The sequence below is a fragment of the Pseudopodoces humilis genome, chromosome 3 (assembly GCF_049639895.1).
Source record: "Pseudopodoces humilis isolate 2021_Gansu_Grassland_sample_001 chromosome 3, ASM4963989v1, whole genome shotgun sequence".
Taxonomy (NCBI): domain Eukaryota; kingdom Metazoa; phylum Chordata; class Aves; order Passeriformes; family Paridae; genus Pseudopodoces; species Pseudopodoces humilis.
In genome coordinates this window covers 16,338,186-16,482,364 of record NC_142202.1, presented here as the reverse complement: position 1 = coordinate 16,482,364, position 144,179 = coordinate 16,338,186, and the positions used below count along the sequence as shown (strand labels likewise).

Genomic DNA, 144,179 nt, shown 5'->3' with positions numbered 1-144,179 from the left:
TTCTTTTCCTTGCCACCTGCCAATTTCACCTGCTGCTCAATGACTCTTACTCTGGAAGAGGCAGCAAACAAGGCTCTCAAACAATGTAAACCAGCCTTTGGAAAGAGAATTTCCTAAACTAACTAACCTGTTAATAATTTAACCCCTTCCTATCTCATGAGAATCCCATGGAAGTATTAGTTCTGTTGTGTTCTGGAGGATGTCCTTACCAAATGGCAGCAGTACACTTCTTTAGAGAGAATATTATAAGAAAGTGGAGGCTTTTCATTTCTGAAAATCTAAAACTTTTGATATTTGTGAGTGATAAAGATCAAAACCTCCACTTAACGCCATGTAACACTGTACTTTTAATTCTGAACTATGATTCTTTTTTTTTTCCTGTGCTCAGAGAGTAAAAATGTTCTTACCTTTTTTCTTCCACACTAGGAGGCAAGTGAAGCCTACTTGGTTGGCCTGTTTGAAGACACCAACCTGTGTGCTATCCATGCCAAACGTGTCACAATCATGCCAAAAGATATCCAGCTAGCACGCCGCATACGTGGGGAGCGTGCCTAAAACCTCACCACGATGGGTTTGTCATTCTCGAAGCAAAATCTTCTTCCTGTTATTGGTAGTAATGAACGTTAGATATTTTTTCCATGGGGTTAAAAGGTACCTTAAGTATATGGTTGCAAGTGGAAAAATAGGGGACAGAATTGGGTATTGGCAAGTTTTCTTTCCATTTTCATTTGTGTGTGGATTTTTAATATAAACAAGGGGACATAAAAACAATCAATGTGGTCAAAAAAATAAAAACATTAATTGTTGAAACTTGTTCACCAAAACAACTTTATAAAAAAAAAATATAAATAAACCTGTCAAATTTTTCTGGACAATGCCAGCATTTGGATTTTTTTAAACAAGTAAATTTCTTATCAATGGCAACTAAATGGTGTTTGTAGCATTTTTATCATACAGTAGATTCCATCCATTCACTATACTTTTCTAACTGAGTTGTCCTACATGCAAGTACATGTTTTTAATGTTGTCTGTCTTCTGTGCTGTTCCTGTAAGTTTGCTATTAAAATACATTAAATGATGCCTGTTTTTAGTCTTGATTTTTAAATATTACACATGGGTTATATTGATTAAAAAGTGATCAGCCTTCCCTCCCCTTTTTCTCTTCAGTGCATGGCCTAATTCCTTGGAGCAGTTCTAAGAAATACTGGGGATACTGCCTTGGCTGAAGTAGTGTTTATGTGAGGTTCTTTTAAAAGTGTAAAATTTGTCTGCTCCACATGAAAGTAAATTTGGTGAGTATAGTACCAGGTAGAGTCTGGAGCAGAGCTGAGCTCTGTAAGCTATAGTGCTAAGAAGCAGCAATTTGTTGTAATTTAGATTCCTTTCTTACTCGATTTAATGCTGAATTTGAAGTGTTTTTCATGGGTTTTTTTTTTTTGCTTTTTTTTTAGTATGGCACAAGTGGTGGAATGTAATGGTTTGGGTTTTTCTGTTTCGGGGTATTAGTTTTCTTGGGTGTTTCTTGTTGTGGTTTTTTTACCCTTTTACACTCGGTTAGTTTCTTGATTTGTAGATGTTCCCTTTTTGGTTGGCTACCTTTCTGTTTCAGTCACACCCTCTAGCATTTTTGAGGGCTTAGTTCACATGTGATTAGTTTCAACTTATACACTTCAATCTAAAAATCACTTTTGTACCATTTTTGTTACAATACTTCACAGAAGCAGTGCTTGGACAGGGTCACAGATTTAAAACTTACTGGGTTTTTATATTCTCCCGCAATTGCTGATGAAACTTCACATGAGGAAATTTATTGCTGAAATACTGTCCTGTGAAAACCTGGTTTTAATTTTTCCCCTGAAGTTTGTTTAAGGGGGCAGACTGAAACATAGGGACTTAAACAGACTGGCAGACCAGTCTGGAAACGAGTTATGTGGTGTAGTGCTTGATGGTTCTTGCAGATAATGAAATGAGCTCCACAGAAAAAACGTAGGCGGTGAACAGATTTCACCTCCATGCTAAGGCTCCTGCAGAGCTTATTTGCTGCTAACTTCTTTCGAGAGGTTTTGAGTGAGCTCTAAACATGAGTGAATTTGTCTGAAGATTTCCAAAGAGGATTAATAGAGATATATTATCTGCTTTGGTATCTTGAACAGAGAGCCAAAAATTACAGAATAAATCACGTTTTTCATAACTTGCTCAGCTTTGGTAATGAATGCTGTCTGCCAGGGTTGTGCAAAGTAAAGTCTATTTAAATGGAGTAGCTTGTCACAGGCAAGACTAATGCTAGACAAAATGTGATCACATCCTTTTGATGCCAAACAGTTCGTAGCTATCAACTAAAAATTAAGGAAGACTTGTGTTGGAGCACCCAGAACAACAGAAATATAAAAGGTGAGCAACTGAAATTTACCTGACTTAAGATGTCACTTCTGTCTACTTGATAGCAAGCCTGTTAAACTTGCTACCAATGCATTTCAATATAAATAACTATCTGTTTTGTCCTGTACTTCAGAATTATGTTTCACCTATCAGCACTGCTGCAAGCACCTACACAAACAGGTAATTAGCCTGGGAGGTTTTTTATTGAATAATCTGGAATAGAAGTGTAGATAAGGATTTTTTTATTTTTTTTTAAAGGAATATTAGGAAACAAAATCTTAATATTTTGGTACTCAAATGAAATACTGAGTTCTTTCTCTTTGAAAGAATTGGGGTGAGGAATATCCCAGTTTAACTGACAGTGCAGTTAAAATGTTCAAGGCAGGGAAAATCCTAATGGAAGATGAGGGGATCAGGAATTTGAGCAGATGACAACATTTTAGTGTGCAGTGCTTTACTGCCAGCTTAGGGATAAACTTGGCCTTTTTGGAAGTTGTGGTGCTAGAGATGCCAGGTGAATCCTGTTAGTGATTAGCTGTCTGCCTGTATCAATGCCAAGAAACTTCAGTTTACAAAACAGTTTACCTCTTTTTCTCCTCCTTGCCCCCTCCATACCAGTTTTGCTGTTTCCTGGGCAATTCAGCTACAGCTGAGATTTTGAATACCAGAATCAAGTTCTGGTCCTGTGAATGTGCTTCTGTGGAGCAGTTTAACTGTACTGAGTGCAGGGATGGATGTGAAGTGGCTCCTTGTTGGTAACAGTCATATTCAGAAGTTGAACATCTCTTTAAGATGCTGTTTGATATGTGTCTGCAGCACAATTTCTGAATTATTTTGGTGGAGTCCTTTATAATGTGTATGTGACAAGTTGGTTTTTAGGTCTATTTCATATTTGTATTTTAACAGCTATATTTACTTACCATTCCCTCCAGAGGAAGTACAAAACCTTGTTTTAAGTTGGTTGCTTTGTATCAGCAACACAAAAAGCCAACTTGCTTACCAGAGCCAAAAATTAATGTAGTTGGAAATAAAGATCAGTCCCTCTTGTGTGACTTTATAAAATTCAATGGCCAGTTCTTGAAAGCTTGACTAACATGGAGCTTAAACCCAGCATTTCAGATTTTATTTAGGAACTTGCTGAATATAAAGTAACTAATATTAGTGTACCTATGTTTTAGTGTTGCATCACTGGGCTTCCAGCCCTTTATCCCACCTGGCAGTAGCTATTAGGTGATCTTAAACCAGGCACCAGATTCCACTTTTGGACTGAAACCAGTGTGTCTCACATCCATATTCCCTGTGCCACCATTTTTGGTCTATTAGCCAGAGTTGGACTCTGCATATCTGCTTGCTCTGAAGATCTGGAGCCTAATTTGAAGATTCAAGGTTAAATAAAATACAGGCAATGTTCTGGTCAAATATTTCATTTACTGCAATTTTATTTCTGGCTTGGCAAAAAGCCACACAACTTTTCTTGGTCTTCATAAGAGAAAGAACTTAATAACACTTCACGTAACTCGGTTTCAAAGGCTGGAATTAAGAGGAGGAATAGTCAGGATAGTTGTTGGTTTTTTTTCCCCTGGTCCAGATCAGGAGGATACTGGGGAGCTGTTTGCTCCGCTTTTACTTGTCTTACTCACATGTATAATGAATCATCCTCAGTGATGAGATGTTTTTGCACTAAGTGGATGTTGCAGACCTGTTTGTGGCAGGTTGGCCTCTAAGTATTTTGTTGGACAAAAAACCACTGTTTATGTATTTTTATTTTTTTTTTTAAGCTGTGAGGAGGCTTTGATCTTTTGACCTTGGTAATACAGTGTCAAAAAATAGCTGAGTGTGTAAAAAACTTTACATCTGTCAATAGTAGTGTTAAAAAGGGATTATTAGGACTGCATAGGCTTATAGGATCTTAATGTAAGCAACCTTTTTGATTGCCGTCCTGGGAATATTACCTGTTACACAATCATAACTAAATAAATATACAAGAAGTTACTTATTTTAAATTAAGAGATTTGCCTGATTCTGAGAAATGGCTGCAAAATGCTGAGGTTTAGGAATGCTCTCAATTGTAGCACACCTAGGCTGAAGCTTTCTGCTTTTTCCTTCATGGTGATCCTTACTGTCTGTTTGCAGCAGTGACACCAAAGATCAGGACACTGGGGTTAAAGTCCCACAAAAAATGAGGTTGGGGTCAAAGGCAGGGGTGTATGCTCTCCTAGTCGACATCATAGCTGCTCTTCAGTGGGAAATAAACCTGGATTTTCTGTCCATCTGTCTTGAGAACACGTTTGTAGGCTTATATGTAGCTCACGGTTTGAGACGTGCACACACATTCTCTGCTGTTTTGTCCCCTGCCAGCAGCATCCCCCTCATCTCCTTCTGCAGGCAGGCTATTACACACAGCAGGGTCTCTAGCAGCAGGGGTGCTTTATGTTACTGAAAGCTCCTGTGATGTCAGAAAGATTTAAGAAGTAAAAAAAAAAAAACAAAAAAAAAACCCCTACAGCTCTGGAAACCACTTGTGTCTCCTGATGGTGGCAGGACTGAGGGTTCTCACCCAGCTCCCTTGAGAGGAGCTGCCCTCACCTCCTCTTTGTGTTCATGTATGTGCTGTTTCATGGAAGCATCCGAAGCAAAATCCAACTGGAAAATGTCTGTTGCCTGTACATCCCAGAGTGAATGAGAGCTAATCCCACGTGCCTTGGTGATAAATGTTGGCCCTTGGGTTTGCCCCTACCATTCCTTGCTCCTGAGCAGCTGCTCTCTGCTCCTGCCAACCTAGATTTGCAAGAAATTGTGTGATTTCAGCTACTTTAAGTTTTCCTCAGCACCTGTTGAGTTGGTGAGGGGTGTATTCTCTCTTCTGCCTTCATCTTGAGCCTGCTTTGAGGAGAGGCTGGGACAAAACCGCAGTCATCATCAGGTGCGAGATGTTCCCTTCTGTTCCGTGGCCTGGAGGAGCGGGAAGCCTGAAGGAGCACCATTCCCAGTCCTGCTCAGGCCTCTCTCTCTCAGTGCATCAGTACCTGGCAGCTGAGCCCCCGTCAGGCAGCCCGTGGCTGGGAAGGCTGCCAGGTGAACACATGGGCACGGATGCCGGCCGTGAGGAGCGTGAGCACGGTTCGGGGATGGCAGGATGGGCATCCCAGCTGGATGCGCCCCAGGACCGGCTACCGCTGAGGGGCTGCGTGTTCCTACATCTGAAGGCTGGAGCCGCTTCAAACGGCCTCAGAGCCGGCTAATTCGGGGCACGGGAGAGCCGCCAGGCTCGGGCCTGCAGATCCCGGGGACCTCGGGTTTTGGCTTGGCTCTGGAGCAGGGGAGGGAGCTGGCAGGAGCGGCACAAGCTCCGTGCGCTGCCTTGCTGACGTGCTTTGCCCAGAGGGGCTGTCAGTGGTGGCTTTTCCTTTGTGCCTCCTGCCATCTGCACCCCGCTGGGGCCGAGGTCTGGGCCAGGGAAGATGCTCAGAGGAGGGGAGGCTTCTTCAGCAGATCCTGGAGGTGTGGGCAGCATTTGGAGCATGGGGGGCAGACTGATGGCAGCACTGCTCTCCCTGGAGGTGAGCTGGGGCTTACCAGGCAGATGAGAGCAACAGGAGCAGTCCCAGGTATTGGTTTGAGGGATCCTGCTGTGGATGGATGCACTGTCTTCCTGGCATGGTTGAGGTCTGTTGTCTCAGGAGGGTTTTGCCATGTTCCCAGGGCATAACCTAAGCCATGGTTTGCAGAGCTGGCTCTCGGAGCAGTTGCTGAAGTGACACAAGGGAGTTGTGACTTGCTCCTAACTGGACTGAAACTGAGCTGGGTGGGGAGCTCAGGTGTTTCCTGGACAGCACAGCACCAGCCGAGGGAAAGTGCTACACCATGTGTGGACCATGTGTGGACATGCAGCTGCTGTTGGCTCCCTCCAGCCTCTCTTCAGGTCTGGGTGCAAAAAATGAGCAAAAGCACTTCTTTGCATGGTTGAGGAAGAGGGACTCATTTAGTGGATTGAGATTTGGGGCTTTTATGGTGATGCCATCGCCATCCCTGAGAGAAGGAAATCTTTCCTCCCTCCCCTTCCCAGGAACATGAAATGCTTTAAAATTATGGTATTTGTCCTTGTTTTGAAGGGTGGAACTGGCTCTTTGATAAAACCTCCAGCTCTGCTATGCAGCTCAAACATAGTGGAGTTAAGAGATGTTTTCTGCCTGGTGTCAGCTTGAAGCCTTGCAGACACTGAATCCCTCTAGAGGAGGGCACATCTGTTCAGGAATCTGATCTCATTTCTGCCTTATAGGATCTCCAGCTAAATGGACCATTTGCTTTCATGAAAGTAATTGCTTTGAATGCTGTAGAAAAGAGATGCCAAAGCCACAGACAGCATCTAACCTCGCTGGTGTTTATTCAATAAATTAATGAACACTGAAAGGGTAGCATTCAAGTTCACAACAGTGCACTGCCTATTTTTAAGCCATCCTGGATACTGCTAGAGGAGCACACAGTGCAGCAGCCACTCCCTGTAATGTGAAAACCCTGGCTGTGGGTGCAGACAGAGGTTACAGTGCACCCAGGAGCATCGTGGAGCCAAGGTGTAACAGCTCTATAGAAGCACATCTGCTCCTGCCATGCTGAGGAGGAGCTGCTCTGGCTCCACTGCCTCTGCTGCTGGCACTGAATTGTCCCCCTGGTCTGTCTTACCTGAGCCTCAAGAGATCCTGTAAAATACACCAGTGCTAACACCAGGGTGCTGTTGGCCTTGGCACATTATTCCTGAGGCTGCCCTGGCCTTCCTGCTGCCTGGATGGTTTGCAGGCAGGGAATGTGCTCCCAGTGGGGAAGGAACATGGTGAGCCTGGGAACCCTCCGACTTGTGTGCTGTCTCTGCATATCAGAGAGACATAATTCCCTTCTTGCCATAAATCTTCTCTCCCCTGCTGCACTACCCTGCCCTCTCTGCTCATCCATAGCCCTGCTCCCTGCAGAACAGGAGTACCACAACATTCCCTGTCTGAAAGGAGCAGAGGGTCTTCCCCATGCACAGGCTCCCTCTTCTGCCACTGTGCCCACCCACAATAAAAGCAGTGTTATATATACATATATTTACTGTAAATATATTATTGTGAATTGTATGTAATTATATATGTGCATACTAAAATATGTAATAATATATTATTATTTAAGCATGTGAGGTTAGGCAGATGCTTTTATAATGTTAAAATTATAATATACTTATGATAATTATATATTTAGGACTATTAAAAAACATTTCTTCAATCTCATACCAATGTCATAAGGGGAGAGGAATGGAGTATTATGATGGAAGTTTGCTGCTAGTTCCATATATACAACTCCCTATAATTTTTTTCTATAGGGCTGTTAAAGGTATGTTGGCCTAGGTTAACTTGTTAATACTGCCTTTTCTGTACTTTTTTTTTAAGTGGGAAAAGTTATGTGGATTCTTCAGAAGGAAGAAACATTTTTACTGATGTACAGTGTTTAAATGTCACCAACCAAACTGTGGAGCCCACGTTTATCACCCAGGCCACAGCCACCAGGGGCCAGCCCAGGTGCTTTCTTTAGAGGCTGTGAAGGGCTGCCACATGGAGAACTGCGATTTTCCTCCCTTCCCTGCCTGTACCTGCTCTGTCCTGTCCTCTCCTCACCTTCTCTGAGAGCCACCTTCCCAGTCTTGAGACAGACATAGTGCAGTTCTAATGATGATTTCTTTCTTAGGTTTCTTATACTAAATATATGAATATTAACTTTGTTTCTCCAACAGTCTTCCATCCTACTGGGATTCCAGCACATGCTCCGCAGAGCATCTCGGGGTGTTTGCCTCAGCCTCCAGCTTGCAGAGATGGTGTGTGAGGGAGATGAGGAATGGGGTGCAGTAAAGCCAGTGGCAGAGCAGTTCCAATAGGCTCCTGGCTGGATTTGGGGTTGCACGAAGCTGTGGTTTCCACTCAAGTCAGCAAACCTGTGGGACTGTGGGTTTTACTTCCAGATGGATGAGGATGGCTCCACTGTTTGCAGCACACTTTTAGGTAAACAGGTTGCAGATAAGGTCCATGGTAAGCTGACTGGCACCACATGGAACTGCTTTTATTTAGCACCACGGTGCTGCTGCTATCCTCAGGATGTAGCGTGGTACTAATTACTTCTTCAGATGGCCTAATTATGATATGTTGGTCCTGAGCTGCAGCTGCTTTTATCCCAGTAATGTGGGGATTCGCAGAGTACCTATTGCTGCATCCCATGAGCGCAGGGAGCTGCTGGACCAAGGTGCCAGATCTCGGCTCCTTAGTGCTGAAATGGAGTGAAACTTAATAAGGTGCTGAGCCATAGCTCTAGGGTGAAGGCAGTCAAAATAAAATTAAACAAGCCTTTACCCACTGGTATTTATACAATGCCACAGTTGTGACCAGGGCTTCAGAAGCTGAGGAAGAGCACACTGAAAGTGTTTCCATATCAAATAAACTCAGGACCAAGTACAACAAACCACAGGGTGGAGCAAAAGTGTGATGGAGACTCAAGTGAAAAATGAGGACTGGGGATGCAGTCAGCACTGGGAATAGACACCCAGTTCTCTCTGTGAGCCCAGGAGCAGGATTTCCCTTCCCAGCCTTGCCCCAAGTATGACTTCCTCAACTCTTTTGGGCAAGTTACATCACTTCTGAATTTTTTTTTTCCTACTAAAAATTGATATTGCTGCTTTTATGCCTTTGCAGTGTGGCTGGGACAATTGTAACTGTTTGCAACACCCTCCAAAGAGCCACCAACAACTAGGTGAGGTTTACCCAGGAGAGCAGGGGTCTCTCTCCTGCCCTTACAGGTCCTCTGAGAGCTGGAATCAATGCTCCACTGTTGGCAGAGCAGGAACTCAGGTGGGACCCTAGAGGTCTCTCCTGGGAAGCTCAGAGAGCATTTCTGCTGATGGAAATCAGTTTTCAGCAATGTTGCTGAGCTCCCTGCTGCTTTAAATGCTCTCCTAGATGTTAATAATGATGTTTTTCCACAGCTGAACAGATTCAAACAGTGGGAAATATACCCACCTTATTTAGAGGTAGCTAAATAAGCTTATTTTATTTAATAAAATTTCATAACACTCTTTTGGCACTAGGCCCGTCCCTGGTGTCCCCTGTCCTGGTTCCTGTGTCTCTGTTGGGTACAGGGCTGCCTGGTGCTGATATTGGCAGCCAAAATGGTCTTTTTTGGTGTGGGTTTTTTTTGGGTTTTTTTGTTTTTTTTTTTTAATGAGGAACCAACATTTTTGACTGAGGATTTTGGCTCCACTTTGTGACTACAATCAGCCAGTGACAGTTGAAGACTATGACATTAAAAATATATTTTTTAACTACAGTTAATTGATCCTCATGGGAAATTAGCATGCAATGGGCTGTTTGCTCTCTATTTATCACTCTGCTCTGCTGAACGAACTTGGCTGTGCTGTCTGCTCCTGTATTTCCACTGCCATCCATGAATTCCCTGCACATCCGTGATGCCAGGCTTGGATTTCAGAAAGCAGAGGCTTAACCCAAGCTGAGATAGGCAGCAACCAGGTGCCACCGAGGCTGCTGGATGGTTTCAGACATTCTGTGGGTGCTCTGCTCCAGTCTCCATCTCCATTTTTCTTTCTGCTGCTTTCCTTCTGCTGCCCTGCTGCGGCTCCAGCTGGGAAGCCGGGGCCATGTGTGTGTCTCCAGGCTACACATGGAAACTCGGCTTTCTGCGACTGACTGTGGCTCTGCAATAAGCAAGGGGAGCATGTCCCTGTCTGACTGCCACGTTGAGCAGATGTTCAGTCTCTAGACCTCCTTTCAGGCAGTCAGAAACGAGAAGGGAGAAGGTGATTTTCTCTCCTCCCCAAGAGCCAACAATACCCTTGCAAAGCTGCGTTCGCCACGCCAGGCTGCAAACCCGGCGTGAGCAGCTGTGCTGGAGCTGCTGGCTGGATTGCAGGGATGCTCCCTCCCAGGATATTTAAGTGTGTGTGAGGCTGGCTGCAGCTGCAGAGATGGAATGGGCTGAAAGGATGCTTTAGAGGCACTGAAGAAATGCTGAGAAGAACATGAAGAACATGCTGGAAGCTTGGGGGTTATGGGGCTGTGTCACAGCTGAGCTGACCGCTTTAGCTCTCCTTCGAGCTACTCTCTATTTCTTTCAGAAGCAGCTCAATTTTTCATAACTTCCCTGTGTGAAAGGCTTATTATTTTCTGCTGCTGTTGTTATTATTCTCCAAGGTTATACAGTATCTCTGGGCAGAAATGCAGCCCCAGGAAGGAGCTGAGCCATCCTGGCTCCGTTTTCGCATCCATCCAGACACCTCTGCCCTCACCCCCATGCAGCAGCGATGGGGGGATGTCCTGTTGGCAGGGGGAGGTAATAAGGGTTATAAATGGAATAACTGGGCACAAAGAGCTAATTAATGTGTAGATGTGCTCTAGTTAATTGGGTAGAGTATAAACACCACTCTACCTGGACACAGTTAAGGGGAGGTGGTTTGCTCCTTTCCATCTGACGCATGAGGTGTAGAGTGAGAAGTTCTCAGCCTTGTGCTTCAGGTAAGAGGTCAGCTTTCCCATTTCCAGGTTAGCCATACTCTCCCACCTCCATCTATGCAAACAGTTGTTAAAATTACTCCTTGTGTTCCCATTTAAGTTGTTTTAACTGCACAAATGGCTTCTGTGTAGTGGGAAAAATTATAGGCAATGGCTACTTGGAGAGCAGAGCACCTGTGCAGCAGGCTGGGGAAACCTGAGTATTTCCTGGAAGAAAAAGGAAGAGCAGTGCTGCCCTATTAAAGCTGTCCCAAATAAATCCAGCACTGAGAGGAACCACTTCAATCCACGTACTTCCTAAGGAAGGTTTTCCTTTCAGCAGCAGCACAATGGTCACTGCAATGGGATGCCCTGGCAAAAACCATCCCAGGGCTGCACCAGGCAGCGTCTGCCTTTCACAGGATGCTGCAGGAGTGACAGGCACCAGGCTGGTTTCCCCTGCTTGGCTGCTCAAAAAACCCAAGGAGCATCCATTGTAGTGACAAGTTGAGGCTGTTTTGGGTAAATGCTTCAACTTCCCATCACAACAAGAGGTGTCCCCTATCCTAAAGCTTCTCCTTAGTCCTAATCCACCCAGAGAGCGCCACGAGCCGCTCTGGAGGTGCAGCTGCAGTGAGGAGAAGCGTGCAGCCAGCCAATACAGCAGGTACTCCACTCACAGCAAGGCAGGACATGGGAAGCATTCCCATGGGAGCCTTGGCAAGTCCTGCTCCCCAGCCAGCTCACTTTGCTGTGCCTTCAGAGGGACAGCAAACCAACCTCATCCTGGGCAACATCAGGAGAAGTGTGGCCAGCAGGTCGAGGGAGGGGATTGTGCCCCTCTGCTCTGCCCTTGTGAGACCCCACCTGCAGTGCTGTGTCCAGCTCCAGGGACACCAGTGTGTGAAGGACATGGACTTCCTGGAGTGAGGAGAGCTGGTTGTCCAGCTTGGAGAAGGAAAGGCTCTGGGGAAACTTCGCAGCACCTTCCAGTACCTAAAGGAGACCTCAAAAAAAGCTGGAGAAGGGCTTTTTTCAAGGGCCTGTTGTGAAAAGACAAAGGGTGATGGCTTTAGGCTGACAGAGGGTAGGTTTAGGTCAGATATTGGGAAGAAATTTTTTATTGTGAGGGCGATGAGGCACTGGCACAGGTTGCCCAGAGAAGTTCTGGATGCCTCATTCCTGGAAGTGTTCAAAGCTACATTGGATGGGGTTTTGAGCAACCTGCTCAAGTGGAAGGTGTCCCTGCCCATGGCAGGGGGGTTAGAACTGGGTGATCTTTAGGGGCCCTTCCAACCCAAACCTTTCTGTGATGATTCTGTAACTGATTACTTGTCTATAAAGTAATTGAAAATTGCTCCTGCTATTATGCACCTATTCAGGAAGCAGTGGTTCTGAAGAATTTTGTGAGGGGTTATTTGGTGTGCACAGGGACACTTTGTGCAGTTTTCTACTAGCAATATAAATGAGCAAAAATAAATGAGGGTAAAAGACTCACATGGGACAAAGTCTGCCTGGGGCTCAGAGTCAATTCGGAGATGTCTTAAGAGTGCCTGTGTGCAGGAAAAAAGTGATTTAATGGAACACAGGGCTCCATTCCCTACACTGTGGAATACCTTGAATCCAAGGGGAGATTTTCACAGGAGCTTCTGTCTTTGGCAGGGTTCTGAGGGCAGTGGCCATCCCAGCCTGGCTGGGCTTCGGCCACCGTGAGGCACGGAGTGACAGCAAAGGTCACTGCAGCTCCACCAGAGCACCCAGAGCTGATGGTTCACCTGGAGAAAATGGCAACTGGGGCTGAAAAGGAGGAGGTGACGGGACTGGGAGGCGATTTTGAGTATCAAGGGGGAGAAACTGAGGGTGTTTGCTCAGCAGATGTGCTGAGGCTACCTGGCACAGAGAAGGATGGGTCCCTGCCTTCCTCTGAGCCGGTCACATCACATGAAAACAAGAGGCCAGAGAATGAGGTTTATGGCTGGTGTGTCTGAAACAAATCAAAGGAAAGAATATTTGGCTTGCTTGAGCGTGGCAGGGAACATGCCAAATATTTCATGTGGGAGCACGAGGGTCAAGGTGTTGCCGTGCTCTGTGTTGGACCAGCACATCCTGATGGGCAGGGACTGATGGCAACAGCAAGAAATGGGCCTGCAGTCACAGATATTGGACCAGAATTTTAATGAAAACTCTAACAATTTATTATACAGCTCAGGGGGACAAAGTTGGGAACAAAAGTCTGGATGCCACCCCAGGGGACTGCAGTCTGTTTTAGGGACCTCCAGTTGCCCAGCATCGCTGATCTCCTGCCTGCCCAGTCCCTTCCCCACCCCACTTCCCTTCTGCAGTTGATGCTGGATATAGAAAAGGACAGGATTTCAGAGACAAGACAAAAATGGTCTTTCATTTCCATCCCCCTGTGTTTGCACACTCACTTGTCTGTCTGACTTCCTAAGTCAGAATTTAGCACTTATCACCTTCCCTTCCCACCCCCCCTAATTTTCCTGCCCTGTCACTTGGGCTCTCCCTGGGCATTACCCTACTCCTTAGGATGCAAGATTTCCTGCTAGGGGCATCACTTGAATATACACACGTAATGTAAAGGCTGACAAGGGGAGATGAGAAGTGTGGCAGCCGTGTGAGGGGTGTGGTGTTGGTATAAAACTTGCAGAAATGACAGATCACTGAACTGGATGGCAGGAATGGCTCTGCAGCCTGAGCCCACCACACTGGGCCAGCTTTGGGATGGAGGTGGGTATGGTGCTGCAGGGAAACCCCTCTCCTTGGGCAAGCTGCTGGAGGAGCAGCAGAAACTCCTGTGCAAGCTGAGCCAGACAGAAAGAAACATTGTTGAGTCTATTTTAGGGTTTTTGTGCTGCTGCTCCTCACCACCCTGTCCAAATACATCCCTTTAATGGATGCTGCCCGAGAGGAAGCACATACATCCTCCTGTGAGAGGGTGCTTGTGCCCATAAGCCTGTTTCCCAACACTATAAATTGGTCCTATAAAAGATGTTACTCCTACCTGACTCTCCTCAATAACTCCGTGCCGTGGCTATAACAGTGCTTTGCTGCCATCATATTTTTCACCAGGACTCCAGTCCCCCTCTCTTTTTTCCTCCTGGGTACTGAAGAGCTCCCAGCAAAACCAGGCAGTTCAGCATCCCTGAGGGGTCTGGTGAGGATGCTCTGGGAGGAGGTGGGATGCTGGGCACAGAGGGGAGTGTGGTGGCAATAGGGCCACAGGAGAATTTGGGAGCTGAGTGGGTGCATAGAGTGAGGCCCCAGCAGCTCTGCAGCCACAAGGGTAAATCCACTGCTTTTTCGGACTCACCCTCCTGGGATGATGCCTCTGACGGTCACAGTGCCCTGTGGGAAGCCCAGCCCTGAGACAGTAGCTGCAGTGGAGGCCACGGGCCCGTCCTCAGGGACTCAGCACTCCCTGTTGTGCGAGGAGCATCTCTGCTGCTCTCATCCAACCTGCCCTCCCGACGGATTGCACTGCCCAGTGCCAAACAGCACAAATGGGGGGGTGAAATGGAGCAGAGAGGGTTCCCAGCTGGCTGCCCATCTCCTGCCCACCCCAGCACACCCTTGGCACAGTGCTGGGATCCACAGGGAATACCTGTGTCACCCTACTGACACCCCTTAGCACTCAGAGGGGAAAACTTTCAGCTTTATTTAAATCTAGTGAGTGCTCAATTCCTCCTACATGTGACCAAGTGGAGAAGTGCTCATTTGCACCCAGCTCCCTCCTCCCCAGTGCCACTGGGACCAGTAGCAAAGTTAGGTCCTCCCTGCATGACAGGCATCCAAGCTGTGGCTGCTGCTGTTTTTTTGTGGCTGCTACCTGGGGGTTGCTTCTCTTCCTTGCATGCATGGGGAAAGTGGCAGAGCAATTTGTGTTTGGAAGTTTGTGTTCCCAAGTTTTTTTCCCCTGAGGACGTCACAGCCTTTTCACTGAACACCAAAAGAGGTGACGTGGTCTCCTTCAAAAATAAATGCATTCCTTGGGTGCTCAGCAGTGCAGCTGCTGAAAATCTGCACAAGCCCAGCATCAGAGAAGATTAAGATACTAAAGGTTTAAAATAAACCCTTAGAGGTTTCTCTGACAGTTGAAGATTGGAGGTATCCCTCGGTCACTGAGTGAAGCCTTGGGGGAACTCAGGATGTGGTTCACCTCTTCTTGTGTCACTTGTGTGCATGGCCGGGTGCCTGGGGGCAGACGGGGCGGGGCTGTGTGCTGCAGGGGACTGCCACACCTGGGGCCAGCTGCATCTTTATGCACAGAAATGGGATTGAAACACACTGATCCTCTGCTGCTCACTGCGTGAAGGAGAAGGGGAGCATCTCAAAGCCATAAAATCTTGTCAGCTCACATCTGGCACATCCTGCCCAACAGGTTGGGTAAAACCAAGCAGCTGCAGCATCTCCTCTCTCACTTGTGCCTAGGTTTTTTTTAAAAAGAAGATCCCTTTCCCTTGCTATTCATTCCCTCTCATCTGAGCAGTGACTCTCCTGCTGCAACCCTGCAGCAAGTTGCTGTCGGGAGCAGCCCCCTTGCATTATGCTCTTCCAACAAAGCACGGCCAAGTATTTGCATGAGGGCAGCTTTAATGAGCTGCTTTTCTGACAATGTAAATAATCTGACAAATTAATGCTTAACCCCCCCTCCTGGCCTCTTTCTAACTGGCTAAAGTGTTACCCATTATTGCTTTGGGGCTTATTAATACTTTGGAGCACAGCAGTGACACTGGGAGAATGCCGGGAGGTTGTATGAATTAATGCTCCTTTGCCTGTCAGGGTGTTTAAGTCTTAGGTTTGGGACGTGGGTGATTTAAATAATTCCCATGGATTCCTCAGCTTCCCTTGTCACATGCATGAGGACAGGAGAAATCACACATACAAGCATGATTAACTAATGAGCTGTCTAATGAAGTGCTTCTGACTACAGCCATTAACCATCTCCTGCCAAACAGATCAGGGGGGAAAGAAAAGGCATAATCCCATGTCAGAGTTCCCTGGTGTCACCGTATCTTTGGTGACAGAGGCTGGTCCCACCCCACGTGTGAGAGATGCTCCCTTCTGACAGGAAGAGCTTTATTTAACCAACCCAAATGAAATCTTCTCATTTACCAGCCTTGAGCAGGGGGTTGCCAAAAACCAAACCTACAAAACCCAGTAGGAGCCCCAAATGAATAGCCCACAAAATGATGAGAAATCTAATAGAAGAAAAACCCCAGGATTTTTCATACCTGCATGTATGAAACAAAGATTACCACACAGATGCTCTGACAACACACCTTTCCAATATGTAAAAGTCACACATTCCTAAGGCCAGCCCTGCCTCTGGAGCTGGATTTGCCAGCTGCAGGCACTGCCTGTGCCAAACAGGGGCTGCAGGACCAGGAAACAAATGCAGCTAAATCCAAAACTTTCCATGGAAGCAGGAAAAACACTGTCTGCAATTGGCTGAAAAGCTGTGCATGGGTCAGCAACGCTTCTGGGGGATGTGAAATGTCACCTGTGGGCTGCAGGGATCTGCACCAGGCAGCCACCAGCTCCTCCCAGATTACTTCAAGGAATCAGAAGCATCTCCTGGGGCTCCAGCCTTTCTGCCCCTTGGGTTGGGACTGAGTTATTAATCCAACCATGACATTTCTCAATCCACAAGTAACCAACCTGTCTCTCTGTTTTTCTCCTGGAGCAAAGGGGAGGTGTGGAAATAAGGGTGTCCCTCCAGGCTCACAGAGGATCAGCGGCATTCCTGGTGGCTTACTCCTCACCAGGCTTTTGGGAGCGGTTTTGTGCTGAGGTGGGAAGTAGATACGGACCCTGCAGAGTTTGGCCCACCCATTTTCTGAGGTGAAGTGCATGTCTAATTGCCATTCCCAAATCCAGGATTCATGATACAGCAAATGGGATTTTTACTGTGGGTGTGGGCTGTGAGTTTCCATCTAATTCCCTGTGTTTAGCCTATTTCCCCAGGGGCTGTTTGGGGCCCTGCTCAGCCTGGGCTGGGCATCTCTCCTGTAAGTGTTTCCTGACTCCCAACGTGCAGGAAGCGGTTTTGAGGGATGTTGCGGAAATTCTTTGTCTCCACTTCCTATTTCTTTTCCTGCTCACCCCCCTCATGCAGGCACGTGTGCTGCCTGCTCGGGCAGCCTTGGGCTTCCTTGTTCTGGGGCATGTCTGCTATCTTATTGTTTACAAAAGATGGGAAGGGCTGGTTTTTGTTCCCCAGTGTTGGCCTGGGCGATGCCCCCTGCACTCGGTATGGCCAGGCACGGGTGTGGCTCTCCTGGTGAAACACAGTGGCTTCCTCCAGGCTGAACCATCCTTCCCAGAGGCTGGGGTGGCCCCCGCTCTGCTGAATGTCTTCCCATTCAGGTGTTGGGAGAGTATACTCTACTTGGTTTGGTGCAGGCTGAGGGCATCCCTCCTTCTTCTTCTCATCCTGGCTAAATGGCTTTATTCCCACAAACAACAGGATGTGGGAGCTGCCAAAAATCCCGGTGTTTTCTGACAGCATTGTCAGCAGCTATTCCTGGGTGCTTGTGTCCTCAAAAGAACAGCAATTTGCATGCTGGAGAATGAATTTCTGCTACACAGAATGTGCCTGAGCAGGGAGGAGGCCAATGGTCGTGCCTGCAGCTTGGTTTTGTGGTTTATAATCCAGCAGTTCCCACTGTGGTAGGAGAGATGCTGATGCTGCTGGGATGAGGGCCAGCCCAGCTCCTCTGCCTCCCATCTCTTCCAGCACCACAAAGGCACCTGAGCTTTTATGGCAAAAAGGATGGGATGGCCCCATGGCAAAGGGGTCTCACTGTGGTTTGGAAAACCCTGGGCAAGTTCTGCTCCATCTCACCCCTCCCAGGAGTGCCACAAACGTGCTGGCTCCCCCAGAGGTTGCTCATCTTGGTATTATTTTGGAGCTTCAAAGTCTTCAGCTGGATTACTATTTTTTTTCTTAAGCATTTAGCCAGCACCTGCAGCCTTGACAGTTCTCAGGTTTAGGCCAGGAGCTGGTGAGACTCTTTCTGTCAGCCAAAAGGAGCCCATGGGCAGATTAGCACCAGGAACCTGCCTTTGTCAGGGGTCTTTCCCATTTCTATGATCTGTGCTCTACACTAGGGAAAAACGAGGGATAATACAGAGGAATCAGGGTGGATAAATTCCACTGCTGGACTTCCAGCAGTGGAAATCTGTTAACTTCTCCCACCTACAGCTTCCCACAGACTCTGTGGGACTCCCATCGCTCCTGCCATGCCTCTGCATCCCAGAAACACCCACCTCCTGTCTCAGAGCATCACACCAAGGCAGGGATGACCAGGACTTACCTGCTGACCCCGGGCAAGTCCTACTCGGAGTCTGGAACACAAATCCTAATTCTTTACCTACAGCCCCATCTAATGGCACGATCCCAGCAGCTCCCTGTACGATGCTGGTGTTTGGGTGGATGCAGACCCTGCTCAGGAGCTGGGAGCTCCTTGCTGGCAGGGCATGCCAGCAACATTTTCCCTGCCAAGAGTCTGTGCTCAGGGACACAGTGGCAGCTGTCACCTCCCTTGGGACACCAGTGGCTCTGGCTGTGCCCCAGGCTGCTCCTTGCAGCACCAGAACGGGGTTGGTTTTTCCCCCTTTTTGCTGCATGAAAAAGCTTTGATGAGCTGCTTTGGGCTCTGGCTCCTGGCACCCAGGAGCAGCCGTGCCGGGCTGGACAGCATTCCGTGTCTGGAGGGCCCACAGAGCAGCAGCCCAAGGACACACCGGCCTGGACACCTCTCCTGGCTGCTGCAGGGGCTGGGGCACTGATGGAAACCCAGACTCAGCTGGCTCCCAACTCTTTCCAGCAAGGAAAATCGGGAAATTTTCCAGCAAACCCAGGATGGGCCCTGAAGCGTAGAGCTGAGATAGCCACTCTCTCGCCCTGGGCTGAGCCCCTGTGGCCATGTGGAACTCTGCACTGATGTCCCAGCGGCAGCAGAAAGTTCACCTGATGGTGACTTAAAGTGAATTCAAATGCTGTCTGTGGCTGAGGCAGGGAAAGCCATGAGGAATTAGGCTGGTGGGGCCGTGTTTTCCCAGGATGGCTCAGCCTGGAGGAGTGCTCCTGCCTCTGCTTGGTGCCTTGCTGGCTGAAGCACCCCTCTCTCTTCTGCAGGGGGTGCTGGCACTGCTGCTGGCTGTGGGGGACTGGCTGGGCTGTCCTGAGCCTGGGGAGGCTGTTGCTGCTGCCTTTTGGGGACTGTTTCATGCCAGCCAGGTCAGTAGCTGGTTTAGGGTACTTTGGTTTTGGGTTTCTTTTCTAACTGCATTTACACACATCTTCAAATATTGGTGTTGACTCAAACCCTGCTCCCAGTGCCAGATGTGGCTGATCTTGTGTTCTGGTGCCAAATTGTGGTGCTGAGATGATCAAACAGCAGGCTGGAAAGCCTGGGTGCTCCTCTGTGTCTGCCCAGGGTGGAGTGAGGTGGGCAAGCCCTCTGTGGAGCTGTGGGGATGTTTTAGTCACGTTATCCATGTGTGTCACTGGAAATGTGTGCGTATCCACAGCCCTGGCTGGCACCCAGCCTGCCTGTGAGAGTTTGTTTGGGACTTTGTGCTGCCAACAGCAGCAGGGAAATGAAGAGGATGTAGGCCCAGCAGGAACCCGGCTGCAGCTCCTTGCCTTAAAAACAACTGTGGGGTTGAAGCCAGGATCAGGATTTTTCCAAGCCTGGCTGAAAGAAATTCTCCTGTGGCTGGGCAAAGAAGCTCCTCTGTGCAACACCACTTTGGTGGCTCTGGTTTTCTACATCATTCCCAGTGCTATGGGTGTTTCCCTTCACCTCCCACTTCCTGCATGCATGATGCCCTGATCTCCTGTGACCCTCATGCTAGCTGAGTCTGAGTGGAGATGGTGATTTTGGGGCTTTTTGTGAGCCCTGGGGGGCATGAGGGCATTGAGAACAAGGTGGCATCATCAGGAATTGTCCCTTTGGCTCCAAAGCATGCATCATGGTGGGAGCAAGCCCCAGCTCTCCCACAGCAACAAGTCACGCACTATTCCTCAAAAACACAGAAATGCAGGAAACTAACACCTGGAGCCTTAGGATATTTCTTTTTTCCCACTGTTTTTAGTCTTTGCTCTTCCCTTGGCACTAGGGAAGGGGATCCTCCAGCAGCTGTGACACCCACCAGGCCAGCCAGCCCTGCATGGCTGGGCATGCCAGTGGCTCCCTGCTCTTCCATGGTTTTCATCTGCTTTGTGGCCACTGCAAGTTCCACCAGCGAGGCTGGAAGGGAAACCCAGCCCACCTCCCCTGGGTTGTCTCCAGGGGAGCAGAAAGTGGCTCTTTGTGGGGTCCCTTTCGCTGTGAGGGGGAGCTCCCCCCCAGCCCCTGTTTATCCAGTACCCACGGGCTGGTTACCAAAGTCTACCTGTAAAAATTAGTTTTGGCACAAGAATCCCAGGAAGAGCATTTGCCAAGGAAAAATATTGTTGATGGGCTCTAGGAAAACAGAATTATTCATCCAGGGGAAAATCACCCAGCAGGTTGAGCAACCTGCACAGACATACTCAGCACAGCTTTATCTCCAGCTGCAGATGGCTGCCTGCAAAAGGATGGCGCTTCTCCTCAATCCCACATCACCCAGTTTGCCCTGCCTTGGGTTGGTGCAGGATTGTGGGTCCCCACTCAGGGACACACCAGGCCACAGCGGATAGCTGTGGGGTGTAGCTGGCTGGGGCAGGGGTGGTTTCTGTGCTGGGATGTTCCTGGAGCTCTGCTGTGCCAGGGCAAAGCCCAGCCCTGGGAGCAGCTGATTTTGCTTCTTGCCTTGTTCTTCTCATCACCAGGCCTGCATGAAGTCACTTCCCCCTGGGCAAGAAGTACTCCAAGCTTTAGTGTCACTTTATTTTCTTTTGGATATTAAAAACCTCTCTTCTCTTCAAGCCAGAGCCAAATTCAACAAGTATCAAGCAAAACTCTGCTAGGTGCTCTGACACTCACTCTGTGATCTGGTTTGACACAGCCTGAGAGACGGGATTTGAGAATTGCAACCCTCCAATGCAAACTGCTGCAATGGGCAGAAAGACCTGGAGTGGGTTATATGAGGAAGGAGACCCCTTCAGTGTCCATCCAGGCAGGTCTAGAAAGGACACCTGGGTCACAGCTGGGTCACAGCTGACTGCTCACGTGGCACAGGAAGGGTCTGAAGGCCATGGCCATCCCAGGTTCAGTCACAGTCAGGAACAGTCACAGCCAGAGGGGCCCTGGCCAGGTCTGGGGCAGCAGAGGGTTGTGCTGGGCTCCCCCAGGCTCTGTGGGCAGAGCTGCCCCTCAGTCCCTACGGCAGAGCCTGTTCCCACATGCCCTAAAGGCTGTCCCAGGCATCCCATGCCCTGGCTTAATGGCTGTGCAGGTATTTCACTAATGGTGGTGGCAGAGGGCCAAGCATTTGTTCTGCTCGGTAAGCAGTGGCCGCTCTCCTGCCCACGGGTCATCCAGAGCACAGGGGGAGAGCCTGTGCTTGAGCATTCCTGGGCAGACAGGGTGCCAGCAGCCCTGGATGTGCTTCCCCAGGACATTCCTGCCACGCCAGGGATGCAGCCACAGCAGGAGAGGAGCTGCAAGCAGGCCTGGAGGGGCGGCACAGCAGCTCAAACCTCCCTGGGGAATGGGAGTGGTGAACTGTCCAGGCCAAGGGAATCGGCTTTTTCCACTCAGACCTGCTCCTCCATCAGGGGAGCACAGCCAAGGGCTGAAATTTTACTGAAATGCACTGGGAGAAAACATGAATCCTCCTTCCTGAGCCTCAGCACAGAGCAGCTGCCAGGTCCGGTGAGAGCACCGACCATCACCCAGCAGCTGCTTCCTTAAAACAAACATGCATGGAAGTTGAAGTCCAGCACCAACGAAAACACTAAACTCCAGAGAAGTGGAGGCTGAAATAAGAAATTACCCCATCAAATCTGACCACCACTGAGTCATGCCCCTGACTGAAACTGACCCCCTGATTAAAAGGAGCAGGTTTCTCACCAGCTTCATGATGGAGAGGGCACAAGATGAAAATAACAAGGGCTGGGAGAAGAATTTATTATAGATAATCAGTGCTGCCTTGTTTTTCCTCATTCCTTGCAAGTTTCATATTTTTAGGATATCAGATGATAACTTTGCAGATGAAATATCTATACTGCATGGCCATATCTGTATCTATACTAGTCCATGCAGTTTAATATATTTCTTTAAGCCAGTCTGATGTTTTAGTAACACTTTTGATGTCCGAAGGGCAGGCCTCAGATGAGCAGTATTTGGGGAAAGATTTGGGATGGCATTTCATGCTTTGTTGAATCTTCCAGTACAGGGAAGTTTGGAAGTTTTATTTTTTAAAGCAATGGACCCAAAAGCACGTAGCTGACATTTGTAACCTGCCCTCTGAACCCAGCCATGAGTGCAAGCTGAGCACACCAGAGCCCAAGGCTGCTGCCACAGAGCACGGGCCCAACCTTAGCACAGCGACTTGCGCATCTCTACAGCAAATAAAGCAGTGACCCAGCCCTAAAATTTGTCCCTTGGACAGCAGACCCCCGACTCTGATGATGCTGCCCACTACAGTTACCTCAAAGGGTGCATCCAGCTGCTCTTAATCACAGCCTCTCAGCTGTGACTGACAAAGCAAAGTAGGAGGCTGAGAGTGCCAAAAGCCAAGGGGTGGGAAGGCCAGCAAAGGGGATAGACAAGGACAATTTCACAGAGCAGACAAAGTGGCTTAATTAGCAAGTTGTTTTGAGCATACTGCTTATCCTTCTGGGATAGCAGAGCCAAGGAAGACCATGCCTTGCTATCTCCCATGAAAATGTCTTGAAGAACCTGCTCTAACAATGGCTTTTCCCTGGGATGATCTAGCTCTTCTCAAAGGACCACTGTATTCAGAAGTGAGCTTTGTCAAGCTGTTGATGTCGTGTCACCTGGAGTCACTGCCATGACTCTGTTCATTCCACAGCGTTTATAATAACTCTCATGTGGAAGAGAGCTGCCTTAAGTGAGCTATGAGGAGCAGCACAGACACTTAACTGGGGAAAAATGAGACAGGTGTAATAGGTTCAACTGGGGCAGGCTTGCTGCTGTAATTACTTTGGTTTTCAATGCACTTTCATGTTTCATGTGAAATTAGCTGGTAGCATACCCAGATATGGTACATTGAACTTCTCAGCATCTTCCTTCTTGTAGCACAGCATTGCTTCGTTCCCTCTGAAGAGAATTCTGCTCCCCAGCTGAACTCTGGGACCAAACTCGTGCACATCCTTGACTCAGCTCCAGCATAAGCTGCTTACCACCAGCAGCTAAGCAGTAAAAAGTGACTGACAAACTTCAGCATAACTTGCCTTTTCACCTCTAGATCCTTGCTTTTCTTGTGTTCAGTCTAAACCATGGTCCTGTCTCTTGCCCTCCGGGTGAGGGATTTCAAGACTCTCTTGGAGGAGAGAGTTTACAGCTTTAGTTTCCCACATCCAACCCCTTCTGATACCCACTCAAAACCTAGAGAGACGATGCAGTTGAAGCTGGGCTCTCCCAGTACTGACAGATCGAGCCACCCAGCGAGCCAGTGACATTCCTGGGCAGAGCCTTTGATCACAGTGTGAGCATGGTGCTGAACCTCTGACCATAAGAGAGAAGATGACAAGCTCATCTTAGCTCAAGAGCCATACACAGCAATGCCAAGTTAATAAAAAGCCAACAGCATTACAGATAAATGTATTTTAATTAGGATTAAATACTATCTCAAGGTATCTTGAAATCGCACTTGTACTGTACTATCAACAGCCAGAGGCAATAAAAAAAAAAAGTCTGAAAACGTAGAAGTTGTAGCATCCAACACATGACAGTAAGTGCTGCCATTTAAAGCAACAAACACCGCTCCCAAGAACAGATATTCTTAGAGGAAAAAGTTGTAACATTTTTGTATGGACAAAAAAAAAAAAAGTAACTTGAAGACTAGAAGAAATATATTAGTGCCTGCCTTTTTAAAAGTTTTTTTGTTGTTTTTCTTTTTTTCTTACATTAAATACAGTTTTCTTTAAAAGCAAGGTACTTTCTAAATTCATGGTTTATATACTGTATGTACACAAGAGCAGAACATTGTACAGTGTTTTTGGATAAAGCAGCACTAACTAGCTGTAAGCTGGTATGGTGTTGCTGACCCAAAAAGCAAGATGACAAGTTAAGCACTCTAGGAGAAGTATCTCCATGGTTGGTATGAGAAAAGTAAAGTATCATGTATGTACAAACTGACCGTTCAAACAAACCCTGCCAACTCAACATCATTTGCCGTGGAACTGCACATGCTGCAGCTGATCAAAGGAAGCCTGACTGCAAGAGCTGGTCTGAGACCCAAAGCAACCATTTCCTTTCAATAACAAGGTGCATCACCCATGCAGAGAGAACTTGCACAAGTCATTATTGCAACATGTCACCCCTGGGCTCAGGGGGGAGCGGATTCTTACTGCAGCCTCAAGCCAAGGAGACACCTGCACTGTTTCTTCACTACACGAAATACAAAATGCCCCAACCAAACCATCTGAAATTGAGATTAAAGCTACGTTAAGTATCTGCGTGTGTGCCTGGCCTTTCTGCCCACAGTTACAAATTAAAGCAGAAAGTATGCACCCCACTATCACCAGTTCAGACTAAAATGGAGTGGCAGTGATTTCCATCATTAGTGCAACATTAACTCCTATACTCTATCAGTCAAAGTGACTGACTGCTCCCCAGACACACAACATGCCTATTCAGGTCTTACAAAACTGGTTTCAAGTTTGTAGCCTTTTTTTTTTTTTGTCACCCCATTAAAAACCCCATTAAACTCAGGAGTAGTCTGTGTCCTGTTCAAAGCAAATTGAATCAAAATATGACTTTTATTCTAGGGTTAGCAGTGGGGCAGAGATTAAGGTTCTTCTTGTTACACATACTTTTAAATATCATTCAACTTATGCCTTCAGAAGAGGTTATTTGCTGTACTTTCAGGAAGTTGTTCATCCTTATCTTACACACTACACTGGTTCAAGGAACTGAATATTTCTTCTTTGATGAGGACAGAAGTGAGACAACTTGTTTCTAAACTGCATAAACTTAAAAGTTTCAAGTTTTAATGGTGTAAAAAAACTGACATTCAATTACAGTTAAGATAAACTTGCTACACAGCAAACTGCATCCAAATCTACCAGTTACTGATGGGACCTTTAAATTAACCATCAACAAGTTATTCAAGGCATCCAGACCTGGAAACATCAGATCACCCAGCCAGTGAGCCAGCAACTCCCTCCCCGTTTTCATGAGGCTTTAACAACTGCAATTGATGTGACCTCAGCACTGGAGACAACGACTCCAATCCCCAAAAAGGTTAGGGAGATCCTGTGTAAAGCCCAATGCAATATGCATTAGTGTCATGGAGCAGGAAGATCCCAGTGTCTACTTGTTAAAAGTTCACACAAACCATACAGATACAGACAGGATGAAACACAGACTCAAAAGGATCCATTATGCTTGAAGAAAATTCCAAATAAAATGACATCTTCTGCACAGCCCAGCCCCAGACACAGCCACACCTTTATCTAGTATAATAAACTCTGTAGTAAACTGTTTTTGACCTCCATAGAGAGTAAGAGTTGTCAAATTTAAGAAGATAAACTCCTCTCCCTGGGTACTGGTGGCTGCCAGCATACACTTCTTCGTGACAGTCTCGTCTGTACACAGGCACTATTTCATCTAGCTGAGGCTTGTTGGCATTCTTTTTGGCTTTTTCTTCACTGCTAGTATTTTCTGCAAGGGAAAAAAAAAGGGTTGTCAGTGAACATGGGTGGATGCTTTATAAGAGAAAGTCAGACTAATCTCTAGGGGACAAGGCCCTCTTTGTTACTTTAGGAATGAGGAGTCACAGGGATTCATACCAAGTCTGGGGCTGAAGCACTCAGAAGCAGGAGGAACAGCAAGCATGCTCACTTTATCATGACTTTTACAGTTTGATATTGAAACTCACCACAGCCATCTCCCCAGCACAGCCAGGTCACTTTGTGGAGATGCCAAGCTCTAGTTTTCAGTAAGAAAATCACCCACCACTGGCACCACTGATGTGACATACTGACTAGCACAGACTACTTGGTAGTGAAATGACCCAGAAAGCCACTGCTTCCTAGGTCAGAGCAGCTCCTTCCAAGCAAATCATATGCTCATTTCAAAACATTTTTGTGATTGTATGCTAGACTCCTCCACAGGCAAAGGCTGTGACCTGTGTCTCAGCCACCATCAGGACTTGCACTCTGAAGCGGTTTTGCTGCAGCCTCTAGGAAACTTCCTCCCTAGAAACACCTCTTGAACAGCAGGACAGGATTTTTCCTAAAGTTTCAGAGTAGAGATGCACTGCACTCTGTTACAGCATGGGTATCAGTTTAGTTTACTGAATAGCTGACTTGGGAAAAGTATTTCCCCAGCATTAACCTGTCTGTGATCCAAGGAGGGGACTGAAGTTACTTTCAGAACTGCAGTTTCTATTCAAAACTGAAAGCATGACTCCAGCCAGATGGAAGCCAGGGAAAGCAGGAGATTACACAAGACCATCACTGGGGGTTTCCCTCTGCAAACTCTGCAGTTTACATACATAAGCGTGCTTACCTTCCTCTTCCTCCTCATCATCACTGGACTCGCTGACATGCACACTGACTGCAGTATTAGGGGAGTCTGTCCATTCAAAATACACCCCAAAACCAATGTCATAATTGTCTGTAGCAAACTCCCAAAAGAGGTAAGACCCCTCTTCATGAGTTGGTACTCTGACTGTAACCACTTCTCCTCGGCCCACTGTGATCACAGAGTCTGCGTCCTGACGGATCTTTTCCTTGAAGTCTTTTATCTGGGGTCGTGTCCACATGGATGGGGCAGCGATCACTGGGACAGAATCTGGAGAGAGGGGAGGAAATACTCCAGTTAGGCTTTGTTCCAGTTATCTATGCTGCATACTTAAGTGGGCTTTGAAGCACTTGAGGGCCCCAAGCATCATAGTTGCTACCAATATTTTTTTTTTTAACTGAAGAAGCAAGTTTCATCTCTGAAAAGAAGTATGAACCAGTGCAAATTTAGTTATAAGACTACTAAATGCTACCAGTTCACCCATCTACCACATTTAGACCAACAGTGCTTATCTTGAAAAGCCTCAGAAGGCAAACGTACTGCTACAGGTGAAAGGTTTATATTGCACAGAACCCTTCAATGGAAGGGTCTTTAAACAGCTCTGACCCAGTTCAAATAAAACTGAGCATATTTCTGCCCAGAACAGCTTTGTGCTAGGACTTTTGGAGCGTTCCTTTCCTTCAAGTTTAGAGTGACAGGAGGTTCTGGATCCCATCAGCTTTGCTGAAATGCTTTTGCTGCTTCCTCTTTCACCCCCACTTCTAAAGCTGAGCTTTGCCTATGCAGTATTATCCTCCCATTAGAGACAGCAGTCCCAGGAATCAAACCTAGCTTTTCCATAGGCAAATGAAGCCAAACAAAGAACCACAGTAACCCTACTTAGGACACCTGAATCCTAAGAAAAGCTTTTGCTATTTATTTTTAATTAAGAAATTCAGCTAGTCCCACCTTTTGGTCCATTCTCCAATGCTTCTTCCAAAACCTCTGGATCCAACTCTTTTTCAGGGCTGTCTGCATGTGCACTGGCCTGCCCATTAATGGATGGGGTGTCCCCTGGGGCAGGAGTGTTCACCTTCGATGCAGTAGTTAGGGGTGTCCCTGTCGCTGCCACCACTGCATCCTGCTGCTTCTGTAAGGCTGCCTAAAACAACAGGAATTGACTAAGTCAAGTACAACCAAACCCTCACAAGATGCCAGTTTTACACTTTCCAGCAGAAGGTATAAAGACAATTTAAAGAAAAAACCTCCCCCTTCACCCTACAAGGGGGCTTGACCCAAAAGACCAGAAGCACCACACAATAACCAGTTACATCTACTCAGCCCTTAGGGATGTGAAGTCACTTGGTTACAGGCTGGTGGATACAAACAAAAAAAAAAAATCAACTTCCAACTTTCAAATTAATTACAGTACACACAAACTCTTGCGCTTCACTATGGAAGAAATGTTATAGGAATGAAAAACTATCAAAGTTAGAAGTGTGGCTTGTTTGCTGGGGTTGTTTTTTTTTTGCTGGCTGGAAGGGCTCCATCCAGCCTGAGCGCATCCAGGTCTAAAAAGAGCTGAGTATTGAAAGTCTATTAGCTACTTGCCAATTTATGAGTTAAACAGAGAACTCTCTTAAGCAACCTCCCTGTCCCTCATTATCAGAGGGACAGAGAAACAACAGAGGCTTTTTTGTTGGGACAGGGAAAAGATGTAAGTGACAGTGCCACTTTAAAGGATAACCTAATAATCACAAGATTTTGATGAGCAAATGGAATATAAGTATCCTGCAGGAATATGAAGACAATATAGAAAAGCATCAGTTAAGATTTCAAATTTAAGCAATTGCACAGGTGCTGTCCAGATTTCACTATCTACTACAGCAGTTTTGTGCACTGAGAGAAAGGTGGTGTGAACTTTTCTACCGAACTATTGCACACAGCCTTTCCAAGATTAATTGCACCAGAAGCTGACCAGCAGCTTCTGCAGACCAGCAGAACAGCACTTTCTAAGTGCACTAACAGACCCCGGTGCAGCTGACTCACAGGCATCCAAGCAAAGCATTCCTCAGAACTGTTACAGAAGCTACATGAGGGAAGTCCAAAGAGTAATTATAACAGGGCAGAAAGTCTCTTTCCTACACCACTTTAGCTCCACCCAGACATGCTTTGGCTTAGAAGGGAGCTATAAAGACCATCTAGCTCCACACCCCTGCCATGGGAACAGACACCTTCCACTAGACCAGGCTGCTCAGAGCTCCATCAAACATGTCCATGAACACTTTTTGGGTTGGGGTTTCCACAGTTTCTCTGGGCAATCTGTGTTAGTGTCTAATCACCCTCTCTGTAAAAAAAAGAGTCTCCCTTATGTTCAATCTAGACCTGCACTCTCACTGATGAAAACCTTTGCCCCTTGTACTGTCACTACAGGCCCTGGTAAAAAGGTCTTTCTTTGTGTTTTTTATAAATACCCTTTAGGTACTGAAAGGCTGCAGTGAGGTTTCCCCAGAGCCTTCTCTTCTCCAGGCTGCACAGCCCCAGCTCTCTCAGCCTGTCTCCATAGCAGAGGTGCTTCAGCCCTCTGAGCATCTTTGTGGCCTCTGGACTCGCTACAACAGGTTCACATCTTTCTTATGCTGGGGACTCAGAGCTGGATGCAGCACTGCAGGTGGGGTGTCATGAGACCAGAGCAGAGGGGGAGAATCACTTCTCTCCCTCAATCTTCTGGCCACACTTTTTTCCTACATCCCAGGATACAACTGACTTCCTGAGCTGCAGAAGTGCATTGCCAGCTCTTACCCAATGTTTCTCTCACCAGAAAGAAACAGCTCTGCAGGACAGCTCTCAACCCTTTCACCCCCCAAGACTGTTTTGATACTGGGGAGCACCCTGACTTGACCCACTGCAGGGGCCTTGTTGAACTTCTTGATGTTCACATGGCTCCCTTCCTTGGACATTGCTTTAACTGAGGGCATCAGCCTCCACAAAATACAAATGACTTAACAGGAAATTAGTAAATGAACTTTAGGTTTTTAGCTCAAGAACAGACCTCAGGCTGGCAGCTACAGTGTGTCCTCCTACCCAAATCATGAGCAGCTTATTGCAGGCAAGCAACTTCAGCAGGTATTATTACCTGATGAAGTCAGGCAATAGGTGCAAAAGGAGAGAGAAGTCAGCAGTGCTCAGGCTGGAAAGCAGAAGCAACTTCCAACCCAGCAGCGATGCTACAGTGCTGCATATGCATGCTCAGCTAGAAACACAGGGCTGACCACAGCCTGCTGCTCAGCACAGATCTCCAGGAGAGTCACCTGAAGAGGTCTGTTCATGCTCAGATACACTGGTATGTCATTAAATTACACACACACACACACACCACCAATGCTGCAGCAGAGCGGTTCACATTTCGTCTCCAATAATATTGAACCAAGTCATTAGTAAAAATTGCTTAGTGTTTTCTTAATTAACAGCTGCTTCAGAAGACTACTCTGAAAGACGAAATAAATAAAGGGGCTTTGGTGTTTTAATTTCAAGCAGCATTAGTCACTAGCATGGTAGCTCTCCCTGCAGCAATTATCTTTTCAAGGAGAGAACAGCAGACGAGTTAATGCGTCCCAGTGACAGCCTGGGACACGAAGCCAGCGTTCCTCAGTGACAGCCTGGGACACGAAGCCCAGGTTTCCCAGCCATACCTGCTGCTGTGCAAGCTGGACCTGGTAGAGCTGCTGCATGTACTGCTGGTAGTGCTGCTCCTGGAGCTGCCGGATGAGGATCTGCTGCTGCTCGTAGTTGCCGGGATACTGCTGGGCCGCGTACTGCTGGAACTGCACGGCCGTCTGCGAGTTCAGCGCCGCCATGATCTGCTGCCTGCCATGGGGAGCACAGCACGGCCTTACCAACAGCTCAGGGCACTGGGGAATCCCTGCATTTAACTGGCTTTGAGGCCACTGAAATCACTTCATTCCATTCTGCAAAGCCCAATTAAAATTAATCTATGTAACGGACCGGAACCCAGAACTAAAGCAGACGTGAGTCTTGCCTAAAAATATGCTGAGAACATAAAGAAGGGAGCAACACTTTCTACCCAGTGTTTGAAAGCATCAAATGTTAAAACAACAAGAGCTCTTACATAATTCTTAATCTGTAGTCTGATAAAGAGGTAGTGCTACACAAAACCCACATGACTAAACTTCTCAAACAAGCTAAGGAAAAAACCCACATATGCTTTTTCCAGAAACCATCCTTCCAGCAGATCCTCTATAAACATTGGTAGGAACAAACCTGCTCTGGCACAGCACACCAATGCTTTTTAGTGAATCTAAGAAAAACACACCACGTAACTATCTTAGTTTTCCTGGTCTGTATGCAAACAAATATGAAAAACATGACTGACGGGGGCCTAATTCAGGAATGACAACAACAACAAAATGCTGCCAGATGGGGCATCTGCATCTCCAGTAAACTCAACTGCTGAAACTTCAGGGGGAACACATGGGTTACATATGCACAGGCTGTTTTTCTCCCCTCTCCAAAGAACTAACAGAAATTCTATGGCTAAATGACAAGATAGATCCAGGACCTGTCTCACGTTACCTCCATCAGTGACCAGCTATCAATGTTTCAGAGGAAGGAAGAAGTATCACACAATTGCAAGAAAAATTCTTTCCTTCTCACTCTTCTTCCATCCCCAAAAATCACATTCTAAAGCACCATTTTACACTGGTCTAATATCCCAAAGAGCAAGATTTAGTGCTTCTCAGCAAACTATGACCAGTTTGGATACACTTGGTATCCACATTCCTTTTCTGTCTGAACTCTTTTATCTCTGTAACCTGCTATGACCACTTAATACACAACTCCCATTCATGTGAAAATCCCCCTGAACTTCAAGGCATACCACACTTCTTGTTACTTAGCACTGTGCAACACTTTTTATTGGATACATAAATTTATGTCTGTCTCTTACACTCCTCTGGCTCTTACCATGTTAAGGAAGCAGCAAAACTTGTGGTTTAATTATTTGCTCCCTTCTCAAAACCACTACATAGCAAGGACAGGATCTACTTCAGAGACACCCCCTGAAAAGACATTTTTATGGTGGAAAATAGTTGCTGACTGATGTGGAACAGCTTTACTATTCTCTTAAATATTACATGTGCAAAGCCAGATCTGTGTTTTCAGCATCTGGATGTGATGGGAACAATGAAATATAATTAGAACTGTATATTCCAAGTATACAATTGTCTCAAATGCAAGGCAGTTATTTTCTTTTAAGGGCTGCTTGTTTCCGCTACTCACTTCTGTTGTTCCATCCGAAGTTGCTCCTCCTCTATTCTCCTCCTCTCCTCTTCTTCCCTTCTCAGTCTTTCCTCTTCTTCTCGCCTACGTTTTTCTTCTTCCTTTTGTAACCGCTCCCGCTCCTCCTCTTCACGCCGCCTTCGCTCTTCCTCTTCTCTTCTGCAAAATCCACTCAATAAGCCATTTCAGCATTCCTAAAATCCTAGGATGAGTTATTCTCAACATGCAGTAACCTGCCTTTTGCCCACCCAGTGAGGTTTTGTGACTGGTATCATCTCCTCACACTTAAATTGGCCTGGAGAAGTGTCTTACTGGACACACGAAAAATCCACATTACTGCAGAGTTTGATGGCACTCAGCAGCATGACACAGGTAAATTCTGTGTTACAATTTGATATTCATGCTAACCTGTTACTATGCTACCTGTATAGCAGAAAAAATTGCCTGGAAGCTTTAAACACATCTTTCAAGCTTTCACACATGTTCAATAATGATGTGGATACTATGGCTTAATAATCACACCTGGAAGCAATAATAGGACAGCCTTTGTCAAGCTGCTAACCCGTATTAGAAGAGCAGTTTAAAACTGAATTTAATATTCTCTGTATATTTAGTCCACAGACATATCGGGACAGACATTTTGTGAAGCATTTCTTCTTAAGCAGATGACAGTATCAGCAAAATTTTTAAAACTCCTAAACAACCACCCATTACTGGCAAAGTAAAAAGGCTTAAAGAGATCAAATGGTACCACAGCCATCTACATCTCAAGTATTTCCCTTCGCAAGACAACTCCAACCAAAGCTAGCTGTGATACTGTCCACAGGCCAAGAGTTACACTCATAGATGCCAACACCAAAGCACCCAAATGTTACCTTTTCTTTTCTTGCTCTTCTTTCTCTATCTTGTGAGAAGTGACATACGTTGAGAACAAGTGGCAGCACCTATGTAGGAGCTTGACAAATTCTGTCATAGCTTTTTGCTTTGACATGTTTCCAAGGGCAGCCCATTCCTTCCTGAGAGAGAGAATTCAGCTGAAATAACAGACTCAACTCTTTTCAAGCCAGTAGTGAGCACTGACAATCCAGCAAAGAAAAAAAGTTGGAAGACCAGGAACCAAACATTATCATTTGCAGTTTCAGAGAACCAACAACTTCGTCCCAAAGACAATGTTCTCTTCTGCCTGCACAATGTTCTCTTTTCTTCTGTCTTTAAAATAGACATAACTCAGCTCTTACGTGAAATTTCATACATCACATCAACCCTACTTTGAATTCTGAACTATGTCCAAAAACTTCCCAGCTACAAGTGAACCTGAAGTATTTTTTAACCTCCTTCCACTCTAGTTTGTGGAAAAAAAAAAGTATACATTCTCCTGAATGAACAAACATGGCAGCAACTATTGGTTACAGCACTTGAGTTAGTTGAAAGAAACAGCCTTGTTCTTCCTAAGAAAAGCTGCATCCTTTTGTGCAAAAGCAGTGCACTGGATCCACCTCAGAGAAGCCAATGCTGTGTTACACACTGCCTTCACTCTAGAACACTAAAAAGAGAAACAAGGAACATGAGAAGTGCAGCCTGAGCTGCAAGCAACAGAAGAGACATACCTGAGACTTCCCAGGTCTCATAAAAGATTTACTCAGAGTTTGAATGCATCAGGTTTTAATTTTCTGACTTCAGAAATTATCTTTGGTGTTAGGAAAAGCTGTGGTGAATGCTTCTACCAATGGCAAAAGGCTTGGCCTGCTGTAACCACGGTGTGGAGTTTGGATGAAACATGGCTCTGCACATTAATGCATCTTAAACTGCTATGAGAAACTGGACTGGCAGCAGAGCAGCTTCTAGTGGATTTGGAAAAAATAACAACCCAATAATCTTCTATTAGTTCCTGTATTGAACTGTGACTCACACTTCTAATACGTATTTGAAGAGGCCACTTTTCACTGCCACAGACACTTGAGATAACACAAATACTTGAAAAAGAAATTGGATGATGTTATCTTCTCACTGGAAAAGCAGAGTTAAGATCAACAAAAGTACCAGCCCTTTTACCTTCTATCATTCCCCAGCACATCAAAGAATCCAACTTCAGGGCAAGTGTCAGGGTTATAGGGTCCCAGCAGAACCTGCTTGTGCAGTGCCACAAGTTTGAGCTTTTCTTCATATGTTGGATGAAAGGCTTTGCCATCTTTTTCTGTAGGGAAAAAAAAAATTAAAGAAATTTTCACTGTTGTGATTAATTAAGCACAAAATATGAATGACGATGTTGCATAACCATACCATGGTTAAAAAAGAGAGAAAATAATAAAAAAAAGAGAGAAAAAGTCAAGTCACAAAAGGTTAGACAAATTAAGTCAGTTCTACTTAAATAAAATATAGATCTGTCCAGAAGAAACACATCTACTTCAGCTAATGAAGACTTCAGTGTGGAGTGCCTTGCATCCCACTATCTACAGCCTGTCTTAGTGAGTCAATTATCACATAAATATTTACATTAATTTGTTGAGCGTCACACCATATGGATCTGTATCTCCAAAATATTTAAAAACCTTAACTGAATTCAAATGTGTCTGCCAAGTCTACTCTAGTGTGCACAGGAAGGATTTTCCACAAAGAAAGACGTGATGTTAACTTTATAAACTGCTCTCCTTTCATGCTTTTCACATTGATGAAAGCAGAACAACCAAGGTTGAAGGCAAGGAGAAAGACTGCAGAGAGGAAAGACTAAGAGTCAAGGAGAGTTTTCCTTGAGGGAACACAATTGCTGCCCCTGGCCAAGGCAGCTGGAATAGCCCCTCACAATGAAAAGCCTTGCAGCTGACTCCATCAGCACAAACACATACGGTGAACTCTGACAATAAGAAGGCAACATGAGCCTGAACATGTTCCAGTGGCTCCACAGGAACATCTTCTGAAGCATGCCCAGTTAGATCCCACCATGCTTTTATTGGTAAGAAGATACTTGCATTGATTTAAAATGATATATGAATTAATCAGCTAGGACTTACCTCAACACATTTAAATTGTCAAAACAAATCAAAGAAACAGGCATTGCTCTGTGTGACTACACTGCTCATTAAGAAAAATACATTTTTCTTGAACAGGAAAACAAATAAACAAGCACCATCTCCTTTTGGAAGAGCTGAAATGAGAAAGCTACTTCCAGAGGTAAAAGATAGTCACTTCCCATGACTGCACTGCTATCAACGTAACTGGGAGCTGAAGACAAAGCTGCCAGTCATTCCCAGTTCTCCTTCGGAGCAAGTTGTTTACAGCCCCAAACTGAACAGTCCACACCTAAATTTCAGGCTGACACATCCTGCAAAATTGCTTGGCTGACACTTATGAACAGTTATTAACAGGAAAAGAAGTGAATCTTAAAACGAGAGGGGAAGGAAAATATCCCTACTGCAGCTTACTGAGAAACTCAGAGCACAGACTTCTGGAAATCAGAAACAATCCCAGCAGGAAAGTGCTTGCAGGTCGCAGCAAGACTCTTATTTTTGACAGAGAAAGTTCACTACATTGCTGGACTCACTCAGCTGAAACATCACAAGGAACCGCTACATGCATGCAATTTGTTTTAAAGCCACAATCAAATGATTAGGAAGGCAAATATTTAATTACTTATCATCCATTCTTAGAAGTCCACATCACTCTTGCAGAATTTCAAGTATTTGCTCTTGTCCCAGTGTCACACAACCTTTACAGCAAATACAGCTGCCAGCTTCAAAAACAGAAGCCTTTCTCCACAGAAATATCTACTTCCAAAAATATCTGGTGGGGTAGAAAACCGGGAGGATGTAAAAACTGAATCAGTGTACACAATGAAAGGAGGCAGCTGACACAAACTAAAGTATAGGAAATGCCACTTAAGCATTTTTATGGGATTTTATTTTGTTTGTTTGCTTGAAGTTGGTGGGGTTTTTCTGTTTTTTATGCTGTTTTGTTTTATAAACTGAGACTGATTGAGCACTGGAACAGGTTGCCCCGAGAAGGTTTTAAGTCGCTATGACTGAAAATGTTCAAAACCCAAACAGAGACAGTGCCATGAAGCCTGAACTGAAAAGGAGGGCTAAACCTGACAATGCCCAGCAGTCCCTTCCCACCCCGAGTTTGTGACCCTTAAGGCATGAAATAACCGCATTCTGGTAAGTTTTCAACTCCTGCTCTCAGGCCTTCCATAGAGCCCTTTGGCTTTTCCTCAACTCTTCACACTTCATACTCAACTCAGAATTTACTTATTAGCTAACAAGAACTTCCATTAGCCTCAATAAACAGCATGTACTTTGCAATAGTACTTCATATCCTGGGGCATCGTGCTACAAAGCAAGTCAATTGACAAAGGTACCGCACTGAACTTTTTACAGGCTTCTGAGCAAAGTATGATTCTCTAGGGGGTCCCTATAGCACTGTTTAGTTTTCGCAGCTTGTGTACCTACATCTGTCTGACAAAGCACACAGCTATTTGCTGTACTAAAACTGCAAACTAAGCCAGATAACATCATCGGTATTTGAACTCATTCCTGAAGAGAGTTAAAGTGAAAAAAACCTCAATTTCCCATGCAATTGTGCACAGCACATCTGCATTTCCACAGAACCGGAGAAGTCAGACCTCATGCCCTAATTACTGAGAAAAGCCAAAATCTGCATTTACAAAGAATGGTGACCCAAGGGAAGAACAACAAACAAGCTAAATAAAAGAGGGGAAAGACAGAGGAGAAAAATACAAGACAAGCTTTCAGTGACCTGTAGAAAATGTAGTTTAGAAGCAAATTATCAGAAAAACACTTGTAGCCAGTCAGACAGTGAAGGTAAGTTTCATACTAACTATTTTGCAGCTGAACTCTACAGCATAAACCACACTGTACAATCACCCCAAAGATCAGGAATTGTTGGTGCTTAACTGAACCAGAGGACCTGAATTCATCTGCAGAGTCAAATATGCCAAAAAGAGCATTAGTGTGTCTAGACAAGTAGAAGTGCCAAATGTATCCAAGCAGCCATGAACGCGCCATTTGAGCAGGCATTACCCACACCTCGTACAGCTGTCGGGAAGTGGAAGCACATCAAAGAGCTCCAGGGAACACACTGAAAAATCCAAAGCATGTGCACAGCAGTAATACAGCAACTGTACAACCTTCCCTACACCGCTGGTATCCCTGACCCAACAAGTCCAGGAAGATGCTCAGTTTTCAACCACAACAGAAAGATGAAGCTGTAACTAGTAATGTGAGGGACTTATGTCACTGTGTGGCACTGTATTATTGACATGAATTGATAAAGGCCAAATTTAGACACAAAGGAGTTTAAGAAATATGCCTAAGAGATTGTGTTGTGCAAGATACTGTTACTCCTCTGTAACTTCAGATTTTTCCCCCTTAGAAACACAGCACACCATGCTGCACCTTCCACTCCAGCTTCACCTAGTGCACCCACTGTAAACACCTAATTCCACTGGGATAGCATTCAGTTGAGCCATCTAGAAGCAGCTAGAAAACAATTTGTGAAGCGTGATTTTTCACCTCATAGCTTTCAAAAGAAGTCACATATGTTAATTCTATTCATTTGCAACATTTTAATGAGTAAGACCAAAACTGAGAAGAGAGAAATGCTGCCTGCAGAGCCCAGTTCACTCTTACACTCCTAATCCTCCTCTCCTGAAAGTGTGTCCTGCATCAACAGAAGAATTACTGACAGGCCCTTCCAATTAAATATGATCAAAGCACAACTTCACAAATGTAGATACATTATAGGGGTTTTCATATTCTTGACAACAAGAGCCTACTTAAGTTACGAATTACAATCATACCATCAAATTAGTGCTCAAAAAGAGGTCAAACAATTAATTGAGAACGATGTTCTGCTGAGGTCGAAGATGCATTCTTGTTAGGATAAGAGGAAATAACTTAGGGCAGTCAAAGAAAATTAGAGTCCTTAACATTCCAGGAGAGCTTTTAGATACCAAAATGATATGGTTGGTGTACTGTCTGCTCAGATGTGCTGCACTGCAAATCACTTTAGACGGTGCATGAACACTTCAGGGACTGTCATATATTGAAGGTTGGGTGCAATGGTATTTCAATGACAGGATGTGGAAAACAACAAAGCCAGGCTGATCCTGGGAGAGATTTGCTGGCAGAGCTATGCAAGCCACCCTCTCTTGCTTCACGACAGAACTCAAAAAGGTTATCTTCACTGGCATAGCTCTTACCAGCTCAGCAAGCAGAATAAGCCATCAGAAACACTTCTACTGTGCTAGATGCCCCAGGGCTCACAATTACAGGCATACAATGATTGTAACATGACTGTTCTCCACTGTACACTGGATCTAGCACAGTGGAGCAACTTCTTGATGGCAGCCAAAATGCTGCTTGACAGAGCAGGAAGGGAAAGAGTGCGTAAGGGAAAGAAGGCTCTTGTTTCCCACAGAAAAATGGACTGGAACACTGTTACCATCTATTTTCTATGCCTCTGTTATTCTGAAAAGCTCTTCACAAGCCATGACGAATGTTAAACAAAAAAAAAAGAAAAAAGATAGTGCCCATCTCCTGCACAGCCTAAGGCCTGACAGCTGAAGCGACCCAGGGTCAAGCATTTTAGATCTGCTTTAGATTTGTTTTTATCAGAAACAGAATAAAGTAGCTTTTGAGTCTCTTTTTTATCCTAGCCTAGTTTCCGTTATGTTTTTCACACTGTTTATACACGCTCTCACCTGGTCTTGTCTCTGAGCAATTCTGTTACCTGCAATATGCCACCACTGGCAAGTGTTAGAAGTCATTGTAATAAGCAAACTCGAAGTATTTTGATCGGATTCAACTTCTCTTGGACAAAAGTACACCAAGAGTTACAGACAACTGGGGCTGCACAATGAAGCAGATAAAAAGCTGCTTAACTATCAGCATAGTTTTCAGAAGAATGGTTAGAAATGAGGTCTCAGCACTGACCTATTAACTTGGGCCACCCTTCAGACATATGTGTTGCCTCTTGAGGAGGAATCCCTATTTGCTCCTTGGCATGCACAGGGCTGCTAACCAAGCGTGCCCACTCCCACAGTTGTTCTGACAGCATGAAAATAATTTGGAAACAAGACCACTTATTTTTGGAGCTGTGCAGATATAGAACAAGCTGGCAGAATCAGTAACCCAAGTATTACAAGCTCCTGTAGCTCCCTATCAGATCTATAAATAAAAATCTGTGTGTTATGTCACTTTTAGGAAAAAATCTACAGATGAAATGATGGGCAATGACTTTGTGCGAGTTATTCCAGCCACAAGGACAGATAAACAAGGTTTTCACTGGAAAGACTGACAACACAATTGAATGGGGAAAATTATCATCTTATGAGCACAACCATGAGTTACAAGAAATTGCAGAAGGCTAAAAAAGGAGCGGGAGTAAGCTGAAACATGCTGATATTAAATTTTAATTTAAAAAAACAGCAAAAAAAAAAAAAACATTGCTAAGACAGCACAAGGCAAGGAACTGGAACCTACACACAAGTAACACCTCACCATCAGTAACACTTCACCATCAGAGAGCAGATAAAGCCAGAACATAAATTCTTTTAAAACGTGATATAATAGATACAGGTTATTGCTACATAGCAGCAATATAGATAAAAGTCATTCACAGCATGTAACTTTTGCTCTGCAAACACAAGTTCACACTGTAAACTCACTGTACACTGTAAAAACAAGTTCCTGTAGAATATTCAACCCAAGATAGAAGACCATGGTTGACCAACAGATGGAATTTGCTACTGCAGAGACATTTCTTCCTGCACCATTAAACACAACCAGGACTCTTTAAAGCAACTTATTTTACAGAAAGAATAAAGAGACATTAAGTACAATGCTTCCACAACCTGATAACCTCTGATACAGGAGGGGAAAAAAAAAAATATGATCTTATGATCTCTTATGTTTTTTACAGTTTAAAAGAATAACACCTCTGTATATTAGCATGCTAACAAAATAACTACTTTGTGGAAAGGCATCAGAACAGAGTCAAAAAACCAGGGCTTAAGAAAACTGCTTAGAGCATTCCATGCTCCTAACAACTACCAGGTGCAGGTCAGCCAATGTGAGGAAAGACAACTTTGTCCTTCCAGCAGTGTTTCCACCTGACAGCAGGGCTTGCCCTTATAAGAGGCAGCCTCCCTGGGAGGTCATCTAACAACTGATTGCCCCAAGACTGACCTTTCCAAGTGCAGAGCTTGTCTTCCCTAGTGCAGGCATGAGGCTGGACTCCCTGCTTCACCTGAAGCAGTGTCTGCCTGAAAGCCACAGGGGTGACACATTGCTGAAATGTGCTCTATGTAGTGAGCACAGCTCTTCCCTCAAATCCCTCCCCCTTTGGAGGAAATCAAGTGTGGCAGGACACATCCACCTTCCCACAGAAGCAAACCTGGCTACAGGGGATCCCAGCAAAAAAACTCCAGGTCTACACCCCAGGTATTTCACAGCTACCTGCTGGGGCCATGGCGGCACACAGAATCATAGATCAATTAGGCTGGAAAAGACTTCTGAGACCATCGTGCCCAACTTACGACCGAACACCACCGTGTCAACAAGACCATGACATTGAGTGCCACGTCCAGTCTTTCCTTACACGCCTCCAGGGACGGTGATTCCACCACCTCCCTGGGCAGCCCATGCCAATCACTCTTCTTGTGCAGAAATTCTTCGTAATGTCCAACCTAAACTTCCCCTGGCACAGCTCAAGACCGTGTCCTTTCGTCCTGAAGCAGCCAAGCCAGCCCTGGAGCTGGCACGCTGAGGAGAGGGCACGGCACCTCCCGCCAGGATCCGGGCTGTCAGCAGGCGCGGCACCGCTCACGGCGAGCGCTCCTCGCCCACGTCTGCGAGCTTTCCCTTCCCGTGCCACCGGCATGGAGCTCTGTCGCTCCGACCGTAGGCCGGGTGCTGCCACCCCCGGCAGTGCCACACCGCGGCCCGGGGCAGCCGCCGCTCCCGCCCCGGCTCACGTCCGGCACCAGGAAAGGCGCATCCCCGCGGGCCGCCGGGACACGCTGCTCGCCCCGGCACACCGAGCCCTCGGGGCCGCCCCCCGCGGCTCACGGGGGCCCCGGGGCTCCGCCGGAGCCCCACAGCCCAGCCCGGCGGGCGATGCCGCCCGGAGCTCCCCGGTGCCGGTGGCTGCCCCGTTCCGGGGGGGGGGGTAGTGCGGGCCGGGCCGGCGGCCAGGCTCACCTTTGAAGAAGCGCAGAGCCAGCCCGTAGAGCTCCTCCAGCGCGAAGCCCCAGCGCCGCTCCAGGCTCAGCGCCGCCTCCTCCGCCGCCTCGCCGCCGGCCTCCGGCGCTCCCGGGGTGCCGGGGCCCGCTCGGCCCCGCCCCACCGCCGGCTCGCCCTGCGCCGGCCGCGCTTCGCAGGGCGGCACCTCGGCGTTGGGGCTCAGCGTCAGCCCGTCCACCGAGACCTCGAGCCGGTCCGAGCTCAGCACCGCCGCCATCCTCCTCCGCCGCCTCCCACCCGCCCTCCGCCTCCTGCTCCGCTGCGGCGGCCACGTCCCGACTTCCCGTCCCCTCCGACCCGGATCTTCCGGGCCCGCCCGCGGCCCCGCCCCGCCCCGCCCCGCCCCGCTGCTGCCGGGCCGCGGGAGGCACCGGGGCACGGGGCTAGAAGCCGGCTGGTCCCTGCCCCCCGCGGCACCGCCTGCTCCTGGGCCTGGGCTGCCGCAGCCTGGGAATCCCGGCGATGTGAGTGTCTGCGGGAGCCGCCGCTGGGCAGCCTGTCCGAGCTTCTTGGTTGCTTGGTCGATAATGGTTTTTCAACAGCGTTATCTCCCTCATGAGGAGAGAGTTTTAACTCAGCGGGAGCTGGGCCTGTTAAGTCTGGAGAAGACAAGACTGAGAGGGAATCTCGTTAATACATAAAAATACCTGAAAGTGCTGAGACTTTTCGATGGTGCCCATGACAGGAAGTGGAGCAGTGGCCGCAAACTCTTAACACAAGAAGTTCCACCTCAACTCCTCAACATTTGGCTCTGAGGCTGGCAGAGCACTGGAACAGCTGCTCAGGGGGGTCATGGAGTCTCCCTCTCTGGAGACAGTCAAACCCCGCCTGGACACGTTCCTGCGTCACCTGCTCCAGGTTACCCTGCCTTGGCAGGGGGTTGGACTGGTGGTCTTCAGAGGTCCCTTCCAACCCTAACCATTCTATGATTCTGTAAAAGTGTTTTGGTCCAGCTGGAAGGTGGTGTGGGATCTTCCGCTGGACTCTTCTCCTCATCTCTCAGAAATCATGCTTCAGGCCTCACACAGGAGAAGAAAGAATGAGCCAGAGAAAGGAAAAAAGAGCACAAGGCAGTTACTTCTCCAAGAGCTGTGTCCGCAATTAGCTCATTCCCTTGTGACCGTGAAACACTGCCTACAATAATACTATTATCGTGTGCTGTGGAAGGGGAGAGAGTTGCTGCCATGCACAGCTGCAGAGGTTTATTTCCAGCTCACACAATCTTGTTTGCAGGATTTCGAGAGAGACTGTGTTAGCGTGGACTGCTTTTGGTTACATTTTTCAGCCAAACCAAGATTCAGGCTGCACACCTGGGGAAATGGTACATTCCTGCCTGGTGGTTTGTGAAGCCAGTGCTAAGGAAGAGAACTGCACACCTCTGCAGCCTCCTGAAACTCAGGGGTGTGGGAATCTCACCTGTCCCCTCAAAGCCTGTGTCCCCTTCTAGGGTTATCCCCTGCAGTTTGTCACACTGCCTAGTTTATCTGCTGTTCAAAGTGCCTTTGGATCCACCTGTTGATCTCTCAGGAATGTTGAAGAAATTTTATTGTCACACTTACAGTGCTTAGAAGTCTTTGGGTGAAAGGGACAAGAAATGTAAAATCATTTCCAGTTAGTGTTTCTTGGGAGACAATGCCACTCAAGGCAGTTTACTACACATGGGGCAGAATTTGGTTTGGATGATGAGTCACCGAAACTTCAAAATAAATTATACAACTAACTGGAAATCCTTTGTAGCCTCTTCACTAGCATTTTTGTTTATTGAGTATCGAATGTAACACCGTATGGTTTGTTTTTTCCTGCCAAAGATTGCAAAATGAGGCTGTACCATCCCCTTTTGTTGGCTGGAGCTCTCCAAAGCACACAGTTCTCTGTACTATTTTGTGCTACCCCACAGACCAGTCTAACAGCAGATAAATTATTTTATCTTCTCATACAAGCCTGCATGCTTCCTTACAGGTCTGTCACTTCAGCATCATATCCAGCTTCACTTTAACATTTAATAGTTAATTTATAAATAATTTCTATTGAAATTTCAGTTTTCAAAGTTTTGGTCTGACACATTTCCTGCTTGGCTCGAGGAGTATGCTCTTCATAAATATTTTCTTCTGGCATCAATTCTGCACTTTAATCCATAGTTCCTTCTTTAAGAAACTGAATTCTTTATCCTTAAAATGCACCCTTAGAGTAAGAGGAGCTGAAATTCTGACTGATCCCTACTGATTTTCTGCTTCACCCAAATGGAAGAAAATGCTCACTTTCTATACTGTTAAAACAAGAGGTGTTTCTGCTTCATGGAAGGAGACTGGCCTGAAACCAGGCAGCCCTTAGTTTGTCTGTGTGTTTGGAGGCCAAACTAAATCCAAGATGCCAATGAGCTGATTTTGGAATAATTACAGGAAATTGATTTATCTCCTGGCAGGCTGTGTCCCATAGTGAACGCTTGGTGTGCTTAGCAAATGTGAGGCCATTCCTCATGCCAGATTTGCTCTGCCATGCAAGAGGCACGTGAGCTGGCACCAGCAGAACAGCTTTCTCCACAAAGGGCACCATAAACTCTTGGAGAGGTCCCAGCTGGAGAGTCAGAGCAAGATGTCTCTGACAGTGATGTGTCTGACTGAAATTCCTTCAGGTGTAGGAAGGGGAATAGCTGTGAGATGGTACTTTAGGAAAAAATGGAACTTTAAATCTTGGGACAAGTCAGAAAGTCCTGGTCTGGGATCACGTAATAACAAATGATGAAGCATTTTTCTAGAAAAAAATTTTGAATTTGCAGCGATGGTTATTTGAGCTGACTGTTCCCTGGCATGCAACCAGTATTTCTTGCAACACCTTCAGTGAATTGCTCATCAATCCTGTAAATGGAGACATATTTCCCACATGATTATGACAAAGAGTTCCCAATAATTTATGTGTTGGAGAAAACCCCTAGCTTAATTCACAGATAAGATGAAAATGCTAAGTTCAGCCAGTAAATTGTTCATTCATTTCTTGGAACAGCAGCTTCTGCGTGGGAAAAGAAAGACAGAAGAAATACAAGTCCCAGATAGGAAGTCTGGTTCTGTAAGTACAGTGCTCTCCAGTAAGAAATTTAGACCTAGAAAATTTATAGAGAATAAATCAGTTATTTAATTCAAGCTGCTGAAGGTTTGACAGTTAAAAATACTAACCTACTCACTGAAATTATACAATAAAGAATCAAAACATTTGTAGGGCACTGGCCTCATGTAAACAAACAGCTCTTCCACCCTTCCTGGTGGGAGAGTGAGGAGCCAACCTCTTGAAGGTACCAGAGCACCAACCCTTCCTCCCAGACAGCCTTGGATGAAGCCCATCTGCTTCCTGTGGCTTTGACTGTCCTTTGGAGGAGTCCCATTTTTGTGGTGGTGTCTAACAGAGGAAGAGCCCCACTTTGAGAGATGTGGCCTAATGTGGTATTTGCTGCAGCAATGGCTGCTAAATATTTGATTATCTCAAATGCACATCTCTGAGAAGCTGGGTCTGGCACTGTGCTATGGGCTCAGAAATGCAAATCTCTCACTCAGGAAATATTTTTATCTGTTTCTCAGGAATGGCTACATTCAATAAACCGGATGTGACCATCACTCCCAGCCCTAGTGCTAGGGTAGCAGCCCAGAAATAGCAGCTGGGAAGGAGTGGAGTGCCTGGTAGGAAAGGCTGAATGTATCTCTGGGAGGGTGACCAGATTAATAGATGAATTAAATTCCTCAAAGTTTGGAAATTGAATTGCTTTTGTGAGTATTAACAGGATTGACCTTTTTCCATAATGTGACAGTCCTATTCCTCTTCTTACCGTCTTCATTTTCTATTCATGAGAGTTGTACTGGCTGAATAGAACCAGGACCAGAAGGAAGAAAGTGTTCAAGCTCTTTTGGTTTAATTGAAGGTTTTCTCTTTGTCTGTCAGCCTTTCCTTACAGGACAGAGATAAGCTATTTGGTTAGGAGCTGATCTGACACTGTAAAACCACCCAGGGAGTCACTATTACAGTGTAGTGGACTCCAAACTCTGCTAGAAATATGAAGAAAAACAAATTTTATTTGTGCTTATGTCTGATACAATCTAGACTAAGAGTATATTTTTGTGCTCCTCTTATAGTTCTCTTGATCAATCATTTAATAGAAATTGACTTTGGACGTTGGAAAATATCTTTTTCCAGGACTTAGACTGAATCATAGAATCATCATTATCATCTGCCATTGTTGTCCGTCTTGGCAACCACTCAACCTCATTTACCACCAAACTGCTCTTTTTTTGTCTGCTTGTTTCCTAAAGTTTAGGAGCTCGTGGTGACCCTAATGTACATGTGACAGACAGCAAGTGTTCTCAGTAACTCTTTAGATGTTCAGGACATGTTAAACTCAAGGATCACACTCCAATGCTTTGCATTTCTGTAGTAATTTATGGTGATATTCACATCAATTTCTCTAATTTACTGTATGAGGTGCAGAGTAAGTTAATTGAATGTAGGGTCTTGGCAATACCTTTTTAGCCATGTCAGCAAATCCTGCTGAAATCAGGTTTATTGGCAGGGTGCTCAAGAGACTCCTGAGGAAACATACATGTGATGAAGTCCATCTTCACTAAATATTCCCATTCTGAGAGACAACAAACATCCCATAGCATGGACGCAGTTATCCCAGCTACAGGTGACCATAAAAGAGCAGTTCAGCCTCATAAATGAAGCGTTAAAAGTTCCATTATCTCACGCTGATATGATTGCATCTGCTGCGGTGTAGCTGTGTAAACAGGCACTCCCTTCACAGGCACAGGACCTGGGAGAAGCAGCACAGCACTTTTATCTATAAGTCTTTGCCAAATGAGATACGGCCAGGAATTGGAGCACTTCCTGAATTTAACCAACTCCTCTAATAAAGTGATTTTACAGAAGAGAGCAGGGAAATTGATGCAATTAGGAACTGCACTTTTGGCCATGTGTCCAGAAAAATATGTGAACCAACAGCCAGATGAATGATTTCTATCAATGTAAATTCAGATCACCTATGGATGCTCTTTTCAAACACCACCAGAAAGTGAGTTGTACCTCTGTAGCAAGGTCTGACCTCAACAGAGGTGGCACAGAGCTGACCCTGAGCTCTGATGCTCCAGACTGTCCTCTTGTGTGCTGTGCTACATAGCAGCTTCTTCCCTCCTGTGTCCTTTTCTTTTTTGGCTTTGTTTTCAAATGAACTGTATCTACCTTTGAGACTCCAAGCTATCCAGTGGCACAGGAGGTGATGGGCAGAGAGGAGATTTCTCTGCAAAACTGCTGCCCCTCCTGCCTCTGCCTTGGTAAGAGCAAGGCTGTGTGTGCAACACGTGTCGCTATCAACGTCACTCCTTCTATTCCGCAAACAGAAAGGTAACACACCTTTCAAAAGTATGCAGTAAGCCTGTCCCTCTTCCTCTGATTATCAGATGCACTCTTTAACTGAGAGCATGCGGCTGGTTCCCAGCTGCTCAGCTGTGGCTCACTTTTTTATGTTGTTGTTTGGGGCTATTTCTCCTGCTTTGAGTTAAATTGAGAATGAGGTTTTCATGAGATGTCTGCAGCTCTGGCCTGCTCCTAACTATTCACCACACATTCCCATCAACATCCTGGTTGCCAGCTCTTAAGCTTGTTGGACATCTCAGCAATCCTCTTCACCTTTCTAAGCAGCTGGGTTAGTTCTCTGCTGGCTTGGAGGGCAGGCCTGGTTCACCAAGGCATCGAGAAAGCACTGGCAGCAGCAAAAGCATGCTGCCAGGAGCAGGGAAGGGAGGATGGGAGCAGGTTGTCCTTTTGGGCACAGCAATTACAGCCACAAGCTAATGCCAAATAGCAGTGGTTGCACTCCACCACTGCTCCCAGCTGCGTTTCTTGCCCTTTCTCTTGCACTGGATCTAGCAATGGAGCGGCTTCAGGGTGAGTTGATCCAGCTGGCTGATATGGCTAAAAACTACTCATTTTTATGGCATGGTTGTTTTGCCCCTGATGTCAGCCAGATGAACAGATTCTCCCTGTGGCTGCACAGCCACTAAAATATGCAACATAAGGAAAGCAGTGCAAATGGGAAGCAGAGAGAAACCAGCTTGTACACAGCCCAGCTGCAATACCAAACTGCAGCCTAAAGAGCAGCCATACCTATCCTGCCATCCTGCTGTTCCTGCCAGAGTCAGATCAATTGATAGTTTGCTTCCCTACCTGTGCTATTCTGCTCTAATGAACATCTTTTCAGTACAGGAAGTGTATTGTTATCTCCCCTGTTCGGTGTGAGTAGGACTGCACTCCAGCAGGCAATTTCAACCTCTTCTGATTTGTGGACTGCTAGTGGAGAGGCTGGCAGGACTAAATCTATTGACTTCCATACCTTTGTGGCTTTTGTGGACCTTGGAAGTTACTCACAGTGGCAACAACTATAGACTGAAATGTACTGCACAGCAGAGCTGCTGAGAATCATATAGGACTCACCAGACTGGCAATAGTCTTTTGACATCTTTTTCTCCTCTCATTTCTTTTTATTTCTTACTGAGGATAATAAAATCAGAGCAGATTATAGGGAGTCAGTCTAGTGAACAAAAATGGAAACTTTGAGCAAAAACATTTGCAGTTCAGTTTCCTAATGGACAGCACAGAACAAACCATTGAACCAGGACTTCCCATTCTCTCTGTCTGTGAGTAGGCTATCTTTTTGGGAGATAAGCGGTAACATCCTTTCTAAGTAGTGCAAGATCCTTTGTTGTAAGCCAGAGTCACAGAGCTGCATTTGTGTAGGGGCTGCACTGGTTAACTGTGCCTTCTCTTGGCTTACAGAAGCTCCTTTTGGAAAAGCTGTGGCTCCTTTCTCCATCATTGCAGAAGACTGTATTTTGGTACGAGAGAGTTTCAGTGGCAAGACCGGCTTGCAGTGAAATGCAGCCTCCTTTCTTTTATACCTCTTCTCCCTCTCTCTGTCCTGGCTTTATTCCCAGATCTGATTCACAGCCCAGCCCCGTAAACTGAGTGCATACAATTGTCAGGGTGAAAGGCTGCAAGGAGAGGAGTGAGAACGAGGGAGATGGCAAAAGAAACGGCAGGCGGGATCTGCTTAAGCTGCCAAACCCTTACTTTTCACCAATCCAGACTTCAACACTGCCATGTTTAGTACATCCATAGTCTGGCCCAGCCCCTTTAGCTAAAATTGTGTGTATTTACACACCTTCTGGTCCCAATCTTGCTGGTGACGGAGAGGAATTGCTGCTGAAGACATCATATGTTTTTCTCTTAAATACAGAGATACACGAATAATTTTCCTTCCACATGCTTTGCTGCAAGATAATGAAACCTTTGAATGAAGAGGGGAACACCATATTAACATATAACTTAAAGTGATAATGGAGTCATCCACTGGGGACCTCATCATGTACCTTGTTAAGTGGGGTCTGGGACAGCTGGCATGTGTGGGAAAAACAGGGCAATAGTTCTCAAAGGAAAAGCTTAACCAAGGTAAGTACATTTCACCAGCTAGATTCCTGAACAATATTCCCAGGAGAGAAGTATCTGAATGCCTGATTCAGTGCTGATGTGCTCCTACTCACCGGTCCTAAAGCAGCAGAGGTTAACAACACCCACCATATCAGCACTGGCCCCCGAGATAAAACACTATCATGATGAAAGGAGCAATTCTCTGGCATCTTTCTGCCTGCAGAATCTATATAAGCTGGGCTGCACTCAAGGAGCCTTAGCAGTGCAATTGTGTGAGTTAAGAGCTGGGTCTTTTGCTGATAAAAGTCCTCATTTAGGTGTAGCTATACACACATAGGCAGGAGGAGTGTGTCTTTAACCTGAGATACAGCAAAAAAACGTATCTCTAGTAGAGACAAGCCCTTAGGATCAAAAGTACATGAATATCTCATGGTGTTGATTTTATTACAGGCCTCCGCAGAATGCCCATCACTGTAATTCTTGAGTACCGTTTAAACAACAACAAAACAATGGTATTTTCCAGCTAGAGAACAGGCTCTAATATCAGGAGCATCAACTGATATTTCTTTCGAGATCAAACCTGGGGAAGGAAATTCCTTGCTGGATGGAGTCCCAGGCATCACTGGTAGTGTGCCCATAACCTGTTATCCATGAGATAGCTGGTTCTTGCTAATCCTCTCTATCCAAAAAGAGGGCAGTAGCAATCTTTGAGGGTTGAACCTTATCACTGTGGTGTGAAATGCCACTTGCAGGGTAGTGGCTACTTGTTCCAAACCCCCTCACTACATTTTTGGGTGTAAAAATGTAATTATCTCACTGTTGATGACTTTAAGAGAATAGTCCAGTCCTCTGGCTTAAGTGGTCATGTCAGGAAGGGGCTGGTCCTGATTAGGACTCCCAAATCCCACAGAAATAAGTAAGAGTATCTAATATGGTGTGGTTTGATGAGAATAATACTTACTAAGTAATCTAATGCAAAACCAAATATCTAACAATTTTCATCTTTCTAACTGTCATCTAAGAAACAAGACAAAAGTCTTTCAGAAGGGTTGTAAAGTCAAGATCCAAAGAAGAAAAATTGTTATAATCACACGTGAAAAAAACAAGATGTTAGCTTTGGGATCACATTCATTGCAAAGGGGTCCAAATTTTCAGTTAATTTTATTTTTTGAAAAAGCTTGTTTTCCTCAACTTGTAAAATATATTACAGGGGAAAAAGAAAGTGTTTAGAAAGGAAGTATTTTTTTTCCCCCCCCCAGTGACACAGCACAAGATGTTCCCTTATAATGTGTTGCAGGTGTTGGTTTGATGATTCCTTCTGACACCTCAAAGATCCAAGACTACAAAGAAGTAGTGAAAGGATTAAATAAATCTCTTGGTCACCGTGGAAAATCATAGCCAGAGTCAGAACACCAGGAGCCTGAGGTTTCCATGGCTGTTGTACAAGACAGCTTCATCTTGTCATCCATCTAGGACTGCAGGACTGTTTTTTCTCTTCTTTAATCAAGTGGGCTCATGGCCAACAGTTTGCCAGTCTCACTTCTGGAAGTGCAGAAGCCACTTGGTTGTCACAAATCCTCAGACAAAGGTAGAGAAAAGCTTTGCAAAAAATTTCAGCTGTCCCTATTTAGAAAGGGGCCTGCTCAATATCTAAAGAACTGAACTCTTATTTGTAAAGGGATATAATAAAATCTTAAATAATCTGCAGACTGTTAGAGGCACTGGCTGAGAAGTTATTGAATGTTCAAGGATTTCCAGTATCCTGTTTCCTAGGTGCCATTAAAAAAACACACTTTAATTCCACAGCAACACATCTCCCCCTGTGATATCATTATGTGTACATGGCTGGACATGAAAAATGTGCCAGCTCTTACCTGACACCATATTGCTACATACTGCAGCATGTAAATTAGTCTCTGTGTGTTGACACAAGTCACCTTTCTTCAGCATCACTTTATTTAAACAAGCATACACTGTGTGTTTGCATGTGTATCTGTGGGTGGAAGAAACCACCTCCCCAGCCAGGTCCTTTTGCTGCTCACACTGTGAGCCCAAGGCACAGTGAACAGCCAGGAGCCCTGGCAAGGTGGGGGAGCCCGAGGGGGTTTCCAGAGAGCCGTCAGGGAGGCAGGGAAGGATAGACACTGGTGCTGCTCCCTGGCTCCCTCCCCAAGCTTTCTGTGCCTGAAGACTGCTTGCTTTCATTTCTGTGTGTCTATGATTTCCACATGCATCAAACATCCCTGCTTGGGAGCTGGGTGCAGCCAGTGCTCAGAGATCCATGGGCAAGCCCATCCCATGGTGTGCATGTTTCCATCCCAAGGGCTTTGGCTGATGCCAAATCATTCCTCACATTGCCTGGCTGTCCTGTCACCTCTGCTAACAGCTGTGTTTGGCAGCCGACCATTTCCTCGCAGACTGGTGAGCTCACGGCTGCTCCAAACCTGTGTCACAGGAGATTGCACGTCCCTTGGAACAGACTGCTCCACACCCACACTACAAAGGCCTATCTGCACTACAAACCAAGCCACCCTGCCTACAACATTGCAGCCACTTTGCACTGTTTAGTCCTGTCGGGGATGCAGAAGGGAGCTGGAGGCTCTGCGAGGCAGGAGGGTGCTGTCCCTCAGCCTGGCTGGTCTCCACTACAGGCTCTGCCAAGCCATGGCTCAGCCCAACAGGAGCAACCACTACAGCAAACTGGGAACTCATGAGATTCTTTTTCTGAAACCTTCCTTCTTTTTTTTGTGTAGCTGTTGCTTCCTGGACTCATATTGTTTGAGCTTAGTTGGTTTCAGGAAATGGAGTTGGATGTGCCACTGGTAATGTCACCAGATGGCAGGCCAGCAACTGCAGGGAAGGGGGAAAGCACAGCCAGGCTCACCTTTTTGCTCTGCCACTCACTGACTTTCACAAAATTGTGGGCAGGTTGCTCAACCTTCGCATTTTATAGTAAAGCAGACATACGCCTGGAAGATTTTTCAAAATCCTCAGCAGAAGCAAGTCCACAGAGTGAAACGTGGAGATCACTCCTGAATGTTTATTGTTCAGATTTTGGAAAACAAACAAACAAAAAATAAGACTTTACTACAACATCCACAATTTCAGGGCTGTCCTTAATAGAGACCCAGCCAAAATCACCTCTCCAGTACTGTGAGGGTGCACAGTGCTAACACAGTTTCACAGTCATTCACTTCTATCTATTCATTCTAGATTATTAAATCCCATTTCCTTCAACAGTTTCCTTTCCTGCTTTTATGGGAAATTTTGGCCTGGTCAGTGTTTTTTAAATATATATGGCCCAATCCAGTTGAGTATGAAAATGGGTTTTGTATATTGGGTAATATATGATGAACCCCATGCAAGAGCTCAGTTTGTGTGTGTGAACAACACCCAGCAGAGCTAACCTAAAGGAAGGTTTGCTGCTCTGTTGTCACTAGGTAGGGATCACTAATAGCACATAGTCAATGTGAGGTAAAAGTCAATTTTGCAAATCCAGGTAAGATACCTTTCTGTTAACAAACTGTGCAAAATTACTCAGTTTGTCTAACCTTGAATTCCTGCTGGCTTCTGGGGAGATTATGTCCCAAATTCCTTGAACTATATAATGATTGATATTGTATTTTATTTTGGTTGTGTGAACGTGAAGTAGGGCGGACTTGTAATACACCAGGGACTGAGTGGAGCAGCAGCTGTTACACTTTCAAAGAGCATTACTGAGCTTTTTATAGTTGGCTGCAGTTGACATCATGGCTAAATAGAGTCTTGCTCTAAAATATATTCCACCCAGCCTATGCAACGTGAAATCTGTGCATTGCTGGGAGGAGAGAGGATCACAGGAAGCAATGCAATACCAGCACAGAAATAAAAGCCTGGGGATGTGTTTGCTTGTTTTTCCTGCATCCATTACGAATGTCCTTGAATATTTTTTTCCAGGAAGAGCAGAAACCTCTGGAGAAGAATGACAGAGTGAAATCTCTCATCTCAGGATTGGCAATCAAATCTGGCCCAGGTCAGCAGTGACCAAGAGCTGCAGTACCTCACTGTAGGTAGCTCTCTTAGTGCCTCCTGGATGACTGTCCACACCAGAAGAGGCCAAATGCTTTTACACTGTTATCACTGGTGCCACCAGGATGCTGCTGGGATCTGGGTAAAAGCTACTGTGCAGTAAAACTCATTGGAGAGGAGCATCACACACCCAGCCCACTTCCTGGACTGGACCAGCAGCTTCCAAAGCTTTTGGGAGAGAGCTCTGCACTGTACTCACTTCAAGAAAACAATGAAGCTGAGTTAGTTGAAACAAAGCTGAAGCTTATCCAGGACTCGAGTCTAGCCCCCAAAATGTCTAAATCCACACTGTCTTTGTGTGTGTGTCAGTATCTCTACTATTCTATAGCTGGACATACCTCATGTGAATGGCCTGGGTTTCCTGAGGTACTTTCACAGCTTTACATGCACTGCACCTCCTCTCTCAGTCTGTGACTGAAGACTCTGGTTTTCAGGTACGGTTTCTTTTGGGATCCTAAATGACCTCATGGGGAGATGTCAGTATCTTACTCTTTTCCTGACTTCTGTTTCATCTTACAGAGACCCACTGTCCTGGTAAGAAGGGCCAAGCCAGGGATACCTAGCCTACCTTCACCAGGAAAGACTGCAAAAGGAGGAGATGGTGCGTCACCAGTTTGTGAGCCTTCCCTGGGTGTTGGTTAGATGGCCTGCCAAAAACATCACAGGTGAGAAGTACTGGCACAAGCCCTTTCACAATCTGACACTGTTTGCTGTTTGTAGGGTGTGATGGCACAATCCCTCCTGAAAACTGCACAGACACAAGTCTCCTTTCTGCTGCAAAATGCATTACCCTCGTAGCCAAATGAATCACCATGTACCCAGTGCAGCAGCCAGGACTGACCAGCACTGTCTTCCCCTTCCAAAATGTCAAATGAATTTCTGCTTCAGCATATGACACCAGCAACCACACAAGTCTCCCAGCCTCAGGGTTGTTGCTGTCCTCTTTGTGTTATGTGAATGCTAGCTCTGGAGCAAGCTGCAGGGAGCCTGCAGAAGCTGCAGGCCGCATGGCTTCTCAGTCCTGCCTGAGAGCTAGCCTGAGAAATTTATAGGAGGATTTCAAAACAATCCTCAAAGACAGAAAACAACTGCCAGGTGCTGTTTGTCTGTCCTTTGTTTTCCTTGCAAGAGAAGGTCAGGGGGTGTTGTGCCACTGACCGACCAATGATGGTGATGTGTTGATTTACTAACCAATAAGAGTGTCCTTTCTGTACTTTCCACGTATCTGTCTATAAAAACAGGCCTGTAGTAATAAACTAAGATTTCTCCTGTTCCGACTCCCTTGAGAGTCTGTGTCGTTCTTTTCTGCTGTTCCCAATTAGAACGACAATGTTATGCTCCCCTTCCTATTCATATCAATGTTCAATGATCAACTCCCAAATGGCTCAAACTCCACTCAGAGTAAAAAAAAAAAAGCCATTATCTAAATTATGGCTATTCTGCAAGTACTCCAAAGAGCATTTCATCACCCTTTTTTTCACGATTCATGATTTTTACATGCCTACCTGGAGAAAACCAGCAACCTGGACCCACAGAGCTGGAGAGGATTTTGCAGGAGTGGCTCTCCTTTTGTTGTAGAAAAAAAAGTAAGTATTTACTTTTGTGTGATATGGTCAATGGTTTCTCCAGCTGTTGAAAACATGGGCCAGAGTTTGAGAAGTGACCCTGGGAAGTGTGGACAGGGAAAGAATTCAGTGAGACCTGGAATGAATGACCTGGTCTTTTGAAGCTCTTTGTGCCTACACATTTTACATAGTCCTAAGTAAAATTCCCACCTGAAAGCAGCTTTTGCACTTTGGTTAGACAAAGGAATCTGGCAAAGCTGCACTGTTTCAAGATTAGATAAAGGCCTGGAGAGCAGGAAGCAGGAGGTACAATCCAGCTTTGGAACAGGCATCTTCTAGGAACAACCCTGTGTATCTCTGCCAGTGTGCCATGCACCTTCTCTTCAGCAGTGGGGTCACAGGCAAGTTACACTGGCATTTGATGGGTGTGTTTGGACAGCCCAGACTTGGTTATACACTGTTAATGTTAACTTGCTGCTGTGGAAATCTGAAATGCAAAGATTTATTTGGAATAAGGGAGGTCAGGTCGGGTAGATGATGAAAGAGTGCAACATTTCAGGGAGGATTTGCTTGGTTGGACACCTTCATGGCTCTTAGGAATTATCCTGGTCCCTAAAGCAGGAGTCTGCTCCATGCAGCCAGAGGAAAGATCACCATTTGGCTGAAGAGATGCAAAATCAAGCTTGGCGGGCAGGTAGAATCAGTCCTCGGTTTGTTAGGATTTTTAGTGGCAGCAGGTTCCCTGTTTATCCTGGACTGCTTTGTACATGCCAGGACTCTTGCTGCCTTAGTTGATAAAAATACAAAACACAGAGAAAGGAGAGCTCAACCAAGAGAGACTAATAAAAGAAAATTCCTTATCTTCTCACTTCTGCCTTTATCCTGGCAAAATTTGAGAGAAATACAATGTTTTTGAAATGCTAGAAAATCATGAACACTGCTATGCTGGTGCTGTAAAGCACCCAGGTGATGCTGTGATTGATTTGATATCCTGCCCAGCTGCACCATTTCCAGCCACTGTCATAAATATTTTGTCTTTAGCCATATTTCAGGCATTGTCAGTCAGTGACAAAAGAGGCCGGCAGCAGTGGAACTGAAAATAGAAACCTACACTATGACGCTGCTGCACCCCTTTTTGATCACTCAGATCTGCAGCAAACTCTCAGCATTCCTTTAAACCTTCTCTTACCTCAAATACCTTAAGTAAGCGGTATCCCAGCTGCAAAGATGTGACTGCAAAAGAGGAAAAACATGGTCTTGTAAAAATATGGGGGATGGCTAAGATGACAGTAGAGAGCTGCTGAGATCAACCCAGCCCAGAGTCACTCTCCATCTTGGATTGCAGTTGTCCCATCTGAAGTAATAAATGTATTTGCTCTTTGCCATGTGTCCAGCAACACAGAGAACCTTCCAGGGGCTAGGGAAGAAAAGCTGTCAAGGAGAAAAGTCTCAAATCCCCCAAGTAACATGTAAAACAAACTTGGTCATATGCAAAAGAGAGGGGTAAGAATCAAGGGGACTAAAAGATAATGGAGAAAGAGATAAAAGTAGCAATAAAAGGAAGGAGAGGAAGACCTTTAGTCATCAAAGGAGAGGATCGGATTAAGGAGGTGACAAGGGTGTGGCCTTGGCAAACAGACAAAGTCAAACAGAAAAATAACCCTGCCAGAAATAAAAGCAGAGGAGTTGAGCTTGAATAAAAGGGGAAGATAAACAGCTGTCATGTAAAATGGGAGTGAGAGAATGAGCAGGGCAGCCCAGGGGAGCAGTGGTGCAGGCTGGAGGCTGGGATGTGCCTCAGAGAGAGCCTTTGCCAGAGGAGTGAGTCAAAAACCAGGATGCTATTGGACAACTTATCTGGGATGGGTAAGGCAGGGGGACGGGATAGTGGGGGAGGAGGATGGAGACACTGTTCTGTGCAAATGCGTGGAGCTTCTGTGTGAGTCAGGCACCAGAAAACTGTGCTGTGGGCTTAAAAAGTCAAGATAACCCACAGAAATAATGCCTACTGAGTGTGTTGTGTGGCACTTCTTTTTAATTTGATTTTAAATAGCGAAGAAATATGAGTCAATTCATGCACAGAAGAGAATGACTTCATCAAATGGCATAGTAACCACTGCTCTTCCCAGCTATGATCATGTGGTACTGCTGATTTAATGATCAACTGCAAAATCCCAGCTCAGGTGAAACTTCCCACGTTCCGTGCTCATGTTAAACCTGAAAATCTTCCAAACTTTATAGAGGCTTTAAAACCTTTGAAATTAAAGAGCCCAGAAAAAAATGCAAGAACAAAACCGAAATGGTTTTGTTGTAAATGTTACGATACATAAGACTGAAAGTCCCTCCTCTCCAAAACTACTCAGAAAAGAAGGTGGAAACATTTAGAATGAATGATTAGACTGAAGCCAGAGCACTGACCTTGGCACATGCCTGAGAAGAAGCAGGGAAGCAGAGGGAAGCCAGGTGGAGGATTCTCCACGCAGTACCACTCAGAAAGGGAAAATCTGGTGGATTTTAATAGCACCAAGGTAGTGCAAAGAAAGACTGTGGGTCCATGTTCATATTGTAACAGGCATCCAACCACATTAGGGCAGTTCTGGTTCTACGTATTGTCTGCTGGTTTTGAACCATCGAAGCAAAACTTGCTTCACATTTGGATCCTTTTCTCAGTAACTGTGAGACACAAGCTGTAACAAACAAACAAAAATAGTAACACTTACATAAAATTCCATCAATTTCAGCAGCTCATGCTCTCAGATACCAAACACTGAAAGACAGAAACAGAGAATCTTGTGACTCATTTATTAAGTTGGAGTAGAAGGAAGAGCTTACCACATGCAGGGGATGATAATAAGGGTTTAAGAGCCTGCCAAGAAAAGGTAGAAAACAATGCCCTAACACTGCTTGCTAAAGCTAAGGAGCCTGAAAAGGGAAGAGAGGGGACTGTTTTCTTGCTGTTATCCAGTGCTGTTAGAGAAGGATGTGGCTTCTCTGCAATCCATCACCCTGCCTTCCCCTGCCTGCCCTGCTCTGTGTGTATATTCTGGCTGCACCCTGGCAGGCTGCCTCTCCCAAGTAGGTACTGAATGAAAAGGAAGAAAACATGGTCCTGTCTTTTCTTAGCTCTTGTGTTCTTATCTTTTTCCTTCTTTCTTTTTTTGTTCATCTGCAGATATGTTCCTTTGCTTTCAGAGCAAATTAATTAAACATTATTGGGAGTTTGGATAACGCAGTTATTTTGTACCCACAATCATCTACACCAACAGTTCTCAGCAAATCCTCATTAAGGAAAATATCTTTAAGAGTTGGGTATGACCTTGTTCAGAGCATGTGAGTAAGCAAAGCAATACAGTAAATTCTACTAAATAGAAGCTTTAGGTTCTCTCACAATAGCACATGCTAGAAAATCAGAAGGCACAGAGAGAAATTGCAATAACAATTTGTTTAAGCCTAGGGTTTGCTGCCACAGAAAACTTGGTGGGACTGCCCTCTCACTGAAGAAGCACCAGCAAGGGTCAGGTACATGTACTCTGCCATTCTTGGGAAGTCTCAAAACCCAAAGGTAAACTGAGGTTTATGTATATTTAAATTCAACATTAAACATCCTCTGCTCTTTCAGCCAGCCCCTCCTATCTCCAGGTAGCTTCCTCCCTATTGCTCTTTCCCTCTTCCCACCCCCACCATTTGCTCTTATCTCCCTCCCACTCTCAAATCCTGAATCTTCCTCTCCCTCGGATGGTAGGGAGACAGCTGCCAGCCATCAGGCATACTCTGCTCTTGCCCTGTTGCTGTGTCTGGGTCCTCTCTGAACCTGGGCATCTTGCCCCAAATCTGTTCCTGTTGGGATTTGGCAAATACAGCCCCTTGATCTTTTCATATGCATTTGCTGGGTTTTTACGCCTCCCCGCTGCCCCCACCGCTTCCTTCAAGGCTCTCTGTGTGTCTGAAGCTCTTATCAACTCCTCGGAGCAGAATACACGAATGGCACCACCAGGTCTTGAAGTCACGTCTCACACCTCTCAGGAAATGGCTCACCCCACCAAGTCACATCCCCCTCCTAAGCACAGGGCTAAAGTCACAAGATACTATTAGTTCCTCATAGCCAAAACCAAGGAGACATAGCGGCTGAATTTTCAAAGGAAAATAGATCGTGCATATATAGAGGTAATCAGGTCTGAGCCAAGCATGGCAGGCATCTTTCAGAGAGAACATAACCTCTTGTCACAGTGCATTTATTTTAACCCTCTATCTGTGCACAGAGCTGCTGGGCAAGCCTGGTGATCTGAAATAAGCTATGTTGGGGATTGATGTCACTAGGCTCTGACATCATTCTGACATCCCCCCAAAGCCATGGACTTCATCACACTGGAGATACGCCCAAAGTACTTTCTGTACCCCTATCAGTACAAAAGCACTGACAGGGGTTCAGCCCAGCCCCTTGGTCACAGGTCACACTCAGGACACTGTGACAGCACCACCTCCCTTTTACTCCCCAGCACCCAAGCTAGGGAGTCCCAGTCCCCCCACTGGGACAGCCTGGAGCATGGCCAAGTCCCATTTCTGACCTTGCAGTGAGACACTGGCTGTATGCACCTCACTGTGTCCCAGCTGGGGGTGAACACATTCCCTGCTGCTGACCAGAAAGGCAAGCCCCCTCTTCCCAGTAGAGGACTCTGGCAAGGAGAGGGTCTCAGGGACACAGTTGAATATTCACATTAGACAGGCACCTTAGGCCTTTCGAGAATATATTTCAAGGCATCTGCAAACCACGCCAGAGTGAGGACTATACACAGCCCACCCTACTCAAGCTCTTCCTTGTTAAAGCTGTGAGGACTAGAAAAATGACAAGTCTAAATTAACAACATGACATCATTATAAGATCTCGGAACTCTACCTAAAAGCCTGGATGGGCCTCAATATATAGATCTTGTGTCTGTACATTGGGAAGACCTGATAAACCTCTAAAAACATTTGGAGGTTGTAAAGAGCTTTGTCACAATGACCAGAAGCAATCAAAGAGAAATTAAGTATTCATATAAAGATTTCCTCTTAGGCAGAATGAAAAAACCTCAAAACCTAAGCCTAGCATGCATTAACAATTTCTGCTATCAGGGTCCTGCTAGAGAAGCTGTAAATTATATAGTATTTTCCTGCCAGCAGAAACTCTGGAGAAAATGTAGTTATATAAGAAACCATAAAAATGTGTCTGGACAACAATTAATTTACTTTGTGAGATAATTATCCAGGGATTGCTTCTTCAGGGACAAGCTTTCTAGGGATATCTTAAACTTATGTCTTACCAGCAAAAATGTGGTTTTATTTTTTCTTAAGCTTTCTCTAAATTAATGAAATCAGGTTTGTGTGACCACTGTCCCTTCTTTTGGTCAGTCTCCTAATACATGGAGATGGACTTTTTATAAGGGCATGTCATGATAGGACAAGGGTAAATGGCTTCAAACTGAGAGTAGGTTTAGATTAGATATTAGGAAGAAATTCTTTACTGTGAGGGTGGTGAGGCACTGGCACAGGGAAGAGCTGGATGCCCCATACCTGGAAATGTTCAGGGTCATGTTGGATGGGGCTCTGAGCAATCTGGTCTGGTGGAAGGTGACCCTGCTCATGGCTCTGGGGCTGGAACTGGATGATCTTTAAGGTCCCTCCCAACTTAAACCTTCCTATGATTCTGTGGTAAGATTTGAACCTTTTGGCCAATTTAAATTAAAACTGATGTAGAAATTGAGATCGCCAAGATACCAAATCTTCGCAAATTTAGTCAGGTTGACAAGAGACTGCTAAATCTCCACTACTAAAAACCTGAACCTTGGGTTTAGTGACCAGAAAATTCATGTTGAAGACAGCCACCAAAATGAAAAAAATAAACCTTGCTGGAATGACAAAAGACTGTGCACAATCTGTGTCCTTGTAGAGTTCTAGAAGGAACAGGGTGATGTGACATCTGACAAGCCAGAGGAGTTTGAACACAGCCAAGGCTGTACAGCTGGTTACAAATCGCTGCATGGCAAAACCCCTGGTGTCCCATTCCCTCCAGGACTGAGCAGCAGAACTTCTCACGTATTAGTTATTTAAAGGGGTGTGTTTGCTTGTCAGCAAAGCCATGGCTGTGTGTCACACTGCTACCTACTCTTGCCATGCATTCTGGGATGCTTCCCAAGCTCCAGTTCCTCAAGTTACATAAGGCAGGATCTTAAGCTGCATATTTAAAAGATGACTCTGTAGCCCCAAGAGCCTGAGAGAACCTCCCCAGCTTGACAAGCAAAAGGCTGAAGAGCCAGCTAGCTGGAAGACTCACCACAGAGCCTATCTCCCCCTGCTTCTCCACCATCTTAGTGTTTCACAGCCTGTCTTACCCTTGCTGGATGCTCAGAGCTGGCAGCAGTGATGTGAGAGTGTGTTCTCCAGCTGAAGCTTAAAACTGTTTTACTGCAGATACAGGCACATTTTGTATTGTGAGTCCTCTTGGCACAGATTCCTCAGTGTTGAAGCACTCCCAGCACAGACAAAAGCACAAGAAGTTTCTCTCCTGACAAATAAAGTGAAGATCAATGTAAACAGCTTCTGAAGCAGCCTGTAATTTTTGATATCAACACAAGGCAGTCTGCTTTTCCCTTAGAGACAGCTCTTTCAGTTTTAGCCATCTTAATTTCAAAAAGCAAGCCACTTCTGGACTTCTTCTGCTTCTTGAGGGAAGACATAAGATCCACCTTTGTGCCTTGGTGGTACAAATAAAAGCAAGTCTGCAAAACAGGAAGGGACAAAATTGAAAATGCTTCCAGCCCTTACCTGAGTATGACTCCATGCAAATGCTGGCACCTACAAGGCATCAGAAACTTCCTTGTCAGACTGCAAGGCACACAAGAGGATGGAAAACTACTTGTCAGGCAAAAGAAACTCCGCTGAATCCAGACACAGCACTTTTTCCTTGCTGCAGGAGGCACACTGCACTACCCCACAGGCACAGCTTTTAGGAGATCAGTGGGATATCCTTTTGCAAAGGTAAGCAGAAAAGAACTCATCACCAAGATATATGAACATTCTGGTAATAGCCAGCCAGCCCAGACATGGAAACTGAGGCAGACTAAACAGAAGTCAGCACCTGCAGACAGGCAGCACAGCCTGACCTGCTCACAGCGGTCTCATCCACTCGCAGGTATGTCTGCTAGAAAATACAATTGTCTGCAGCCAGATAATGAAGAGACTGAGTGTGAGCCTCACACCCTGGGGCCCGTGTGTGTAATCCTGGGCTGCACCAAGGGCACCGACTGTTTTGCCCACAATTCAGTCACAAAAGGTTTTCTATTCCACATGGCAGAGCCACTGGTCACACTGCATCCGTGGACAACATGGAAAGCCACAAAATGTAGCATGTGGAAGTTATTTTACTTCCTTTGTAACAATGTAGACTTTTAAAAAGTGTATAATTGTTACATCTCTGTCTCCTAATATAAGTTTTCAGGCCTGGGAAGCCTCACCGTTCTTTTCCTCACCAAGGGAAGCTTGCCAGCTGCTTTCACAAGACAGCTATTGGAACACCTCTGGAACCATAAAGGGCAAGGGAACCGAGGAGGCTTTTGGCCTGAAGGATGTCACAGCAGTCAGAGATCAAAGAGTCAGCCCATTTCCAGATTTATGAGTTGGGAATAGGTCTATTAACTCCCAGTACTCACTCTTTCCTGAGTATCTGTTCAATATACATTGATAGTTGTTGTAATGGGAAGTCTGACACTGAAAAACACCATGCTCCTGGGCAGTCTGTCTCAGTTTTGTCCTCAGCTAGCTCAGAATCAGATCCAGGTGGGGCAGTCCTAGAAGCACCCCAGATGGGATCCCCTCATTTCCCTCCTACTCCATCTGGCAGTGTCCTCTCGCTTGTACAGCCATTCTGGGGGTATTGGTAACCCACAGGTAGGAATCATAGATTTGGATTGAAAAAACCCAACCAACAAACCCCAACTGTTGTTACTGTACAGTTAATTTAACTTGTATTAATTCCCTGATCACACTGTGTGGACTGACACATGCTCAGCTAAAGGGAGGGCATCAGGCAGGGGTGAACAGTGGGGGGGCCTGTGGTGCTAGCAGCTCCTTAAGCCTGGGCTGCTGCTGAAAGAAAAACACATGTATGTGTGTGAAAAAATACATTTCCTCAAAAGTGTGCTCTGTCTGGCAAACTTAATCAACCTTAATCAAATCCTAGAAACTATATCCTTATAATGGCATAATTCCAGAAGCAGAATTAAATCCTTCAAAAAAGAAACCTCTGCTATGTTTTCCAGGAATATTATTTGATGTAAAATACAACAAAACATTCATCATGTAAATATAATCTGGAATAATTCTCCTTTGCTGCCACCTGTGGCATCTTCTAAATCTGCATGGAATCTGCAGAGCGATTCAACCCTTCATGAGTTTTTTCACTATAGACCCTAAATAATGCTGACTGTGCCTTCTGGATCACCACTCACTTGTGCCCTTTCTCACCACCCTGACCTCTCATTACACTGCTAATTGAGACGTTGTACAAATCTCATGACTCTGCTGTCTGCAGACTACAGCCTATGATTTTGGGAACAACCTAGAAACTTCAGGTATGAAAGCACCTGGATTGCTGCACATGTAAAAGCACAAAGGTACAAATGTTTTAGGAACAAAACTTCCAAGAACAGCTTTTAACAATTTAAACATGATTTTCTGTACAAAGTAACTTTTCTTGGGAGACAGTTGTAAAAAGTAAAATGAGGACAAACCATTTAAAATGCATTGGTGCTGTTAGGGTGTGCAGGTAATGTTTTAGCACGAGATCTCTCTGTCTGGGAATCAGTTATTGCAGCAGCACAGATGTGTAAAGACATTAACAAGTGGTGGAAAAGGTGATGACACCAATGTCTGCCTCTGCCCTCTCTGAGCTGCTGTGGCTCTCCAAGTGCATTTAACTTGCATCTTAAAAAGAAAGATATTTTTGCAGCAGCAGGCACATCAGGCAGCTGCACACCACCCGCACAGCTGGCAGCGAAGCACTGCAAGCGGAGCAGTAGCGGCCACTGGGAAGAGATAACTTGTGTTTGCTTTATGTCTCACACCATGCACGATCCATTACTCGCCAAAGCAGTCAGTTGCTTGAGAACATCTACCCCCATACCAATAGCTAGAGAGAGTGAACTCCATAACCCTATCAGCCCAGATGTTGTATCACATATAACCCAGCCGCTGCTCTGGGTCCTCTCCGGGGTGGGTGCCAAACTCCCAACACCCAGTTGTTTTGCGTGCGGATGCAAAGCCCGCTCCCCTCTCCCTCCTGCTGTCCATGTTTCGGGCCGGGAGTCGAGGGCTGCCAGCCATCACCCACCCCCGTCAGGCACGCATAGGGCATCACTGTGTCCTCTGGGCTGAGCAAGGCAGGGGCCGCCCCAGTCGAGCACCCCACCGGCAGCCTGGGGCGCGGGGCCCGGCGGGGTGCCCGGCGCTCACCTTCCTCGCCGGGCCGTGCCGCCCCTTCGAACCCCCGCCCCTGCCGAGCCCCCTCCCCGGCTATAAAGCGCGGCGGGCAGGCCGGGCCCCCTCCTCGCCACTGCCATGGCCGCGCTGCGCTTCGGGGAGCCCCCGGCGGAGCCGCCCGCCTTCCCCTCAGGCAGGTGGGCGGGGGGCGGCGGGCCCGGCCCGGCCTCGCCCGCTCTCAGGGCGCTTCCCGCGGCGGAGACGTCGGAGGGGGCGCCGGCGGCCTCGCAGCGTCGGAAGCGGACCAGCTTCACGGCGGCGCAGCTGGAGACGCTGGAGTTGGTTTTCCAGGACACCATGTACCCCGACATCTACCTACGGGAGAAACTGGCCGACGCCACGCAGATCCCCGAGTCCCGCATCCAGGTGAGGGGCGCCGGCTGTGCCGTGCCCGCCGCGCCGGGGCCGCCCCGCCGCGCTCACCGTCGCCGTCTCTACCCAGGTCTGGTTCCAGAACCGCCGAGCCAAGTCCCGCCGCCAGCGGGGCCCGGCCCGTCCCGGCCCCGCCGCGCCGCCGCCGGGTTGCCCGCGGCCGTCCCGCTTCGCCGCCCTGCGAGCCTCGGAGCGGCCCCGCTGCGCCCTCTCCGGGGTGGCTCGGACGGAGGACGGCTCGGCTCCCTACACGTGGCCGCCGGCCGCCGGCTTCCCCCCTGGCCCCGGCTTCGAGGGCTTCCCGCCCGGCCAGCCCGGCGGGGCCGAGCCCGCCCCGTTCACGGGGAGCGCCGCCGGCCCCTTCCCGCCGGCCCGCGCCTTCTGCGGGCAGTACTCGCCCGTGTCGGACGCCGAGGACACCCGCGGCTACTCGGAGTCGGGCTCGGAGTGGGAGGAGAACGCGCTCGGCGCCTTCCGCGCCCTCTGAGCGCCGCCGCGGCGGGACGCGGCCCGGGCGGGGACAGGTTACGTGCGCAGCCCTCCCGCCGGACCCCGTCCCGCGCCGCTCGGGCGGGGAGCAGTCACACACCGCGCTACCTCACCGCTGCTGCTCTGCCACTGTTGCACTTTATCCGGTAGTAACTGATTTTACATATTTATTTAAGAAAGATACGGGTCGGCTCCATTAGCTGAGGGCATATTTTTACACTGTATTTAAAGCTTTCTATTATCATGTTTAGTATATCTATTTACCTTCTTTAGCCAAAAAGCTAACCCAAATCTACCGTGTTTTGGGGGTGGGTGCTGGTCTTAGAAAAGAGTGATGGTCTGTCAGGGTTTTTTGATCGAGGAAAATATAATAAAGGTTTACATTTTTGATCTACATGTGTGTGTACCTGGTGCAGGGGAAATCCTTACCTTGCCTGATGGTGGGGTAGAGAAGCGGTAGATATCCCAGCTGCAGGTTCTTTTCCCAGGTCCTGGAGAGCTACGGCTGCAGTTTAGATGTCGATAAGAGACCAGAGGGGCCTGAAGGACAGGTTACAGAAACTGCCTTAAACCTTTTCTGTCAGTATTTGTCTTAAATCTGCTCTAAACAAACACCCCCATCAATAAAATGTCTGGCCTAAATAATACAAACCCCCAGATCTCAAATGCCCAGACAAAAGCCTCCAGTCTGCCACTTAAACTAAGGTTAATGTTAAACTAAGAGAAATGGGAGTATTTTGTGGACACTGTAAGGGTGCTTTAGCTGTAAGGAGGAACTACACAGAAGCTGTTCACATGAAAAATCATAGGCTGAATGGCTCTGCACTGAGAATGGCAAAATCAGTAACAACAGAAATCTCTCCTCTAATTCAATTTATTGAGGAAGGACACATTACTCTGTACGTATTTTGAGGACAAGGCCAATTCTTCCTTCTTACTAAACAGTACTTTAGAACCTAGCAGAGCAAGTTTTAAGTTATGGAAAAGCATTCGGATGCAAGAAGCACAGGAAAAATGACTCATGTACTGGTGGCAGAAATACTCTATATCAGGAATCATGCCCCACAGAATAAGGTTACCAATGAACAAAATCCCTCAGCACCACCCCATAACATACCTGTGCTTGTGAGCTTGGGACAGCTGAATGCTGGCTGGACTGCAGGCTTGCAAGGTAAAGTGGCATGGCAGGGCTGCTGACTATTATTCTCCATCAAAAAAACCCCAGAGCTATTCTTGAAAAAAGCATGGACTTGGGTGCCATGCTGGGGATCAGGAAAACCCCAGAAAAGAAGCACTTCTTGCAGGAAGAGACAGCAAATGAGACCATGGTTTCTTGGGCACTCAGGGTAAATTCAAGTTTATGATCATAATAACCTGCTATGCTTGGAGCACACTCAGCAAAAGCAATTGTATTTGTTACTATTGCCAAAATTCAACATTAGCTCTGATCCAACACATCAGTACCCAAGGAGAAATGCAGCCTTTCAAAGAAAATAAAAGGTGTGTATATTCACACTGCCTACATGAGCAGGACAAATGACAAGTGGAAATATATGGCTTATCACAAATGACAGATCTTTCTATGATATATTACTCTGCAATAATTAAAAAAAACCCAAACCCTACATCCACAGAAAATATGCTGGAGAGTATAAGTATCCACCTGTAAAAACCATCATACTTAAGGAATCAGAGTTGAGATTGGAGCGTGCTGATTATTGCAATGTATTTTGTATCCAGTAGGATAAAAAGCTGTCGTGAAAAGCAGGTTCCCAACTCCTCTAGTATCTACTAGTGTCTACAACTTGTCTCCTCCTCAGTTTGGGATGTTTGGTACCAAGAAGGCCAAATTACCCTCCTGGTGTTTCGTACTGTGAAGTCCTGCTCCTCAAAAGCGTTCAGTGCACATGCTGAGCTTGAGTCCCAACAGAGCAGGACAGGATCAGAGCAGAGGCGTGCAGAGGGAGCAGCAGGCACGTGAGTATGGAGGTGCAGGGGGATGGTTCCTCTTTCCTGAGTTAGCTGTAGAGCAGATTGCTTCCTAAGACTAAACTTATGTACCTTAAATTAAGCTTTGGCACCTTTCTCTGTTTACATGAAAAGGGTGGTAGGAGAGGACTCCTTTCTGTCTTCTTTATCAAACAGATGGTAACACCACAAAATAATGAGTGGCATAATTACAAAAGTAATTGCAGGGACCACTACAATGCTCTATTGCATTATGAGAGGTAAGTTTGCCTGGATAACTCAGCTAAATTACTGTTTACCATTATTTTATAGAATCACTTGTAAAATTTTTAAATACCTTTTAAAACAGCTACTCACCTCGTCCTCATAACATTTCATTTTCAGCAATTAGCTTCTCTTAAAAGAATGACCTGAGACATCTGCAAAAAATTTTGCATTTTTTTGAAATATATCAACTCTCATAGGTCAATTTATTCAATTACAAATTTCATTGAGAATAAAAGATTTATGCATTTCTCTTAATTAACAGAACAAATTTAGCTAAATATAAACTCTGCACTAAAGTTTTGCAGTGGCACAATACCAACACGGAATACAGAAGCATCTTTAAACTATACAAAATTTTAAAATTGAAAATAATCCTGTTTACATATTCTTTATACAATAACATATAAAAGACCTTATTTAATGAGGCATCTAAAAGAATCAAAAACATCTCTACAGCTATCTCTGAAAATCCATATCTGGAAACAATTCATTACACAGAAGCTTTACAAGACTATTTAAACAAACCAATACACACTTTTTACAAGATTAACATTCCAAAAGGTATAGGCAGGTTATCACTTCTTATTTTTGCAGTTTACCTCACTGGTTGTCTTCAGTTACAAAAATCTTCATATTTATATATAGTTGGTATTGTTGAATAACCAGTAATCTAATTTAAAACTTGTGCAAAACAAACAAGAATTTGGAAAAACGTTATGTTTAACCAGTCACTTATATAAAATACCACCTAAAGCACTTCTTTTGCCCTGTGTGAAGGGAAAAAGCCATAACCAATCTCTTTCTGGAAAGTTACAAGTTACATTTTTATATTCCTTCATTAGACTCCTTCCATAAGTTATGATAAATTAAGAGTTCCAACAAGACATTGACTGAACAATAGACCTGCCCAACATCCTCCAGTTTACCGTTTATATTTGCTGACTGTATCCTGATGCTGCTTCTTTAGATCAGGAACACTCGGGCTTCCCAAAGGCTGACCTGGCAACTCTGAAGAGCTACACAGAGGCGTAGCTTTACACAACAAAGACCTGCCATGTGGCTACTAACTCGAGCCATTTCCTCTTCGGCACTTCTAACATACCAGGAGATCCAACAAGTGGTGTGCAGAATCAATCTGAACTTTTAAAAACTAAGTTCAAATTATATGAAAGTATGCTTTCAAGTTTACTATAATCAATGTGATAACTAAGAGATTACCAGTTAGCAAAACTACTGCATGTGATTAACAAATGGAGAAATCTAATGTAATGCTGGCCAGTAATGCTGGTTTCCTTAAGAAGCAGATATAATATATTTAAAAGGGTCCTTTTTGAGAGGTTTTCTCTTCCCTTGTCTTCTGGCAGTTAGGGGTATTTGGTGAAGCATATAGAAAGGAAGATTTTCCAGAATTACTTGCTGTACACTTGAAGTTTTCAGTCTCTGTTGGTGTTATTAGCTGCAAAAGCATGTAAGTTTCCCATCTGGCTCAGACCACTCTGAATATGTGCAACATGGATCTCAACATTATTCTGAAAACAACTATGGGAAGAAAAATAGAAGGAAAGAAAGAAATGTTAAACCCCATATGTAAGAGTTATATATGAATACCTCTACAGTGAAAAATCAAAGGTGAACCTAGCCAAAAAATTCAGATGAACTGGAGAGCAGTACATACAGATGCAACTTGACAGAGAAATATGGGAAAACAGCTTGCACAAATAGCTGCAAGAAATCAAGAGTCACTGACTTGGGCACTTAAAGAAAGATTTTAATATGACCAGAGTTAGTGAAATTAAAATATTATTAAGAGATGCTAAAATGGCCAATAAGTACCATGAAATGGAAACATCATCACTTTCTTTGTTGGGTACAACCTTTACTTGAATTAATTCCAATATGCAATTTGCAGGGTTGATTATAAAGAAGTTTCACTAATGTTTGAGGTCTGTTTTTGTTTATTCTAATGAAAAATGCTATAATCCATCATTTCTCAATAATTATATTGAAATCAAAAGGCCATCCTATCATCGTTGGAAAAAAAATTTAAAACTTAAAAATTCATGTGTACAGCCTCCCATTATTATGTAGCAATACAAACAGTAAGGATATAAAATACTTAGCATTTAAGTTTATTTTCTAAATGGCACAACTTAGCAGCATAAAATGCTGGTCAGAAATTGCTGGAGGCTGCAGGGTACTCTAGACAAGTATCACTATGCTCTTGCTATCACATTCTTGCTAATTTTTGCTATTTTTATGATGCCTCCTCAGGCAGCTGCTTGTGACAGCTGTTGAAAAATCTAGACTATATTGGCCCTTAATCTGGCATGATATGGCTGTTCTTCTGTTTCTTGGCTTAAAATCTTGCCAATGGAAGCTGCTCAGAACCTCTAATTGTTTCATATGCCACCTTTTGATATTTACAGACAAGAGGTTGAGTATGCTAAAATAATACTGAAATTGTACTGTTCTCTGGTTTAAAAAAGTTGTATTACTAGTGGGATTTCAACATCTGACAATGTTCTAAAATAAGTTTTTAGTTGTCATAAATTACTAAAGAACAAGAAAAGTTCTTAAGAAGAAACAAGAAGAAAATCTAGCTATTGCTGCATCAATGTGGCACTTTTAAACTTTTTTTAAACATGTTACTTCACTGATATGTTCAAACAGAAAACTGCTCATTTCATATTCCCTTTAAGAACCCTCCCTTTAGATTTTACACTAACTCCTTAGTATAAGTAGGAGTTACCAGATTAAATCCCTTAATTATAATCAGTGTTCACCTCTAAAATATAGCAAGAACTATCACAAAGTGTATAATTAAAATTTATATATTCAAAAAGTAATACCTGATATTTGAGGAGTCTATTGAATTCTTAATGTCATTTAATGAATCTGTTAGTGACTTAAATTCAAAGGAATTCAGATCGCCTCCTTCTGCTAGACACTGTAGAAGAAGAAAACGAAAGTGTTCTTACAGTTGAGCACAAAAACTGGCAGAGAAGCTACTTTGTGCAAACTTTTTACCTTAATTTGCAGTAATATTGCTGTAAGTCTAGAGATAAGATCAGTTAAATTTTCACTGCCCACACAGAGTTGTCCTGTTGACAAGGTATTTGCTTGTCTGACGACCTCCTGAGCTTCCTCTTCACATCTGCGCCTCAGATCTGTGGGTTGGTCAGCAGGCTGGAGGCCCTGGTCAGGAGCAAGCTGCAGAGATGTGAAGGGGAGAAATTAAGAATGAAGATGTCCTTTGTATTTGATGGATATGTGAAATGAGATGATTTCAAAGACAGTTTGTGTGTGGACAGTACACAGCATTTCTTTATGTATGTTTACTTCAGAACAGGCCACTGGTATCAGGAAAAGTGCTGCTCGAAAGGAGACACAGAAGGAATCCGACATAGCTACCAATAGTTTCATTTCAGAGTGACTCTCACCCACCCCCTATTCCTAGGAAATTCTGTTTTCTACTTAGGTTAAGTAAAACTACCAAGTACACAGAAATTCCAGCACAATCTTACCTCATAGCAGTACTGTTGAACTTTATGCAAAACTTTATTTAAGTCTTTGTTTAGTTGTTCTAGATCTAGAACAATAGTTGCATATCTCCTCTGAAACTCAATGCCGATTGGCATGGAATAGGATTTCTGTGGAAAACACAAAGCATATTAAAATTAATGCAATACTGTACAGTTACAGATTTTGAACTCACCAAAAGCAGTTTTTACTTGAAAATAATACTGAGATATTTGAAACACTGGTGTCAAATAGAAAAACATTAAAATCCAAAATATTAAAATGCAGTATTACCATTTATAACTCCAAGGAGAACTGTGTAGGTAACAGCCATGCTTTTATTCCCTTCTTGAAATGCTACAATAATCTGTGGTGGTAAATGCTACAGAAGATGACTGTGGTCTGACTTGCTTATTCCTCCAGTGGCTGGGCATGGCTTTTCCACACTGGTTGAGCAGAAACCCATCCTGCCAGCAGAGGAACTGTACAGGACAATATGGCCTCAACCACCTCTGCTGCAGGATGGGAGGCACATTTGACTAGTAAGGTAATGGTCATTTGAAGATGACTCAGTGCTACACACCTTTTGTTACAGCTGACAGTTCTGCCAAAAAAGAAAGTTACTAGAGCTTGTATTTGGTAACAGTATTTTTGTAAGCATGATTTTACACAAAAATAAAAAATACCAGAATACAGTCACTTGTTTCTTATACTCTTTTCAGAATACAGCTTGACATTGTTTGGGTGATATTTATGAAATTGAAACAAAACATACAATATATTATACAATTTCCTCTCCAAATTGCCTTTTGCAAGGGAAGCTAGAGGTAGTTCCAGCCATAAGACTGAGATACAGGTACCTCCTACAACCAAAACTTGTAGCTATAGATTTTACACACAGGATAAAGCAAATTGCAAAGTCAAGAGCATCCATCAGGATAATCCTGGTCAAAAACTCAGAAGGTTTAAAACAGAGCTTTAAACTAATACTATAATTTCAGAATTCACTGGAAAGTAGCAAAAATTTGCCATACTTTCTGGAATATAAAAAAATCAAGTCTTTCAGACCATCTCCAGTAACCAGTTCCCTTAGAGCAAACTGAACTGCTCCAGCTTAGCTGTGAAAGCTGCAGACAATTATGAATTCCCTGTCAGAGAGGAAAGGCTAAGGGCATTCTATGCTAGTGACAGCAAAAGAAATATCCCAGTACCAGCACTATTTCTGACCTGGAACCCAAGACCTGGAAACACTGATGAACAGCTAAACTGACAAAAGATGGATGGCTTTCAGTAGATGGAAGCAGGTAACACCTCAGCCACCAAGGATCTAGAAGCTTCTCTAAGACAATCAGCATTACCTTTACCTTATTTTTATTGCAGGTCCTTTCAATTTATACTTGTTTATCCAAATGTTTACTGTTTTATGTACACAGTAATTTGTTTATAGCCTGCAACCCAGACTAGTACAGTGATGTCAAGAAAAATTAGGCAAAAAATGTACAGTTGTATACATTAATAGCTCCTCTGAAAGCATCCCCTGACTCGTGTCAGATGGCCTACATTCAGTACCATTTCTGATTTTGGTCAGTTCCATTTATTTCTGTACTGAATCAGTCATTAAACAGAAGTCTTCATAAAAGGATTACTTTAAACCAAACAGCAGTGGTACTCTAAGAATTATCAAATGTCAAATGAATTATTACCAAAGTCTGACAATTAAAGTACACCCAAATGAACTCAAAGGATTCAATTCTATTCAAGTTCAGGTATGTTATTGACGTTGAAGTGAACTGGGGTCAGAAAAAGATCCTTGTTCAAAGAAAATATATTTTAAAGGAGAAGCAACACATACTCAGTGCCACAAACATGGATAGGATTGCCAAGGAACAAAGAAGATTAGAAGATGAGCTAAGAATATGGCCCAATAGGAAGGTTTCACATCCTCTATTTTTATCAGGACAGCCTTGAGTAGTAATGAAGGTTGCTTTATGATTGCTGGTTTACAAAGGAAATAGACAAAGGAAGAATTTCAAAGTATCTCAGAGTCCTTCGGCAGGTTACAATTGAGCTAAAATGTATCAAATTTAGCATCTGTTTCTAGACTTACTTCCCAGTTGCTGTTTTGCTTTTTCAATTTTGTGGAATAAGGAGACCAAGAAAAGTAACACTACAGGTAACTTACGACTTAATAGCTGATCTAACATTCAGGTTCTTGCTAGAGCAAAGATACTGTCATTCCTATAGATCTCCTTATCTATGCAAAAATATGAATATCTCAGAAAAAAAATTAAGAGCTGGTAATTTTTCTTTATCAGAGTTGCAGGTCACAATGACATATTTTAATCTTCTCTTTGCATCTAATTTGTTACTAACATACAAAATTAAAAGACAAAACATTTGGTGTACAGGAAAAATAGTATAGTAACTGATAAAATGATAAAAAATGTTTTGAAGAACAACACGGCACAGAAGAAGAAAATTACCGAGACACAGGGATGGGGCAGTAGGAAGCTGAGTAAGAGAATGTACCTAGCACATGGTCATTGAAGGCAGAAAGAGAAATCTCAACACAATAAATCACATCTTTCAACATTCAAATATTTTACCTGGAAAAAAAAAAATCAACTCTTTTGATTCAAGAAATATAAGGGATCCTTCTTCTCCACAAACCTTTAGCCTTCTGTACAGTGCAGAGACAACAGCTTAGATGGATGCTGGCAGAAGGCTCAGACTGAGAGTTTTCTTAATTTATAGCCATGGGTGGTAGAAGAGCCACTCTTAAAATTTTGATTTACTGATTGCTGATCAGATAAAGTTAGCAAGAAAAACAATTCTGCTGCTGCTAATTATGCTGTAGCTGCTGTGGTATCGTAACTTTAAATGCCAGTCAAGGGCTTTACACTAAAATCTCTGAAATAAGTAATTGCTTTAACCAGAAAGCTGAGGTTATAAGTATCTACCATCTGCAAAACAGTTTTAGCATAAATATCTTACCATATAAACTTGTATGCCAAATTCTCAAGGTACATAGTATTTCCTTACTTTATGTGTTAAATGACATGTGCTATCCCGATGTTAACATTAATCAAAATGCACAAAGCATTCCAAAGCACATTGCTTTCAAAGGAGAATCATGTTTGAAACTACTGACCTCTCTGACTTGTCTTTAAAAATAATAAAGACACTTCATGTCATAGAAAGCAATAAAATACAGGTTTTATTTAGAGTAATTTTAATTACTAATTAAATTTATTTGCATTAGCAGTTAAAGTACATAATGTTTTAATAACTGAAAAGAGAACATTCTCACCAGCTTTTCTGCTTCTGTATTCATCTCTCTCAATTGTTTGATGTGTTCCTTCTTGATCATAAGGATTTTTGATAACCTGGTCTAAAACAAAGGAAATACTTTTAGAAAGAATAGGTCCTTAAGCAGTTTTGAAATGCTATAGAAGTTCAAGATAAAAAACCATAACTGTTTCCTTCATAATTTAAAATGTATTTGTCAGTTGTTGATCAAGTTAAAAAGCAGAAATTAAAGTTAATTAAAATTAAATGATGGATTTTCCAGAGATTTGTAAAGTGATTCCAAGTGCCCTAAATTGAAGAGTGCTAAAATCCATCAGCTGAAATTCCCTATAGGAAGAATAACATGATTTATGGCTAGCTAGAGGCTGAAGAACCAGTTTTTTTATAGGCTGAAGGAGAGTGAAGGGTGTTATGGTCATGATACCACAATTAGTATCACTCACCTCACTACAGCTTTTTTCCCCACACAGTTCTCAGCTGTGGCCTCCACCAAGCACCAGCCCTTTCTGTAAACTCCTGCAGTAAACCCTGGTATAGAGATTGGATCAATTTTATACAGAACAACTCTGGGCTTTCCATTTCCCTCTTTTGTAATGGGAATACCCTGTGTCTCCTGACCTGGGGACCTAGCAGGCTGAAGTGGTCACTGGGAGCACTTTCAACACAATCATTCTTAAAACTATTCATACTCTAGGGCCCTGAGAGAAATCCTAACTTCACTACAACCAGCAACATTTTTATTACTGGAGTAAACAGAGCAAGAATTTCAGGTTCTATACATTCCAGAGGGGTTAACCGCATCCTGGCAGTGAAACATGTGACTGGGAGAAATAGGAATTCCTAGCTCAACACACATCTGATTTACACATAAATCCTTTCGTGACTTTTAAGTTCAGCCTTAATGCAGCCAGGTTGCTTGTCCTCACAAACTGGAATTAGAAAATTGTTCCAGGATCTCTTTCAGCTAATGAGGAACATTCTGGGAATTTCCATGCTAAATGCATTCTTTTTCACGTCATAGCAATTTGTTCAAAATTGCCAAACAGCCAAAGCTGTATTTCAGCTAAATATAGGTGTTCCCTCCTTATTCAGAGACAATAAAAGCATATCCACTGTTCTTCCACATGATTAATCACAACCCAACTCTTTTCAGTCGCCACTCACTTAAAGACCCCTTCATCTCTTAAACTTTTTGGCCCTTTTTGTATCTTTTTCCATTCACTGCCATCTTTCCTGTGTGTGAGCACAGGAAGCCTTAACAGTATTCTGAATGACACATGTGGAAACTAAACCTATAAAATGGCATCAATACTTCTCTCTACTTCAAATATTTTGCCAGATGCATCTTAAGAATGGATGGTGAGCCATGGTCAGAGGTACAGAGGCAATACTGCATGGGTTATCAGCCTCCCAATTCCAGCTACTCATTTCTGTCCTTGTGCTGTCCCCCAGTGCCAGCACTTGCATTATTGCTCTTTGCATTTTTCATGAAGAACCCAATCACAGAAGAGATAATGACAAGAAAATAAATTCAGAAGGGGCAAGAAAGAAAAGTAAAATTGTTACTTGTGAGCTGGATTGTCTCTCTGATCAAGTTTCTAACACACCACACAAGTGTTCATGTTGCCAATAAAACACCTGGGAGGAAGAAAAGCACTGTACACCATCTGCCACTGCTGCCAAAAAGTTACTTGTCAAGCTGTGCTGTCATCGCCATCCAGCAACTGCCTAACACATTCTTCTCTTTCATGAAGTTGATGAGTCCCCAAATTAATGCAGAATATATAATTTGTTCCCCAAATTTGCAAGGCATTTGATTCTTAACTTCTACTTTGACATGCAGACATATGTGAGGATGCACAGCGCTAGTTCTCCATTTGATGAGCTTGGATTTTCTATTATATTCATCCTATTCCAAGACATATTCCAATGATCAGGATAATCTGATTCTAAGATACTATTTTCACTGTATCTATCATGTCCACCAACTTTCTTTCAGGGGTACATTTTATTACACAGATTGCTAGTGAATGCTACAGTTCAGTCCAGTCCTATTTGTCTTGAGAAATTCTTGCCTAACAGCTCTATTTTTACCATAACTCATCCTGTTTACTGTTGCAATTTATAGTTCTCAATAAACTGGAAACAAGTTTTTAGCACAATGGTTTTCCCCAGTAAAAGAAATGAAGGAACAACCCAACCAGAATGTTTAGATTTTCATTTCTGACTTCGTTTGTTACTCATAAAAGATGAGCAATTCAAAATGGAGTGTGTGATAACTTACTATGCAGTATTTTCAAAATTTTCATAAGGAGAAAACAGTCAAAAATCGAGTACCCATTTTCAGATTGTTCCTCCTGTTTTTAAGCTGGGAAGATCCCTCCTTTCCTCACATGCAGACACCAGGTCACTCCTGTGCCCGTGCTGCATCACCACACTCCCTCTACTGGGCATGCAGCGACCCTGCCAACATCTGCTTTGTCTTACAGCACTGCCTCCCAATCCAATTTTTTACCCCAAAACAAGAAAGGAAGCAGGGAGGAAGGAAAATAAAAAAAGTTGTATCTGAATACTTGGAAAAACGTTCTCCAAATCCTGGCTAGAATGCACAATTGCAATCTATCAATTTTGACCTGCCATATAGCATATGAAATATTTAAGAATACATTACATAATGAATTAAGCATGCAGGACTTCTTAAAAAAAATATTACTCATTTATTGCTGACTTAATTCTTAATGTCATGTTAATTTTTGAGTTAGTCTTCTAATACATTAGTCCACAGTCTCAGGTGCCAAAACGTAACACGTAGTAATAAATATAAAGATTTAGAAAAACTGAAGACAGTGTAGAACAATGATTAAAATAGTTGTTACAAGTCCCAGTGCTTGCTTACAACTTCAAGTTATAGGTAGAGAGAACATCCATAATATTTATTTGTCGTCGTATGCATATGATCTTGGATTCACTTCCTCTTCTTCAAAGCTGATTTTAAGATAAGGGAAATAAGGGGCTGGGTTGAAACGTTATTAAAGGTGTGCTCTGTGTTTTCTGTTTTGTCCAAAATTCTTCCCATAAAATTGTTTCTTTTTGGTCTTAAAAATAACTTCCTGGCAATAGTTTTCCAGAAAGTTTTCTTGGAATCAAATGGTTTTTGACCATTTACTTCCTGAATCAACATTAAATCAGAAAAAGGGATTTGACTTTTTTTAAGTACCAGTCCATCAGAAAGGCTAAAACATCCTGAGCAGCAGTCCTTAACATAACAATACACCTGGACTAGTGAATACAGCACAAGCAATGAACAGCATTCACCATTCCCATGTATTTTACAGCACCAAATTTCAGTACCTCCTTGAACATCTAATTAAAAAATTCATTCTTAAAAATAATGCTTCAAGTCCCTCCATAAATGTTTAAGCCCTGTGATCCATTCAAATAGACAAACACCAAAAATCTGTGGATTGATTTTGTTCAAAGTATTTTGAAAATCTTCAAGCAAAAATACATATTAATGTGGTATCTTTGTAAAATGCTGCCATTTGCAATACAAGCAAGAGACCTATACTTGTAAAACTCAGATTTCCTTACACTGAGTAGTAATACACAGCCAAATGTGACTGACAAATCACACATTTTCATATTTAAAACACAGAAACAATATCATAAACAGATTAATTTGATGTACTAAGATGATGTAAAGCTCAATACACTTTAGTTATTTAGTCTCACTGATCATACTCCCTGACTCCAACAGGACAGCTGCAGATACAGTTTAGCTGCATAAAGACTGTATCTTTTGTGTAATTCAATTTTACCACAATTAATCTAGTAGCAACTACATCTCTTTTAAATTTTCTTAGCTAAGCTAGATGGCATGCCACCTTTTTCAAAATCAGCTTCATACAAGTTTCCTCTAAAAAAGCTGAATAGATGATTCTGTCAAATAAAATTCATAATGTTGAATGGCCCAAATGTTAGTGTGCCATGTGAGCTACTAACATAAACTTATTCTTTTGACCAGTTACACAGACTTTTAAAATTGAAGGCATTTTATTTCTCAGTTCTTAATATTTTAAATATGAATCATTCCAATCTCCTTTGGCATGTTCAGAAGTGCTTTCCTTGTTAAAGACTTCAATCATTGATCTTAAGCTAAGCCAACATGAACAATTACATTCTTCCATCATCCTGGAAAATGCTTCAATGTGTTTTAATATTCAGTCAGCCTTGGCTTCCTAACAGTCTGTGCTCTTCTGAACTGGTGCACAAAAACCACTGAGGAATTATTTCATAAAGATGAGGACAAAAAAGTATTTTCTGTGTAGTGTTACCTATAAAATGAATGCTTGCATGGAAATAAGTGCTGCTTTTCTTCTCCAAGAGCGTAGAACATTATATAACATTAAGATATATATGATAATGCATATAGGCAAATGTTCTTTGCACAATGCAAGTATATTTTAAATAAATAAATTAGTCTTAAGGTCTGCATGTAGAAACAATTCTTATTTTAAAAAGATAAAATGGTAGACCTGGGAAAATAAGACACTTTCGATGACCTCTGTGGCCTGAAAAGTAGCATATTTCAAAGGTTATAAACAAGTGAGAAAATTTAGAAGGGAGGAATAAAAACATCTCTTCATCATGAACATCTCCTCAAAAGTTAATTTGGCTATTAACATATCTGTCATAAATTAACAGAAGGTCACTGAACTGCAGAAGAATTAGCAGAATAAACACAAAAGGACAACAAACAACAAAATTAAGAGCTGCAGTTAATACTTACCACTTGAATGAGGAATTCTACTGGAAAGCCTCCTAGTGTTTCACTATCTGTGCCTGAAATTTTGTTTTTCCATGAAGATTGTCCTAATAAAGGATCACTGTCCTATAAAGGATAAAATATCTAAATTAATAGCTTCTTTTTAGAGGGTTTTGCTAAAATTTTGATCTTGCTAAATAACATCAGAAAGTTCATCTCAAAAACTTTTTAATGTAACAGCTTCAACACATATCAAAAATACTATGATTAATACCACTTGAAAAAAGTAACTTACTGTGATTGGAGACTGGAGTGAAGGTGTGTATGGCAATCGGGGAGGAGTCATGAAGAAGCGTGAAGGCCGTTGTTTCTGTCCAAAGGCAGCGATTGGCATGGTTTCATGAGGCTCATTACTCTGCCAGACAGGAAAAGGGAAAGGGAGGATGTACTTCAGGGTCTGATGAAGTTTTACCCCTTTGGAACACATAATTTCTTTTTGGGGTATGGACTAGCTGTGCCTATCCACACCCCAAGCCATCCGGATACAAAGATGAACATTTTGCTTCTGGTCTAGGCAGGAGCTTAAAAATCCTAATGTGTTGCTGAAGTTTTCAAAGTGTTCTGGCATCACATCAAATAAAACCTGCAGGAATATTTCCAAAACTGCTATTGGCAGACAAATCACAACAGGAGTTCAGGAGAGGCTACAAACTCAGACCATGACAGAGACTAGAAGAATTATGTAGATCCAACACTACATACAAAAGGAAGTGAGGTCCTCCAGAAATCTTGCAGTCTAGGCTGGATTGTCTGGCAGGAACAAAGCCCAGGAGCTGGGAGATAATCCCCAATTGTTTGACCAAAACAACATCCCTCCCAGGTAGCTTCATTAGCACAAGTAATCTCAAAATCAAGTCCAGTCACCTCATAATGCTACCTTGCAACTTCCACAGGCCTTTCCTGACTTTGGCATATCACAAAGGGCCAGGTTTTGTTGAATATTTTCTGCAAATCCTAGCAGGATCCCATTGCAGAATTCTCTTTGGGATCTTATACCACTCATTGGATTTATTCATATTGAACTCAGGCTATTGTAACAGCTTACAACAGATGGTCTAGTAAATTATTCCACCCTAAGCCATTATGCTTTTATCATAGAGGGTTATCCTGTTCTTTAAAACCATAAACAGTAAAAGTTTATCATCCTGGAATTTCCCATGAATCTCTTACGCTTGTTTCTACTTCATGCCAATACCACCTGGGTGTAATATTTTTTATTTTCTTATTTTTGATTAAAGCTTATCATTGTGGATTTTTAAAATTTCATTTTCTTATTATAGCTACTTTCAGAATGTGTAATTAATACTTACAAGAACTTCATAATCTGGGACTGTGTGTGTTCCAAGGCCTGCCCTGTCAAAAGTCACTCTGTAGGTAGCATTAAGAGTGTCTACAGCATCTATTTGTCCTGTGAACAGGCCATCATGGACACCTCGCAAACGGGCTGAAAAAAACAACAGGAGAACCAAGAATCCAAACATTACAATGCTATGACACAAATAACAAAAACATCTTTTAGAAGTAATTCTTTATATGTATACTTAAAGGACATAGATTAAATGGGAAAAAAAAAAAGTATGTAATAGAAATATTACCAAAATTTGGACAAAATTTAAGTTTGAAGGTCAAATATTTCCCAAATAATCCTTAGCACTACACTTATGTCTAAGGAACTCCTACTATTTCATACCCAAGACCTTCTGACAGATCGATTTTGCGGGCAAAAGTCAATTTCCAGATGATTTTACACAGCATTTCTCTCTGAACACCTCCTCTGATGACTGCATATTTAGCAAAAAACAGTGTGGAAGACAGCTCAAGGATACAGGTCTAGGAGAGAGGAGAGGCAGTGTGGTGCACACCTGCTTTTCAGCAAGAGCTAAGGGCAGTAGTGTTCAACACAAAAAATGCAATGAACAGCAGTGGCTTGAATAGGAGATGCTGAAGTGAAAAGCACCTGAACCAAAATCAGACAGGAGGAAGGAATTCAAATTTTCACAAAACTTGTGGAATGCTTTCAACAATATTCCTTCCTCAGTTGTGGGTAAGGTCTTTAAGTAAGGCAATGTCATGTTTAGCATACATGTCCAGTTACACTGCAATATCAATTGTTTATCTGTTTCAAAACAGGTAGTTTTATATTTATGGAAAAATAAAGCTCAAGCTTCATATTAGGTCAGATTTTAAAATCAGACAACATTCAATATTTTGAAATTAAGCATCTCCTTCTCACCAAAATTTGTTAGATATATAAAAAACTAGAGATGTAAAGAACCCTACAATTTGAACAGCAGAAATAATAAACCAAATTTTTTTGCACCTCAAAACCTTATCACTGTTTTAAAAATACCACTCACAATGAACTAACAAAAACAATATGATTTTTGATGTTTTACATTTACTATAATTACGTGCACTAAGTGTATTATGACTTACTAAAATATTTGCAAAATACACTTGGCTGATTATTTTGTTTGTTTTTAAGAAATTACCTGTAACTTTTGTTCCTATTACAAGCGGTAATGGAATTTCTTCTGGAAGATCTTTGAACTGTGAAAGATCTGCAACTTTCCGCTGCTGCAAAAGTCTGATTTTCTGCCGTTTCTGTTTTAATGCTGACCTCTCTTCCTCAAAGAATGCAGAGGAACATCTGTAATAGCATTAGACAAAATTATATTTGAATTCATCATTGAAAATTAATCATGTGAAGGCACATAAAATAAATAGGCACAGTTTAAAAAATCAGTGAGAGAAAAAGCTTGGGGTGATGTGCTCAAGAGAAAAAAAAGTCTTGTTTAATGTGTTTAGACAATCTTACTCCTCAGAATTCTCACCCTTAAAGTAAGAGTCTATTTAAAAATAATACTCAGGAATACTAGCTGTTGCATTGGGCTATCTAAAGAGTAGAACTTTTTAGGATTTTTTCTGCTTATAAGGATTCATCTAGGATGGTCACAACAAAGCTGAAGCTGACCCTGGTCTACTCTGGATGCCAGTTCAATGCACCTGAGGAGGGCACCCTGTGAGCCCCCTGGCTGCCAGCACTTACTGATACACAGGAGATCCCTTTCACATGTGCTTATTAGCTCAATTAAACTAACTGAGTATGAAAGGGCACCAGACACAGTTCATAAAAGGGCATTTCTCTGTCTCATCTCCTTGCACCTGTGCACTGCACAGCTCAGTCCAAAACCTCTGTTACACAGCTGAACTGTTCTGAGATTGATCACAGAAGAAGTTTATTTGATCTTGGACTACTGTGTAAAATCAGATCATCTATAGTTGTCCTTTTCCCCATTTTTGGGGGTAGGATTGTTCTTAAAATGCAATCTGAAAGATGGAAGGCTCACTCTCAAAGTGCTTAATTTTTATTAATTTTAATTTTTAACCTACTGAATAGGCAAGATACATGAGGGAGATAAACACAAACCACAAAGGCATTAAGGACTCAATCCCGTCTTTCATTTCTCACTAAAAAAAGTTTCTTCATTCTTGTGTCAATGAAAGGAGTAATTTTAAAAAGCTGCACAAATGCTATTCTAAGTCTGCCTGACTGCAGAAAGTTATTTATCAAATAATTTGCCACCTTTGTTAATTGCTTTACTGCACTCAAATGCAGATTAAACATTTTCTGTGGAACTCATGCAGTTAAATATTGATTACTGATCAAAAAGAAGTTCTATTTTATGAAGTTATTTTAGAATGCTTGTCAACTCTGCTGCTGGTTCCCTCTACTACATTACAATTTTCTGATTTACATCCCTTCAAGATATTCCTCAGTCATCTCCAACCCAGTACTAAGAAGTCAGTTCCTTTTCCCAAGTCTGCTTCTACTACTCTCCTATTATATGCTGACACAAACATTCTTAGGTTTTCTTCTGTATACCCCTCACTGGGAGAGTTCCACAAAACCCTTTCACGTTTTTCCATGATTCCTCTTCCTGGCATTGTGTACAAGAAGACTGTAAGCACTAAGCTGCCAGGATGCTGAGACCATTTTTTTTCACACTGACCAGCAGTTTCACACTCTATATGCACACATCAGTTGCCTTTTATCTTATACATGTCTTCTAAGTTATTATAAGGGGCATAGGTCAGCTGTTTTCTCCCAGTGTTAACATAACGAGATCTTAGTCCTAAGTAAGACGTGGGAAAAAACCATAAGAATGAACTGAAGCTGTGAGGTACTTTTGTCCAGTAATGCAGAAGTGCACTGCACTGAAGGTTCCCATATGAGGCTTTCCAACCACTATCAGCACAAAAATTACCACTCGTCTTCGTATAGCCTAGAAATTCTGTTGTAGATTGAGGCTGTAGGTGTGTGTGTCCCACTCAGAAGTTTACCACTGAAGAGTAGAATGTGTTTACCTGGAATTATGTACTATTCCAGTAGGCCTCATTAGGAATTTAAAATATCTGGAAAGGGATGTGGCAAACATAGAGAGGGATGGTGGTTGGGAGAGCTATGAAGAGCTTACTTGAATATTCTCATTTATTGATGCTACTGACTTCATATTTACTACTGGGGAGGAACAGGTGTGAAATAATGCTTGCAGTGGGCTGTGCATATCAAGTTGCAAAATGCAGGTCAAAAAAAGTTTTCAACTCAAACGAAGGAGAAGAATGGCTAACCACAGCAAGATCACAAAATAAGCAAAAAAAAAAAAAAAAAAAAAAGCAATACAGACTTTGTATTAGTCCTTTTAATCATGTCCAGGATCTTGCATCAAGAACAGGAAATATCACCTGATGTTTTTTGACTTGTATTCTCAGAAATACAAATTCAAATGCTGATATACTAACCACTGACCTTGGAAGGTCCCTACAACAGCAACTACTGTTTTACTGATATCTCAGATGGTCTTAAAAAGTCTCTTTCCCAAATGCTGTAACTATAGGTGTAGAAAGTATTTGCAATACATTTCTGGCTTCTGTTAAAGAAAGCCTCCACCTCAATGTTCCCCAAATAAAGGTCATCCCATCTTCATGCTACCCTATGAAAAACTGAAGATGAAAACTACGGTACAGATCAAAATTGCAAACTCATTAGTTTTCTGTAAAGATTTCTTAAGAGGTTGAACATTCTTTTCAGTTTTTACCTTACTTGTGAGAATTTGAACTAACAGAGGAATCACCACCATTATGTAGTGGCAGGACAAGCAGATCTAAGCTTAATTCATATCCACTGCTATTTCACAAGCCAAATTGAGTTTACACAGCATACACAAAACTATTACCTCTTCCTTTTTCTGGAGCATATCTTTCCCCACAGTCTATAGGAATCTTACAAGCTTTGCAGGCTCTCATGAAGAATACTGCTGTGCCAATCAAACATACTGTTGATGTGTGATAGGACATTTATGGTAGCAGCAGACATAAGAAAATACTACAATATATTTAAACAAAAAAAAATAGATGACAACCATGTGCATAACTATCACAGAGACACTATTATCCTCTGCCATGAACACTGTGGGTGCAAAATGTCTTAATTATTTTTTTTAATCCCTCATGGGGAGATAATCAGTGTTGACATGGTATATAGCTTACTTCCATATGATGAGGACAGACAGAAGAAATTTCTAACAGAATGGTAAAAAAAATATTTGCTCTAGAAGTAGATGAAAATTGTCTTGAACAAGCATTTAAATGACTTACAATAATTCAAAGTCTTTTTAAACTTAGGCCAAAGACCACTCTTGAGACCTTGAAAGAGACTACCAGTAATTAAAAAAAAATATTAGTAAAGAAATTAAAAGCAAACAGGAATGCTTATTTTACGTTGCTATAAAGCAGCAACTCAAAGTTTGCATTAAGAAACCATCAGACTGTTTATGCAGTCAAATACTTTTACTTCAGAATTCAGGTAAAACAATTTCCTGCCCATGTAGACCTTTGGTTCCTTTGGCATGAGTCTCTCTTTTTTAAAAAAATAACTCTATGATAGCTGAACTGAAAGCTCCCAAATGAAACCCAAAACCACTTTCCCCATGGCTTAAAAAAATAAAAGCAAAAACCAACCCAAAGAACTCCTGAAAAACAAAAGGAAGTTTGCAACCCACCAGGTTGGATGGGGTTCTGCAATCTGATGCAGACAAGGTTCCCTGCCTAGGGCATCCCCTGACCTCAACCCCTGCTGGAATCAGAGAATCTTTAACCTTCCAACCCAAACCATTCTAAGCCTTTGAAGTTTTATGGTCCACCAGACTGCTGAACGAGGCAAGCTGATCTTTTAGAGAGGTAACGACTTTTGGCAAAAGTAAATGAGAAGTTAATGACTTAACCTCCAAATAAACCATTTCTCTTTCAGTAGGAATCATGACAACAAAGGAAAGAAAAGCTAGCTAAGTTAAGCTCAAATTACAAGAACATCCTTCCAACAGGAGCTATTTTCAAGCTGGCTCTGCTGCCTTTCCTTGACTGATGATTTTTACTTATGCTGTCTGCAGGTACAGAAGATGAAATGGTCTCCATCACGCAAAATATAATCTGACTCAGTGATCTCTGAAGAAATGGATTCAGTGCCTTAGTGTTTGCATTTACAGAAATAAAAGGCTGATTAATTTATGAAACACTACTTATACAATGACAGGGTGATCAAGTTTGGAAGGACGTCTGAAGGTTATCTCCTTCAACCCCTCCAGCAGAATCACCTCCAGGAGGCTTCCCAGGACGATGTCCAGAGAGCCTCTGAGTACATCTAAGTATGAAGATTCCACCATTTCACTTGTGCCCATTTCCTCTTTTCCTGTCTCCAGATAATGCTGGAAAAAAACCTGGCCCTACCTTCTCTATACCTTCCCTATACCTTCCCTTCAAATATTTGTACACAAAAATGGGATCCTCCCATAGCCTTCTTCAGACTAAACTGTGTAGGTTTTGTGAAAAGGCTGAGCTGAATCAGAGGGTTTAAGAATTAAAAACTCTAAATTAGAAAAAAGCCCAATGTCCTTCATTAAATTCTGGCTTCTTCTCTGCAATGTATAATATTTTACGGGTGACTTCATCTTTTATCTGTCTTGATAGTCAATCTAGGAAAAGTCGAGGATCTATAAAATGGTTTAAAAACAATAATAAAATAAAGAGGTGAAAATGTGCACTCATTTTCCCCATGAAGAGCTAGTTATAGACAAAAAAAAAACAAAAACACTTAGTGAAAAATCGGCCAGTTCTTCCAGGCCAGGAAGCACTGCAGTACAGAAGATACAATACCAACTTCAACACATCCTAGCTTGGACACCCAGTTATCAGGAGTGGGAAGAGAACATTTCAAGCATAGGCTCATGAGAACTACATGGACACATGCAATTAAGGAATAGGGTGTGTGGGGGAGAGAGATGCTCAGAGAACATCTCAATAAAATGAGTTTTACTACTCTTAAGATATTGTTTTGTTCTACTATGTGAATGCAAATTTTTTTAAAAGGAACAATTCCAGTAACATCAAAACTACATGTAAGTAATAGCTGAAAGAAAGAAAAAATTACCTCCGTGGTTTTCCCATCAATCGCCTGATTTTCCCCCATTCTACCCTTGTCAATTTTCTGGTTTTCAAAGTTGGAAAAGATTCTTTCAGGCATATACAGAAATCATTATCTCCTTCAAATAGCGGCCTGTTGAAACATAATTAGTTCTACGTTAACCACAGTAAGTAAACTTTTGTCACAAGAGTCCAAAAAACATCCATCATCAGAAACACATTAAAAAAAATTACTGTCAGTTAGTCACATGAACAAGATACTCCTATTCAAAGAACAATTTAATTCAGCCAAAAACATCATCAGGAAGTTTCCAGGACTACTGTCGTTTGATTCTTACTATCACTGACATTTAAAAATGCTCCGTTCTCTAGTTATTACAGAGAAATACACGTAATTCGTCCTGCACTCTAACGTATACAAAGGCACCAAAGGAAACTTCAGCAGAGTCAGCTCAGTGTCAAGAGGATACTGCAACACACTGAAGGAAATCAGAGAGTGAAATATTGAGAATAAAAGGAAGGACAATGTGGCACTGAGAAACAGACAGAAAGTACCTTTTTTCATCAATTTATTCACCTGTAACTCAGGCTCTCAACAGAGGTTTCCAAAATACAGGAAATTGAACCAACTCATCATTCTCTACAGCTGTCCAGGTGAGACTTTTATTGTATCATCCCATGACTCCATGGTGAAACACAGGATCAGTATGAAAGAAGTGACAGTTCAGAGAACAGACCTGCACAGCTCAGGAATTTCTCTCTGATGCTATGACCCAACTCTATCTCTGTTTTATGACTGCCTTTTTCTTTATAGTGCCACATTCTTCTTAGGTGGAGGAGACAAGGGAGCAGCAACAGATATGCCCATCTAATAGAAGGTTAATCATAAAAGACTACGTGCAACTGAAATAGACCCCCGCTGGTGAGAACAAAATGATAACTACATCCTAGAAAGCTGCTTTTCTCCAGTCTTTGCAGGGCACTGGGATTTGGAGAGGAATATACCCAAGCACAGAACAAAGAGAACCTTGGAAGCAACACTGCTTTCAACTGAGTGTCTGGGGTGGCAGGAGAGAGGAAAGGTGCACAGATATAAGGAGACTCAGGCAAGCGTGGAAAAGAATAGTTTTACAGTAGGAGGATCTGCAGCTGTGGCATTAAGTGAAAAGGAAAACAAAAAAGAATGAGCAATGAGGCTCAGGAAACAGACACAGGAGAGTATACAACAGTATCATTTTATCCATATTCACTATTGCTAACGTAAGATATCTATATAAAGAATAACTATTCAGCTTGGGTTTTTTGGTTTGTTGTTTTTTGGGTTTTTTTGAGAGAGATAATCTGTATTTGATTGTTCTTATTAACACTTGTCCTTAAGCAGGCAAACTCTAAACCTACAGCATCCACAAGACTGGAAGCTCTGGAAAATGGTGTAAGCAAGTTACAGGTGCACCTGCTTCTCAGGGCCTGTGATCACTGTAGTAGTAAGCAGCAGTTCAGAAGTCTCTGCATGCCCAAAATCAATGAGACTTCACAGAAAACAGTCCACTGCAGTAGTATATAGAGAATCCAACTGGAACAGCTTCAATAATGTAATAACCACAGTTGTAGAAATAAAAATATTTCAAAAACTTACAGGACACATGGCATTTTATTTGATTATTTCAATTTTGGATGCAATAATTTGATTAAAATATTTGGAGACTTGTACAGTGAGCCATACATACTTTGTCTGTTGATAGTTCTATGATTCAAACTTTTTTAAGCTTCTCATTAAGCTTGGATCATATGACTCTGAACAAGATATATCAAAGTTTTCCTTCCAAAGATATGCAGTCTCTTAGTAAAGTATGTTGTACTATCTTAACATGGTCCTATCTTATGAGTATTACAAGCTGTATTTGATTTTCAAGGCAAGGTTTTGGCAGAAGGGGGCTGCAGGGGTAGCTTCTTTAAGAAGCTGCTGGAAGCTCCTCCCATACCCCACAGAACTAACGCCAGTTGGCTCCAAGGTGGAACCATCCTTGGCCAAGGCTTAACCAACTGGCGATGGTGATCGTGCCTCTGAAATAACAGAGTTAGGAAGGGGAAAAAAATCCTGTGCAATTGCAGCAGGACAGAGATGTAAGAGCATCTGAGAGAGAGCTCTGCAGACACCAAGCCAAGGTCAGAGAAGGAGGTGCTCCAGCCACCAGAGCAGATTCCTCTGCAGACCATGGTGAAGCAGCTGTGCCTCTGCATCCCATGGAGGGACCCATGTTGGTGCAGGTGGATGCCCAAAGGAGGCTGTGAACCCATGGGAAGCCCCTGCTAGGGCAGACTCCTGGCAGGACTGTGGAATCATGGAGAAGAGCCCATACTGGAGCAAGTTTCCTGCCAGGACTTGTGACCCCATGGGGGACCCACACTAGAGCAGTCTGTTCCTGAAGAAGAGCATCTCATGGAAGGGGTCCACACTGGAGCAGTTTGTGAAGAACCGCAGCCCGTGTAAAGGACTCACGTTGGAGAACTTTGTAAAGGACTGGCTCCCATGGGAATGGGAGGATTCCTCCCGTGGAAGAAGGAGCAGCAGAGACAGACAAGAGGTGATGAACTGACCACAATCCTCATTCCCTGTCCCCCCACACTTATATGGGGTTGGACACAGAGAAGAGAGAACTGGGAATAAAGCTCAAGAAGAAGAGAGGTGTTTTTAAGATTTGGTTTTACTTCTTATTATCCTACTTTGATTTGATTGGTAATAAATTAAATTAATTTCCCAAAGTTGAGTCTGTTTTGCCCATGACAGTAAGTGGTGTGGTCTCTCCCTGTGCTTATCTCAGCTTTGACCCTCTTGTTAGATTTTCTCACCTGTGTCCAGCTAAGGAGTGATAGAACAGTTTTGATGAGCACCTGGTCTAGCCAAGAAGAACCCACCACACCTGCATACATGGATAACTATCAAAAAGGATTTCAGAATTACCTGCTAAACTCAAATTCTAGTCTACTGATAGACCTAAAGTTTCGTAGACAATTATTTAAGAATAAACTAACAGTTTTTGGTCTGTTGTAAAAACCATTATTAAAAATGTTACGTATTAAAATTACTCCTAGAAATAAGTAGGGTTGGAGTTTTTTATTTGTTCATTTTTTTTTCAAGTAAGGGAAGAAGCATGAAAAGACTACTTCTTTCAAAGGAATTAAATCCTAGATATGATGAATTTAAAACTAACTAAAATGGACATGAAATTTTTCCACTTCATATGAATATATGCCAAAAATGTTTCTGTTGCTATGACTGCCTTTTCAGTTACAGGAAAAAAAAGCTGCAGCAATTGTGATTAAAATAGGAAGGAAAAACAGTAATTATTTTGTTTGTGCATTCTGGAAAATAATGCTTGTTAACTCTGATGCCATTCTTTAGAATATTAAATATTTGTGTTGCATCTATTAGTCAAACAGTATAGATTTTAAGATTCCATTCATCAAAAATGTTTTTAACATTTTAGAAATTGTTTCTTTTAAACAATTCACACCACTGTGCTAGTGGCATTAAGAGAACAAGTGCCAAAGACTCTGAGGAACAAACTGTAGAAACAGTCTAGGAAATACGTTAGGAGACCCAAGAAGGATGCTGATATCTGGACAAGAGCTGAACAGTCACAGCCTGAAGCTCTGTTAGTGATCACAATAAAAACAGGATGATCAGCAAAAATATTTAATACCAACATTTACACCTTTCAGGGAAACCAGCACTTTATGAAGAAGCAATATCCTTCCTATCTCCTCTGTATAACACGGATGCAATGGTTCAGAGAAATCTAAGTGTTCTGCTATCTTCATGTTTCAGATGCTAAAAGCATTATGAATAAAAGCTGGTAGAGGCAGAGGTCATAAAAAGAACATTATATCCATGAAGGAAGGCTTTCCACAGAAGACTTTCTAAAGTTGGTAGTTACAAAGAGCACATACATTGCTCATTAGAAAAAACACCCACCACCACCAAACAAAATAGTTTTCAGTAATTAGTAATTTTACGAATAAATTGGAGTATCTAACTAATATATATAGAACTATGCAGCTCAATTTCAGAAAATTACTTGTTTCTATACTAGTAAGAGATACTTATAAAACCAAACGTACTTATCTATATTTGAATAGAACCACTCGTATATGCACCACTTGTGAGCTTTGGGCAGTTTGAGCAGGTTACGAAGCCGCAAACCAATCTTCTGTGATACTTTCTTTTCTGGTGTGGACATTGTTGTACTAAACTTCTATGTAGTAAAAAAAAAAAGAAACAGTTAAACAGAATCTAATAATTTTCAGTATTCAAATAAATCAGATTTTCCTAGATAAAAGTCTGCAATATTGTTTCATGGCAATGTTTTTCTTGAAGATCTGTAACAACTCTTACTTACTGCATTATATCAGCAATGCAATCAAACAGAACAGACAGCAAATTTTAACAGGATCAATACCATTATCTCCAGACGAAGCTCTTTTAACAGAAACGTTTTCCAGCACTGAAAACTACATTATTGGTAACAACAGCATGGCAGTAAAATACATACAGACTTCAAAACTCTGAGGCCCCACTGATTGTCTCAGGTGAGTATAACCAGTGTTGCAGCTCAGATGCCAGCAACAGCACCTGCCTGATTTGCACTAGAGCTTCTACTTTTGCTCACTCTTCTTAAGCTGAGGATGAAGCTAGGACAGGAATATAACATAACCAATGCTTTGAACACAATATCTGCTTAGAAAATTGCAAGAGAAATGAGCAATCAAGTTTTAACTACATTTGAAAGCTATTTGATAAATCACAGAGAAGACACTGTCTTAGACTGCTTGCATAATAGATAGACCTGTGTTTAAACAAGACCATAAAAAAAGTAATTCTGTGATTTTGTTCCAAGGATGGCTGTCTTAGCTGACAGAAAAAAAACCCCAAAAACTTTTCTGCAAAAAATAACAGCTTTTTGAGGCTATAGATTTGACTGGGTCTCCAATTGTTATCCCTCCCAAACATTCAAAGTATTTTGGACTTTAGTAGCAGCAATAATAGGATAAAGCATGCGGTAGGCAACTTGTTGGCTGCTGCTGCACTAGATACAGGTCCCCTTTCTCCCACTGGAACTCCAGGAAATAAAACCCGGTGGGACAGCAAGATCTGTGAACTACAACAGCTGCAGTCCCTAGCAAATATTTATCTGGTAATCACTGGACCTCCAGAATGGGACATTTAAGCACAAAACAACTGGGTTTAGAACATTACCAAGTCCTTCTAATCTTAAGAAATTACGGTAATGAAGAGAAATGTCATGGTTCTCACCTCTGGCAGAACAGACCCAGCTAAATGGTAAGTGCCAAGCTTTTCACATCAGACACTGCACAGCACAGCTCAGAAGACAAACCAGAGCAGTATTCAAATAGTACTTTTTCAGTGAGGTAAATTCAGCCTCATAAGGTGATGGCACAGAGAAGTGATGTGGATGACAAAAGGTACTACAGAGCCAATTCACTGAGACTAAGAGGTGCTTCCCTTTCTATCATAGCAAATAAAGGCTGACAAATTACAGCTGCTTTTTTGTGCTGTATCAAGGAGTGGACAATTAAGTGGGAGATGGAAAAACAACCTCTTTGAACTGAGGACTTTGGCATTACAGGATCAAGAAGGTAAAGCTGGCCACAAACACAGTTAGGCTACAAATCTAGAGCAAGTCCCTAACTTGCTGGGATACATTAAATTCTATAGCAGCCTTCTCAATTATGTAATCAGTGCAAGAAATTGGCAGTTTTAAACAGAAGCTGAATAAATTTATGCTGACTACAGGAGATGAGTTTTTGCAGAAGCATGATGGACAGTTAGTCTGGAATGCTTTCTGGCTCTGTGTGTTCATGTCCAAGATCACAAAGAACAGGTACTCCCATAAAGAATCTGAGGAAACCAGTTGTATGAAAGAAAGATATTAATCTCTTTTGAATTGTGGCTAACATCTAGCAACTGTTTTCTTCACAAGAAGATTCATAAACCAAAAATGCAACTTGAAAAGTAAATATATTCTAATTTTTAATTAAAACAGATAGGCTTGGTCCCCTTTCTGGTAAAAGTATCTCCATACATGTATGTAGGTACCTGTGGAACCATTGCAACCTTCTGATTTCTTTTGGGTGACCTCGTGTTTATTTGTCTGTCATCTTCTTCACTGAAGAGTCGGCTCCGTTTTGAATTTCTGAAGGGCTGTATGGAACAAAAATAAAGAATTACAAGTAAGAAACCTGATTTGTCTGTTCATGCACAGAATTCACAGTAAGAGAAATGAAATGCCTCTTCTCTTGTCACCTGTTGGTTTTCAGGCACACAGTACACAATAAAGAGTGCCTCCTAGCACTTAAGAGATCTAAGGACTGAGAGAAGGAGTTCAAGATTCCAGGCTTTTCCAGTGCTAACTATAACCATTACTATACTGCTGGCCCAATTTCACAGAAGTATTTAGAGCCTAACTCCCACTTGTTTCCATTAGAGTTAGGTGTCTAAACACTTGTGTATCTTAGCTTGCCTTGGTTATAAGTAGTACATCTGTTAAACAATTTGTTTTGAATTTTGGATCAAAAAAAAAAGGTTTATTCAAATACTGTAATTTTTTTATGTTCTCAGCTACACAGAATTTTAGCAAAAAATGTGTAATAAAGTGATGTGTGTTTGTTGGTTTTTTAACTCATTGAAAGTATCTACATAGCAAAATGCTAAGAAGATTGAATCTGAAGAAACTAAATCTTGAATAAGTTATGCGACAATCTCAGAAATAAGAACTTAGAATTTATGCTAAATGAAATTTACTTGTGTACTGCTATAGCCCAGAAAGAATTAGAAGACTGACTGAAAACAAGAAATGATATTTCAAGTGTGTCATGAAAAAAATTTATTTAGTTATTCCTCAACATCTGACCCTATAACAAAAGACTCCTGCTTTCACTGAGAACAAAAGAGCAACCTATGACTGGCTGTTAGCACTGAGGGGAAGCAGCTTTTCCTTCCATGAAGATTCTCTGGCCCAGCACAAGAGACAGACAAAATAAATCAACACAGTTAAATAAAACTTCATTAACAAGCATTTGCACTTTAGAAAGAAATTTAACGCACTTGTGTCTGGTTCACTGCTTGAAAAGAGATATTTTCTATTATATTAATCAGTGGTAACTAAAATTCTGTCTGTTCCATGCCATCTGAACGTGGGGCTTTAACAGGAAATGTGCCTCCCTTACTCTAATTATATATATATTTTATAAAAATAACTACATTTAAGTAGTATTTAAGTATTCAAGTAACAGAAGTGCTCTGTATGTGATAGACACCTAAGCATATGCAGCACACAGAAGAAAACATTAATTCCTGGTAGATATTACAAACCAGGAAAGACACACACTGGACAGAGGAATTATATACTGACAAGGTAACCAAATCATCCTGATCCAGACCAAGCAACCCTCAACAGAAAATGCCAGACTCTGCTCCAAAGAACTATTCAAAATGAGAAGAGTGTTTCATCACCCTGGACTGTCTGTGCCTCACACCAGAGCTAAACAAGTGTTGCAAGGAGGTAACTTCCACAGTGGCTAAATAGGTCAGGCATTTTCGGAAAGATTTTTCAACCAACAGTAAAATATGTCTTCAAAACTTTCAGCATTCGGTAAACTCAAACTACTCCATTACATCTTAGCAACATGGGTTGCTGCCTACATGTCAGATTATGCTCTGATCTTTCCCCCAGCTTTCTACAGAACACTGAGCTACATTTAAAGTTTGACTCGATGGTTTTACCACCTACAGCCACCACACCTAATGATTGACAAAGTATTTATACAGATGTTACAGCCAGTCACTTTGCGTCTTTAGCACATGTGCTCTTGTAAGTTTGCAGTAAGGCTTGTTTCTGTGAGATGGTGGGCATTCCTGGGAAGCAGCTGGAAACTGACATGAGCTGCAGGAACTAAAGGTCTTCACAAAGTTCTGGTCTCTGTCTGGAACTGCATTTTGTAGACCTTATGCTCTCTCGCATAAACACATAGCAACATGTGTGTATTATGCATCTGTATGAATCCTACCAAAATAAATACCAGGGAGAAGATTACGGGACAATAAACAAACAGTTAAGCAAAAACAAACCACAAGACTGAAATGGTAAACACCAAACATCCCATTGGAAGCTGCAGGCTCATTTCATATCCCCAACCCAAGGTTGTTCTTTAATGTAAGGCCTCCTATGAAAGTTCTCAGAATACTCAGAATAAATTTCACTGGCAGTCCTTTACTTTTATTAGAATCTGTCCCCCAGAAGGCACAATGGTGGAAGTGCATTATGACATTTTCCCTTCCTTTCCTTTATGCTTCAGTTCTCAGCCATAATTAGAAGTGAGATATTTAATGAGATACAAAAATAGTTGATCAGAATTGGTGATTCCTAAGCTCAAGGTGGTAGATGCAGTACAAATACTTTACACAGCACTTGCTTTACAAAAAAAATACAAAGAGGAAAATATTTTGACCTATCTTGAAAGAGGTCAGCAATTTAAGGTGTTTGATTATTCATTTATAAAATATGTTTTCATCTCTTATGCAAGCTATGCAAAGTGCTTGTGAAGGATTTGGACATTACAAAACTATAAATCTCAGCCTTTTCTTGTGATCCTTACATTTGATTCACTGTACGGTATTTTACTAATCCTGAAGCTTTTTATTGCTTCTTACCATTTCCACAGCAGAACCAGCATTCTTGTTTTTCCAACTGTGTGTTTTCTGCAGAGAATTATACTTTTCATTCCATGAACTGGATAAACTTCCCTCTGTTGTGAAGCAAGTACATCATTAATGTACATATATGTATGTGTATGTTTTAACATAACCACTGTCCAAAACCAAGTATAACATCACCAACTTCTGAAATATTTACTTGCAACATCCTTGAATTCAGTAACAAAAATTTTAGATTTCAGTATTTTTATTAAATAGTTCTTAACACTAATTTTTAAAAAAAAAGGAGATTTTCACTACAAGGAGAAAGATAAACAAGTATGTTTTACTTTTGACAAGGTTTAGGTTTCTTGAAACTTACTTTGCTGGAATCAATTACTTCCACAGTCAGGTCAACACAAATCAACAGTTGAACTGTGGCTGTAACTGAAACCTTGGCAAAGCAAAGCTCTACAAGACACAGACACCTTCTAGTTCTAGAAAATTATTAAGTGGGTGTACACCAATAAGTAAGTAAGATTTTATTGCAACAAATCTGCATTAGCTACAACATAAGACCATACCCTCTTATTTGTGTAACAAAAGCCCTGTAATACATAAAGAAGCTTTAATTACTGGGCATATTAGAAGTATTCAAAATCTGTATGAACGTTCATGAAGACAATTTCAAAGAAAAAAATATAAGTAGCAGGTTTTTGATTTAGCCCACAACTTGCTGACAGAGAACACCACAAAATTGTGAAATGCCTTCCTAATGTAAATTTTGTCACATGTACAGGTCTCACTAAGAATCCTTCCTGTATCTCATTCTCAAGAGATGAAAGATTACCCCAATCTTCTCATCAAACTTGATGCCTAGGCAGTACTTTTGAAGAAAAAACACATTTCAGGAACTTCACTCAGAAGAGCAGTGTCTAAATACACCACAATATATGTAGTTTCAACTGCCAAGGATTATTATTCTACAGAACTACAAATACCTACAATAAACCAAATCATATTTCAACAAAAAAGCCAGTGATTTTCTTGAACTTTCTGAAGCCAGAAACTAAATAAATAGATTAAAAATATCTATAGAATTTAGATATTAAATTTCTAATAATAGAAATAAATATCTGACCTGAAAGTCAGATTGGGTACAAGTAAAGAGCATGTTAATTTCTTACCTTTCAAGCTCACAAGTGCTTTTGCTGAAGAACCTGCAATATAGCAAAAGGTTCACATAAATCACAAGCTATTTCAAACCATACAACCTATGCAGAGCCTACTAATTCTTAATTTTCAGGCAGAAAGTGGAATTTAATATTAAAATCTTTCACTGCTGAATGAATGAACCCAGCACATACGCCATGGAATTGAGCATAGAACTACACATTTATTACCAATAAATCTTGAAAGCATATTCACATTTTGGTTTTTCCCTTTAGTTTAATGCCTACAAAACAACTTTAGACGTTAAACACTTGGGTTTAACACAGCAAATTCTCAACAGGCTTTATGTCCGAACTACATTCTCTCACGTGGCTGCTTGTTTGATGCAGTTGCAAATGTATTTTACAACTGACAAGAAAACTAATAAACACCTCTTCTTTATTTTTCTTTTTTCCTCCCACCATTTCAAAACTCTTCAGTGCCCAAGATTTCCAGGAAAGGAGTAGTTTATGCTCAAAAGGAAGAAGATGGATAGCTAGTTGCCCCCTGGTGGTCCCTCTTTATTTAGAAAGGCAGCAGATTCAGATCTCAAATGCAGACAGGATTGTTACTTTGTTAAACTGTTCAAACAGTGTAATAAAAACAAAAATTTCACTGCTCCCCTTCCACTGCATCTGTAGAACCTCTGCAATGCTCCTGGGCCAGGAAAAACAAAACTAGGCCTGACTGCAATGGGCCCTCATGCTCGAGAATTTTCAAATGTGTCTCTAAGAATGAGCTGTTTGAAGAAACTGCATTAGCATAGGGCAAGGTATTTCTGCATTACAATGTGTCCCCAGATTCATGCTTTTCTCTCAAATCAACTTGATCTTTCCAGTTATGCTCCTGTGTGACAACCACTTTTCCCTCTCACTTTCTCTGCTCTCTCCTTCATCTCCTCTTTGCAACCGCTGCTTCAAGAACTTTCTGTCTCCAAAGATCCAGAAATCCTTGCAGCTGCTATTTATCTAGCTCCTTACCTCACGAACTTCACAGTGCCAGAGATACTTGCCTCTAAGAGAATACATTCCAGGGAGTCTCACAGAGCCAAAATAATTATTGTGCCTTTCCAAGGAACTGAGCATTTTGGATTAGGCTGGGCCATCGGAGAGAATACAGGTACAGCAAAAAAAAAACCCTAATCCCTTACGTTTTCATCATAGTGTTTTGTTTGCTGCCATCTTATTATGCCATCCGTTAAAAAACAAAATTTAAAATTTCAATAAAAAAAAGAAAGGAAAAGGAAACAAAGTTTCTTCTCCCCAAAAAGCTTAAAAAAAAGTTTAAGATATGAAACAGAACTAGCTTTGACTCAATGGGGGTTTAGAGAGCTTCCACCCCAGTATCTCCCAAGCTATTCAAATCCACAACAGCAACCACATCTGGGATTACATGTCAAAACCATGTTGACACAGCTGGGCTGTACTGTCACACCTCTTGCACATTTCTTTTCTGACGCATCACCTTTGTTGTGTTGGAGATCTATCAGTGACTGGTACAGGAACATGATTCTGCGATGATCTGAGTCACAGGGAATTCAGCTCTTGAAACTAAGCTGTATGTTCAAGGTATCACAATTTTTTTTAACATTTTATGCTAAAAAATCCAATACTACACATTGTGTTTGCATAAATACACAAGTAGTCTGCTATCAACCAGCAGCTAATAAACAGCTGTGAAATAAACAGCTTTGAAAGGTAACATTAAGAACAGTGAAGAACTATTGTGTCCCAAAATTACATAAGGGATGGTGGGAAATGTGTGCAGGGATAAGTACACACAGTTTAACAACATGTCATTGGGGATGGAGACACGGGAGCAGGGTCATTCAGGACTGTCAAATGGAGGAGATGCTGCCTTTGCAGAACGGATCACTACTCTGAGAGATCTCAGGCACTTCATCTGAACATACAAGCATTTTCCTTTTTTTTCCTCAATATCTTGTTGATATGAATCAAGTTCAATCAATCCAGTCTAGGGTGAGTATGAAAACTGTTAACAATGGAAAAGAATCAACTCGCAAGAGGCAGCAAAGCTTTATCAGAGGCAGTGTCAATCTCAAAGCTGAAGTGCCTGAGATGCTTTGCTAACCATGGGATGCTTCACCTGTGAGGGGGATGATGGGCCAGCAGAAGGTTACTGTGCTACTTCCTAGCTTTACAAGATTAGCACTCCAAAACAGCATTAGTTGCCAAGGAGTTTTCCACACGGGATAGTTAAGCTTCCATAAATGCATGTTAGAATAGGGCTGCTCATTTGTTTTCACTTGACCCGTAATTAGTGGATCCAGGGCATCTTTCTTTAGGAATACAAGTGTTCAAAAAAATATTCCTGATCTATGGAAGTTCAAAAGTTAAACTAAACTATTTTACTGTAACGAAGTGCAGAAAATTAACATCAACACTTCTGTAGCTTAAAGCTTTAGAATACATGTAGGATACCAAAATGACAATGAAGATGTCCATAAGTTTCAGTTTACCTCAAAGGTAAACAATATGACACAACATAGCTTTTCTTGTCAAGTTCTTCTACTGATTTTAGGGGCTACCTGCAGCAACACCAAATTCCAAGGAACATGGTACATGTCCCCACTTTTTCCATTTAGTTGGGCAGTACTGTCAATACTACCAGGGCCACGAAACCAGAAACTAGGATGATTATCTAAGCAATACTATGTTACAATAAAATCCAACCAACATTTAATGCAGATAGAAGCATTTTAACAACTATAAAAACTGCCAAGTGATGCAGGACAGATTAAGTTTATTAAAACTATATAAAACTTTATTTACAATAATGATTAAATTTATAATATACTAGCCTCACACTAAATGCCAGTAATCTTGTATACTCCTGTTCTGAATAACAAATATATAATCACAGGCAGTCTTTTTAACCTGCATCTTAATTATAAACAGAGATTAAAGTAGAATACACACACTTGAATGTAAATATCTATTATGACAATGACACAGACTTAATTTCCAGAAACACTTAAAAAACAAATGGGTGGAAAGCAAGAAATAAGACCTGTGAATCATACAGGTTATTACAACCAAAATCTACATCCAGCTCCTCCAGGTTCAGAGGATCTCTAAGGTGACTTTCTTAATACTGAGAGTAAAAAACCCCTTAAGTTAGGGAGGAAGCACAGGCAGCTCAGCACAGCAGTGGCCCAGGAATTTCAGGGCCTGCTTTCAGGAGGATACACTGCTCCAGTGCAAACTGAAAATTACCTTAGCTTTGTCTTACTATCCTACTGAGTATGCTCTGCATATGTTGTTTAGTAAATTAATTACCTAAACACAGTGCTCACACTTGACTAAGTCTGTAAAATTAGGAAAAGATTCAGCAGAGATCTGAGTGATAAATGAGACATGCCTTATTGTTAAGAAAGTTAAGGCACCCCAATCTTGCTCTTCCCAAAGAAGGTCATGATCTGCACTGATCAAGAGGATCTACAAAGGAAGATAATTCAGATGGATAAGTAGCTCTGCAGCCTTTTTTTTTTTTTTTTTTTAAGGAAAGGCATAACTAGACCTATTTTGTGAAAGATTACATTGGATAATTCATTAGCAATGAATGCAAAGTTTAGCAAATTTTATGTAACTATACCAAGAAAAGGCATGTTGAGCTCCTTGTAACTAAAAATCTTAAAGCGAGTTCAATACATTTTAAAGAGAGAACTTTAGCTAAAAAGGAAGCTTGAAACTGATGCACAGAAACTCCAAACAAGTATACCAGCATGTTTAATGAAGAATCTAAGATGATTATAATGGCCTTTCCTAGCTCTGAAAAAAACCCCCAATAATTCCATAAAATATGTGCACCACAGATGTGCAATAAAAATAACCGTGTTCTAGATTATGAGGTATTAAATAGTATCATAACAGGAAGCTCATCAGTAACTAAGAGTCAGGAATAAGTGTATTTATGTGTCTTGTAACACTTGCAAGAAATGTTTTTCAGGAAGTCCAGATAAAACTAAATTGATAAAAAGCCACCAAGGTTAAAATCACCCCAGGTCTGCCAAGCCTGGCATGACAAGTGCATTGATGTTTTCACGTCTGGATGGCTTAGAAACCCACAGGCTGCAGTGGTGGCCAGCGTGGGTCCCTACACGTGGACAGCTCCTCCAGTCCTGAACTGCTTCTCCCTCTGAGCACACAGTCCCCAGGAATCCTTCCTCCAGCCCCAACCTCCTGCTCCCAGCTCAGGGGAGGACACACAGAGCATTGCAATAAAGAGAACTTTAAAAAAAAACTCCTCTATCTGCTCTAGGGGCCATATGAACTCTCTGAAAAGTATTTCAGATGTGGAGATAGGCTTTGAGGCATGGGAGAATAGTGCAAAAGCTTTCAGCCTTTTCAAAAACAAAAGACAGGTTTAAAACCAAGCACCTACTGCCTCATTTGAAAGCACTACAACTGAACAAAAGTTTGACCACAATTCAATATGGGCAGCTGTGAATGCCCTGATGAACATTCTCAATACTAAGATGAAGCAAAGCAGTTTAAATGTGGCTTCTCAATTGCTGATTTGAAAATCTAAACAGGAACACACAGAAGCATATTATGTTTGTGAAACTGTTCTCAGTTCAATAATGAATTTATAATTTTAGCTGATAATTTTGAAAATAAATCTTAAAAGTAACCACAGGGATGTTCTACAGCTACTGATTTCACTAATGTGTGGACACAAAGGGGCATATCTAAATCAATATAGAAAATTCTAGGATCCAGATCAGCAATTATATGATGTAAAGCCTTTAGTCTCCAGATCATTACACTATTTTGTCTAAATTTGCACAGGTGAGCAGTTATTTTAACACTGGTTGCATGACTACCTCAAAAAGCTATGTAATTAATCTGCACTGCTGGCTCTAAAAATGGTGTGACAGAAGAAACTCATGGAGAAGAAGGGCAAAACATGAGCCTTTATTATAGACTGAGTCATTAATCCTCCAAGAGATCATTCATCTACACAAGCACAGCACAAGTTGTTTCAGCAGAGGAAGCATCTCAAACAATTGGCCACTGCAAGGAAAGCTTATTCAGGAGAACTCTGAAAGTAAAAAAACACACATCAGAGGGAAAAGTAGCTTTGGAGAGTTTTTAAAGCTTCTCCCAAACTTTGGGCTCATTGAAGAGGTAAATAAATAGATAAATAAATAAACACTAACTTTTCACTTCAGGCACGAGTCAGTATTTTCCTTGTGTTATAAGCCCATTAATAAATTGACATATGTATATTTCCAAATCCTAATTTTCCTACTGGATGGAAGTAGGTTTTCCAGCCATGTGAACCCTTCTACAGGACTTTTGTAGACAATAACCACAATAACAAAGCCCTCTTTTTGAAACTGTGTTCTCATAATGGACAATATGCTGACACCACGGTAACATACAATTTTAAAGGTAGGCAGCACAAATAATCCTAAAAATTATTAGTTGTGAGTACTGAATAGCAGCCACAAAGCTAACCCTGAGCCTTCTCCCAAATACTGCAATCTCACACTGTTCTGCTGATTTTTTGTCTCAAACATCCAGGCCACAGCAGTGCTGGGCTCACAGTCCCTTGGGGCTGGAAAACTGAAGTGCCACAGGTGGGCCACAACCTCCTGCAGCTGTCTAAGAAACCAGCAGAGCAGAGGACCCATGAGCTACAGCAAACAAAAAAAGTTGTGCTGGGGGTAAAGATAACCATTTCTGCTTGAAGTGCTGCCCTTATGCTGCAGCCTCCCCCTATATGATAAAAACCCATACAGAAAGATTCTTATCTCCCTTCCCTTCTGCTTGTCCTAAAACACAAGCCCCTAACCATTTCTGCCCCTATGAACTGTAACAACCATGTCTATCAATACATGGTATTTGGCATAAGACCGACTTGGAATTTGTATTGTAAAAGTTGAACCATGACACCCATCACCCCTGGAGTCTGCCTTCTTTCTCTGATTCACCTGCTACCTGTTGGAGTTTGCCCAGGACGCAGCAGCACAGGAACACTGCACTCCGGTGCTTCACTGCTGGCAATGGCCCTGTGCCCCTGATTCCTGAGTTATCACCCTCCTGGTAGGAATGGCAACTTCCTCTCCCTCTTACAGTGCAAGTCCCAGCATCCTCCTCCCTCAGACCAGCTTGTGCCAAAGGACCCACCAAGAAGCACCTTTGCCTGTGCTGCTCTCAGCAGAGCTCTGCCTCCAGTGGGACCAGGACAATCTTTAGTCACATCTGCACGTGCTGCCTGTTTTAGCAGAACCTCACCTCAGCAGAAAGTTCACTTCACATCAGACCCTCCCCTCAGCTTCAGTGCACAAGCTTTAGAACCACGCAACCCACAAATCAGATTGCCATTACCAGTAGCAGGAGACAGGGCAGCATTATGTATGCTCCAATACAATCCACTGTTTCCCTCTTCTGAGACACAGAGAAAAAGCCATCTGGTCTGCAGCACCAAGGCTGCCCACCATTTACCTCCACTGCAAAGTTACCAGGAGATAAGAACAAGGAAAAAAAGGCATTGACTAAAATTAGTCACTCATTGGGCACCAACCCAACAGCCTGCAGAAACAATTTTTTTTTTGTCTTCAAAATATAAATCAAATTATTAGTATTTGAAGTATTTCTGCAATTGGGACTTTTAATATTCTAGACTTTTTCAGCTAGAGGATTTGTTCTTTCTTCAACTGCATCCCAAATTACTATATGGCTCTCCCCTGGCAGCACAGGAAAGGCCTCAAACTACAAGAAATGAATGTAAACTTATGCATCATTTCAGGTTGTCAGCATGAACCCTCTTACTGTTTTATATGGACAGAATAGCAGCTTTAGTGAAGAACAGAATAGTAACTTTAGCAGACAAAACAAGCACATATCATGAGACACAACTGTGTGCATTACATTCATCTCACTTCTGGGTTAAGGAACAGTCACTGCCCAGCTGCATTACAGAACCTGCCAGAGGGCCAGTAGGTGCTATTAGAATACTCTGGGACAAATTCCACTTCATCCAATCTGAATGTAAAACTGTGTGGTTCTTAACATACAGCAAAATGTCAGTTTTCTTGTCAGCAAGTACGCTGTGTTTACCTATAATCCTTTTTATGTGGAAACTCAGTTATGGTCTGCTACTTTACTATAAACTGTGTTGGAGAAAATTCACAGGGGTGATGCATAAATCTCAAAGTTTCTTAGTCATGAACTATTCCAACTTTTCTTGGAACTTATTTTTATACCATAAGAATATTCCAAAACCAACTTTGTAATGCTTACTGCTATTATCCTTTATATATTAAGCTGCAGACTGAGAGATGCATGAAGTCAGTCTTAAATCAGTCAGGACTAAGTTTACATCTTCATTTTAAGTATAGGAGTAGAAATGAAAGAACTATGTGTGGCAGTAATTAGTGTAATTTGAATACATCCAGGTCACCAAAACTCAATAGAATAGAAATAGAAGCACAAGGCAGCCACTCCTCGAAACTTTCACAGTTCTAGCAGTTCAGCAATGCTACAGAAAACATGAAGCTCCCTGTCTGATGGAAAACACCCCTGACTTGCACCAAACTTAGGTAAATACTTAGGTAAAACCATAAGGTCAAGGTCAGCACAGCAGAAGCTTACTGCCTTCACAAACAACCGCAGAGTATCTGCTTCACCTGCCAAGCAGAGACTGTAACACTGACACTTCTGGCAAGGGTCACCAGCATACCCCCATCCTAAGGGAAACTGAGTCACATGCTCTACTACGGTGTCTGCTACAGATGAAGTGACAGACCTGTCAAACCTTCCTAATGTCACTGCAGGCAATATAAGAGTGACATAGAAGAAAAAGTTATTTTTCATACTTCACATTAACTTCTTGAAACATGCAGTGCTTTCTCTGGAAAATGGGCAAGGCAGATGGAGGAACAGTAACTTATTGCCCATTCTAGTGAACAGGGAAAGTTCATTTAATAAGCAATAAACTGCTGCTAATTATTAATTACAGTCATGTCAATTGGTCCATGACTTGTATTAATCAGTCTCTAAATGTGGCACAGCGTCCATGACTGAGCTGCAACAAGTTGAGAGTGTCAGCTCTATCCATAATTTATGATGATCCTCCATAAATCTGTTCAGTTAATACAATGACACCGGCTATGTGGGCACATTAACCAATTTTTCTCCTGACAGTTGAGCTGTAACAAAGACCCACACTGAGCAGCCAGAAACAAGATTTCCACTCCAAGTCACCTTTCTCTGAGAGTCTTTGGATATGGTAAGAGTTGGTATCTTGATGAACTTGCATGGTACTAAACAAAAAAATGTCACCAAAAGATGTCTGCCCCATTCTGTGCACATCTATTGAAACTGGTAAATGCCCTAGTTTTGGCTTGGCAGGAGTTCATTGTTTGTAAGAGGACATCTCAAGATGGCCTCTAGACATGTTTTACATTGAATAATCTTCTCTTCTGTAACACTCAAGTACTTTGTGCATGAATCCACATATATCAGCAATATGTCTGGTTTTTAGCTACACTTAGTTTTTATCGAATCCTTGTGTTCATTGAAAACAACACCCACACAATCCCTATGGAGATCACAGCACCAGTGAGGTCAAAAGACACCTCTGAGACCATCGAGTCCAGCTTTTAACCAAACACCACCATCATGTCAACTAGACCACAGCACTGATTGCCACATCCAGTCTTTCCTTAAACACCCCCAGGGACAGTGACTCCACCACCTCCCTGGGCAGTCCATTCCAATGCTCAATCACCCTTTCAGTGAAGAAATTCCTCCTAATATTAAATCTAAACTTCCTCTGCTGAAGCTTGAGAATATGCCCTCTCGTTTGTTGCCTGGGAGAAGAGACCAATCCCCACCCGGCTATACTCTCCTTTCAGGAGTTGTAAAAAGAGGTAAGGTCATTCCTGAGCCCCCTCTTCTCTAGGCTAAACACCCGCAGCCCTCTCAGCTGCTCTTCAAAAGACTCCTGCCCCTTCCCCAGCTCCATTCTCTTTCCCTGGACTCTCTCCAGCACCTCAATGTTCTTCTAGCAGTGAGGGGCCCAGAACTCGAGGTGCAGATATCCAGAACTGTATGCATGAAAACACATGTTTACATGCTGTCTTCCTGTACAGCCAGGTTTCTGCTGCTGACACACAACACAGAGTCTCTGAGTTCTTCCCTGAGCATTCATCAGTGCCCCCTAGACACGGTGTGTGCTCGCCCTGACCCCCCAGCCCGGCGGAGCTGCTCGCATCGTGCACGGTACGGGCTACGAATACACGAGCCCTCCTTGCCCCCATGGGCGAAAGCCAGGTCCGGAGCGCCGGGCAGCTCCCCCCTTCCCCATAACAGGGGGGAACATAACATTCCCCTCCTTCCCCCGCACTGCCCCGACCCCCGCGGGCAGGGCGGGCTGTCACCGCGTCCCGCCCGGCTCCCTCTTCCCGCCCCGCCCGCCCGGCAGGTGCCGCCCGGGAGGGGCGGGCGGGGGGCCCAGTCCCGGCACCCCCGGGGGCAGCGGGGGGCGCACCCCCGGGACGGAGCTCCCCGCCCGCCGCCCGGGCCGGGGCCCGGCCGGGGGGGGGGGGGGGGGGGGGGGGGGGGGGGGGGGGGGGGGGGGCCGGGCCGGCCCGGTTGCCAGGGAGGAGGCTCGGGCTCCGGCCCCACACAGCGCTCGCGGCGGGAGGGAGGGAGCGAAGAAGGCAGGCGAACGGGCGGCGGGGCGCGGCGCGGGTGTCCCGCCGGGACGAGGGGGCGGCGGGAGCGGGGGCACCGGTCCCTACTCACTCTCGTCAGGCAGCTGATCCAGCCCCGCCATCTTGAACGAGCCGCGCCGCTTTTTCAAAGGCTGCCTGGCGCGGGGCATTCTGGGGGAGGAGACGGGGCCGGGCGCGCGGCGGGCGCGCGCGCGGGGCGTGGCCTCCGCCAGTGGGCCGTGAGGGGACGGGCGGCAGGGCGCGCGCGCCGCTCCCGGGGGCAGGAACCGGGCTCGGCAGGGAGGAAAGGGAGTTTCGCTGTCCCGGAACCTGGCGGGACCACACAACCATACTTAAGGAGTCGGAGTGGACGTTATACTATTTCCAATCTAGTTGCAACTCCCTGCCACTGGCCAGGGCACCTGCCACTAGACCAGGTCGCTCAGAGACCCATCCAAGCTGGCTTTGAACATCTCCAGGGCTGGGCTAGGCAGAGCTGGGCTAGGCAGAGCTGCTCCGGGCTAACCACCCTGGCAGTAGACTTTGTTCCTAATATCTAATCTAATTTTCCCCTCTTTCAGTTTGTACCCATTACTCCTTGTCCTATCGCTACTCCAGTTCCTGACAGAGTCCCTCTCCGGCTTCCGTATAGCTCCCCTTCAGATACTGGAAGGTTGCCATGAGATCTTCACACAAACTTCTCCAGGCCTGAAGAGCCCCAACTTTCTCAGCCTCTTGTCATAGGGTAGGTGCTCCAGTCCTCTTATCACTGCCATGGTCTGCCTCTGGACTTGTTCAAACAGTTCCCTGTCCTTCTCATGATGTGGGATGAGGGGGAATCGGTGATTGGCAGTTCAGGATGGGGGGCAAGGGGTGTTGGCTGCCACAAAGGGTCACCCCAAAGTAGCTGTGCTAGCTTTGAGTCTTTAAGCAATCCTATTATATTATATCCATCCTCCTTCACTGGGTAATAACTTTCTGCTAAACTCTGCCTATTCTCCTTGTTGTTGCTTTTCATAAATGACTGCAGAGTTGAGGCTCCAGGAGGAGTAAGGGAATACAACAATCCCAGGACAGCCAGCCCTGGCCCTGCTGTCACGGTTGTGGCACTCCTCCCGAGAGGCAGCTGAAATGCTCACTGAGCCCAGGGCCTGAAGGTCAAGGTCTCACTTGCTCTCACCCAGTGCCAGGGGAAGCCAACAAACTCCACAGTGGGTGGCTGTTGCCGAGCAAGGTCCTTGTCTTGGCCTGTCCTCTACCATCTCACCCTTCAAAGCTTTCTTCAAGAAGCAGCAGTGTGGTTTTTTTTTTGTGTAGTTTTCTTAGATCTCTGTGCCACAGTGAAGTTTAAAGCTTCTGCATCAAGAAATATAAGCATGGAGATACCATTGTGAACCAAAAGCACCTTAATTGCTCATGGACCAGACTCCTTACATAGGTTTGGCTTTGATAAGTATCTACTGTTATTATACCAACCAATATTCCTTTTTTAATATATAAAAATAAATATAAAAATGCAAATTTATCCTCAAAATAAATAAACAGTGTATCTTAGTCAAAGCTAAGTCTGTCATATGTTAAACATATTGCCAAAAGCACAATGGTGTAATGCAAAATGGATGCTATGCCTGGCTGTAGGCAGCTCTTTGAAATCACCTAGGTGAAACCAAAGATTCTACAAAATACAGAAAATGTGTATCTTGGGACATGGAATAGTTTGTGTTCTTAATTTGCTAATGAACTCAGATAACTAGCCACTATAGCAGATTGAGAGGGGCAGGATATAGGTCATGTTATTAAACAACTTTAATACATAAATAAATAAAATCAATGCTGCCCTTGTGCTCAAGGGGAAAAAAGCCAGTTTTTAAGTGAAGAATCAGAGTGAAATGCTTTAGAAATTCCCCCCAGGGCTTTCTATGTACATTGTAGCAGAGCTAACAAAAATAAAAAAACCCCAGAAAATAGAAAATTCAAAGCCTAGCTTGCATTTCCAGCCCCCTTTTCAGGTCATTTTGAAAGGTTGTTTAAACAGCTTTCCCTCCCCTTAGACCCCAGAGGGCCTAAGACACTTCAGTCAGAGCTTTCCATACTGCACAGCTCCAAAGAAAACTGCTACAGCAGACCACTGCAAAGCACTGTAGGCACAAAACTAAAGAAACTAGTAACAAAACATGACTAAATAGTAATCTCTGCTATTTCAAACACTGACCCCCACCCCCAAAACATTAAATACTGCACGATTTTCCTCTTTTAATAAAACACTTCCACCACCCAAAATGCCTGACATGGACCAGACCTTCCAGGCTCAATTAAACAACGTGTTGATGACACTAATATTTCTCTGTATTTCATCTGTGCTCCCCTTGTTCCAGGGGCTGTATGCTCAGCTAGGACTGGCGACACTGAGACTTCCACAGTTGGCAAAAGACACTGATCACCAGCAAGATTTTTGCTGCTGTGCTTTGTAAACCTTGTCATCGGGTCTGGCTGGGCTAAAAGCAGCATTGCCCAGAGCCTCCCCAATGCTACAGATTTCCCTGAGCAAGGGCTTTGCAAAGGAGGGATGAAAAAGTACAATCTACAACACAATCACAGTCCTCAAGAGTGTGAATTTCTACAAGGGAAAGAGGAAAAACGAATCAAAAAAACTCAGTGCCTTTCAGGGAGTCTTTGTAGACTACAACAAAACTAGATGAAAAAGTTGAGAGATTTTCCCCCTCCCCAAAGTCTCCTGCCAATCATCTCACAAATTAACAGGTGTGAAGGTAGAATTCAGCTCCCAACAGCATGATGATGATTATTCCTTCATTTCATTCCAACAGCTGCACTTGGAAAATATTTAACAGAAGCCATTACCATTCGCTATGTTGAGAGGGTAACAATCAACACTGTATTATGATTCCTGGATAAAGGACCTTTTACATCTTGGCCTTTAATGAATGCTGAAGTATCTCCATGTTCTGGTTTTTCATTTGTCCTGTGCTCACTGTTTCCAAGTCACACAAACACCACCCTGATTGACAAAGCCCCAGCCAGGGCCATTTGTCAGCGTGCACAGGAACACACAATGTTTTCATCAGTGCATCCTTTTACCATTCTGGCAAATCTGCAGTTTGCACTTGGGCGACGTGAAAATGACACAACTCTTCCAACAGACAGGCAGGGTGACTGAAAACATCCGTTCTTGATGCCAACAACCTGCCTTACGTGCTGCTGACTCACCTGCTTGACTCAGCTGGAGGGAGGTCTCTAAACTGGCTGCACTGCTGCCATTCGCTCTTGCCAGGGTCATGTTAGGCAACTCTCCTAATGGTGTGTGCTGAAATGCTGCAGAGAGCACTGCCACGCTCCCAATGCTCCTCAGTTGCTGCAGATGATATTAAGATATGGGTTACACCACCTATTGACCAATACATTCAGAGTCCTGTCAGCACAGAGCAGGTAGTGCTGTGTCCAGGGGACAGCTATGCTGTCATTTATTCATCTCCCCTAGGCAGGCCCTGGCAGTAGGAAGAAAAGCACAGGCAGAAGAGAGTGCTCCTTAGTCACTGAAGCACCTTCTTGTGAAGTCTGAGTCCTGCTGCATTAATCACATTATGAAATTAGACTTTTTAATGAGAGGGTGGGGGAAGCAGTAGTTTCCCCTTTGAGTTGTTGGGAAGTCGTTCCTTCTTCTCACCTTGTCCCTGTGTATCTAACTTCTGTGGAAGTGATCTGCAATGCCCACAACAGGCCCATATGCTACCCTCACACCAAAACAAATTAAAATCGTCACAGAAAATCACCTTGGTTGGGACCTACATCTGCATTTCTTCTCACAGGTGCCACTTAATCTCTAAAAAGACCATTTCTGGAGAAGCAGCCTGGCCTTAATTTCAAAGTGAAAGCACATACAAGCTCTTGTTCAGATGCATGTACTCCACAATAGTGGAAACTATTTTTATAGGCATAACAGGAGTGTGAGTATAATGGACTAAGTTAGGGGCCTCAACACATACATAAAAGCAATTCAGGCAAAACACTAAGTGGGATATAAATTGGCTGCAATAACACTTCAGCAGACAATTATGTCATTATGTCCCCAGAATTCAGAGTGAGGTCTGTAACAGTCTCCCAGAAAACAAGCTGAAGCAGAGACCTCAATAGTTACAAACACTGCAGGCCTCATTTAAGAACAGGAGTACAATTATTTATGGCATTGAGTTTCATGTGTCCAGAAGTCTCTTTCATATAGAAAGTATTTGTTTTGGAGTTTCCCCTGGCTTTCCTCTGATTAGAAACTGAAGGGGGGCAGGGGCAGAATGTAATTGTTTTATGGCTAAAGTATCAGGATGGGCAACTTGTACTCTAATTTTTTTTCTCAGGCATTTTTTTTCCTGCATGAGCTCAGGCAAGTCACAAAGAATTTACACTGGCAGCCAATCAGTAAGCCTAGGCTGGCTTCTTCAGTTAACTGCACGGACTATCTTAATGTCTGTGAGCCACTGTACAACAGAGCCTGCAGCCATGCTAAATAAAGATAAAATGGTTAAATATTTATAAATTGCTTCTTTTGGTAGTTTAACATTTAGATCAGAAGCCATCCCTCAACATGCCTCCCCTGAAAAAAGCACAGGATGTCATGGGACCTAATGTCTTGACAACTCGTTCCTTTCAAGTGCTTTTGACAGAAATGGGACTACCTATTCATCCAGCTCTGCTCTGTGCTCATACTCCCAAAGCAGTGCCGTCAGTGATTGTCACCACGCTGCTCTTCCCAGTCTGGCCCCGGGGAGAGGCTGTCCGTCCGCTGAGTCTGGCTGCACCAGCACCTGCTTCCAGGAGAGCGGATCTGCTCCCCGCTCGGACAAGCTGGCAGCAGAAGCAGCACCTGGATTGACATCAGATTTCACTGCAGGATGGTCATAGGGCTCTCCTACAAAGGGCACCTACTGCCTCTTCAGAAAGTCCTGTAAAGTCCTGTATCTTTTCCTGCTGCATTTGCGAGGTTTGCATGAGATGTACTTGCTTGTGCTGCAATTATAACTGAGCACTACATACACAGCACAAAGCACTCCTTGTGCTGCTTGGGTTGGAGCAACAGGGAACTTTCAGCCACCTCTAGTACAGGTGACAGAGGAAGCATCAAAAGCAGCTGCCTTCAACTCCTGGTCCCCAACTAAACTGTAAACTGCTTTTTTTAGAGGGGGAAAAAAAATCATCTATCTCATAAATAAGTCGAACAAGTTCTCATGTTCTTTCAGAGACTGACAAGATCATACTTAAATGACTGACCAAAAGGGTTTTATGGAAGCAAAACAATGCTTAGCCGTTGGTTAAGCTACTTAAGAGGCAGAAGACAGGTTACTCTCCTTACTTCCTCTCAAAATTCATTATCACCAGCCTCAATCAATTTTTCCTGTTGAGCTGTCCTCAAGCCATATAACTTATCCAGTCCTTCTACATCTCCTTCCCTCCCTGACAGCAGTTTTGTTTTTCATCACTTTTCACCCTCCTCTCCTTCAGGGGTCCTGAAAAGACCCACACCATTAGCAACCACTTTAACTCCTTTTATAAAAGGCCCTGGGACACAACAACATTTTAGGAAATAGGTCTGCTGGTTCCACACAGGTTACTAAAGATTGAAGCCACAACTGCCAGAATGAGCTTGAACTGTCCCCTTCTTGGGAATTAGCCATCACTTTCCCTAACGCCTCAGGGAAATGGGTAATTTTTGAAGAGAATAATCTGATGTTGCTCTATGGTTAAGTGCTCCCATATTGCTCAATGACCAACTAAAAGTGAGACGTAACAAACATCATGAAACATTGAAATTATCAATTTGTATTGCTGCTTTGAGACAGGGAGTTCAAGACCACTGACAATGTAGCAAGAGACCTCACTCCAGGTCTTGATGGACGAAGCTTGAGCCCAAACTCAAATTACAGCTTTGTTAGGACATGAGTCTACAACAACCAACTTACATCATGTTGAAGGTAGGTATTTAAAGGAGGTTTATTGGGGCTAATACTAAATTCAAACAGCCACAAGCTCATTTTCCATGTTTACCACACCAACTGTCGACAGATAAAGTCTCAGTGGAAAGTCCAAATTTTAATTTCACCATAACTTCCTGAAACATGACTACAGATTTCAATAGTTGGCATTAGATCCTCGAGAGAGATACCATGTTTAGAACATTCTACCAAATACATTTAAATTATGACTCAAAACCAAAACAATTTGGAAGTTTTGAAACATAAAGCTGTTAGTATGAAATTAGCTTTTATTTTTTTTTTACCTCAAAATAAATGCACATTTATTGTTTAATCAAGTGAAAACTGAAAAAGAGTGTCTTAAACAAGGGAGAACCCTAACAGAGCAAGTATCACGAACATGTTCAAGTTCCTTCTGCTCTTGCTCAGCTCTGTTTGGCTAAGAACAACAGATTAATTTCCTTTTTTCTTTCTTGTCAGTTTGGTCAATTAAAAGGAACACTTAAAGCACCAGAATTAGAAGTGGTATAAAACAAAACCAAGAACTCGTTCTCATCAGGATTCAGGTCCATGTATTGCCACACTTTTTATATAAAACTTTCACTAAGTGTTGTACTAAATAGGATTTAGTAATTTCTTCTGCAGTTTAGCTCTTGATATCTTGGTAAGAGAAGTCAATGCATAAGCATGTCAGAAGTCAACGCTATAGTGTAACTACAGTATAACTCTAACAGGGCTTCTAAATACTGTTCACCAGAGTGATGTCTTATAGTTGAATTTCAGTTTCAACAGGTACTTCAGATTTACCTGAGCAACATCATACACAATATATCTGGGAAGAATGTTAAGGAATAATTACAGCAGTTGATATTACTGACACAGAAAAACCTCAAAACACAGTGAACTTCACCTTTGAACTTAAGTTACCATACAGATGCCTGTGTGATTAATCAGTTCTAAGAGATCAAACCACAAAGCTTTAAATCTGACTTTTCCATGAATCTGAAAATGTTTTATACAATAGTTAGGAACAAGCAATTGAGTCATGTGGAGAATAGTGCAGCAGGAATCCTGAGTGACAGGCAGGTGAACTTAGATATGGGGCTGTGGCTCCTGAAAATAATTTTTTGTCAGAGTAACACACATCTCTCTTGTTATCTAAGCAGAGGAGTCAGGTGGCTTAAATAAGAGCTACAGTTTTAGAGCCAGAATTTACAAATATAATAGCAGTTCTATTGCTACCTTCCTGCACAAGGTCATTAATACCCTCTTAATTTCCCACTAAAAATCCAAACTGGAATAACAGAGAAGAGCTCTACAATGATTGTCAGTGTTTGCACATTCTTTTTTTTCCAGAGACAGTCCCAGCTCATCTATTTGTTTCACAGTGCTTTAGGCCTCAAACTTACCTCTAATCCCAAAGTGTAAAACAAAATAAATACACATCATGTTACCTCAGCTAGCTAATATCAACTGTATTATAGCTCATCATCTGATAGATGGTGTATTTAAGAAAACTTAAGATAAAACCAGTATTGCCATGAGTTGTGTTGCCCAGATCCTTGCAGGAGGAAAACAGCTCACCAAGGCCAAAGGCAGTTTCTACAAACCCAAAGATTGCATTACTGGGTTACCTGCTTCACTGGCAGTGAAGAGAGTGAGCTGGACCTTAGACATCACTTATTTGTATTCTTATGACCTCTTGTGGATTTAAAGCATTAATTGATTTGGAGGCACTTCTGCCTGGAAAGAGACTTAATGGCTACATCTCTGATGGGCATTTGGGGCATTTACCTCAACACTTGCAGAGGTCTGAGGAACACAAAAGATGTGCTGAGAGAGGACAAGAGTACAGAGCTTGCTCCCTCACCTCCTCCTGCCCAAGCTGGCCTACCACAGCACCATGAGGAAGAAACCAGACTGGAGTGATGAGAAACCACAGGCTGCCATTCCCCTCCCCTCCTGGCACATTTCTGGGCAAGACACTACAGGGCAGTTTTGCCTGACCACTCCAATAGCTTTTGGAATGGTTCCTGTTGGGGAACAGCTATTGGTACGTGTATTGTTTCCTTTTTTTTCAGAATGACAATGTAAGTGCAACAATTGTAAAATCATCCCCCTTGCAGAAGAGATTGTCTGCAAATACTCCCCAAAGCAGATCTAAACCAAACAAAACACAGGCAAAACTCCTAACTGGCCTTAGTGAGGTCTTGCAAATGCAGCAACACTCAAACACTGTGTGCAGCCAATGTAACAGCAAAGGATACTCATTATACAGAAGACAGGTATCATTAATTCCTGTGGAGATCCCATTCCCTAAGGGAACCTCTACACCACCGAGGGTGGTAGTGGCTGTGGGATCAGGCGCAGTTTTGCCCAAGCCTAGAAAGGGAAAACAACATTAGTTACAAATCTAGGAGGCAAACAAAGACTTTGCACAAAAAGAAAATGATCCAGCCAGCCAAATACTACTTCACATAAACTTTCAAACGGAGTGTAGAAGAATCTTCAACAGAACACAAAGAATACTGTCTGTTTATTCAATTCAGCATCACCATATTTACGGCAGTTGTATTCTGCTACATTAAAAATGAGAATTTTAGACTTTCAACTGTTAATTGTCTAATGTGTATGATCAAAGCTAAACCAGAAGAGATCTGTAGCACTTATATCCTAGCTCCATTAATGAAAACATGCACATTGCAGCATTTTCAGACAAGTACAACAAACCAATTCTTATTCTCGTTAAAATCTTCAATATAAATCTGATTTGACATCCATATGAACTTGAGTAGTATATACAGAAAAAGGTGCAAAATCACTTTTTATTCTGTTTTAGGCAACCTATTTTTTAAGCCTCTCAAAATGTATAGTTTAGGATAAATCACTCATTACTGAAGATACTGTTCTTCTCTCTCACATCTTGATACAGAAGACATGGTACAGAAGTCATGATTACCATTTCTTTTGAATTAGACAGCTAAGTCTTTTCTCTCATCTCCTTTTCCAATATATGACACTTTTTGCACATAGAAGTGTAGTAAGGGCAGTTGTTCCATCTGAACTTTCATTCTTATAATTTCCTTTCTGTCCAAGCTTCTAAGCCACTTTGAAAGCTAAACAATTACTCTTCTGATCTATTCATGTCTCTTCTAAAACCCACAGTATTGTTATGATGAAAGTGAGTAAGAATTTGGAGAATGTACTTTGTATTTTTTCTCCAGTGTAACATCAAACAGAAGTTTCCTCCTGAACTTCAGCACTTTCAATCTTAACACTCTGAGTGTATTAGCTTGCATCCTAAAACACCACATACACATCCTAATGCAATTGAAGGGCAACATTATGCAACTTCTTAAAGGAAGTACAGCTAAGAAGTGACAGTAGCTCGCTTTGCTAGGCAGAGCACCACAACCAAGTCTGCCATCAATTACAGATTACCAATGACAACTACTAATGCTTACCTTTGACACTGTGTTTTCCCTTGGGCAATTTTGTGATGTGGGAAGCATTCTTTAGTTCGTACCTAGACAGCACAAAGAACAAACAACAGCACTTTACATTAGTCTTAAACTATCTCAGTGAAAAAAAATCACAAAATTTTCAGGCTTTATTTATGATGAGTTAATGTAAAATTAATCTAGATTCTAGTCTTCAGGAACTCAACAGCCCTTCTTTGTCTTGATTACTAATTTTAATGATGTTAGCATTTTGTACAAGATTCAGCTAGACCTGCAACAATAGCTCTTATTTTAAGAAAAAACAGACCTTGTTTCTGAAGAAAAAACACATGCTTTTTCTTCACACTGCAGAGAAGGCTTGCCATCTTAGCATCACCTTCTATGAGGATGTATTAAGCACATTTGGCAAATACTCTTCATAAGTTACGTACATATTTCCAAGGGCAACTTCTCCCAGTAGTACTAAACCTATGGGATCAGCTTGAGATGTGTGACAGTAGTTTGCACTCTTGGATACCATGTCTGCAAAATAGATGCCCTTTCCGAACATGTAGCCGGTCTGCAAGAAGGAAATAAACAAATAAATAAATACATTTGGGGCAATAAAGTAACACAAAGGCAGCACTGAATCCATCTGGCTGGGCTCCCAGGAGAGCAGAGCTGCAACTGAAGCTCTTGTGGACACCAATGAGCAACCCACTCAGGAGACACAATGTTGTTTAAATGGTGGCAGATAACACAGGGCCCTCCCCACACAGAAATTCCCTTATTTAGGTTGTCCCTGACTGTGGCCATCTCTGGGCACAGGGATGTAGGCAGCCAAAGAAGCTATTTCACCTACCACAGGAGCTTCAGGCGGAGCTATCCGCAGACCCTGCGAGAGGATCCCGGCGAAGTTGGTGGTGCGGGAGCCGTGCCACAGCAGCTGGCGGTTGTGGAGCTGCTTGAAGGGCTTGTAACGCTGGCTCTCCCCCTCACGCTCAATCCTGAAGATCTTCAGTTCAAAAAAGGATAAGGAGGAAAAGGATAACCAAGCAAATAAACCATTAGCTTCATGCAACTCATCAGAGGGGAGAAAAAAAGGTCATCCAATCTGCAATGTACGTTGATCTGCTATGGAAATTGATTGGGATGGGTTTTAGTGTTTGTAATTGGCTGTATCATGCTAGCAAAAAAGAGGTAACAGCAATCACGTAGTACTTGTTATTGATTACTTCTCCATCTCTTCTGCATTTTCATGAGGCTCTATTTTTCTGAAAAAGTCATTCAATGAACTAAAGCTTAATCTCAGATAATTACTCCTCCACCTTCCCTTTGAGGCAAATTAAATTAAAATAAAAACACCAAAGCAAAAATACCTCATTAGAGTAATCTCTGCCTAGACTTTTGCTATTCTAATTAAAAGAAAATGTTATACCAAATCATCCCTTCAACAAAGAAAACTGGGTAAGCTACTCAAAAATATAAGGCAATTGCAAACAAGCAAGTCAACTTAGAAGAGTGTCTCCCTGAAACCTAAAGTCTTCTGATAATATTTTCATAGTTTTAGTTACTTTCCCATGAAAACCTAAGTTGTTTATCACATTCCTTCTAGGAAACGTCTTTTGATGGATGTTTCACATGACCAGTGTGCTTGGGAAGGTGGTAACTTAATTATCCAATCCCTGGTCACTGTCAAGAATCTATAAATACTAGAATCAGAGACTAAAGCGCTTCTTTTCCTTTTCTAACACTGAGAAGCGTTTGTATGAATCATTTCATGTCCTTTAGCAACAGGAGAGTCCATCTTCCCAAAGATAAACCCCAGTATTGCCTAGCTTACATCCACGACTTTGAGGTCATATGCGTTGTGCGTAGCAGCGTGAGTGTTCTTCACATATTGTTTGATAATCTTAGCTTCTTCTGAATCTTTGTCAACAACCTGCAAAGAGGCAAATGAGAAATTTCCTCAGCACACAAACTAGCAGCCATCTCATAACGTGACAACATCCACCCTATGCCTGCAACTTCCCCCTTTAAACCTCCTCAACCATTTAAGTGGAAATACATTCCTAGCTAGAGAAGATGCACAGATACACAGACAGCCACAGAATGTCTGAGACAATGCATGGAAGTGAGATGACTTTCAATGCCACCACTCAAAGAAGGGTCAGCCAAGGACTGACTCCAGTCAAGTTTTCAACACTTCCAAGATCAGAGCCTCCATGACCTCTCCGGGCAACCTCTTCCAATGTTTGACCACTGTCAGAGCAAACAAATTAAAGAAACCCAAACAAACATCAAGAACAGAAGTTTTTTTTCTTTTGTTTAAACACAAATTCCTATATTTCAATTTGTGCCTATTGCCTCTTGTCACTGGAAACCACTGAGAAAAGTCTGCTTCTGTCTTCTTTCCTTCCTTCTCCCATCAGGTATTCCTAGATATTGATACAATATCCCTGAGCTTTCCTTTCTCCAGGTCAAAACAGCTCAGCCCTTTCTGCATCTCCTTGAACACATGGTCCAGTTCCTTAACCCATCTCAGTGTCATATATCTATCCAGTTACAGTTTGGGTGATTTGTTCTACTCCAAACTAACAGGACATCAGCTTGTATCCACAGCCACTCATTGCCTTTTATTTCCTTTACCTTAATATCTGTTTTAAGTTTTTCATAGTTGATGTCAATTGGGTCTTTATCTCCATCTTCATTTCCACCTCTGAGAAGGCTGTAAGCAACCTCAATATCAAGCAAGTTGTCCAGCATCTGCACTTTAGCCTGAAGAATTGAAACAGGTAATGTTATGTTACTTAGGCCTTTGACATGTTCAGAATAAGTCTGGGATACCCCAATTTTAAAAAGTGTATGACAATCACTGGCCACTGGTGCCATCTAATAACACAACAACACTGCCATTAAATATAAATAAATATATATATACACCCAAATGTATTAAAATATACACATATATACACTTAACAGCTCTATCTTCTAACACCTTATGCATATAATTATTTACACAGACACATGTACATAAACAAAAAGGTATTCTGAAGAAAAACAAGCTTAACCTCATGAAAGCATGAGGTTAAACTTGTTTTTTTTTCAGATTATCTTTCTGCTTGTAAGGTTTTAACGCTTACTTTAACCTCTGCTTTTATGAGGCTAAGTAAGTGTTAAACCTCACACAGTCTCTATGTTAGATGTCTGACATCAAGACCTGTTGCCTGCAAACAACATCTGCCAACATTTACAAAAACAGTTTCTAGTCAATACCTGAATGTATTCCAAGTTATTTAGGAGAGGTGGTTTCTTCATCCCAAAGTCATGAGGAATCAGTGTATAGAAGCGGTTGGAGAGGTCCAAAATCTGGGATTCTGAACCACTGTCAGAAACTGCCTAGACAAGACAACAAGCACCAAAGAAAATTACTGAGTAAGAAAAGTCTCCATTGCAATAAAAACACACAAGATACTTAAGGACTAACACAGGAGCAGCAATGCAAATAGTGCTTATGCTGGAACTCTCATAGGACTAAAAAGAACAATTCTATTTAATTGTCTTGGGTGTAGCAAGTCACAGTATTTGTATATCACAAAAATACATAGAATTGTGTATGAGAAAAATTCAATGGGGATTATGTTTCTGGAGGGCAAAATAAAGTCTTCAGGATACATAAGTGGTGCATATCCTTGTCAAGGTTCTGAACTGAAGAACTTCCTGTATCTATGCTTTGCTAGGGAGCCTGTGACAAAAAAAAAGTGGGTTATGCTGGTACATTTCTGCAATTTATAAAGGCAATACTATGCAGTGATTCTGGAATGGTTCAGATCACAATGTGTAAATACAGCAACGTTATCAAACCAGACGCCTTCCTGTGTCAACTTAACCTTTATTCTCATCCTCTGACAAACTTCTCTGGGGTGGAAACACTAGCTCACTAATAGATCAAGGCACCAGCTTCGTTTGCTCAATAGCCCTTTATGTGTGGCATGGCCTAAAGTTTGTGCTACAAAAATGCTGAAGACTCAAGTACTGCCCATGCTGATACAACAGTGAAGAGACTTAACTGGTTAGCCATGGAAGGCACATCCTCTTCTCCAGAGAGAGAGAAAGCACAGATCTTTATATGCACAGCTCAGCATCACCCCAGTGAGTCCAGAACAACTTCTTAATTCCCTTTTTGTTCTAACATCTCTTTTACGCTCACCTGCTGAACCTCATTCAGGATGGAATATGCACTCTGGATCTGTCGCTTGCTCAGTTTTCCCAATGGCATCTTCTGCAAGTCAATCTGATAAAGATTTAAGTATTAAACACAATTTCACTACATTTAAACCACTGCAGCCTTCCCTCTCTGGTTTCTAGAGAGCCAGATTCTCCACGCTAACAGGACTGACCAACAAAGAATGGAAACATTTTAGATTCTGTGGATTGAGGAATGGTGTGTCAGAAGGACACACCATTGAGAAGACATCCTATAACCAAAGGAATAATGCAATAAAAAGCTAAGCACAGATGCTAGGGCAACACAAAAAACAGGATATTAAGTATCTGTCATGAAGTTTAATATTAACCTGGTGTCAGATGCATTCCTTAATGTTAAGTAACCATAACCAGTTAAGTAACCATATGCTTAAGGCTGGCAAAGAAGCAAACTGAACAAAGTAATTCTTGTTTGTAAGATCATCTGTGTCTCCAGGTACAATCCAGACACCCTCTTCCAACTTTACCATACAATTGTCAAGGTTCAAATGGAAAGATGCTGTGAGGTGCTTCATATTCATGAAAAATGAGCCAAAATTCGTCAGCTAAGTTAAAAGCTATGTCTTGGTTGCCTACATTTATCCACTGACTTAATTTAATGCTGGTTTTCTTTGTGTATTGATGATCTTGGGATAGTATTGGAAATTGTTACATTGTTAAAGCAGCACCCGAATGTAAAAAATGTTCAACAAAAACCAAGCCCAGTGGAGTCTTTTAGAAAGATCATATATATACCCTCTAGACTCTTGACAGTACTCATCATACACTCTGCAGGGCAAACTAGTTTTTACTGAAGTTGATGGATTTAAGATTCAGCTCACGGACAGAAGATCCTATGAAACCATGACTATCACATACTGTCTGGCTAAGTCCCACACTAATTATCCACTATGGAGCTAGGAAACCCAGGTGTATGTAAATCTTCTCTGCAAGATGAACTCAGAAGGCTCTTCCAAGCCAGAGACTGGGGTGAAAGCCCTGAAGTGATTCTACATGGAGATTGCACACCCTGAACTGGGCTTAGAACTTTCTTTTAGTGACAGCTAAGCATAGATAAAGCCAGATACCAAGAAAAGCCAAGATTGGCTGCAAGAGGGAAGACAGGCTTCAAAACTGATCATATCCTGGGGACACGAGAGGCACAAAGACAATATTAATCTAATGAAAACTGATCTGCAATAGATTTGTAACTCCCAAACTTTTGGGGCCAATACTCTCTTGCTGAGTACTACCTGTAGCAATCTATATTATGTCATTATTAGCTGAAAAATCATGCGGGAGATGTAGAAGTAAAATAGGTCACTTAAGTTGGATATGCAGAAAAGCTGCAGACACCTATACTAACTGTAAGTTATAGAAACATGTGAAGTAACACAAATAGTCACTAACACACAAACTCTAACATCTATAAAATAAAACATCTCCCAATCATGGGATTTAGGAGCACAATTCCAACAAAGCTCACAAACAGCCAAAGGGCTGGAATATCTGTTTCCTGCAACCCATGGGAGGTAGACAGAATCCTGTAGAGCTAAGCTCTGGTTTAAAGCTAAACTGCATCCAAAGTTTTATCATCAGATGTGCCAAAAGAGCACAGCAGACAAGGGGCTGGGCCTAAAACAACAGCACTGAAATTATCACTGGATGCACTGAGTGGAATGGCAAGAATTAGCTCCACATGACAGATCTGTGCACCAGGATTGTCAGAAGAGGCAAAGGAGGCAAGGGAGGACACAGCACTAGAGTTGACTCAGTCCTCTAACAAGCCACTTCAGGAAAAGTAATGACATAAGACAATGGCAATAAACTCCTGTATGCTTGGTGAGGTGAAATTCTTGAAAGGTAAGTTAGAAGCAGGAGGATAAATGCGTCAGATAAATCCACTGTCATGCAATGGAAAGACCAAGAACTTGCAACACTGTTGGCAAAGCATGAGGTGCCTGGATGGAACAAAATATTCAAGATCAGGCTAATTAAAGGAACTAAGCAGTTGTTTCTGAAGGACACACAGAAATCTCTAATCAGGAAAAATATTATTTCCTCTAAGAGAAAACAGCTGTTCAGCAGCATCAGTACAGGAAGATAAATCTAATAGGAAGACTGGCCCATCTGGAGTCTCAGTTCTGCTATAGATCTGCAGATGGTGTGAATTAACATAGTTTCAAGAGAGTTCTACAAAACCAAATGACATGAGATGATGATCAGTTCAGAGTCTTTAGCCAGTTACAGTTACAAAAAATTATTCATATTTTACACGACTTTGATGTAAAGTACCACTGGAGATATAGGAGAACATAATTAACCCAAGATACTACAAAACGTTGGGCAAGCCATTTGAAAGCTTTCAGGTAAGTTGCAGAAAGTGGTACAAAGCCTGTTCTGAAAGGTAGGCACACCAAATAATGATACACAGGGCAAAGAGCAGTTGCTTAAATGTCAAGTCTTAGGCAGGATAACTAAGTAGTCTGAAGAAAATTTAAATTTGTTATATAGAATTAGATTGAATGGTTGCATTAAAACAGCAGGAGCTCTGCACACCAGTAAAACAGTGCAAGGAGGAGACATATCATGCTACCAAACCATTCTCTGAAAGCTTGTCAGAAGGATGGATCAAGAAGTATGGAGGAAAAAAGAATAGATGAAAATAAGAATTTTATTAGAACAAATGAAAAATACAACCAGAACAATCTCAAGTCCACCCTGTGCAGAATAAGATCTGGACTTTGACGAGATACTTCCATTAGTGTACGTATCAACTGGCAGCATTTCTCTAGTCTGAGGTTGCATCTCATTTGCTACCTAAATCCACTGTAGTCCTGCACTTCCCAGCCCCCAGTTGCAGTTCCCTGCTTAGAAAAAAAGAGTTCACAGTGTCATATGACCAGCACATCGGTTATCTGTGTTAATACTTTAATAGCATTCAGCAAACAGCAGTCACTATGCAGGTGTGATTGGAAAAAACCCACAAACAAACAAAACCACACAATGATTACTGCTCCCAAGACTGGCAGACGATTCTCTCATACGCTTGTTAAATTGAAGACATTGATAGACAAAAAATGCATCTGTCTTCAAAGAACTGCATGTATCATAACTAAGTTACTACTTCCAGGGCTTGGCAAATTCCAGTCAGACTCTTGCCTTTGTTTTAAGACAGATCTAAAACTCACACTTGGCTTTTGGGAAGTATGAAGCACTTGGGATTGCCCAGAACTTGCTTCTGTTTGTGTAAGCACAATGGAAGGTCAGAAGGGAGAAATACTAATGTGTGTAGTCACCTCAAATTCCACCATTGCTTTCTTCATGCTCTCCACATCAAAGATCATCTTAATAAGATCTTGGATTGGCTTAGCAAGTTTTGATTTTGTCCCGGCACCTACTGTCAGTTTCCTGACAGCTTCTTCATCCTGGAAGGTAAAAATAGTATCAGAATTAGCAAAATCACAAAGGATAAAAGTAACAGGCTGGCTGCCATGGCAACAACTCAAAACCAATTTAGTGTGTGCATACTATGACTAGCCTGAAGTTCATGGGGAGCGTGGGACATTGCTCTGACAATCTGGAACAAAATAGGCTTAAAAAATCACCTATTCAGTAATTTGGCAGATATTATTTCAAGAGATGGCACTATAAAAAATAAGCAGAAAGTAGAATTAAGGGAATAGGAGCTCTCTTTGAATTGCTGCTTCACCTCAAGCAGGTATTAATTACTTTTTCTGCAAGCTTTCTGCTGCATAGAGACTTTCATATGAAAAAACAACTGTTTACTTATCTGCTTTTATGACAAAACATATGTAATAACTAGTTTCACCAAGTTTTTGTAATAAAAACTGCCATAGATGTACACAGGAATCATCAATTAGCCATAATACCATCTTAATGCCTTCATGGAGAGAGCATTACACGAATAAATCATCAGCCAGGTGCTTTGAGTAACACATTATACTGAGACAGACACTTTGCCACTGCAATATTCAAATTTCCAGAATTAAAGCCAAGCTTTGAGTGCTTTGCACTGAAAGATAACATCCATTAATTTAGCCACAGAAAAACAAAGTCTTGAAAATATGTGCTCTGGCAACTTTATAGCTATTAGCAGTATTCAACTATTTAGTCTGAAAATAGTTCAGGTGACAGGTATGCCCTTAAATAAACACATAAACCCCTGGAAAGAAGGAATTCTTATTTAGCTTATCTGTCTAAATAGCCAAATCTTACTGGCAGTGAATAATTTCTTTCTCAGCCTGCTCGGTACGTGCACTAAGTTGAATACTGCACTGAAGCTGTTACAGCATTTGGGAGGATTTTGGAGGCAGCAGACAGATGAGAAGCATCTATTTTAAATTTTAAAAGATAGAGTTTTCAACACGATGTATGTGAACTGACTGCTGGATTAAGTTCAAAATAATATCCTTAAAGTTACAGAGTAAATAGGAACAAGCACTGAAGGGACATCAGACTTGATAACAGAAAACTGTAGTTTCCCAACACATCTATTTTAATGAACGGTACTCCTTGATCTACAGCTTTCCCCTGTAGCAGAGGGAAGATGCAACAGTTGCATTTTAATTCCCCTAGTTTGTTAAGTGCAAGTGATTCAAGAGCAAGCACAGAAAAAAACAGTGACAGCAGGAAATCTCAGCAATGCTCCACCTGGGACACAGGCATTTAAGGGTTACCTGTCCATAATCTATTTCCAGTGGGTAGAATTTTTTTGGATATTTAGTGAAGTTCTTTGAATGCCAAGAATTGCCAGTTTTCTCTTCATACAAATTCAGGAAGTGTTCAATGGCATCTTCTTTTGATGGCATCTGCTCCAGCTTGTTACTGCCAATTACAGTGCCTACACGGCCCCAGGATCGGAACACCCAGTATCTGGAGAAACGGAATGGGAGAAAAGAACAGGCATCAGCTATTCCAGTGCTATCTGCATGCCATTAATTTTATGGAACACACTCTCTCATTGGTGACTGTAGGAAATCAACAGAGGAATCACCATATGTCCAAGAACTGGCCTGAAAAATGCCCAGAATAAATGAGTACACAGTAGGAAAAGAGAGGCTAACATCTCTTCAGTCATAATGTTTTGTAAATTATATTAATGTTTTGTAAATACAAATCTTCATACTATACGTCATATATTTGAAAAACAAAGACAAAGCATCTTAAAGCCTCAGGCCCCAGAGTTCAGTATTTTAGAGAAACCAGAAGTAAATCAAGAATTTTTTTGTACTACTGGCAGCACCTTGGGTGAGCTCCTGCAGTATTTATGGGGATACAATCAATCAACCCTTCATACGTCAGGAATGAAATGCAGGCACTGAAATCCTTTCACTTACTGAATCCCACACTTGATACAACCTCACACAAATGAGACAGTAACAAAAGCTTATTAAAAGCACGGTGAAGTGCAATAAATCTGGAGCTGAACCACAGTTGCTGCTACCCTGGACTTCTGTGTTTGACAGGGACAGTTTTATTTTAAAGAACCTTCTCAGTCTCTTCATCTAATCAGCAATGCAACCACTGCACAGCTCTGCCATGCAGCCAGTGAGACTGGAAAGCTAAACACACAATCAGCTCCTGACCATTTAATGCATTTTGTTATGCTTCAAGGGCACACAATTCAGGCTAACACTGTGGTAGAACAGCCAGAACCTGGTTTTGTTTCCCAAGGTTACAGCTCTGCGATTAGAAGAAAAAAACTATGTTAGAGAATATGGGGAAAGAAAACCCACTTTACGTTTTGTCAACACCCACAAAGAATGTCTTCATGCAGAGCAGAGATTTCTCCATGGGTGGCTTGTATGGTAGGCTTGGAGGAGTTAGTTTGGTTTTGGTTTGGCTTTCTTCATTTGTGTGGTAGTGTTTTTTTTAAGTAACTATACCATCCATTATCTTCCCAAAGACATTTTACTCACACTTGGCTTTTGGAGTGTCAAAAATCCAGTACTTATTAGAAAAAAGTGAACAAAAGTATTTAAAGGGAAAACTAAACTCACCTGTTCTCTCTGTCATCCTCTAGCAGCTGCAGTTTATAATAGGAATTTGTTCCTTTCACAATATCTACTAGTCCCAGGGTTGCACTGAAAATTTTCCCACCTTTTTCAAAAACATGAGCAGAATCCTCCAAACCTGCAGAGAAGAAAAAATTAGAACACAGAGGAGGTTACTGTTTTAGCTCTCCTTTCTGCATTTGCACTCATCCAAATGTTTCATGCAGCAGTGTGATTTAAGAAAAATACTGCAAAAAGAGTGACCACACAGCTCATTCAAAACTACTTGGAACATGTTTTCTTTTAATGAATTGTGACCACATACCTTTAGTGAATATTTATTTTTAGTGAATAGCAATCCTAACTATAGGAAAAAAAATTGTAACCTTTGATAGAGGATGATCTAAAATCTAGGATCTAATACTGTGTGAGCAGCTGAAAGAATCCTCAGGAGAGATGCAGCTCTGCAGGTGTCACACTAGCAAATGGACTGAAAAACAAAGGCTGGCCTTGGATACGGTACAAATTGTCAGAATATCCATGCACCACAGGTTTGGAGAGCAGTGTCAGAAGATGCTTATGCCAAACTTGTGTCCTCTGCTGGCTGGGCCTTTACTCACTTCACTGACAGGAGATCCTGAAGCTGAACAAGATGTATGCCTTAGTTTAAGTGGTCCTTCTGAAGAAAGCTGCTCTAGAAAATCCTGGAATATCCAGCCTTGGATATCAATCAATACACTTCCTTTGATAGCAATGTTAAAGGTTTAAAAATTCATGCTCCTCAATAAAAATTCATGGAACCCTCATCCTTTCACAGAAAAACCCTTTTGCAAACAATCATGCATCCTGAAGACTGTGGGTGGTGCAGGCACAGGCACTGTTATCACTCACCAGAATCAGGGTCTACTGCTGCTCCACCCTTCACTGTTAACTTCATTTTCTTTTCAGATTTGCTAGGTCCTGCAGTGAAAGACAGTTAATTTTTTTCTTACGTGAGCAACACAGTTTGACTTGAATAAACCTTAAAAGTCTCAATTTGCATAATTATCACCCTAAGGTCAATCAGATTCCTAGTATATGAGCACACCGACTTCAGTGACTTTTTTTAACCTAGCTCTAGCAGCCAAATCACAGCCCCCAACCCACCAAGTAAATGAGAAACTACATTTCCCCAGATTTTATCTATTTATTTCTTTTCTCCTGGCCCCAAGAGGTTGACCATCTAATTTTTTACCTGCACTGCAGATAAACACAACCACAAATGTTAAAGTGGGATTGAAAAACCTCACAGGGCATGGGGAGTGTTTGGATTCCCATGGGATGCGACTGTGGTGAGACAGTCTGGCAATAACACACTGAACTGTATGACTGAAAGCTCCGCTTGGAGGACACAGAGAACAGGTTCTGAAGAGAAGTGCGCAAATGTGATGGTTTTGTTCATCATCCAGGGCTAATAATGCAAACTCTCTATGGCATTGGTGAGTAATGCCACCAATATTTTTCCTCCTGTTATAAAAATATTATGCCTTAAATCAAGTAGCACAGAGACTTAGTGCTGTGGACCTCAGTATTTTCTCACTTGCCAATACTCCCTGAGTAGTGTCATCATTTTGGTGTCCCAGGACCTCCTTGGGGCAGCAACACTAACCCAAGCTAGCAGAGAAGCTCATGTTTTATGAGGAAGAGACTGAACTGGTGGCAGGGAGCCCAGGAAGACTGAAGTAAGGGAAACAAGAGCCAGTTCAGGAGACAGTTCCATGTTTACTTAAAGCTAGTTTTGCCCTGAAGTCCATTATATAAACTTATCATGAGAAGAAAAAGGCAGAAAATTCAAGGAAAGGGTAAGGACAGACCATGCCCAGGTCTGCTTTGTGCATGCACAGTACTGTACAGGCCTGTGGATAAACAACCGCTTTGTTCCTCACCTTGTTCTTCTTTGACCTTCCCAGCGCTCTTTGTACTTGGGGGCTTGCTGATCTTCCCATCCACAGCCATTTCCTCGTGCTCCATTTTCACCTCTGCACCCCAAGGTGAAAGAGCATGGAGAGACACCAGATCCTGGAAGTCCTTGCTGGAAGATTTCACATCCTGAAGAAATGCCTCTGAGACCACACGGACTTTGGCCTCCTTCACTTCTTCCATCTTCTTGCTCATTTTCTCCACATCCTCTGCAGAGGCAGGACAGGAAGGAGAGAAAAAATGCATCTGTGAGGTTTTAGACCACAGCCTCTCCTTCTGGCCATGATTCAGGGCTCTGTGACACTTTGTGAAAACACAATTCCACTACATTTTGCATTCACCATGTTCTTTGGAGAGCCAAGTTCCTCCTTGGTTCAAAGGTGCAGCTTGGGCTAGAGCAGGAACACTCCTGTTCTACCTGGCTGGTCCAGTTTTCCCTTCCCCAGATCTCAGCTGGAGCTGGACTTTATGATGGATGGGAGCAAATATCCCACCTCAGCAGTCAGTTTGCACAACTCCAATGCAGAGCAAGAGCAGACCCTAAGCTGCCAGTAGAGCAAACAAGTGCCCTCACTCACCCACAGTCAGCTCTAAGGATTCTCCAAGGCAAGCATGGACACAGCCCTCGGCACCCCTCATCCCAGCAAAGGTGGCTTGCACACCACCATGATCTGCACGCAAGCCCCAGCTGCCATTGACCCATGAGAGCATTAAGGCACAGCCTGCTGGGTTAAACTGCTGTGTGAGCAAAAATCAAACAGCACACATCTGTCTACTTTTACAAGCACACTCAGGCCATGTGTGCACACAAAACACTCCCCCTAATCCAAACACTGATCCCCAGACAGCTGAGGACAAGTGTCCTCTGTAATCTGCTCAGCTCTGTTACCACTGCTACCAGTAAGCACAGCATGGCTGCTCACTCTGGGTGCTGATGCACAGGGTGGCTTTGTTAGCTGTTGTCGTCATCTTTCCTCCCAGGTCCTCCACAATGCCTTTCACCTCCTCCTTGTTCTTTGACAGCTTCCCAACAACCAGGATCTTCATGTTGGTCAGTGGTTTGTCTAAAGGTTTGGAAATGACACGTCAGCCACAGGCACAGAGTTCCCTGGACAAACAGCAAGCACAAAGTGACAGCATCCCCCCTCCCTCTCTGTACAATCAGCTCAGCTGGCAGGGAGATGAGGCCAAGCAGGTCTGACCTGTGCTAAGCTAGCAGGACAGAGTTCCCCTTCCCAGAGGAAAGGCAATGAAGCTCAACAGCTGCCAACAAAAAGAAGGGATGAAGGACAGGGAAATGGTATGTAGGCTTATTTGCCCTCTTCTTAATTTCTTTTTTTATGTAAAAAGAAAAAGAACCAGTCTTCTTCAGTCCCCTGTGCTACTAGGGACTGAGCTTTGCTTTCCTTCTCTTTTGGTGCCTGGATAGCATGGGAGAAATTCCCTTTTTGAGGGGCTGCAGAGAGAATTATCTCTCAAGCAACACTGTTGCACTCAACAGTACAAGGTTCTACCATGCAAATGCCATGAGAAGTCAGGAGCAAACTGGTAACCATCTGAGGCTCCATCACATCGTGTTAACATTTCAATTCAGGCTGGTCCAGGACATGGCAAGTGTCTAAGAGCATATTTGCACTGCTATAAGGTAAATGCTGCCAACTCTAATTGACCAGCTGAGGGTTGTGCTTCCTCTTCTCCGCCCAACTCAGATTAGTTTGGCTGTTAGTGAACAAAGCAACCTGGCTTTAAATCTGGTCAACCTTTTGAGTTCACTTTCAGGGGACACTGGGGCTGGAATCAATTTGCTGATCAAATTGATTACTTTGATACTTTGTCTTCATTGCTAAAATAACATGAACTTGCTGAAGTTAACTGTGCAGAATTACTCACACCTTTTTAACCAAATAACAACAATGGCCTGCACCCAAAATTATGGCCAGAACTAGAAAGGCTGAATAAGAAAGAAATCAACATAGCTCTTGACAGGCTTTATCACCAAAGCATGTAATTCATTCCAGCAAGCTACAGGGAATTTCTTAAATCCAACCTTTTGCCAGCTGGAGACAGCACATCTATTCTGCACAAGGGGAGTCAGTGACCAGTAAAGCCAAATCTCAGTAGAAAATTTAGAAACAAAACAAACCCCTGAAAAACCCTCTTGCCCTCAAAACCTAAATTTATGTAGAATATCTGGCATTATGGACATCCCTGGATGGTCCCCAAAAAACCAAGTGAGGCGGCATTTTGAAGCAGGCCTCTCCTGAGACACCAGTTGCAACATCAGCATTTACATTTCTGATTCACTGCATACACATCATTTCCTCACAATCAAGAAACACTCAACACAATCTGTGAGTAAACAACAGAACTTCAAACCCATGACCCCAGACAACCCAGCATATCAGGGCTTATGTTTGCTAGGAAGATGAAGCACAGGAGACACTTTTTTTATCAGGAGAGCTCTGCCTGCTCAAGAGCAGGAGACTGGTGGGACTGCTCAGGTTGGCATGTTTGTTTTGCTGGGAATGCCAGCCTGAACATCATCCTGAACAACCCATGCCCAGCCAGACCCTCACCTCTGGGTGCAGACACGGTCTCTGACAAAGGAGCAGATGCAGAGGGAGGAGGTGCCGAGTTCACAGTTGCAGCATCCGGAGGGAATACCCTGTCCTGCTTCTTACATTTAAATTTCTTCAGGTAAGGAATTTCCCGGAACTCCTGTGGGATGGAAGCATAAACAATTTTAAACAAACAAACATTATTGTAAGGTTTAAAGGATAAATTGAACACTAGCCAGATGCTGGAATTTATTGCATGCCTTGGAAATTATTTTTGAGACATTCACACTAAGGTGGACAAAACCTCACTTTACTGACTGAGAACACAAAGCTGGAAGGGGGTAAATTATGAGTTTCAAATCAAATCAACAACATCTCTTTCAATTTTGTGTTACTGGAAAGAATATGATCTATTTATGCATTAGCTGCCTGCTCCTGAAGGGATGTGGCTGTGACAGGACTTGCCCGCTGTCACAGCTGCTCAGCGCTGCAGCACACTCTGCTCTCCGGCATCCTGCACTGACTGTTGCTTGTTCAGTCAGTTCAGAAACATGCTTCAGAACATCAAATATGCAGTAAATGCTCTCACCTTTGGGATTACCCAGTCTTTTCTGTTGGGAGTCTGTGTTTTAGCAACACACTTAGTCCAGGCAGTGATATCTCCTGAACAGTAATAAGCATCACTCTTGAACACAAACTGCCCCTTGCACTCCTCGCAGGGCAGCAGAGCTCCAAACGCCATCCCATCTGCTACTCGGTCCAAGATCTAAAGCAGCAAAGAACACAGAGCAGGTCATGGCAGGAGGAGGCTGGAAGCACACACACTGCATTACCCTGGGCTGCACAACAACACCAAGGGGTGTTGGAAAGAGATGATGTTTAGAGTCCCTTCCAATCCAACCCTTTTTATAATCCTGTGGGTCAGGAGAACCCACCTACCACACAGCACCTGGCCAGTCTGCTGTGCCAGAACAGCCAAGGAAAAGATGAGCTACTGCATCTGAGCACATGAGTAGGTAGGTGGGAATGTAGGCTCAGACAAGTCCAGGTTTTCCTGCCTAAGAGTATTCCATGACCATTTTGAGTCTAGACACTTCCCACACTCCAGCCCACACTCCTTAAAAAGAGTCCTGATAAATACAAATACTTAAAGCAGTATGTGGCTCTGAAAGAGAGCAGACTTTCACAAGTTACATAGACCAAAATGGACTGTTTCTAGAAAAGAAACTGGGAATTTTTGCTTCATTTTGCATAATTTAACAGTTGAGGGAGGCAATATGAAGTGCCTTAACTAACCTGCTCATGAAGAGGAGCACCAAAAAAAAATACAGACCACTTGGAGCGTAGCAGAATAAAGGCACTACACCACTTCTAAGGTGCTGAATTCAGCATCACTCACCACCACACCACCCTTCACAAGCAAGTGTAACAGCAATATCAGAGTCCTGGGATAGAAGGACTGGGCTTTGCACCAAATTTCTTCCTTAAGCGTTACGTTAGGAACATTCTTCAGACTTGTGGACCTTGCAGCAATATTGGGTCAGGTCAGCTTCACTGGTTCCGAGACCCCCCACACATGCAGAGCAACTACAACCAACTCACAGCATTCTCCCCTGAGGGGACCTCCTGCTTGTTGGCGATCAGCAGCTCTTTCAGGTCATTGGTGGAGCAGACCTTCCTCAGCTCATCTTTGATGCCCCAGATCAGCTCTGTCTGCTCCTGTTGACAAAACCCAGCAGGTAGAAAGCAACTGATTGCAAGTAGCTAAGAACACTCCTCAAACTGCAGTATGTGCACAAGGTTTTAGCAAGCTCATGTTATCTTAAACAGAGATTGTGAGATTAAGAGCTCCGAGAGCCAGTAACTTTACCAAAAGGGAGAGTCACACATTTTACCAAACACGTAAAACACAGGTTTTACAAGGTCACATCCTTCAGATGTCAGTGCCCTTCAAAAGTTCTCAACATCCTTTGCAAATTTCACTTACCTAGCTGACACTGAGAACAGTGGGGATGCAGCTGCATTTGAGCTTTCCATAAAAATCAGAAATGCTGATTGCCACTGTTCTTTTTTTAAGACAACTAAGAATTAGAGAAATTTCTACTAGATCAGACACCTGCAGTTGTGTGGAGGAGTATGCATATTCTTTTGGGCCTTTCTACAGAACTTAAAAAGATTAGGAAGCAAAGAAGAATCCTAAAGTATCTGAGATAGTTTCTGAATGTTATCCACTGGCTACAGTCAAAAATGCAGTCTGCCCTGGAAGAAGTGGTTTACTGGGTTAAGTGGCATAATTTTCAGTGTTAGTGACCATGCTTAATGAAATGCTGTTAAAAAAAAAGTGAACCCAAAGTTAACCCTGATCCACAAAGTGCCTCCATTTGTCCTAAACATCTGCATTGCAGCAGCAAAACATTAAAAATATATTTATTGAAAATTATGGTGCTGCCACACAACAAAAAATAGAACTTTTGTACAAAGCCAGAGCCAGCATTTTTCTATGCCTCCATTAAGACTTCAGTTGCAGCAAAGACAGTTCGTCAGTTTTTTTCCTTGGGAACTTTTAATAAATAAAAATTCCTGAAGCTCTACAGGGAATTCTTCCCACAACATTCTAAAAAGTGAAAGGTAGAATGCTGTGATCTATCATAATTTGTACCCAAGAACAGCACACCTCTCTCCAGAGAGTGAAAAAGATTTGATTTTTCATTAATCTAGTTGTGCACTTTATTTCCGTTTAATTTTTATGATGAGCTATTTATTATTTTCCAAGCTCTTCTGCAATAGTGCTTGGGCTCCAAGCTTCTGCCACCACAGCCAGATGATACAAGAAGGAGCACAGAAGCAGCCTCTCAGAAAAAAGGCATTTAACCTAATCTCTTTAAATCCAATAAGCCCAAGTCCTAGAGAACATCCTTCCTGTCTTTCGAGAGAAAGGGGCAGGGTGAATTGCCTTCAGCAGCGCCTCAGGGACAGGGCACCTCCTGTGCCAGGACCATCTGTGCTGCCACCTCTCTGTCTGTGTACAAGGTACTGCCTTCTTTAGAGGGAGCAGTGAAGGCACTTTTCAGTCAATGCCTCACACTGCATTCTTCCAGCAAAGCAGTTCTTGGGTTGCAAGCAGCTAAAACTCACCTTCAGCTGTTTTTGCTGCTTTGACTCTTTCTCTTTTTCTTTTTTCTGCTTCTTTTTTGCAGTCACGTTTCCATCTACCTCTTCTCCTTTTCTCTTTCTAACAGAAAAAAACAAAACAGAACCACACACACATGAAAGGAAGTTATTGAAATGGCTGCCCAGCACTTGCCAGAGCTCAGATTACTGACTGCCAATAACTGCAGAGGCTTGAATATCCTTGGCTTTGGCAGGCAAACCCATTTTTCAAATTCCTCAATGCTAGATTACAGACGTGCACTCGGCTCTGCAATGTAAGCTACCTCATTCAGGTCAGGTACTTAGAGGTTTTTCACAGGGTAACTATGGTCTGGCAGAAGAGCACGTGCAAGACTGCAACATTCTCAGGCGTATTCATCTACACCTCTATTAGTTATACCAAAGGCATACCTAAAAATCACTGGACAGCTTTCCAAATCTGGGGAGGTGTAGCAATGCAGGTTAAAAGACCACAGTGTCTTTCAGCTGAATCAACTACTTGATCAGCTTAGACAGTCCGTACTGAAATAAAGGACAGCAAACGTGGTAACTTGAATGAGCTAGCACACTGGGAAACCAGGTATTCCATATTTCCCATCTAGTTTCTCTTTAGACTGGAATTAAGTCAGGCCTCTGAAATCAAACAGGTGCAAGTTTCTGCTTGGAAAATGCTTCCAGGCTCACAGTGGTTTTGTGACATACTGCTGGGAGTTGTGTGTGTAGAAATTTATTGCTATTTGCTAGGCCTCAGAGCTGAAGGGAGAAGTTACAGAAAACACTGCTCAGGAAGGACTAGAAAAAGAAAGCCAAATGAAAACTGGGGGATTTTGGCAGACTCCAGAGTGACAAGGGACCTCAGAAGAAGGTTTTGTGTTTCCAGAGTCATGTCATCCCCTTCGTCTGCCTGGAGTGTGTGTTCTCCTTGTGAGGACGCCAAGGGAAATTCTATCCCAGCTGAGACAGGACAGGCCTGCAACTCGAGGCAGAGCATAAACACGCTTGGATCTCACACTCCATTTTGACAGAGATGCTTTCTGTTATGAAACATCAGCCAGGTTTCTCTTTAAGACAGCCTCTCTAGACTTTGTAAGCTGTGGTTGAGGGTTAAGTCATGAAGTTGACATTCTTGATTGCTCTCCTACATACAATTTTAAACAGCTCTCTTTCAAGGACTTTGCTCTCATTAAGACTAACTCTGTATGACAGCTATAAAGCTGCTGCAGGAGGATGTCAGGAGGTACCCTCCTCCCAGAGACTCCTGCATGAGACCTGTACATTCTAGTAACTCTCCTGGCCTTAAAATTGGGCTAAGTGCTCACTTTATTTTCAGTGGCCAGAGCAGCCCACTGTTAGCACTTCTGACCAAACAACAGCTCAGAGCACTTTTGAGGGACTGGTTTTGCAGAAGATTTCATCTTCCAGCTATGCCCCTGACATGTGCCATCAGTGAGCAGGGGCTGTGCTGTACATTTTCCTGCCTCATGGTGGGGGGAAACAACCACACTGTGCTGCCAGAGAAAACGTCATCCTGTGTTCTAAATCAGGCAAGCTGCAACCAGCGTGGCAGGACTGGCTCCAGCACCCACAGAACAGTGCCTCCAAAATTCCCCAGGCCAAGCAAGTCCTCTCTCCTCCTTGGCTGCAGCTCCTGCAGGGAACAAGACCAGAGTCCACTGAGCCCCACCAAGAAGACAATGACTTCCCTAAGTTTTAACAGAGTCAGGGGTACACAACAGAGTCTGTGAAAAACATACCAGCCCGATTGCAAAGTGTTCTGCTGCAGCTTCCCAAATTGGGGGTTTAATGATGTCAGTGCTTAGAAGGGGTGCCCAGCCCTGTGTATCCGCAGTGCCTGCTGACAGTCAGGCTGCCTCCAGCAAGCCAGCACTCACTCCCACAATGTAACTTGCCTCCTAGTCCCCAAAGGGAGTAAATCCAGCACAGCAGCCGCTGGAAGGCGATCACTCTGCTGAGAGACCCTGTGACCCAGAGAATGCGTCCAAATTCCAGCAGCAACTCACACTTTTGGCAGCTTCTCACAGTCAAGAGGACAGCGATGTTCCCCCAGACAGGGTGATTACTGTACCTGCTCCAGCCACTGGAACAGAACACAGGGTGGGAGAGATCTTCCCAACTGCAGGGAGGCATAAAGCTATTGGTCACCACCTTCTCTTCTGCGCCCAAGGCTAAAGCAAACACTAATGATTTCATATAGCCTGGAGAAGGGAATGGCAAAGCTGAATTCTTGTGTCTTCTCAAAGCAGTACATTTTAGAATAATCTGTAAACTACACCCTCACTGACACACAATAAGGATCTTCCATGCTCAGGCCACAAAACCATGTGTTGCCCACAGCAGTGGGGTGCTACTGTGTGCATCCTTTCTCCTGCTGGGGAAGGGACAGCCTTCCACCTCTGACAGGTACAGCCCAGTAGCTTGCCTGGAGGGACTGGTATTTCCCAGGCTATGCAAACTACTTCTCACCTTCATGGAGGATACACAAGATTTATTCCAGCTACAGAGAAGATGAAGAGAGAAGTGAACTGTGGCCTGGCCCTTCCTGACCACCTACTCTATTTTTCATGTTTGCCTCTTCTCCTCCCTACAATAAAAAGGTGGGAAGACAGTCACAGCAACCCTGGATAAAGCAAGCAGCCCATGCAGGGAGGAATAAGAACTCCCCTTTTCACCTCCTCCCTGTAAAGCACTGCCAGACTGTTGGTGACCTGAGCACTTAGCATTTGCCTCAGGTCACCTCTGCAGCTAATCCAGTGCTGCATGACATCTCCAGAGCGACACTTTGCTCCTGTCCTGGGCAACAATTCCATCTAAACAAGAGAGGCAGAAAATATAGGAAGTACTATAGCTTAGAGCAGGAGGACAAAACACACACTACCAAAGAAATACTGTCAAAAGGAGCTCACAAGCTGCTACTGCATTTCCTACATCAGCATACAGGCATTCTTTCCACACAGAAGCTGCAGGCAAGGACACAAGATCCTCCTTTCCCAGGTCTGCAAAGTGCTGGTGCTTAGGCAGGACAGCCCATAGCCCAAGGGAGGGTTGCATGTCTCACCCAGAACTGGCTGAGGAAAGGAGCCAGGATCCTTGCAGTAAATCCTCCCATATTTGGCCTTCACAAGGAAAGGATTTTCCAACTTACTGTTGGTAGCCCTGCTCCACACGTCACCTCTCCTGTCTGGAAAAGGTACGTCTCAATGCCACTCTTACACAAAGGGCTGACAGGGCAGTCCCAAAGTCTGAGATTCTCCTCAGAGTACATGCTGGACATGCAGTAGCAGCACCTGAATTTGGATGTGTCACATCTGAATTGCACAGACTTCTGAGTCAAGATATAATTTGAACACAGCATAAGTAGAAATATCTTTAAAGATCATTTTGAGAATCTCACTTGCCACAGACACTTTAACGTAATTTCTGCAAGAGGCTGTAATTTCTGTTGTTAATTTCTGTTATCTCATCAAACGCACAAGGTGAATTATTCGAATGCATCTCATTCAGGTTTCTGGAGTGTTCTTCCTTTGGCTTCTCTGTAAGTCCTTTGCTTTCTTGGCAGCAAAGCCACCAGATAGATAGCACACCACACCCCTTCACTCACGCTGTTTATTTACGCTATCAGCCCAACTGGTTTGTTTGACAGGCAATGATTTTTCCAATTGACCCTTACCACCCTTGGCTCCAGCACAGCCCAAAGAGCAGAAGGTAGTGGAGCATAAGAGCTAGCCAGCACCTTCACGGTTGAGGGGCTTGTTCAGGCAGTGCTTAGAAAGCAGGAAAGATGAGACATCCTGCTGCTTTTCTGGCGTGAGCTCCTGGTTCACATTACCCTACATCACCAGTGCAAGCTTTTTTCCACTGCAATTCTAGGCTTTTATTTACACAGTGACTTGGCAAACTACTTTGTGGCCTTTCTTTTCAAAGCCTTCATATTTTGCATAGCATCCCAAAAGTGGCCCAGAAAAACAGACTCAGGGCAGACAAGAGAAGCACGTACACAGTCAAATCTCTAGAGCTTTGCTGAGGACATGGGAGAAAACTACAAATAACCCTATTAAACTCAGTTCTAGGACAAAGCGGAACTCACATCTCAGCACAAAAAGCAAAGGACTACTTGAAAACCTGTAAGTGCATTAAAATACTGCACTCCTGCTTACACCAAGCAATGCACAGAGAGGTAAAATCCCTGCATTGAAAGACAGCAGGCTGCCCAACAGATTCACACATCTCTTGGTCTCTGCTACTTCAGCTGAGTGATGTGAACAGAACAGAACCTGAATGGGCTCTAGCCAAAGCCCCCATCCAGGGATGCTGCAGGACTCTCCCCACAGCACCCACACCACTGCCAAATGCTTCTGGAGCAGTGGGTTGCCAAGCAACTGCACACCACACACATCAGCTGCACACCTGAAAGACCAAGACTGCACAGATCTGACATAGCCACAGCTTCTCAGAACAGACATCAGCTTCACTGGACACTTTTATGGTGAATCTTCACAAAAAGCAAATTGAATTCAGTCTAAAATGTACACAGAGAAGCCAAATGTTTTCCAATGACAAGATCTTTTCTTTTTTTGTAGGATCCAGAAATACCTTATGTTCCTTCCTCCACGGGGACAATGCAACACTGATTTTTGTTATGAAACATGACTCCAGGCAAAGTCATTTCAAGAACAAGTAACAAAAGCCTTCATTAACAAAGAAAGATTCACAAAGCTAGCAAGTCACCTGGAAACACTTCTCTGTCAGTACAAGTTCTGTCAAAAGCCTCCACTGAAAATCTCAATGCAAGGCAATGAAATTTCAGACACACTACAAAAGATTCAACAAACAAAAGCATCCAAGTGTAAGCACTACATGGCCAATAAACACCATTATCAGATTCAGTGCCTGTCAGAGATCAGCAGCTCATAGATAAAAGATGTCAAATCAATTCTCTAACAAGTGGTTTGAGCAGAGAAACCATCACTGATAACAGTATCACACAAGGAGACCCAGAGCCCAGTATCCATTTGTACTATGCAGGCATTATTTTATGGTTGAAAGCCCTCCAAGTCACCGCTGCAGGTCTCTGTGCTTCCTCAAGGCAGTCACAGGGGGCAACTGGACTGCACGTTCCCAGGGACAAGTAATGTCTGCCTGACATTCTGCCTGAGGTCACAGGAACAACCAAACCCTCATACAACCAATATTCTTTTAACAAAGACAACATCCCACAACATTTATCATGGATACATTTAAAGGCAATGGCTCCTCCAGACAACACAATTTCTTACACTAATCACCTACCCTTCACTCTTGGTAGCTGGGAGCTGCTTCTTCAGAGTTTCTTTATCTTCAGCTTTCAAGATGCTGAAGCCCAGGAGCTGGGTGGCCCCATAGGCTGGGAGAAAGCCCAGCTCTGCTCGGCGGCTCACAAAGCAGTCCGGGTGGTACCAGTTATCTATCATTCCCAGCTGCGGCTTTTCAGGATGCACCATCTTCTTGGAAATTCGGATCTGGCCCTGAGGTAGATTAAAGTGACATAAGGGCAGTTGTTAGGCCATTCTGGAAGGAGCAGGATGTTAACAAGCTACCAACATGGTACTTCCTAAAAACCTGTAAAACAGTAACAGTTCCTCTATCAAAGTCTGCAACTTTTGTTTAAACCCTTTTACTACAGTTCCTCTGCTTTCTTCTGTACTCTTGCTAGGTTGAAAAAGTCACCTGTTGGGGGTAGTTCTCTGTTCAAAATCCACTCAAACTGGCTAACCCTTTTGTCTTTATTCCAACTTCCAGTAAGCTTTAATAAGTAAATCTCACATGAACAAGTCTCATAAAGACAAATAACTTTATGTCCCTACCACTCAAACACCAATGCTAATATGAACTTACCCTGTCTTACTGCAAATTACTTTTCAGATGTCCAACAAGTAGCTGGTTTGCAGTGCAGCAACAAGCAGGAAAAGCTGCAGTTAATGGTGGCTCTCTAGCCACCGAAATGGTGGTGAGCAGCATTCCCAGCCTGCTCTAAGACCCAAGTGAAAGGAGGGATCACCAGGCTTGAAGCCCAGGTTACCATGCCTGAGGGATGCCTTTACTGTCAGCTGTCCAGGGAACAGCTGCTCCTCAGACACAGAAATGCAGCTCTGCAAGTGCTTTCCATATGCAGGACAGACAGGAAGCAATTATAAAAGCCACTGTTTGAATTAAAACTGGTGAGAGAAAAGATGAGATGGAGAACTTTTTTACCTTTTCTATTTTCTGCTCACAGCCTTTGCAAGTACTTCTGTTAGACTTGGCATATTCAGCAGCAAAGTCATTTAGACTCTTCTCAGCCTTACCACCTCCTTCCTGTTCCCCTCCTTTTCCTGGAGAACAAAGCAAATACAGAGTTCAGCTTTAATACACATTCCCTTGTTTTCTAATTCTCTGTCCCAGATTGATAGCAGTCTGCATTAATAAACCTCTGGTGTTCCAGCCACTCATTTGTCCAGAATTTGAATACAGAGCAAGACAAGCAGTCCATGCTCAAAAGCACCAAAGAGCCACCATAACCATGCACTGAACTGAAGGTACTATTAAAACAACTTAGTACAACAGCATCTGTTAACATTAAAGAACTGAAAACTAATCATGATAACAAGAAATGTTTTTTCAATATATCTGCCAACTGACTTGGCTTTTTCCCCTCACTGATTTAAGATGCTGCACAATACTGTCAGCATTCCAGTCCTGGAGTGGGGAGACACCTCAGCAATTCTTCTGACATCACTTGCTGAAGCAACGTGGACACCAAATCACCATAATAACAGCACAACAAAAGTGAGCGCAGTTCCAGATGAACCTCCAAACACCATGATGCTTCTGCCTACCTCCTCCAGGGCCTCCAGTTTCAATGGATTTCTTGATTTTCTCCTGATCTTCCCACCGAAGCTCAGGGAAGCCATCAATGTCTGTGTGGGACACAATTCGAGCCCGCTTCCAGAAGCAGCTGTAGTGGTGCCAGTGAGGGACTTTGCCATCAAACATGGGTGACTAGCAAAAAAGCACATTACCAACATGAAGCAATTCAAGCAGAATCAAGGGGAAAAACAAAACAAAGATAAAAAGGAATATCTGTGTAAAGACACGTGATTTCTTCCTTTTATTTTTCTTTAAATCAGAAGATGGATACTATTTAGGACAAAGTCTAAGAAGAAAATCTAATAAGACAGACAAGCTGCTGGAAATATGCTCCCGAAGGGGATAGACATGGAAGGAGCATTTAGCTAGCTTAACCAGTTCATCACCCTGCTACTCAGCCCATCTGTTTTACTGGAAAAAACAAAGAAGGTCACAGCCTCAGCATGGCTGCACCAGCCCCTGTGAGACTGTGCAGCACAAGAGGCTGCTAGCCTCACTCCACAATCCCTTTGAGAACTACTTCTCTAGCAAACTGTCCATTCTCCTGGAGAACTCATGTCAGGCACAAGAAAAGAAGGGCAAGGATTGTGGCCTGAGGAAACACCTAAGTGGCCTGCAGGAGGTAGAGACAAAATTCAAGGGAAACACCAGAGCGAAATTAAAGTTCTCCATCAGAGGTTGACAGCAGGCCACAAAGATGATCAGAGGGTTGAAGAACCTCTGCTGTGAAAACAGCCTGAGAGAGTTCGGGATGTCCAGCCTGGAGAAGACTCCAGGGATATCTTATAGCACTTTCCAATACCTGAAGTTGGCCTACAAGAAAGCTGGAGAGGGACTTTTCACAAGGACTTGTAGTGATAGGGTGGTGATGGACTGGGAAAGGTTGCCCAGAGAAGCTGTGGATACCCTGTATCTGGAAGTGTTCAAAGCCAGGTTGGACGGGGCTTTAAACAGCCTGGTCTAGTGGGGGGCATTCCGGCCCATGGCAGGGGCTGGGAACTGGATGATCTTCAGGGACCCTTTCATACCAAACTATTCCATGATTCATGATCAGGACAGAAACATTGCCCAAGTCCTCCTTGAAGTGCAGCTCCAGAATGCCCTGCCCCATACCAAGCATTTTCTTTACAAGTGCTCCACTTGTTTAAAACTCAGACACAGTTGGTATCATCCTGGCATCGCTTCAGTTACTCACCAGGCAAAATAACCTTACAGTGGCTTGGCTCCAAAGAATGCACACAAACAACTGCTGTACTAATAATACTCAGTGCTGTACAATTATTATTACTGATGATACAGAATGACCTAGGAAGGCCTTCCATGTGTCATTCACTAACAGGAGGGAGATCTCCAAGCCAAAAACAATAGCAGAGCTTTGTGTACGAGTAGGAAGGAATAGGAAAGGGCTTCAAAGACCATACCATGGAACCAGGAGCCCTAAGAGCCCAAATTCCAGTCAGAATTCCAGTCTTCCCACAAGCCAGGATTGGATACCCAGTTACTCTCACAGCACCACAGCAGCCACCCTGCAGCTGCTCTCAGTGTGTCTCTAAGTCACATGAAATTCTGGCAACTTGGACACTTCTGGGCTCGTGTCTAGTGTTTTGCAGGAGGACTCAGGGCTGTTCCCAGCACAAAGGCTTTGAGGGCACAAGGCACTGGGGTGTACAGAAGAGAGCAGAGCTGGCTCAATCTTTAAGACAACCATACAAGCAGTGAGTAATCTCCTCAACACAGAGTTTCAGTTTCAGATACTTTTCTCTGTGTGGACCTCTAGGCAAGCTGGGCCTTGTTTACACAACTTCTCTCAGCTCACCTATCTCTAGACCATAGTTTCCTAAACAAACTAAGGAAAAAAGAGACTAATTTGCTTTCACAGTGCATGTTCAGATAGCAGAAACCACTCGGTTCCAGCTGGAAGCAAAAGGCAAAGCTGTGCTGGTCCTGCAGGGCCCGAGTGCCTGCCCCGTGCCAAGCACCCAGAATCCCACTGTCATTGAGAGCTCTTCACTCGAGGAACCAAAACAAAAAGGAGGTTACAGCAGACACAACCAAGGCCTTGGTCTGTATCTGCCTTTAATTTCTTCAGCACAATTTGCAGAAGAGCTCAATGCACTGACGCTGGCACAGAGGCTGCTGTGCAGGGGATTTCCCCGGGAAAAAACAAGGTACCCGCGTGTTCCGGTGAAATTCAGGCAATTACGGTGGGATGCTCAGCAGCAGGGTGTGCTCTGCTGGTACAAAAACTAGCAGAGGGCAGAGGAAAGAGCAAGCAAATTCAAGAGGTTGTGGGGAAAATAAAAATGCAAGTGTTTGGTGTAAGACCAGCAGTTTTGGGGAGACGTCTGGCAATGAAAGGCAGTGGCTCTGTGAGGAATGTCATGATCCCCAGGAACTCACTCCATAAACCAAACCCTACAGAACCAGAATACCCCCCGGCGCTGAAGAAGGACAACCCGCCTCGCATCAGCCTCGACTGCTGGGCAAGACAGGAAGGCGTAACAAACGTAAAGAAGCCGAGGAACAGCAGTCAGAGCAGGGGAGAAGGAGCAGCTCCAGCGAGCGGCTGAAGGCAGCCGGGGAGACAAAAGGAGAGGCAGCAGGAACACGTGCGAGCAAACACTGCAGCTTGGCACCGCACGGTCCCACATATTTCCCAGGGAAAGGAGGCTCTGGGGAACAAAGGCAGGTATTTCCCCTCGGGGGCAAGCAGCTTGGCCTCCAACCCCGGCAGACCTGCCAGCCCCGCCCGGCAGCCAGCAGCCCCCGCAGCACGGGCGAGGGGGACCGGGCCCTTCCTCCCCGCCCAGTACAAGCGGTGCCTTTCCCAGGGGCACAAGCGAGCTACGTCCTCCAGACCCAGCTCCTCCACAGCATGCACGCACACATGCATGCATGCATCCATCCGCAGGGCTTTGCGCTGCCACGTCCTTGCGCGCCTTCCGTAGACACACGCGTATGCCTTTGCTTACCTTTCACAGCAACACCCCCAAACTCAGCCCCCAGCACGCTGCAGGTGCCCCCTCCCCTCTGCCCTGATGCAGCCAGCGGGGATGGAGCACCCCCTCCCAGGACAGCGCCGTGTGCCTCCCCTGCGGAGCGGCGATTCCCTCCGCATCCTCCCGCAGCACGGAGGGATGCTGGGTCCGTGCACAGCTCCCAGCCCCCCAGCGCAGGACGGGGCTCTTCCCTTCCTTTCAAAAGGAAGCCAAATATTATTTTCCCAAAAGGCAAATAATAGCGTGAAGGCGGCGGAACGCAAACCGTGCCCTCTCAGGCCGTTCGCCAATTGCGGTTCAGCTGTTTCACGCCTGCCACGTGCCAGCCGCTCTGCGAGACCACTCGGGCCCGGCCGCTCATCTTGCGGCCCCCGCGGGCTGCCCCAGACCTCTCACAGCTTCCAGTTCCTCCGTCTCGTACGCCAAGCGCGCACCGAGCGGGGATTCCCCGGGCCCGACACCGAGCGCTGCGAGCGGCAGACGCTTCCCAGGGCACGGAAAAGGCGAGCCGCGGAGCTCGCATCGGCCCCCGGACGGCAACAAAGCGCTACGGCCCCGGACGGTGAACTTCGCACGGCTCCAGCTCCAGCCGCCCCTGCAGCCCGGGAGAGCGGGGGAAGCGGCTCCCCCCGCCCGGGGAGCGCTGCGGACACGGCAGCGAGCGAAGTCATCTCTGCTAAGAATAGGCTGCTCTCGCCCCCGCAGCAGCGAAAGGCATGGCCGAGCGGCTCCGGAGCACCGCGGCGGGCCGAGGGAGCGGAGCCCCGGGCTGGCCCCGCCGCCGGCGGTACCAAACGGAGCGGCCAGTTCAGCCCGCCCGCCGCCCGCGGCGGCCCCGCCACGCGGTACCTGCACCATGAGCGCCAGGCGCAGCGAGTCCTTAGCGATGCTCTCGCCGCACTTCTTGCAGGAGGCGCGGCCGCTCTTGGCATACTCGGCCCGGTACAGCTTCTCCGCCGGCTCCGCCATAGCCGCCGCTCCCGCCGCCGCGCCCGCGCCGCGCGCCCGCCGCGGCCCCGCCCGCGGCGGCGCCAGCCGAGCGCCGAGCGCGCTCCCCCGCCTGGCCGGCGGGGCGGATCTGCCGCTCTGGCATCGATTGCGCGCACCTGGAGGTTCCCACTGTGTATCAATGGGAGGTGGGCGCGGGGGCGCGTCTCGTGCTGCGGGGCCGCGCTGCGCCGTGAGGGACGCGGGTTCGGGTCCCGCCGCCACCCCCGCATCCCTCCGCATCCCTCCGCATCCCTGTCCCGTACCCGCACAGAGCGGGCTCCCGCGTCTTGGGAGAACCTTAGCTCAGCAGCTCTCCCGCAGACATATACTGACAGCGTGATGCCGCTTCCAGGCGGGCGTTGCAGTTGTGCCCAGCGACAGGACCAGGAGCG

At 43.4% G+C, this 144,179-nt stretch overlaps 5 protein-coding genes across 5 annotated transcripts in view; 2 read left to right on the top strand and 3 right to left on the bottom strand.

Moving 5' to 3' along the window:
* The window catches only part of H3-3A (H3.3 histone A), a 6,602-nt gene extending 5,524 nt beyond the window's left edge, over positions 1-1,078 (top strand). Inside the window, exon 4 of the mRNA XM_088053265.1 lies at positions 427-1,078. Coding sequence (XP_087909391.1) covers positions 427-555 — 129 coding nt within the window. The 3' untranslated portion in view covers positions 556-1,078. The remainder of the gene's footprint in view (positions 1-426) is intronic.
* Positions 1,079-24,776: 23,698 nt separating this feature from the next.
* On the bottom strand, positions 24,777-41,314 carry ACBD3 (acyl-CoA binding domain containing 3). The gene is made up of 8 exons (XM_014252964.2): positions 41,056-41,314; positions 33,893-34,034; positions 32,716-32,856; positions 31,841-31,999; positions 30,235-30,409; positions 27,512-27,704; positions 26,549-26,833; positions 24,777-25,699 (listed from the first exon to the last, which is right to left on the bottom strand). The coding sequence occupies exons 1-8, from the start codon at positions 41,312-41,314 to the stop codon at positions 25,488-25,490; spliced, it is 1,566 nt and encodes a 521-aa protein (XP_014108439.2). The 3' UTR covers positions 24,777-25,487.
* Positions 41,315-63,785: 22,471 nt separating this feature from the next.
* MIXL1 (Mix paired-like homeobox) lies at positions 63,786-64,677 on the top strand. Its single transcript, XM_005523408.3, has 2 exons — positions 63,786-64,073; positions 64,150-64,677. Exons 1-2 carry the CDS (start codon positions 63,786-63,788, stop codon positions 64,564-64,566), a joined length of 705 nt encoding a protein of 234 aa, XP_005523465.3. The 3' UTR covers positions 64,567-64,677.
* Positions 64,678-66,926: 2,249 nt separating this feature from the next.
* LIN9 (lin-9 DREAM MuvB core complex component) lies at positions 66,927-105,718 on the bottom strand. Its single transcript, XM_005523288.2, has 15 exons — positions 105,640-105,718; positions 95,836-95,868; positions 94,667-94,761; positions 92,054-92,158; positions 90,058-90,191; positions 85,943-86,068; positions 80,949-81,106; positions 79,767-79,900; positions 78,692-78,811; positions 78,421-78,522; positions 73,633-73,713; positions 70,328-70,453; positions 69,831-70,013; positions 69,653-69,750; positions 66,927-68,342 (listed from the first exon to the last, which is right to left on the bottom strand). The coding sequence occupies exons 1-15, from the start codon at positions 105,716-105,718 to the stop codon at positions 68,237-68,239; spliced, it is 1,680 nt and encodes a 559-aa protein (XP_005523345.2). The 3' UTR covers positions 66,927-68,236.
* A 5,797-nt stretch (positions 105,719-111,515) lies between these two features.
* On the bottom strand, positions 111,516-143,804 carry PARP1 (poly(ADP-ribose) polymerase 1). The gene is made up of 23 exons (XM_005523286.2): positions 143,647-143,804; positions 139,768-139,930; positions 139,145-139,263; positions 138,203-138,417; positions 132,881-132,977; positions 131,348-131,464; positions 130,335-130,511; positions 129,764-129,905; positions 128,111-128,251; positions 127,154-127,396; positions 126,120-126,188; positions 125,235-125,367; positions 123,912-124,107; positions 122,511-122,639; positions 119,177-119,260; positions 118,243-118,365; positions 117,616-117,744; positions 116,810-116,908; positions 115,829-115,981; positions 115,419-115,546; positions 114,991-115,052; positions 113,794-113,908; positions 111,516-112,358 (listed from the first exon to the last, which is right to left on the bottom strand). The coding sequence occupies exons 1-23, from the start codon at positions 143,764-143,766 to the stop codon at positions 112,277-112,279; spliced, it is 3,036 nt and encodes a 1,011-aa protein (XP_005523343.2). The 5' UTR covers positions 143,767-143,804; the 3' UTR covers positions 111,516-112,276.
* Positions 143,805-144,179: the final 375 nt, after the last annotated feature.

Coding starts and splice junctions, on each gene's coding strand:
- ACBD3 (XM_014252964.2), bottom strand. CDS start 41,314: ATGGCGGCGGTGCTGAGCTCGGACCGGCTCGAGGTCTCGGTGGACGGG. Junction 32,000..32,715: donor GAAGAGCAAGAAAAGAAAAG/GTAACATTTGGG, acceptor TGGATTTTGCAG/AAGAGAAGAGGAAGAGCGAA. Junction 26,834..27,511: donor ATTGGAGAATGGACCAAAAG/GTGGGACTAGCT, acceptor CCCTCTCTCCAG/ATTCTGTCCCAGTGATCGCT.
- MIXL1 (XM_005523408.3), top strand. CDS start 63,786: ATGGCCGCGCTGCGCTTCGGGGAGCCCCCGGCGGAGCCGCCCGCCTTC. Junction 64,074..64,149: donor TCCCCGAGTCCCGCATCCAG/GTGAGGGGCGCC, acceptor GTCTCTACCCAG/GTCTGGTTCCAGAACCGCCG.
- LIN9 (XM_005523288.2), bottom strand. CDS start 105,718: ATGCCCCGCGCCAGGCAGCCTTTGAAAAAGCGGCGCGGCTCGTTCAAG. Junction 78,812..79,766: donor TCCCAGATTATGAAGTTCTT/GTAAGTATTAAT, acceptor CCTGTCTGGCAG/AGTAATGAGCCTCATGAAAC. Junction 70,014..70,327: donor TTCAACAGTACTGCTATGAG/GTAAGATTGTGC, acceptor ACATCTCTGCAG/CTTGCTCCTGACCAGGGCCT.
- PARP1 (XM_005523286.2), bottom strand. CDS start 143,766: ATGGCGGAGCCGGCGGAGAAGCTGTACCGGGCCGAGTATGCCAAGAGC. Junction 125,368..126,119: donor AGCAGTAGACCCTGATTCTG/GTGAGTGATAAC, acceptor TCTTCTCTGCAG/GTTTGGAGGATTCTGCTCAT. Junction 112,359..113,793: donor ACCTGTCTTCTGTATAATGA/GTATCCTTTGCT, acceptor CATTCTTCCCAG/ATATATTGTGTATGATGTTG.